The 144,179-nt window shown below is 35.5% G+C and overlaps 2 protein-coding genes, 1 long non-coding RNA gene and 1 pseudogene across 6 annotated transcripts; 2 read left to right on the top strand and 2 right to left on the bottom strand.

Moving 5' to 3' along the window:
• Window positions 1-52,311: 52,311 nt before the first annotated feature.
• LOC129891221 (auxin response factor 19-like) lies at window positions 52,312-60,346 on the top strand. The gene is made up of 13 exons (XM_055966515.1): window positions 52,312-52,862; window positions 53,227-53,339; window positions 54,732-54,830; window positions 54,924-54,980; window positions 55,176-55,331; window positions 55,417-55,501; window positions 55,602-55,692; window positions 55,909-56,073; window positions 56,190-56,388; window positions 56,484-56,625; window positions 57,089-58,926; window positions 59,014-59,204; window positions 59,768-60,346. The coding sequence occupies exons 1-13, from the start codon at window positions 52,799-52,801 to the stop codon at window positions 59,898-59,900; spliced, it is 3,333 nt and encodes a 1,110-aa protein (XP_055822490.1). The 5' UTR covers window positions 52,312-52,798; the 3' UTR covers window positions 59,901-60,346.
• A 139-nt stretch (window positions 60,347-60,485) lies between these two features.
• Window positions 60,486-104,593, bottom strand: LOC129891222 (L-arabinokinase-like). 4 transcript variants are annotated; one of them, XM_055966516.1, is made up of 29 exons: window positions 104,066-104,593; window positions 83,346-83,453; window positions 82,703-82,771; window positions 82,502-82,585; window positions 80,813-80,889; window positions 79,691-79,757; window positions 78,702-78,759; window positions 76,898-76,965; window positions 76,761-76,823; window positions 76,350-76,403; window positions 76,142-76,244; window positions 75,946-76,055; window positions 75,738-75,857; window positions 72,626-72,682; window positions 67,257-67,429; window positions 66,977-67,139; window positions 66,312-66,395; window positions 65,475-65,594; window positions 64,278-64,408; window positions 64,117-64,198; window positions 63,069-63,156; window positions 62,611-62,654; window positions 62,418-62,513; window positions 62,255-62,331; window positions 61,697-61,915; window positions 61,446-61,611; window positions 61,231-61,302; window positions 60,882-61,085; window positions 60,486-60,789 (listed from the first exon to the last, which is right to left on the bottom strand). In XM_055966516.1, exons 1-29 carry the CDS (start codon window positions 104,147-104,149, stop codon window positions 60,670-60,672), a joined length of 2,961 nt encoding a protein of 986 aa, XP_055822491.1. In that variant the 5' UTR covers window positions 104,150-104,593; the 3' UTR covers window positions 60,486-60,669. The 4 variants fall into 4 exon arrangements, with proteins under 4 accessions (XP_055822491.1, XP_055822492.1, XP_055822493.1 ...); XM_055966517.1 differs by lacking the exon at window positions 72,626-72,682; XM_055966518.1 differs by lacking the exons at window positions 83,346-83,453; window positions 104,066-104,593 and having other exon boundaries at window positions 82,672-82,739.
• A 7,969-nt stretch (window positions 104,594-112,562) lies between these two features.
• Window positions 112,563-133,761, top strand: LOC129892880 (uncharacterized; annotated as a pseudogene).
• LOC129891224 (uncharacterized) lies at window positions 128,167-130,455 on the bottom strand. Its single transcript, XR_008767125.1, has 3 exons — window positions 129,898-130,455; window positions 129,550-129,628; window positions 128,167-128,431 (listed from the first exon to the last, which is right to left on the bottom strand). It is a non-coding gene; the product is annotated as an uncharacterized LOC129891224 (long non-coding RNA).
• Window positions 133,762-144,179: the final 10,418 nt, after the last annotated feature.

Consider the following 144,179-nt stretch of genomic DNA (forward strand, 5'->3'; position numbering starts at 1 on the left):
TCTATTTCATAATGTTTTTATAGATTGATGGGAAAATGCATGTAGCTTTCGAGCACGGAGACTGAATTGCTAAATGTGTTGATTATTATTATTTAAGGTAGGAACATACTGTGTAGGTAATGTTTATCCTATAACTAGAGGTGGTTGTTTTTTTCGTAATTATAAGGTTATGTTTTAGAAAATTACTGTGTTAGGATAAATTTTGAGGTTTGTGGCAACCACGAGAAACAGAATGAGCAGGAAGGGTATTATCCATAGTCGTAAATAATGGTTGTATTTTTTATTTATGTTATATGTTCTTGTTAACTACTTCATTAGTATTGCATGCATGATAAATGATTAGGAATAGGAAAGAATATGAGTTGAGATAATAAATGTGGTCAATGCATTAGAAATGTGTTACTTAGTTGTACAAGTGTGACTGTTATCCATTGTGGATATGATTATGATATGTGATTTCTTGTTTGGATTGGGTACCATGCGGGTACATTAGATTGGGTATCACGCTAATACATTTGGATCGGGTACATCATCGGTACTTTTGAATAGAATACTATACATATATATATTTGGATTGGGTGCCATGCTGGCACACTAACAATGGGAATGGGTACCACGCTGATACACTAACATATTGTGTGTGGATTCTATGAGAGAATCCGGAATTTATGTTTAAATATTAGAACGGTTCTCATGTAGATCGAGATTGCATGTTAAACTCCATAGATATGGTCTTAAGGGCCCTTGGTGGTTTGGATTATTTAAAGGTGTGATAAATCAGGTATGGCTTGTTATAATATTGTGGAATATGTGAATTTGGAATGTTAGGTTCAGGCTTTTCTTCTGTCAGTGATTATAATGGTAGGAAACCTGTTTTACTAAATTGTGGTTATTTGTTCATATTTCATATATCTAGGGAATTGTTAAATCAAGATGTTGACTAACGGTATGCTTGTTCACTATCTTGCACTAATTATCGGTCTGGGTGGTCTGGGATGTACCTGATATAAAGAATTTGAGTTCAGATGGTTAATAAGAGTATAGTAGGCCGGTTTCCAGAGTTAGTAGTGACCTCTATTATGGGATACCTTTATGGAATAGAAGAATTATATTATGATATAATGAGAGTGGGTGATGACTTAAATGTTAGAGTTGGCAGTAGAAGAAGGTAAGAGAAGTGGTTCTGGGATAGTAAAGGCATGGTGACCAGGTTTGAAGTGCATAATCCTAATATTGCATGCTTTTTTTAGTCTATTTACTAGATATTATTATGGTGGATTCAATTTGCCGATGATGACTAACAGTACATGTTGTTTGCACTTACTACTCTTGTTATGTCACTTGGCATAGTCTGATTGCAGAATCAGTGATATTTCTTAGGTGAAGACTATAATGATATCCAATATCTCTCACTCCTCTCTACCTATGGTGGAAGTTGTGTCCTTTTTTTATGTTAGTTTACTCTTAGAAGCTCTTGTACTTGTTTAGACTTGGTGAAGGAGTTCTTCTATCGAAGTATTAGAGTAGGTACCTACACGACCGGGTGGGTTGGATCGTGACAGCAATAAGCCCTATGCGACAGAGCTCAAACTCCATAATCCTACTAGTGAGTTGGTGAAAAGTTATTTGAAAGCCAAGATAGAGTCCAACTAAGAGGAGTGGTTATTTTCTTCCACTATAAATATAATATTTCAATGAATTATTTAGTGCGTGGAGCTGGTGGTCGATCACTTTTGGTGAACCAGTCAAAAGATTAGGGTTTTTACTCGACTTATCTATTCTTTAATTTTCTATGAACAACATAAATTCTTGCATTGAGAATCAATCAAGGTTCAAATTATTTTCTCTTCATCTCAGTGTTCATTAGTTAATACAATTTTTTTTAATTATTTTCTTAAAAGTTACGGGTAACTAAATACCATAACAAGGGTGTCATGCCTCGAGTCTACACCCTAAGTGTGGATAGCACTCAGAAACCATTGTTGGATCCCAAGAAAATTCTTGGTTGGGATGACTCACTAAGCAGAAGGCTTAACTCATAAATAAGAGCTAAGATGGGCAAAAATAAGTACAAGAACTTACTAATAAATCTCACTTTAATCTCAAATATATATAAGAGACATAACTCAATATTTTCAAAATATACTCAAATGATAACTCAACACTATTTGACTGGTCTATGAAGTATTTAAATACTGACTCTGAAATAGGTATCGGAATAGGTCCACGGCTACCTCAAAACTAACAATAAGAATTAAAAAGTAAAGACTCAAAAGCTCTTCTGAATGCGAAGAGGTCTCACCAAGGGGGTAGAAGGAGCTGATCTTAACTGATGCTCTTGTTGACGATCTTTAACACCTGTGTCTATATCATAAAATGATGCAGGTCGAATAATGCCAACACATTAAATGTACAAGTATGCAATATATCTAAAGTGACAATAACTGAAAGGAAAGATTGTAGTAGATAGAATATACTCAACATGATGTAAAGAAATAAAGAATTAAAATCATTTATCTTTACAAAATACTTACTCGTCTCTGAACTCAATAATATAAAGTAATATTGTAAAAATATTCTTTAACTCCATTTGGGAGATTCTCTAATCGAAAACAATTACTGTAAGATATGTGATGATACAGCGTCTCACCCACACTGCCAGAATCTTCCTATACATTATTGGGGTATAAGACCTCTCAACTAAGTGGATCCACTAAGCTTTGCCCGAAGCCACTATGAAAATCAACTAAAACCTATGAATTATTTACCTATGTTGGTTACAGGGTTAATGAGGACTATGAGTTGTCTGAAGTCATCCCCATACAATGCTCAATACTGTTCCTAATAATTATATACTCATGCTCAATGTATAAAAACATCTTTTTCTCAATTAAGGTAATTACTCAAAAGATCCTCTTAAAAGAGGTACAACTTTGAAGTATCGCTAAACTCATAAACTAATTAGAAATCAAAATTTCTATTTTCTCAATGTAAAACGTGACACATTTGGGAATACTTAGTTCCATTATACTCTTGCTCAATTCATATTTAAAAACACTTTCTCAAAAATCATCTTTTTCTCTCCTTGTAAATCAATTCAAAGACAAAAATTACTTTTAAAAAGACGTCTCAATAAAAACTCAATGAATACTCAAATAACAGGTTTTATACTGAAAAATAGACATGAAAAATCAACTCAAGAATCTCAAATGCACATTATATAGCAACTCAATAATTAGGGATAGAAAGTCAGAACTCGATGATACTACTCATCCCAAGAATACTCAAAACAAAGGACAAAACCATAGATTACTCATTTACTGAATTTGGATAGATGTAGGGTGTGAGGATGAACTCAATCCATCACTATGATTAGCCTTACATACGTGGAAAAAAAATTATCTACGCAAAATTTGAAGACCTTGCTTGGAACTGTTGAACCCTAGTTTTCTCCTTCTCTCAAATTCTTGGTCTCAAAAGATTCCAAGTGTTAATGAGAGAAAAAAACTATTGGGTATTGATAAGGGACTAATTTCAGTCCTAAAATGTCTTGAGTTAAGTTTGAAAAAGATGGAAAAAGACCATAATGCCCCTCATTAAACCCGGGTGAGGCAGTTCACGAGAAGCCCTTACGGGGCCATGTAACTTTTCACAGACTATGAAAGGGCTCAGGAAGGGGTGTTAGAAATATTCTCTGAAGGGCATGGTTCCATGCAACACTTCCATGGCTAGTGGATACTTTTATGACTTGTGGAGACTTCCACAGCTCGTGAAGGGTTCCATGAAGGTAGGGGAACTAGCTTCTAAAATGGTTGGGTTCATGGACCACTTCCACAGCTCATGGAAGCTTCTATGACACGTAGAGGAGTTCGTGAAGATGACTAGGAGAAGGGAGGTTTTCACGGCACCCTTTCACTTCTCGCAATGGCTACCACAGCCTGTCGAGGTTCTCGTGAAGGTAAGTGCCAGCCTTTTGTTCAACTTTTCTATTGGTGTTATGGATCAATATAAGTTAGAATAGTACGGGATGTTACAATATCTCCCCTTTGGGATCATTCATCCTTGAATGATGATCAAGCTAAGAATTTAATCAAGGCACAAATGTAATGCAAGAACTTAAAGGATCAAACTCAAGATGGTACTAACTTAGAGATAGAAATAGGAATAGTACCTTCAATGTCAACACTAGGAGGGACGAATAGATGCGATTATTTTTCTTTCCTATCCTCTTCGGTTTCCCATGTAGCTTCCTCAACAAACTAATTTCTCCACAAGAATTTGACTGAAGTGAACTCTTTGGTGTTCAATTTACGAACCTAACAATCAAGAATGAGTGAAGGATCGTCTAAGAATTTCTTAAGTATGGAGATATGGAACACTTTGTGAATGGCATATAATTCGGATGGAAGCTCTACCTCATAGGCGACTGATACCTTTCATGGGTGCAAATTTTAGATACACCCAATCACTTACCTAAAACTCTAAGTCTCTTTTTCTAACATCAATGAAGGATTTATAAGGACTTTGCACAGTCTTCAACCTTTATTGGATAATTTTCACTTTCTCCATAGCTTGATGAACCAAGTTTGGACCTGTAAACTCAGCTTTACCAACTTTAAATCAATCAATTGGTGATCTACATGTCTTTCCATAAAGAGCCTCGTATGGATCCACTTGAATACTCGAAAGCTATTATTGTAAGAAAACTCAATAAGTGAAAAGTGGTCATCCCAATTACTTTTGAATTCAATGACGCAGTCTCTCAACATATCCTCAAGATTCTGAATCGTACGCTCTGCCTGACCATCCGTCTGATGGAAAATAGTACTAAGATTCACTTTTGAACCCAAAACCTCTTGAAAAGACTTTCAAAATTGAGTAGTGAATTAAGTACCTTTATATTAGATGATACAAAAGGGAACTCCATGAAGTCAAACTATCTCTCAAATATATAACCTTACATAATCCTCGATCGAATCTATAGTCTTAATAGGCAAGAACTGGGTTGATTTGGCCATTCGATCCATAATCACCCAAATTGAATTATGTTATCTATGAGACCGTGGTAAACTTGTAATAAAATTCATCTTAATCATCTCACAATTCCACTTTGTAAACTCTATATTTTGAGCCACTCCACAAGGCCTTTGATGCTCAACTTTGAGTTTTCGGCAATTTGGACACTTGGATACAAAATCTGTGAAATTTCTCTTCATACTATTCCACCAATAGACTTCTCTCAAGTTATGGTATATCTTTGTAGAGCCGGGATGAATTGAATATATGGAGCTATGGGCCTCAACCATGATCCTATCTTGAATTTCATCAACACTGAGGATACACAACCTACCTTGATATCTCAACACTCTTTCTCCTCCTTTGGCAAAAGCTATTACTTTCTGCTGATGGACGTCTTCTTTCAGCTGAACTGGAATAGGGTCTTGGTCTTGCTTCTTATTTACCTCAACAACTAATAAAGACTCGGTTTTATTTTGAACAATAATACCTCCCCCATCATAGTACACAAGACGAACTTCCAAACATGCAAGCCTATGTAATTTCTTAGTCTTTCTTCTCTTCATCAACATAAGCGGTACTCCCCATGGTTAACCTGCTAAGATCATCAGAAGCAACATTAGCTTCACCTGGATGGTAGAGAATATTCATATCATAGTTCTTAAGCAACTCAAGTCATATCCTCGATCTCAGGTTCAACTCTTTCAAACTAAACACATATTGAAGGCTCTTGTGATTAGTGAACACATCTACATGCACGCCATAGAGATAATGATACCAAATCTTGTGAGAAAATACTACCGTTGTCAACTCTAGTCATGATTCGGATAATTCCTCTCATGGATATTAAGATGTCATGAAGAATACACTATCACCTTACCTTTCTGCATCAATACATAGTCAATCCAACTCTGAACACATCACAATAAATGAAGAAGTCATTTGTTCCCTCAGGTAGGGACAAAATAGGAGTAGTAGTCAATCTTATTTTCAACTCTTGAAAACATTTCTCACAAGCATCGGACCATTGAAATTTAGTCTTCTTCTAAGTCAACTTAGTCAATAGCGACGATATAGATAAAAATCCCTCAACAAACCTTTTATAGTAACTAGCCAAATCCAAGAAACTTCTTGTGTCTATTGGATATGTGAGTCTAGGCCAGTTCTTAACAGCTTCAATATTTTTCAAGTGCACTTGAGAATGCCATAGATGCAAGCCAAAACTTACACTTCAACAACTTAGCATATAACTCATTTTCCTTGAGAGTTTGGAGAACAATTTTGAGATGGTTAGCATGCTCCTCCTCATTTCTTGAATAGATTAGAATGTCATCGATAAACATGATAACAAACATGTCCAAATACTACTTGAACACTCTATTCATGAGATCCATAAATACTGAAGGAGCATTAGTCAAATCAAATCATAATTAAGCACCATTGTGTGACTATCATCTGTTAATTGATCTTGACTATATGTGAGATGATAGAGAAACTGATCGAATTATAATTGAACATGTCCATCTTATGTAATGATTGATATGAAAGGACCGAAGGTCCAAGTGTTATCATGTTTACTGTTGTATTTGAGATTTACACTGTGAAACTGTATGTTTCTCTTAAAATGGTAAATGGATAATGTGCTTTTATATATATGTCATTCAGATTATGTTATGGTTGTTAAATGCATCTGTATCATAGATATGAGACTGTGGTAAACAAGTGGAGAGAAGTTGATGTGTGGTTTAGTAAGATTAATGACTTAAAGTTAGATATTGATGGTGTCATGTTGGTCCGTGTGAAAAGGGGGGATTGGGGGAGAAGTCAGAGTTACTATCTCCGACCAAGCCGCTCTAGCGGGAGGAATCCAGCTGTGGCGAAACCGCCACAGCGGGTTAGTCCCACCACAGCAGGCTAGTACGGACCAGAGAGGATCTTAGATCCCTTAAATGTTTACCTCTTCCAAGTGAGATCTTAATTATTCTAGGGCCAGGTGTTGGTGCGAAAGCTAAAGATAGTAGATTTTTTAGGCAGAATTAGTAGTGGCCCGTAGTTTGGAAACTCCTCTATGTGATAGAAGGGCTAGGTCTTGTTATGTATTAGAGTTGGCAGTGGACTAGCTAAAAGGTATGAGAGTTAGGCTTGAACGAATTTAATGAGGTTATCGGGAATGGTAAAAGTTGTGCATAATGGTTTTGCGGCGTATTTCCTTAAGAGCATGTTTTCCTCTTGTTGATTTCTTTATATTTTGTGGTGGATATCGGGTTGACCGATGATGCCTATCAGTACGTGTTCTTTGTATTGATACTACTTTTGCTATGACACTTGGCGTAGTCTGGTTGCATGGTTAGTGATATTTCTTAGGTGAAAACGAAGATAATTCTCGTAAGGCTTCAACTTTTCCTTCCTTATGGTGGGAGCTATGTCATTATTTTATTTATACTCTGTATCTTTAGAAGCTCTTGTACCTGTTTAGACTATTATCCTTGGGGTGTTAAAGTGTGTCTTGTAATCAACCTTGGAGTTTTAAATTAATATACGGTGTCTTTACTACTCTTTTAGGACTATTAATGGTATTTTGTTAAACTTACGCATGATATTTTGTTAAACTTACGCATGATATTTTGTAATGGTTCTCCTTTCTAGGTGTTAGAGTAGGTGCTCGCATGGCCCGGTAGGTTGGGTCGTGACAATTTTCTTAGTAGTGTGTAATGTTTTTCTTATTATTTGTTATGCCCATTTTTACTTTTTTTCTTTTTAAAAAAAAATTATTTTGATGTGCGTTATCCAAGTTGAGGATTTTTTTGCAAACTAATATTTCTATTTTCCCGAGGTAGAAACAAAGAACATGTTTGAATTGGCTTATTTTAAGTTTTTTTAAGCTAAAATGACTTTTAACCATCTTTGAAGTATTTGGATAAATTTAAAAAGTGCTTATAAGCACTTGATTGTAAGCTAAAATGATAAAATTAAGTCAAAAGTCATAAGTTAGAATTTTTAACTTATGTCTTTTAGCTTATAAGTCAAATCCAAAAAATTAATTCAAAGAGGCTTAAAATCTACTTACAATTTATTCTTTTGAGACTTCACCTATGAATTTGCATCGGATATGTTGTTCAACGTTACAGGATACCAATCAATACAATAAAGAAAAACTCATTTCCTTTCTCAATACATAAACAGACCCTTCGAATTAGAGAAATCAATTTGTTCCTAAAGTTCCATTAATGAAACACATAGCATTAATTAGACATAAGTTTCAGTATTATAAAGGGACAAAACTTCATTAAAAAATTAAAAGGTTCCCAACAAATGAAATCCAGTAAAATTCGATAACAGGAATGTGTACAATCATATTTAAAGAGTTTAATTAGGGTCTAAATTACCATCCAATAATTGAATTCTTATTGATGTTACTTGTATTGCCCAAATTGAAATAAGTTGCCTGACAGAGACAGCAGACATCCTAAAATATTCCACTAAATAATAAGCTCATAATATAATTGATTGGCTATATATTATTTTTGGGCATATTATGTGCACATAAAACAATAAAACAATAAGATATTTAAATTTGGAATAAAAGCAATAATTGTGTCATGACTCTCCATATTAAGTAATTTTTTCACTATCTGTAAATATGAGTATTATCATCCTTTCATAACTTTCTTTTTTGAGCTTTACTATCTATTTATCTAAATAAATTACTAAAAATGGTGAACAACTCAAAGTGTGGTTGATAGGATAGAAGTCATTTTTCATAAAAAAATATTTTTTGATGTTTGGTTGACGAAAATATTTAGAAATTTACTATAAATAATCAAGAACTTAAAGCAACTCAAAGTGTATTTGATAGGTAGAAAATCATTTTTCACGGAAATTATTTTTCGATGATTGTTTAGCGAAAAATATATTTAAAATATATATATTAAAGGTTAAAAATAATTTGAATAATAACAATAATAATAATTTTAAGTGTTAATTAAAACAGGTAATGTGAAATTAAAAGAAATAATTATATTGAAAACTACTTACGCTCATAAATGGAGTCCTTTTCTCCATTTTGATAGTTCTCTGATAACCAAACTTTAAAAAATAAGTGAAAAACGTTTTCCTAGAAACTAACTCTATTTATACCAATACATAAAAACAAGCTCGATTATCGCATTATATAATGATATGGATGTATTTTTTTCCATTGTGTTTGGTTCCAAAAAAAAATAAGAATTATAATTAAGGCAAAGAAAAATGATAAATAAACTTAGAAAGTTATAAACAAATCATAGGATGCAAAAAGATAAAGTATCGTGAATTGAGAAATGATTGTTGAAGGTGGGCAAATAATAGTTGGCAATGAAGCAATAAGAAGAAGATAGATATTTTAAATCTTGTAATAATAAAATTAAAGAGAGACAGCTAAAATTAGTTAGGAAAAATATCCCATATTGGTAGGGTCACCCCACAATATGCATCAAGAAATCCTTGGAGATTGAAAAACAAACAACATATATTATTATTATTATTATTCTTTTTATTATTATTTTTATTATTACTATTATTGTTATTATTGTTATTATTAATATTATTGTTGTTATTATTGTTATTATTCTTATTATTGTTATTGTTATTGTTATTGTTATTGTTATTGTTATTGTTATTGTTATTGTTATTATTGTTATTGTTGTTGTTGTTGTTGTTGTTGTTGTTCTTGTTGTGGTTGTTCTTATTGTTGTTGTTGTTGTTGTTGTTGTTGTTATTGTTGTTGTTATTGTTATTGTATTCTTATTGTTCTTGTTATTGTTATTATTATTATTGTTATTATTGGTATTATTGTTATTGTTATTATTCATTAACTTATTATTATTATGATCATTGTTGTTGTTGTTGTATAGCCTCACCACAATACAGATTGAAAATCTTAGGTGCATGCAACTATATCATTATAAGCAATATTATAAATAATTTTGAGCCATATTCCTCACTAAATTAATTAGCCCCAAACAGATGTATTTGAATTTTTAATTTATATTTTTTGCTAGTTATTATAAATTTCCCTTTTTAGATTGACAGACATGGCAATTGAAATCAAAATGGTATAATCAGATAGATTCGAAGATGGAATGAAATAAGGTCATGTGAGTGAGTTGTTGGTTGCTTCAGCCTCGGACTTTACTGCGAACACTCAAGTCGTAAGGAAAATCGAATGGTCAGCTCGTAGGGTTGGAATCAACAGTCGGAGGTAGACATGCATTCTGATAATGGATACTACATACCTAGAAAATTAGTTGCTAGGTCTAACTATATGTACCCCCTTAAATTTCTTATTTGTGATTCCATTTCAAAATGTTGAAATTACATTGCTAAATTATTTTTATGTTTTGTAACGACTTGTTCCCGTCATTATGGATAAGTCAATGGGGAAGAAAATTGTGCAAGAAAACTTCTGAATAGTAACTTGGAAATTTTGAGCTTAGGCTAGATTTGGACGAAATCTGAGTCAGGTGAGGTTTGGGGTAATCGTGGATGGATGATCCATTTGTCAGTTTGATAGTTGGAATTGATAGCCAAGATACTAAGGAGCTCGTATGGCTTTACAAATTTGAATTCGGGTGAGCAGATTTCCCATAATTGATTTTGGCGGGAAGGGTTGAATTTAGAATGTCATGATTTGAGGGCATGTTGCAAAATGGGAGCTTGGGACACGAATTCCAAGGTTCTTTTCCCGTGCAACCTGCCACGGCGGAATTATTTTCCCTATGGTGAGGCCACCATGGCGAGGTAAGTGGTGCCATGGTGAGACAGTCGCGAGTTTAAATGGGAAAAAGTCTCAAAATTGATTTTATTCCTCCCACTTCGTTCTTGTGAATAAATCTATTATTTGAAGTAAAGACAACAATTAAGGACGAAAGTGTAACACTTCGTACTTCAAACTAAGGCCTGATCCATTTAAAATGAGTAAATTCGATCTATTCGAAGAATATGATTGTACTCTAGGGATTAAGGATAAATTTAGATGAGTCGTGAGATATTGATAAAAATGTATGATTGTACTCGATATTGTGTTCGTGTCAATTTCTAAAGCTTCAAATCATTCATTAATCCAAACTCAATATAGAAAATTACATTCGTTCATGAAAATTCTAAGTATTTGATGTGATGGGCATGTAGTGCATAACCCATCGCGTCCAAGTTGGATGTGATAGATGTCGTGGGGCATCGCCCATTTTAATGTGATATACAATGTAACGCAACGAATGGGAGCTTTGGAGTAATTGATAAAGTTGTCTTCATGTGATCAGAAAAATGCACCGGACTGCCTTTTTATACAATGCAACGCGACGACCATCATTCTCAAATTGGACGTGGCGGAGGTCCCGCTGCATGAAAAGGGAATGAGGAGAAAAAATCGATCAATTGTTGAACTTGACGGACATCATGATGGACATGCGTTACGTTGAAGTTTGACACGATGGCGCGTGCCAATGGATCATGTGACACATCAAATTTCAAGCCAAATCCTCAACTTATAAATAGGACTCATTGTGAGTTTTTTTAAAACTTTTATTCTGCTCTTTGGGTTTTGAGCCTTAAACGACTCTCCTCTCCTCACTTCCCCACTCAAGGCCGCAAGTCTACTCTTAAGTATTTCTAGGTTATTTTAACGTGTGTACATGAATTCTTAACATAATTTTACTCTACTATGAATTGTTAAGACGATATCAGGTTGCATGCATGTGCTCACATGGTGGACATCTCGGTTGTATAAGAAACTCCATAGAAGAAATATTTTATGTAAATGATGAAAACGTTGATTTTAGTACTACAATATTAGAGTTCCTTGATTTTTCTAGTGTTTTATTCACCATATTTTGTGTTGTCCTTTCCCTTCTTGTATTTTTCTTATGGTTTATGCTATGATGTATTACATATGAGTACTATTTTACATGTACCTACGTTTTTTTTATCGGACTGTATTTTACGATGCAGAAGACTATACACTAGGTTTTTCGCACTAAGCTATTAGTGAGCCTACTTGATCTTGGGGCGTAGATTTTAGTTATGCAGCTTTATTAGCTTATATGTATGTCGAGGTCTTGTCCCTGTGAACATTGTTATTCATATTATATTTAGTGGCATATTATATTTAGTGGCTTCATATATAGACTAGTCTAGTTATTTAGTTATCACTCAAATATTTTGATTTATTGGATTGTAATTATTTAATGTTTTGAACTTAAAAATAATATTTTATGAATATAAGCTCTCTTTTTAAATACTTTACCTTATGAATCTATTTCATTTTATTACACATGTCTTAAGTGAATATCATATAGAATTGGTCACCGAATATCGATGTCGCCTAATTAAAGATTTGGGGCGTGACATAAAGGATATAATGATTCTTTGTAGGTGTGAATTAAAATATATAGTTTAATTCTTATTATATGGATTCTGAATTTTAGAATAAACTTTAAGTGATAATAATTGAGTTCTAAATATAATATTATATATATTTAATAATTTATAAACACAAACATACAGTTTGAATAAAATCTACTGAATTCGGCCAAATTCATGCTCAAACTTTTAGATCCGCCCCTTGGTTTCATTATGGCCACCTTCTCACTTGTAAACCAACTTTCCATTCAATTTCCGCCGAATAAATGGTAGGTTTTAGATGAGATAAGCTCCTTAGTCCAACGATGGATCATAAAGTAATATTCTTCAAAATACCTAAGGTTTTTTTTTTTTAATTACATTCTTGTAATCATTTTTTTTTATTGCAATAAGATTAATGTATATATGTTGAACATACAAATTAATGATTACAAATCTCAATAATTACATAGTAGTAATTTTCAAACATGTCCTAATTTATACTTAAATGCTAAAATTTGTCTTACTAATGAGAAACCATTTTGGTTAAGCTACAATCCTACAAGTTCTAAGGAAAAAAAACACTAAAGCATAGAAGAACGGAGATACAAAAAGAATTGACATGAAGGAAAAGAAGAAGAGAATAGGCCAAAAAAAGTGACGCAGAAGAGATCCAAATTTTCATGCAAAATAAAATAAAGGATATATATATACACACAACAATTACACTGCGTGCTCCTAAAGCTATGTGCCATTCAAATAATCAAACAGCTTCCTCACCTATCCTAATTTATTGCATTTGTCTTTTTTCTCGTATGATAGTACTCTTTTCGTTTTAATTTATGTGATATTTTTTGAATTTTGAGAATCAAATAAATTTTATAGGACAATATTTTTTATATATTGTTTTAAATATTTTAAATTTTTAATTATCATGACTTATAGTATTTTTTACGTAACTTTCAAATATATAAATTTTATGTCTTATTTCATGATCAAAGTAAAGAAAAATGGCTCTCAAAATTTGAAGTATTACATATAAATAAAAATAAAAAGAGAATATTTATTAGCCCGATTAATTTTAATTCAGACTATGTAAAAGGATCATCTATTAAGGGAGAAATATTGTTTTACCAAAAATTTGTTCATTTTTACAATCAAACTTGAGAACTTTAATTAAGAAAGAATAAATTATATTTATTCTAACCACATCTAGATGGTATTCACTGCATATATGTTATTTTAAAAGCATAAAGATTCTTAGAAATGTTTGATTGAAATTTTTTATCCCTTTATTAAAAGACTTTACGATAAATAAAATTGTAATTTACTATTTTTCTGAAATAATTATTATTTAATTATTATACTAATATTTAGAACTTTGAAATTATATAATTAAAGTTATAACTAATTTTTTATTTATTTATAATAGGTAATTAAGAACTCTTAATATTTCGTACTGTAAAATTGACTAAAATTTTGTTTATTAAATTTTTCTTTATTTGAAATATATTAAAAGTCCTAAAATTTAAGATTTTAAAGTTAATAGTTTTACCTTATATAAATCTTATTTATCATAATAAAATAAATAAAGAAAAAAATAAAAAATATTTAAGAAAGAAATTCATGTTTTTTTAATAACTTTTAAACAAATTCTTATCATTTAAATAATATAACATTTATCTTAAAGTCAATTGTTATTTTTTAATAATTTTATTCTTCTTGTGCATAATTTTATAGATTAGCGTGGCATACACGTGGAAAGCACGTACACTAAATTAATTTAATGAAAGCTAATTAATTTCTTAAGTATTTGAAGTCCATCGATCCTACTATAATAAGAAAGTGAGAAGAATACCAATATGAGTTGTGGTGCAATGATAGGACTATTTCACTCTTAATCAGAGATCTCGAGTTCGAGTCCTGAGCTTATAAAATGACATTTTTTGCTATTACTCAAAAGTAATTATTTTTTCATAGAAGCTTGATCAAACACCTCAATTTTTTATGAAAATATAAAAGTTATTTAATGATAAATGACTTCATCGTCGAAACTCGAATTTGAAATATCTAACCAAAAAATGGGAGTATTTTTACTGTTTAGTGCAACTTTTCATAGTTAAAAAGGTATTGCTTCTTAGTTAGCGTTTTATCATTGATTTAGTTGAAACTTGAAAAGTTTTTGAAGTTACGTTGAAAAATAATTTTTGAACGTGTAATGTTTTTTTGAAATTTTAATAGTAGAATTTCATCCAAAAACTGATCTGATAAATTTTTGAAAATTGAAATATCTTTTTAAGATAAATATTCAAAACTTACCAAATTGCATAAATAAGTAAAAATTTTACATTTTAAAAAAAAACTATTCTCAAAATCGATAGTCAAACGAGAGCTTAGTACAACATAATTTAGCAAATAAATTAAGGAGTCATTTGGTACGAAGTATAAGGAATAATAATCTCAGAATAAAATGTAGGATTATTTTATCGTGTGTTTGGTTTGAGGTATTAGGTAGTCTTGAGATTATTTATCCCACCATTTATACCTTAATGATGGAATAAGCTATCCCATATATATGATGAAATAACTTATCTTGAAATAATTTATCCTGAAATAGTTAAACACAAGATAACTTACTCCTAACAAAACAACCCTAAATAAATAAGTAGGACAAACTAAAGGAATGGGAGAAGATATATGAATAAAGCTTTTTGGTTTGTTGGTTTATTTAAAGATGCACATTCCACAAACATGAAAACAGTAGAATGCGACTTTTGTGATGACGCTGTAAAAATGTTCAGTCCTTTTCCAATAGCTAATCGTTTAAAATTATTGAGTTGTAAATTATATGTTATATCTTTTTTTATAGAAGGTAATGAGATTGCTTCATTGATCGTATGTTATATTTATTCATTATTTTTAATATATATGTCTGATTTAATTATATTAAAATTTTACAGTTTGATAAAAAATAAATTAGGAATCTCCTAGTGTGACAAATTTGAAAATTTTGAACGATTAAAAAAAAGGAAAATCTATTTTAATTAAAATGCAAACTGCTATTAATAACCATTTAGAGATGTGTTACTTAATTTTTAAAGATAAAAACAAAATATAAGATTTAAATTCTAACCTCAATTAGAACAATGCACGTGATCATCATTGCATTATATGATACTTCGAATGTGGGTTTACACATATATATTTAAGTATATTTTTAGAATATAGAATTGCTATACATGATCTAGAGAAGGGAGCATGAGTTCATGCGAATCCGGTGAAACCCCTCTAAATACGCACATGTTCTTAATATAAATTTCACATATAGAGCAAAGTTGTTGGATTCTGCCGAAATCGTAATCAACGTGCTATCGCCGTTCTTGTATACAATTCTTCTTTACTCTCCCGTAGTATAATTTTTCTATTTTAATTTATGTGAGGTAATTTTCTATACATCATAACGTGTGAGCGTCTAAGATAAAAAACTTTTCGTTATGACATTTATGATTGAAATTCAAAATTAAATAATTTTCGACTATGAAATATTTCATTCTTTCTCGAATGAATTAATAAAGGAATGATGTCATATAAATCAAAATGGAGGAAATTATCACTGTTGATTGCACATATGATAGCTTAATCAATGTAATCACATTGTACACTTAATATAATTACTTAATTCTTGTATGATGATTTAAATATCATTTCAAGAAATTATTAAAGATGGATTGTTTGTGCGTGTAAAGGAAAGCATTTCTTGCTTCCACAAAAGTTTGGCCAAACAATCTGAACGAATTCTAATGCAATGTGTGCACCCAAAATACCTCATTGCATCTTAGTCAATTTTGAGGTGGTTATCGCAAAGTAACAACAATAACACATTCAATATCTAGTGTATTTTACTAGATGGGATTTGGAAAAATTAAGATTTACATAAATTTTTACTTCTATTTTGTAAAGATAAAAAGGTTGTTTTCGAAAAAACCTCTACTCAAATAACTCGTAAAAACAATGTTAAAGATAACATATAACTATAAAGCAGACATAACAAATAATTTGAAAAATGCACAATAACAACATCAAAATGTGGGATAACTGAAGGAAAAAACAACATATATTAATAGAAAATGAAAGGCAAGAGACTACGGGATTAATGTTAATGTTGTTGGAATGCACGGAGACAACACTCAATACTTGTTAACGTTCTATTTTAATCTTTGACCTCCAAAAAAAAATTCTAAGATTAAGTCCTCGGTAAGCTGAAGGTGCATCATATCCTATCTAATCACCTCGCCCCAATACTTTTTTTGGACAACTGGCGACTCTACTCCTTAAAAAGATAGAGTTGTCTTAAGCCCCCAAATTTGAGGGGGCATTTTTAAGCAAAAATAGGTTATAAGTATTTTTTACAAAAAAATATTGAGTTTTTTTAATAGAAAATAGAAGCTTTTCAATTAAGAGAAAAAAAATTAATAGAAGTTTGACAAATCTAGGGTACTATGTCTCAACAAAATTGAGTAGATTGGCTACAATAAACTTCATAAAAAAAAAATTTAGCATCCATTCAGATATGACTTTAGGCCACTGATGTATTTGAGTTTATCACGACCCCGACCCGTCGTGACTATCACCCACACTAACCCTACGATGAGAGTACCATTATTGTAGCCCAACCAACAACATTTACAAGATATAAGAAGTTTAAAGATGCGGAAGCAACTTAAATAGAGAAATAGGACTGAGTTCCCATAAACTCAGTAAGAATCTAATCAACAACCAAAACGCGCGGAAAAATTATCCTAGGAACTGAAAGTCAAAGTACCAAAACTCTAAATAAACATCCATCCAAGAAAGGGGGTGCAACCCCATCAAATAATAAAGTAACAATGGTGAAGAATCATTGTCCTGAAAGAAGGACTAGAATGTGGAAGAGCTCACGGTAGCCTGAAAGAACTGGCTCACCCTCAAGCTCTGACGACTAATGATCTCCTAGGCAAGGTCTCTCCGCAACCGGCTAAATATGTCTTGTACTCAACAAAACAGAACTAGTGTATCAGTACACAAAATCAACAGTATACTGGTAGGATAACACGATTAGCTAGTAAGCGAGTCATGGACAGGTAAACCCAACATAGCAAACACATATATAAAGAATAAAGTTAACCATTTTTATCTCAATCAATACTCAGCAAGATCACAATTCAACAATCTCAATATTATGCAACTTCACATAAGGGTCAACACTTATTTATGTGTAGGAACGTGACAATGAATTCAAGGTTTGTGTCAGAATGTAACACCCGATCCAAATGTGTGTCGATATGTGACAGCCGATCCAAAACTGTGTCATAATATGATACCCGATCTAAACATACAAATCAGCCACAATTACAATCAATAGTCAACAATTATATCACCAAGAACACGTTCATCATAGGTTAGGTCAGTAAGTGATCATTTCACATAATTCATAGCATGTTTCCCTATTCATATACACATATGCATACAATTAAGTAATTTAGCAAGTACATGAATCACATACAAAAAAAATTATTACCTACCTCGAATTTAAGCTTCAACAACTCTAAAGTGGAGGAGTTTTCTCTTTCCAGGTTCGTTCAACTTGTTCTTGATCAAAAAACATTAAATACGTACAAAGGATCAACAAAATGGCTTAATTAACATGAATTATAACATAATTCCCTCTTAAGAAAAACTCATGATCCTAACCCCCATTCTAGGGCTACTTCCCACTATTATTTTCAAGCCAAAACCCTCCCCCAATGATCATCCACGTAGATTATGGGTTCTAAGAATTAAATTAAAAGTTTAGGGAGTAAATTACTAACCTTTGGTACTAATTGGGGTGGAAACTAGTAGAAAATCACCCTAGGTCACTTCTGGTCTTTTAAGAACAAGTGGAATGAAATAAACTGTTATCAGCTTTTTCCTGACTTAAGAGCCATTTTGTCCCACCATAGTGGGACCATTCTGCTCTAGCGAGTTGAACGGAAATAGAGAGATCAGAATTTGAGCTTCCAACTCTCATTTCGCAACACACCCCCAACCCATGGCGTCTTAAATCATACACTTCACGCCAAATTTAATTTCGGGAGTTTTACTCACCCAAATATAATTTCGTACAGTCATAAAGATTTTTTATCGTCTTAGCTATCAGTTATCATAATCATATTATCGATTCGATCACCCACCTATCACAAGGTCATTCTAGACCTCACCTAACTTAGATTCGTCCAAGTCTGACCTAGGCTCCAATTTTCCGATGTTACTACCTAATGTTTTCTAGCCAGGATTTCTTCCTCATTGGCCTATACCTAACAATTGGGACACGCCATTACAATAGATACCTTTTACCCATATCACTCGTCCCCAAGTGACCAACGAAGGAAAACATGGCTAAAGTAGAGATAAAGTAGTACCTGATTCAATGAACAATCGGGGATACTTGTCTCGTATGTCCTTTTCAGTCTCCCAAGTAGCTTCTTCTACCAGACGATGCTTCCATTGGACTTTCAAAAATTCAATTTCCTTGGTCCTCAGCTTCCAGACATCACGATTTATGATTGCAACTGGCTCTTCCTCGTACTAAAGATCCTTATCTAACAAAACTGAGTTTCATTTAATGATGTAATTCCTATCTCATGGTACTTCTTCAGCATTGACACATGGAACACTGGATCTACCCCAGACAAGCTAGGTGGCAAGGCCAATCTGTAAACCACTGGCCCTACATGGTGAAGAATCTTAAAAGGGCAAATATAACGAGGACTGAGCTTGCCCTTTTTACCAAACCTCATTACCCCCTTAATGGGTGACACTTTCAGAAGAACTTTCTCACCAGCCTCGAATATCATATTTCTCACCTTATGATCAGCATACTTTTTTGATAATTTTGAGCTATTAGAAACTTAGCTTGGATGTTCCTCACCTTATCTTGAGCATCCCTCACTAAGTCTACCCCCAATGGCTCCACTTCTCTAGCTTCAAACTACCCTATGGGAGACCTACATCTTCTTTCATAAAGAGTTTTGAATGGTTCCATCTCAATGCTGGAGTGGTAACTATTGTTGTAGGAGAACTCACGCAAGGGCAAGAACTTGTCCCAATGTCCCCCAAAGTTGATCGCATACACTCTAAACATATCTTCCAGCACTAGATAGTCACCTGGATAGTCCTCTCTGATTGTCTATCTATCTGTGGATGAAAGGTCATCTGAAAGTGAGTTGAGTGCCCAAATCTTTGTGCAACTTTCCCTAAAATTTAGAGGTGAAATGCGTACCACGGTCTAAGATAATAGAAAGGGGAACCCCATGCAACATTAATATCTTCTTCACATAAATCTTTACTAATTATTGTGCATTGTAGTCCATTCTAACCGAAATAAAGTGTGCTGACTTTGTCAACCTGTCAATTATTACCCAAATAGAATCATATTGCACCAAAGTCATGGGGAGTTCCACCGAGAAATTCATGGCTATCCTTTTCCACTTCCATTCAGGAATGGGCATCTATTAAAGTAAATCTGCAGGTCTTTGGTGGTCATACTTCAATTGTTGGCAATTTTAGCACTTAGCTACATATTTGGCTATGTCCTTATTTATACCCGGACACCAATAAAGACGCTTCAAGTATTGATACATCTTGGTCACTCTAGGGTGGATAGAGTGTCATGAACCATGGGATTCGGAAAATACTTTCTGAATTATGCCATCTACTCGGGGAACACAAATCCTTCCTCTAAAGTTGAGTACTCCACCCGCATCAAGGGCTGCATTTTGGGCCTTGCCCATCAAAACTTTTTCTCTAATTTCATTCAAGTTGACATCATCAAACTATTGACCTTAATTTCTTCTATAAATGTGGGTCTTAGATCAACACTGGCCATCACCCCACCCTTCTCTGAGATGCCTAGTCTCATAAACCTGGCCTCCAAGGCTTGAAGCTCTCTAGTAGAGGCCACTTGCAAGCTCCCAAACAGGCTAAATTTTCCATGCTAACTGGTTTTTGGTTTAATGCTTCTACTATCACATTAGTCTTACCTGGATGATACTGGATGGTGACATCATAGTCTTTGAGCAACTCCATCCACCTCTGCTGTCTCAAATTCAAGTCTTTCTAGGTGAACACGTATTGCAAACTGTAGTGATCAATAAACATCTCACACTTGACACCATATAAATAATGTCTCCATATTTTCAGAGCAAACACTACTATTTTTTTCACGCCCCGAAAGGGTACCCTAAACATGGCTGGCACTCGAAGACCATTGTTGGTCCTCAAGAGAACCACTTAGTCCAATCACAGATTTATTTACTCACATTCTATCAGCGAAAGACCCAACTCATTAAACTTTATATTCATAAATAAGGTCAAAGGTCAATCATTTATCCAATCAACAACTAGAAGGATGAAACTAGTCTAAATAAAATGAATCAAAATTATCAACACTCTCGTCTATGATGTCTCTATCTGTTACGATCAAATCTCGTAGGCCGTTATTGGGGTCTAATCTGAACCCCCATGTACGTGTCTATAAGTTGTGGTCAAGTCGAACTGTAATTAACATAACACCATATAATAGAGCCTTATTGGGTGATAACATTTTCATAAACCGGTAGCCTCTTTCATTTGTATCACATCATGAAAGGGCTCGTAAGCCGACAAGGCTGCCATAAATGACAATATATATATAGTACATCATATAGACCCAACTAAACCAAACCAACATACACAACCCACATATACATGTCTGCAGACCTCTAAAAATATTAACGACAACATTAGTGCCCCCGTTGTACCTCTGAATAGACAAAATAATTTTATACATTAGTGGTTAGTACCAAAAACTAGGCTCTGATATAATAGAGCCTCTTTCAGCTGAGCTGAGCGGAATCCTAAGCTAAAGGACTCCCAAAATCTATATCTGTACCTGCGGGCATAAAACGCAGCCCCTCTGAATAAAGGGAGGTCAGTACGACATATGTACTGAGTATGTAAAACATGACAAAGCATAACTAGGACAGGGAAGTAGGGGACAAATATATCATAAAAGAAACCTCGATACCTATACTCTGTAAATCATAAAAATATGCATGTTCAAATTATACCATATAGTCGGCCCTATCAGGGATCTGATGAATACATCTCTAAAACCATCATAGACCCAGTGTCATCACCACCTTATTACAATACATCATCATATATATATATACGTAACCCGGCCCTCTAGTGAGGGGTAGTGGACAATGCAATAGAATTGAGAACAAATCTGATAACCGGCCTGGGACTCAGAGAAGAAGTGTTACAATATACACGAGTAGAGTAGTGAGTAACCATATGCAATGTAAATCATTATCAGAGACTCGACATAATAAGAAAGTTAAGCTTTTGTCTGAGGACTCGAGTAGTAGTGTAGTCATCTCGAGTATCCTCCAAATACCATTATAGGCTATATCAATTGTAATATCGGGGACCCTAGATATGTATTAACATAGGTCCAGGTCATTTATGGAATCAAAAACACTTAGTACCATATAGTCTTTAAGGCTTAGAGCCCGTACATTCATTATCTCCTTAATACCTAGAAGTTTCCAAGGAGATAGCTCAACTACTATAAGAGTTCAGTATTCAGAAGTAAATAAGAGATGCTTAAGAATGGAATCACCCCGGAGCTCATATCATATCTAACCTACAACTAAGACATGCCAAAAAGAAAGAGAATAAGCTCTGTGTAGTCTGTATTTCCTTCAGGTGATCATCACACACATATTTCGTATCCGACCCATCATGGGGCTAGGTGAAAAATTATGGCATCATAATCTTATTTTCATACCAAGTACCTATCAAGAGAACAGAGAGGTATCTTTCCACACAATACATTTTAACACGTAGAAGCCCTAACAGGCAACACCTAATTCTTGTAAGAGTTCCAATACTAAGTAGTGGACAGGAATTATAAGGAATACTTGGAGTTCTGGGAATGGAATTATCCCCTCAGTTCATATACAATTCACTTAAGGCTAAGACATGCCAAAAGGAATGAAAAATAGCTTCACATACTTATTCCAAAATATGCCAAGAGGAAGCTTCACATACCTCATATGGACTTCTCTTAATCACGTCCACATCGTCGTCCTCCAAACCTAATTAACATGAAAGAAATGCAAGTATCAAAAACCTTAAACTTTTCAGTGCCTTTAGTTGCACCTTGGTATTCATGGAACCTATGTCCTTGTTCGTCTCCTCGACTAGGTCTTTAATTAGTTAAGGCGTTAACGAAAATTGGGCAGCACCTCCCCTATAATATGCCCTATCCGAATTTCCAATTACATCCATAATCACTAAATCCAACCAAAAAAAACATCTTGCAGTATATATACACCTAAAACATGGCAACATTACACGACACAAGCTCCAAACCACTTGCTGAAAATTACTATATCAAAATAGAGTTTCTAGTCTTTATTTCGCAAAGACTTTAATTATACAAAATGAGGGGTCGTGTGGCTGAAACTAGAAGCACCAACACCCCTAGTAGAACACATTTAGTCCCTGCAACAAACCCCCACACACCTGCAACAGCACACCACAAGTACAATACTTTACTTCTACGATAATTTAACTATAACGACTCCAATTTAGATTGTCTTTGACGTCAAGCATTTCTATAAAATTTTCACATTTACAGCCACATATAGGGCGTGTAACACACTCTATAACAACACCATAAAGTCCAAATTGAAAGGTGAAGCTTTACCTTACCCGAAATTGGTCAAAACTCACAAAATCTGCCTCTCGGAAACTTCTTGACGTGCTGAATTGGGGCGGATTGTTTGTATCCCTTTTCCGCTTCCCCAAATTGGAATTTTATGTTATTAAACACCATTATATAACCATGGTACACCTCAAATAATTAATTCATGAAACGAAACTCGAAGGCTTACCTTGGCAGCCCCAAACCCGTAGCTCCTCTTCTTGCCCTCCAATGTTTTTCTCTTCTTTTTTCTTACTTTCTTCCAAGTTTCCAAGTGTAAATATAAAGATATGGTTCCTTAGGCATAATAATATACATATATACATCTCCATGTACTTGAGGAACATCGTAGATAATTAATTCACGGAGGAAAAATTGGAAACTTACCTCAAATTGGCCTTGGTCGTACCTCCCTTTTTTGCTCTCTAACTTTCTCTAGTTTTTTTCTAAGTATTTACCAAGGTGAAATATGAATAAATGAGGGAATTTTCATCTTAATACATATGTATATACACCTCCTTAAAAGGTGACACGTGTTAGCCCCTAGGGGTGACACGTGTCCAACTCTTATCAGGTCACGTATCCATGCCATGTCTCTTAGGATGACACATGTCCTTGGTGGGGCCCACCCCCAAGTAGGTGTGTCACCTACTTGACCCCAAGAAGGTGGGTCACCTTCTTGCTTGAGGTGCTGCCATGTGTCACCTTTCTAGGCTGCCACATGTCATCTTTTTTTCCTCTTCCCCGTGGGTTCATAATCTCGTCTTATTTAAAGAACCTGTGTAATCCTTGCTACATAAGCTTGGTATGTACTCAAATAGATCAAGTATGTAAAACTTCTAAGTTAGTAGCTTACGTAGGTACATCGAGTCCTACGACTCCTTACTTGGCCTCCAACTCCTTCCGGATTCTTATAACCGTATTTCCAACCTTCTCTACCATTGGGTATCATATTTTTGTTTCCTTAGAGTTGTTTGATATGTGTGGACAGTAGGGGTCTTATGGACATTTTTAAGAAGACTAGGAACACGTTTCAAGGTTCAAAAGTGTGGGGGTGTAACACTATCAACAATCTAGGTGGTGTCAATGACAAGTTTATGGATATCTCAAATCAAATGAAGAAAACTAAACTAATGCTAGAATAATAAATAGGGTATCCTCCAAACGCAAGGAGGACTCACTAATTAGCTGAATATGGATAGACCCTCAACGATGCGCCTATTGATAATCTCTATTACCTATCTCTGCATCATAAACCGATGCAGGCCTAAATAGAAGTCAGTACGTGAAATTTACGAGTATGTAAAATGACAGAATGAAATATGCATCAGGGTAGAATCCAATCAACTCAGAATCTCAAATTAGAAGAATGAACAACTTAATCAAGATGTCCTAAGTCTAAACAAGAATATGATTTAGACAAGACCAATCACATATAATCCAATCCAATCCAATCCATTCCAATCCGACTCAGAGTACTATCAAGACCTATATGGGAGTTTCTCGTATTAGACAACTATCACTTATGAGCTACTGATAGTACAAAAGGCCAATGTTATTGCCACTCTGTCCTTACCTTTCCATGGTAAGAATTAACAATCATGGATCCATAACGAATCAAGTCCTATTATGTCAGGACAATAATTTGGGAAACATCCGACTTTAAGGTTCAATCCTCTCCTACGTTTGACGACGTAGTTTTTGGGATCGAGTTATTACTTACTCTTACCCAATTTGGTGCTTGATACTCCTCCCAAGACTCAAACTCATAAGAAAATTAATCAATCCAAATCAAACCAAATCAGTAAGTCTCTTTTGGACTCTTTTCAACTCATTCATTCTACCAAATCAATCCTTTCAACCAATCAATTTCCCAATTATTTAGTTAAGAGAGGTTTTAGACAATTATTTATGACAACATCCAGAACTATCAATTTGTCATCACCATCAATACTAACATCATGCTCACATTACAATCACAATCATACATTCACAATTCAAGACTCTAGACTTAATCTTAAGGTGTATACAATTCAATATCAACCAATATTCTACTAGGGTTTAAGTAAACAAGTAGTTCAAATCATGACTTCAAGGAGTTTATTTGTAGGAAATCCATATCTGATCAATAAACAGTAAAAACATGTATATTTTTAAGATAAGAATTTCTCAAGAAATACAATCATGGAGACTCAATCCGTACACAATCAATCTATCATAATCATGGGCACATGGAGGAACAAAATTTATATTTTAGTTCAGCCTTACATACCTGGACACGAAGAACAATCAAGAACTCAAAGACCTTTCTTGAAGAACTTGAACACTAGCCTTTCTCCTTTTCTCAAATCCTTGCTCTCAGATAATCCAAGTGTTAATGAGAGTATTATGCGTAAAAAGTACTGATAAGGGACTTCATTTAGTCCTAAAATGTCAGGGTTTTAGTCTATAAGGGGTAGGAAAAGACTAATTTACCCTTATTAGAATTTGAAATTTGTTGTCTACGAATCGTCGTCTTCAATTGTGGAAACTGGCTTAAGAAAAGGTATTCTATGACTTAGGTCTACGAGTCATCAAAGACTCAACGAGTCATGGACTTGGCTCATCCTGTAGGTTTCTTAGAAGCCTAAAATTCTAAGTCTCTGAAGTTTCTCTAAGAGTCACTCCTACGACTCGTAGAAACTTCAAGTACTTGTCAATTCAACTCGTAAGAATGACTTTCAACCTTAGAATTTTGATTAAGTGTCAGGAACTTCTACGAGTCATTTCTACGTCTCGTAGAAACCATCACGACTCGTAAGGTCACTCGTAGTAAGGTTTTCCAAGATTTAAAATTCCACTAAGTGTAGGAAGGGTCTACGAGTCATCCCTACGGCTCGTACAACTCTCTATAAATCGTAGAGGACACTTGTTGTCCTCAAAATCAATTTTTTTCTCAATCTTTCTCAAAGTCATCGAGCCTAGTTTAGGTTAGGATACCACAGGGTGTTACAATTGCCAACTCCAAGTCATGAGTTAGGTTGTTCCTATCATGCACCTTCAACTACCTCAAAGCATAGGCTACAACATTCTTATCCTGCATCAACACAACACCCACACCTAATGTGAAGCATTACAATAAATAATAAATTCTTTACCGTCAACTGGTAGGGTCAAAATAAATGTTGTGGTTAGAAGAGTCTTAAGCTTTTGGAAGCTCTCTTTGCATTTGTCAGTCCACTAGAATAGTACCTCCTTTTGAGTCAATCTGGTTGAATAAGTAGGAATAGAAGTGAAGTTCCTCATGAATCGGCAATAATAAATGGCAAATCCCACAAAACTCCTAACTTTAGTCACAAAACTAGGTCGAGCCCAATTCTTAACAGCTTCAATCTTTTGTGGCTCTATCATTACCCCTTTCTTTGAAACAATATGTCCCAAGAAGGCAACCAAAATTTGCACTAAGAGAATTTTGTGTATAGTTTCTTCTTCCCCTGAACACCTAGAACAATGCGAAGGTGGACTACATTTTCCCGTTTACTATTCATACACCAAAATATAATCTATAAACACGATCACAAATGAATTCAGGAAAGACTTGAACACCCGATTCATCAAACTAATGAAGGCTGCAGGTGCATTGGTCAGCCCAAAAGACATTACCAAATTTTTATAGTGCCCATAACTGGTTCTAAAAGTTATTTTGGGCACATCCTCAGGCCTAATCTTCAATTGACGATATCCAGACCTGAGATCAATCTTTGAGAAGACTGATGCACCTTACAACTGATTAAAATGGTCATCAATACACGAAAATGGGTGTTTATTCCAGATGGTGACCTTATTCAGTTGTCGGTAATCAATGCACATTCTCATGCTACCATTTTTTTTCTTAACAAATAGTACTGGAGCACCCCTGTTGAGACGCACTAGGATGGATAAACCCCTTATCTAGGAGTTATTGGGTTCGAGCTTTAAGCTCTCTCAACTCTACTGAAGCCATGTGGTATGGAGGAATAGAAATTGGGCAAGTGCCCGGCTTCAAATTAATACAAAAATCTATGTCTCTATCGGGAGGCATACCAGGCAAGTATATAAGGAACACATCTGGAAATTCACATACAACCAGAATAGACTCTATAGAGAGAGACTCTACATCAACATTTCAAATATGGGCTAGATAGGCCAAACAACCCTGCCCCACTATTTTTCTAGCCTGGAGAAAGGATATGACATTAGCTGGCTTAGTCTTGTACACCCTTTCCCACTCTAACCTTTCCCTCCTCGGGATCTCTAGAGCCACAATATTAGCATAATAGTTAAGTACAGCAAAATAGGAGGACAACCAAGTCATGCCTAAGATTACGTTAAAATTGGTCATGTCTAAAATCACAAGTCAACCCAAGTCTGGAATCTCATAAACATCACAGAACAAGTACGATAAATATGAGTAACTATGACCGACTCTCCAATAAGGATAGAAACATGGATGAGGGCATCAAGTATATCACAAAGTGCATCAAAACTCAAGGCATATTTCACTGACATATATGAATAAGTAGACTCCACAACAAATAAAATTGTAGCCATCCTGTTACAGACAAAAATAATACATGTGATCACTACATCAAACGCCTCAGCCCCAATCTTGCCCGGAAGGGCATAGAACTGAGGTCTCTCATCCTGAACGGCCACCTTCTTGCCTGAATGCGCTGCTTCTCGACCTACATTACCATTTCCTCGCCCCCCATGGCCTCTCTAGTTTCCCTCTCGCCCACCTTGTGATGTCCTCTACTACTTTTTCCTCCGCCTGTGGTTACCACTTCTCATCCCTGTTAAGGCATTGAAACTACCTAACGAGGGTGGGGACACTCGCTTCTTATATGACCTGGCTATCTATAATTAAAACAATCACGCTCAAATAATGGCCTGCTACCTAGAAAGAGATGCTCCTTGACCTCCTGGGCTAGATGCTACTGTGGAGTGCCTGAAAAACTGCCAGTAGAATCGGGCAGTGTTGGTTGAATTAGCCGAGCTACAATTACCAGCCTGCCCGACCCTTTAGAATAGGATTCCTGCAAGTTACCTATGCTTTTGGGCTTTTGGCCAAAGCTTTGGCCTTCCCATCTCATCTCACACCCTCTACCTTCTTTATAAAATCAATGACTTCATTGAAACTCTTGCCCGACGAAGTCATGTGAACTAAAAGCACCTACAATTTGAGGTTCAACACCTTCACAAACAACCGGATTCTCTCTTCCTCCGTAGTCTCCAATTGAGTGGCATACCTGGACAGCGCATGAAATTTGGTCTCATAAGTAACCACCGACATATCACCCTACTCCAATGCCATGAACTCGTCCTTTTTGCAGTCCTTCGAGGTACGTGGCATATATTTCTCCAAGGACAAGGCATAGAACTGGACCCAAGAAAGTGGGGGCAACATCGGTGAGTGACATTCCTCATAAGCCCTCCACCATTACTTGGCCTCACCTTGCAGCTAGAAAGTCACAAACTCCACCCCGTGCTGGTGTACTATCCCTAGCTTATGCAACCTTTCATAACAGTCAATGATGAATTCATAAGCATCCTCACTCTTAGAACCATTGAACACTGAAGGCTTCAACTTAAAAATTTGGTCAGCACCTCATGTTCAGTGTCAGTCATCGTTGAACCCATTAATGGATGGGAGATTGAAGAAGATTAGATACCAATTTGGATCACCAGAGACCAATTGATATCAAGTTAAAGAATGAAAGGAGAGAAGATAGAGAAATTTTTCTAAAGTCCTATAGTTTCTCGAAGAAAAGTAAAGACGTCTTCGTACCATTCTACAAAACTCTACTAGAATCATTTTTGTACAATAAGATCAATGAACCTAGAGCTATGATACCAACTTTGTCACAATCCTGACCCACCTGATTAGCACCCACACTAACCCTCCGATGGGAGAATCATTATTACATCCCAACCAACAATATTTACAAGATATAAGAAGTTTAAAGATGCGAAAGTAGCATAAATCGAGAAATAAGCCTGAGTTCCCATAAATTCAGTTAGAATCTAATCAAAACCCAAATGTGCGGAAAAATTATCTTATAAACTGAAGTTCAAAGTACCAAAACTCTAAATAAACATTCATCTAAGAAAGGGGGTGCAACCCCATCAAATAATAAAGTAATAATGTTTAAGAGTCATCATCTTGAAAGAAGGACTATAATATGGAAGAGCTCACAGTATCCTGAAAGAACTAGCTCACCCTCAAGCTCTGATGACTAATGATCTCATAGGTGAGGTCTCTCCGTAACCGGCTGAATATTCCTTATACTCAATAAAATAGAGAAAGTGTAATATCAGTACACAAAATCAATAGTGTACTGGTAGGATCACGCGATTAGCTAGTAAGTGAATCATGGACAGGTAAATATTGCATAGTAAATACATGTATACAGAATAACGTTAACCATTTCCATCTCAATCAGTACTCAGCAAGATCACAATTCAACAATCTCAATATCATGCAACTTCACCGAAGGGTCCTCTCTTGGGACCTACAAATACTTATTTATTTGTCGAAATATAACACTCGATCCAAGGTTTGTGTGGAATATGACACTCTATCTAAATATGTATCGGTACATGACACCCGATCCAAAAATGTGTTGGAATGTGACACTCGATCCAAACATACAAATCATCCACAATTACAATCAATAATCAACCATCATATTACTAAGAACATGTTCATTATAAGTCAGGATAGTAAGTGAACATTTCACATAATTCATAGCATGTTTCTCTATTCATATATACATATGCATACAATGGAGTAATTTAACAAGTACATGAATCACATACGGGAAACAAATCGTCACATACCTCGAATTTGAGCTTCAACAACTCTAAAGTGTAGGAGATTTTCCTTTCCGAGTTTGTTCAGCTTGTTCTTTGTCTAAAAATAGTAAATACATAAAAAGGATCAACAAAATGGCCTAATTAACAAGAATTATAACATAATTCCCTTCCTAGGACAAACCCATTATCCTAACCCCCATTCTAGGGCTCCCACCATTAGTTTCAGGCAAAAACCCTCTCCCAATGATCATCCACCATAGATTATGGGTTCTACGAATCAAATAACAATTTTAGGGAGTAAATTACTTACCTTTGACACAAATTGGGGTGAAAACCAGTAGAAAATCACCCTAGGTCGCTTTTGATCTTTTAAGAATGAAATGGAAATGAAATAAACTGTTCTGGGGTTTTTCCCGACTTAAGCCCCATTTTGTCCCGACATAGTAGGACCATCCCACTCTAGTGGATTGCACGGAAAGAAATAGCTTGGAACCTGAGCTCCCAACTCTTATTTCACAACACACCCCAACCCATGACGTCTTAAATCATAAACTTTATGCCAAATCCAATTCCGGAGTTTTACTCTCCCAAATGCTATTCCATAAAGTCGTAAAGGCTCCTATCTTCTTAACTATTAGCTAAATTAATCAGAATACCAATTCGATCCCCCACCTACACAAGGTCACCCTAAACCTCACCTGACTCAGAATTCATCCAAGTCTGGTCTAGGCTTCAATTTTTTGAAGTTATTACTTGAGTTTTCTAGCCCAGATTCCTTCCCCATTGGCCTATACCTAACAACGGGGACAGGTCGTTATAGAGTCACTTATGCGGCCTACCTCAACCTCTCTTTAACTCCCCCAATGTCAACCTCTCATACCTCCTTATAGGGTATTTGTGTATCTCATCTTCACATGGTCGAACCATCTTAGTCTCGCTTTCCTCATCTTGTCTTTCCGAAAGTTACTTCCACCTTATTCTATATAATTAAAATTTAACATCCATTCAGATATGCCTTTAGGCCACTGATGTATTTGAGTCACTTATGTGGCCTACCTCTACCTCTGTTTAATTCCACCAATGTCAAACTTTCACATGTCCTTATAGGGCATTCGTATCTCCTCTTCACATGATCAAACCATCTTAGTCTCACTTTCCTCATCTTGTCTATCTGAAAGTTACTTCCACCTTATCTTATATATCTTTATCTTTACTTTCACTCTCCTAGCATTTTCATTTCTGCAACTCTCATCTTCTGAACATGATAGTTTTTAATTGACCAACATTTTTCTCCATATAATATAGTCAGTTTAGTCATCATTATGCATAACTTACCTTTAAGATACGATAAATACTTATCTTTATCAAATATTTATATCAAACTAAATAGTGTGTAAATAAAAACAAATATTTTGTATTTATTAGTTAATAAACTTGATATTTCTTAATTTTCTCGTGTTTTTTTGTTAAAAGGGTGATGTAAAAGCTCATTAAAATAAATAAATAAATTTTAGTAATTACATCAACCCTAATAGTTTCCAATTATATAAACAATACACATATTGTGTATTACTAAGGGCTTATTTGGCCATATGAGATTAAAACATGATATAAAATCATATGAGATGAAGTTGATGCTTTGTTTGGACATGCAATTTGAATTTTTAAGTTATATTATTTGCTCATAAACATAAACAATCCATAAGTTGTGACAACGGCAACATGCCAAGTGAAATTCTATTAAGTGAGGTCTGGAGATGGTAGAATGTACGCAGATCTTACCGGTCACTTCCTCGAGGAGGTAACAATCCATAAGTTGTGAATACTATCAAAATTGCCCCAATTCTTTATACAATCTTTATTAAATAAGTAAAAGCTCAAAAAAAAAGTATAATGCATTATCACAAAATTATTCTTAAAAAAATACAACGTTTATTGATCGAATTTAGTCCAATAAAAAAGTAAAATTGAACCTGAGTAATATTTATCTACCAACAAAAAGGGCATTTTTGTAAATAATTACTAATGGGATATGTGACGAAAATGAGATAGCTTTGTCTAAGCAAATAAAATTTATGTTGTGGAGAGCAATAGTTATATGAGATATAAATGATTTAAAGGTTGATAAAACTAATAATATCAACTATAAATTTTGTTTGCATATGAAATAAATGATTGATATATATAAAATAGTGAGATTCTTTCTATATAAAATATAAACTTGTAGATCAATTTTTATATTTGAAAAATGTAAAATCATGATATGAAATTCTCAAATCAAGCATTTTCGAAGAATTTGAGATTTCATTATCTCATATTCAAACACTGATTTCATCTCATAATTTCAAATCACACGTTGAAATCACATGTCCAAACAGCTATTAAGAAACACACACGAGATAGAACTTTCTACACTTGTTCTCTCATAGTAATTAACTAAAACGTTTAAATTGTCCTAAAGGGATCATTCCAACACATTGTGCGGTAAAAAAAACTTGTAAGTTTTCGTTTAATAATTATGCGCTACCTAATTATTAGTTTAAATAAACATGTTATTTCAATTTTAATGGAATGATTAAAATAATAGAGAGTTGCCTTAATGCGTCATTGCAACTCCGTTAAACCTGCCGGACTTTCGGCTGCTAAAAAAAGCCACGCCTCACCTACTCCTTCTATCTCTTTTCTCATTTTTATAATAATAATAACAATAAAACTAATAATAATTTTGAAGAAAAAAAAAACTAATTTGCATATATGGCCTGCCTATAATACTAATTGAGAAGAAAAAAGAGAATGAAATAATGGAAATGAAGCAAGATGCTAAGTTTCTTGGGGAAAAAACCATAACATAAATGTGTCATTTAATTTAGTTTCATTTGGTATTTTTGTCTTCTAACTTTGGATATATCAAGGTAGACGTTTAAACTATCATAAAATTAAACAAGTAGATACATACGTCTTACATGACAAATCATGTGAGATGCATGCGTCCTACTTGTCAAATCTTGTGAGATTTGTCATGTAAAACGTGTATATGTACTTATATTCAACTTTATGATAGTTTAAATATCTACTTGTGCACATAGAAAATCAAAAAGTATAAATATCACTAAAGATCAAGTTAAAAGGCACAATCATATATTAAACATGAAGATAAATTATTATTTTTATCTTTTATTTATTATATCTTTTTTACAATGAGATATTAAAATTTTGCTCTGTCTTTTAATCGACTTGATAACAATAATAACAAATTCAATATCTAAAAATATAGAATATAAGCTGATCATATTGTTATTGTATTCGACAACAAACAACAACATACTATAACACTTTGCATTAATAAGTTGTAGTATCAGAGTTCTTTTAAGCATCCTGTATTGGAAGCTACTAATTTGATTAATTTAAATTTGTGTTAAGAAATTTTTAATTATTTTTTGGTGGAATGCTTAGAAAATATATCCATAACCGGTTTGAGTCATAGATTTTAGCTTAGATATTTGAAATAATATTGGAATATGTGTTTTTTTATCAATTGACTCATCATTGAAATATGAAATTTATAATTTAAAAATTGGATTTTAGGTGTATTTTTAAGTTGTCACTCATAAAGCCTCAACTTAATTTCATATTCAACTACAATTTTAATTTCTAAATATATTTGTTTCAATTTAACTTCAAATACTTCCTTTTAAAAAAAATAAAAAAATAATATCAACTAATTCAATCCTATCATCTATTAAATGTGTTGTTATATATTACAAAAATAGGGATGGATTTAGTCATTAGCTTATGGTTAACGAGAATTTACTAATTTTGCTCAAATTATGTGTTTGTTTTAAGATATTATTAAATATATAAAAACAAATTTAATTATTACCATATATTAATTTAAAATATTTGTGAAAACGTATAAATTTCTGAGCCGCCTAAACTAAAATCAAAAGTTCATCTAAGAATGGATGAGAATATTAAAAGATGCTTTAAATTACTTTATTTAGAGCCAAAAAGTAGGACAACTATTTTATTCTGTTAAAAGTTGCGGTTGAAAAATGATATCTAAAAAAAAAAGTTGTGCTTAGTTATGAATATAAATTAAAATTATTTTAACTTTTGTAAATAATTAATTTAAAGTGAAAAAAGTAAAATTATTTTTTATTATATATCAAATTTCTGAAATTCAACTTTAAATTAAATTCGTATATTTTATGATAAAACTTATTTTAGGGAGTTTAATTCTATAAAAAATATTATTTTTAATTTTGTTTTCAATAGTATGAAAGCTTGGCGAAAATAAAAGCACGCGGACTGCTAAAATGGACGGTGGAGATTGAGTTCACACTTGACACTGTCAAAAAAGCTACTTTGCAGATCAACTCCACCTTTTGCTCTTTTTTCCATTTGGTCAAATGGCCAAATCCCTTTTAAATAAGGCTACCAATGACAGTGATACAAGTGCACTCCAAATGTCATTTATAGTGTTTTAAAGTAGGAAATTGAACCTAGACGAAAATTCAAATAATCAATTAATTGAGTTATTAACGTTAAAATTCAGACTTGTTAAAAGAGATTATTTTATTTGCAATTATAAGGAAGGAAAATCTCTGTTAGGGGTTCTCTTGATTTTCTACATTAATTAGATTATTTATTTATTTTTGATAAAATATTAACCCGTTTGGATGGGCTTATAAGTTGGTTACACCAACTTATAAGTCATTTTTAGCTTATTGTGGTATTTGGCTACCAACTTAAAATGTTAAATTTAAGTCATAAAGTTCTTAAAGTCACCTAAAAATAAAAAGTTGGAAATCCTAACTTTTTTTGGAGGGCTTAAAGCCATTTTTGTTAACAATGAAAATTACTTTTATATCTCTTATATTTTATTTTAATTTCCAAAGTACCCTCTCAGCCAAAGCCCTAAAATTCACATTTGTTCCTCATTTCTTCAGCAACAACGGAGCAGCAGAATGTGAATAATGGTGAAGATAGAGGAACCCCTTTTCAAGAAATTAACACCAATAAATTTGAAGAACAATACATGAAGGAGATTGAAATCAAGAAGACGAAGAAGAAGAAAAAACCAGAGGTAAGAACTTTTCATTCTATTCCGGCACGGGCACCAACGTCGGCATCTGGCCCATCACCTCCTTCGATGGTTATAGAGAAAAGAATTGATTTTACAAAGACCGGTGGATCTATGGCTAGCAATGTAATGCAGATGCAAATGGGTGGTGGTCCAAAGCCTGAATTTGGGTTAGTGGAAACAAGGTCACCTTTGGCTGCAAGAATGGGGTATTGGGGTAGAGATAAGACTACTAGTACTTGTGATTTGGTGGAGCAAATGCATTTTTTGTATATTAATGTTATCAAAGCCAGGGATCTTCTAGTTGTGGATATATCAGGGAGTCTTTAAGGGTATTTCAGTCATTTTGATAGAAAATAAGTGCTTAACAACACTTATTTGCCAAACACATCAACAACTTATTTTCAGCATAAGCACTTTTATCCAAACACTCAACTACTTATTTATAAAAATAATTTTCAGCATTTGAAGTTCTAAAAGCACTTCATACATAAAAGACATTTTTTAAGCTCATTCAAACGGACTCTATGTCTCTTTTGTGTTTGACAAAAAAAAGGGTGAAGAAAATTGGACTTTTATAAATTAAAGGTTCTTTGATTTTACACAATAAACATTCATAATATAATTATTTAAAAAGTTTTGTTTACGAAAATAATACTATGTCAATAGTTTTTATATTTTATTTTATATCAATCAATCCTCGCGGTAATAGATATGCCAATTCTGTCTAAAAATCTCTTCAGGTGATCAAGGGGCTCCCTTTTTCAGTAGATGAGATTAGCATGAAAGGTATTATCTCAACGCTTTTATATTTTATTTTATATCAATTTTCTCATACGTCAATTGATCGAAAAGAATTATGTTATGCTATTCTCTTTTGATATGTTTTTCTTTTACTTTTTATTTATCCTCCTTTTATAATTTATTTTGTTGGTTTTGGTATGACGCTTTATTGTTTCGATCTCAATAATATAATCGTCATATTTTAAGGATTTTGTTTATCAACATATAAAGAAAGTTCATAAAATTATTAACTAATTTCAATTAACATACTTTGTTGGTATTCTCAGAGGGTAATAATAAACTATGTTGGAGAAAATATTATAAAAAGACATCATTCCAACAAAAGAAAGACTAGAAATCATGTGTTTGAAATTGTGAATTGACATATTTATTTTGACAAAAAAATATAGAAGCACCACATGAAGGTTGAAAGCTCAACAGGAATTTTGTAATAGTATATAATTTGAGTTTTCACTCAATTAGTAAGTAAACTAATTTATTATCCTACTTAAATGCATTATTAAGTTTTCCTATGCAATATACTATAATTTATACCTTATCTTGCTCAAGTGCCTTACCCTGTATTAGCATCAGTATATTTTAGTTTTAGTTCTAAATAGATCATTCAGAACATGAATGACCATGACAAATTTATTCCCAATTATAAATAGTGAGCTTTGAAAGTGCAAGTGGCAGTGACGGCGCCACTTTACGGGTTCATCCGAACTCTATTCGATAGAAAATTATACTATTTATATATGGTTAATATATATATATATAGTAGATGTCGAACCCCTTCGACTAGTTCGTGTGCCTATTTTTCCAGATTTTAAACCTCCTTAGTTAGAATTCTGACTCTGCCACTGCAAGTGGGTTGAATTGATTTCTTTTGGCATTTTCTCAGTCAATTGTTTGAAGTGGATGTTAACTAAAAGGGAAGACAGGAATGAACACTTAAAATACAGAAAGTAAAGTCATACTAGATATTTTTATACTGATTGAAATCAAAATGTGGATGTTAGTCTAATTTTCTTGGATTGCAATGCCAACTTGATATTGATTGATTGTTTTTAAACAAGCATTTGCAACTTACTCATTTACTTTTCTTCTCTTTGAAATTCTCGTTGGGCGGATATAGTTTCCTTAGGGATATTTTCTATGTTTTTCCTACATGTTTGCAACAAATTTAAATATATGAAAAAAAAAATCAATCATAAATAAAATCTGAAGAAACAAAAATATTTTATTGATAAACAATATGGGAGCAAATCTGTTTATCCCTTGATTCTTCTCTCCTGAGAATTTTTCCATGATTTCAGGGCTTAGTGGCGTATTTTTCAAACTAGGATGATTTGGATTTGATCTCCATTGTGATTCAGGAGCCGTTAGTGGCGTGTTTCTCGAACTAGCCAAGGTGATTTGAACTTGATCTCCATGAAAGAATTTATGGATTTTCTTGAAGTATATGATTATCAAGAAGAGGTTGACATATTTTGATCTCTTTATGAATATTTTATGAATTTGTGAAATTTTTGAGATGTCTTTTCAAAGAAATATAATACTCTTTATATAGACATGAGTTTAGGATAGAATAGCATCCAAAAAAACTCTAACTGAAATAGGACTCGTCTCGTAGAGTTTTGCAAAATTTCGTTATCTATACTACATACATAAAGCACTCACACTAATTTTGTCATCATTAAAACTAAATCCCAATGATAAAGCTCAATGGTACCCTCACTAAAAGGATAAAGCGATCGTCATAATAATTACTGGAAGTATTCGAGGTCAATTTTCACAAAGAGAAGTTATATGAAGTAGTTAAAATCTTAGTTCATTTATCTGTGTAACACAAAAGTTATTTTTATTAATACTAAAGTAATTATAGGATGTAATAATTTTTTTTTGAGAAATACACCTCTTCATGCAGCCTATCCTATTTAGTGTAATGACTTTTTCCTATCGTTATGAATAGGCCAATGGGAAAGGAAATTGGGCCAGAAAACTCCTGAGTAGTGATTTGGAAATTTTGAGCCCAAATCAGACTTAGACAAAATCTGAGTCAGATGAGGTCTAGGGTAATCCGGTAATGGGTGAGACATTGAATTCTGAGTTTAATCTTTTGAGTTGATAGCCAAGACGATACAGAGTTTGTACGTTTTTTTTTTATGGGAACAGACCCTACACGAGGCTCCCACCTCTCGTGCACAGTCAGGGGTTGAGCAACACCCCCAAGCCTTAACATAAATAACAAAAGTAAAAATACAAGGAGGGGGACATAAACCTTACCTCCGATCCTATGGTGGTTCATAAGTCAGCTAACCTATTAAGGTCGGCTAACTCATCCCCGAAACAAAAAAGGGCTAACTATAACTAGAAAGCAGTAAACCTATGAGAGGACTCCTCCCGGTACAATTCGACTAATAAAGCATAAATGAGGGAGACTCTCCCCTTCCATGAGAAAACAAGAAAGTAACCTACACTAGTCCTATTCAACTATGCTACGTACCATACATAGCTAAATTGAAAGAAGAACAAGTATATGAACATTCTATCTCGCATGGGGTGGGAAAATTCTTTTCATCTTTGCCCTTTTTAGTCTTGTCATACCAGGTAAGTCCCAATGGAAGGTTGCATCCACTTCAGGATTGAGCATATATCAGCTAAGGAGGATGAAGGTAGCGTAAGTATATTGAGTTGTAGCAACCAGCATCCTTGGAGTTGTTGAGGAAGGCCTTGAAAAAGCTTATTGCCTGCTGCAAATTGAAGATGTAGTAGCTTTGCTTGTGGCTATTGTTATGGAGTAGAACTGCTGCTGCCTTGTACCTAGGCCATTGATGCTGTGGTTTTTCAGCCCAGCTAGTAGATGATCTTCTTTTGTGCCTATATTCACAATCAAGCACCTGCAAGAGGATCCAAATAATTTGGTATGGTTGCTGCAGGTAGTGAAGGATGTTGGAGGGTGCTTGAGAGCTCCTGGTATGTGGATCTGCAGATACAAATAGCCAAGGAAGCAAGTAATGAAGCTTGCTGCAGTCCTGTAACCAGTTTGTTGTTGCCTCTGTAGCTGAATTGGTAATATGCTTGTTGTAGATCCCTCTTTTGGATTTGGGATACCTGCATAGACAACCAAAAACAGAAAAATACACAAACAAGCAAATGTACATCTCCTTGTTGCTTCCTTTGTGATTAGGTTGTTTGTTGGTGTCAGTTACACAAGAAGGGAGGTTGTTTGTTGGTGTCAGTTACACAAGAAGGGAGGTTCTTTGTTGTGATCAGGTTCAACTTCTTGGAGTACCTGCACAGATAAACAAAACCAACAAACCACACAACCAAAGAATTCTGCAAGCTGCTGTAACTATTATTATTAACTTGTATTTGTTCCTTGTGTGCTGCAAGTTGTTGGAGGTGTTGCTGGAGTGTGTTGATGTTAGAGAATGTAGATGGCAAGCTGAGGGTGCTGCTCCATAGAATTACCAGGTTATGGCAGCCCTTATAGCAGTTCCAAAGATGGTCTGCATAAAGGGATGAAGAAGAACAAAGCCAAAAGCTGGAGTGGATGTTATGGGATTGTTTCTGTGGAGTCCTGGTGAGCAGCTCCAACTTTTTCTGATGGAATAGCTCCCCAGTTGTTGATGTACCTAAGCAAGAACAATCAAACAAAGACAAGCAACCAAACAAACACAAAAACCAGGAGGGAATTGCAATTCTGCACAGTCCTTGTGTAGGCCTCTTAGTGAAGGTATTTGTTTTGGTGGTTGTATCTGTGATGTGCTCTATGTAGGTGTTGATAAAACATGTTGATGAATCCATCCTGACATCTGCAGCTACACAACAAACAAGAACCAGCAAGACAGGGTTTGCACAAGGAGCTGCTGCAGGTGTTGAGCTATTAGAGAAGGCATAGATGGAGTGGATAAGCTTCTGTAGGTTTGTGTGCAGCTCCAAGTTTCTTTCATAGTATGAGAGGTTAAGGAACTTGTTGGAGCATGCTTTACAGAAAAGAAGGCCCTCTCTTGTGATCTGGTTCAGGTTGCTTGTGTGTGGCTCCCCAGTAGTTATTGCACCTAAACAAAAACAATCAAAGGAATACAGACAACCAAACAAGCACCAAAAACAAGAGGGTTCTCCATTTCTGCACAATCCTTTTGTTTCAGTCATGGAGCTTTACGAAATCGAATTTGGGTGAGTAGAATTCCCGTAATTGATCTTGGCGTGAAGTATTGAATTTAGAATGTCATGGGTTGAGGGTGTGTTGCAAAATAGGAGCTTGAGACTCAAATTCCAACATTCTGTCTCTGTGCATTCCTCCAAGGTAGGGCCACTGTGGTGGGCCAGTCGGACAAAACTAGAAAAAAAAACCAAAACGTTATTTACCTCAAAAACTCGTTCTTAAGAGCTAAGGGGCGACCTAGGGTAGTTCTCCGTCATTTTTTCACGAATTCTCGCGCAAAGATAAGTTAATTACTCCCCTAATTCATTGTTTGATTATCATTGGGGGAGGGTTTTGGCTTGAAATTAATAGTAGAAATAGCTCTAGTTGGGCATTAGGATCATAGGTTTGGCCAAAGGTTGGTATTTTGCTATAATCCGGATAAATTAGGTCATTTTATTGATCTTTTGTATATGTGTGATTGTTTTTAGACCAAGACCAAGCTGAAAGACTTCGGAAAGGGAAAGCTCCAGCTGTTTAGAGTTTTCAAGGCTTGTTTTTGAGGTAGGTGATGGTTTGTCTTCTTGTCTGTGTCATATCTTGTTAACTGTTTCATTGTATGCATATATGTGTGTGAATAGGGAAAGATGAAACAAACCAAATGAAATAAATATTTAGGATCGATTGCATGCAATGAACCAGTTACTTGATGGTTATAACTATGTGAGAGTATTCATTATGATTGTGATTGTGTTGTGTTTGATTGAATTGGGTATCACATTCTGACATAATATTGGACCGAGTGGAACTTTTCGACATACTAATAGGTGGATTATGGGTTCTATGAGAGGACCATTCTTTAATGTTGTATTGAAATTGAGATTGTTGACTTGTATATATATATATATATGTACTGTTATGAGATGATAAAGTGGCAAAGTATTCTATATATGTGTGTTTATTGTGTTGTGGTTACCTGCTATATATCTCACTTACTGAAATAGTCGCGTAATCCTACCAGTATACCATTATTTTTTGTACTGATACTGCACTTGCTCTTTCTTTGTTGAGTGCATGGCATCTTCAGGTGGATGTTGAGAGACCTCGAATAGAAGATCGTTCATTTTTAGAGTTCAAGTGTGAGCCATTTGTTTCATGTTTCTATGAATTCTTCTCAGTCTTGATCCCTCATTTACGGACTTAGACTTTTCAAACATTGTTTATTTTTATTATTTTCGGAATCATTTCTCACCCAGCCCTACCTACCCTATGTATTCGATGGAGAGGCTGGAACCGAAAAAGACCAGGTTCCACACATATGAGGGGTTGCATCCCATTTTCTTTAGACTTGTTGTTTAGTAAGAGTTTTGGTAAATGACTTTCAGGTTGTAAGGGTATTTTTTGCATGTTTTAGTTTCGTTGTTTGAGTTTGTGGGAACTCAACACTTTTTCTTTATTTAACCTATTTCTACATCTTAAATTGCCTATTTCTTGTTATTGCTGCTTAGTCTGGATTGTAATAGTGGTCCTCCCACCGGAGAATTAGAGTGGATGTCAATCACGGTGGGTCAAGGTCATGATATACTGTCTAATCGCTATCTCTTTTGATTTTTGCCATCACTAATGGCCGATCCAGCCACTGGTCAGCCACCTCATTTAATTGGCCTAATAATCTTTTTGAACTTTTACCTGTTATACATCATAATAACCCATCAAGTTCTAATCTTGATGTTGTAATACCTAACTTGCCTACCATTTCTATTGATTTGTCTAACAAAAATACTAGCAAAGATGTTGCATCAAGTATAGATCAACATGCGAATATTGTTAAGGCAAACAACACTATAGTACCTTGTACCCCTTCAATTGAGCATATTCCCATTAAAAACAATTCTATAATAATGGAATTCCCAAAGTTACTTGAACAGAGGAAGAAGTAGATCGAATGAATACCATTGAAAATTTGCAATATGTTGTAGTTAGAGGATTCTCATATGGTTGACCTGAATTAGATGAGCTTCATATTTAAATACCCAAACAATGCAAAATTAAGGAAGATTGTAAGATTGATTTACTAAGGAATAGACATATATTAATGATATTCAATCATCAAGAAGATTTTATTAATATAATGTCAAAATCAAACTACTACATTCTTTCTAAAGATGGATATTCATACTTAATGAGACCGTTGATCTATGATAATAAGCTTAATGTGAAAGAGCAGACTACTCAGGCTAAGGCTATGACATGAATCTCTTTTACAAATTTGAAGCCTATGTATTTTGTTAAAGAGTACATATTTTCATTAGCCTATGCGATAAGAAAATCTCTACATCTAGACTTAGCTATTATCAACAAGACGAGACCCAGTCGTGCTAGAGTCAAAGTGCAAATTGATTTACTAGCTGATTTTCCTAAGTTGTAGAGATAGAAGTTAATGTAATTGTAGAAACATACAGAGTTAAGAAAGTGAAGGTGAAATATGATACGCTACCTAAGTACTATAAAGAATGCAAGCTACAAGGCAATGGTGGGGTATTACACCCAAAATTGAGGAATCCTATGGAGTGCAATGATAAAGGAAAGTAGACAAAACAAGATGATAATTCTAACAGTAATGAAATTCCAATGAGTAGAGTTGAAAGACAATTCAAAAGATGGGACCCTACTACTAAGAGATTTCCTAGAAAAAAAACTAGAGATAGAAGTAGGGAAAACAAAGTTGCGTGAGTGAAGGAAGGTGTTACTACTGCTAACACTTTTGATATTAACTGATCACATTATAGAAAAAGAATTACCTCAACAAAACGACATAATAATTACAAGGGAGATAAATTAGACAAATAATTTAATCACAACGAACACAAATACAGAGGAGACTGAGATGGATAGTACAAAGAAGACATAAAAAAGGAGACTATAAGCACAAAGATGACAAAAGAACAACAAATGCCCACAAAATAGTGGCTATCAATTTTTTTGGGGAAATAGAATAGTAAAGGATAATACAATACAACAACTTTGACATATCAGGAGCATAAAGATCTCACTAACTCTGATCCCTCAATAGGTGAAAGTGAGAAGGAGAAGAGGGAAGCATATAAAAGTGGATATAAGAACATCGAGATAATTACAACTGATATAATGGATGGTCCTACAGGGAAAAATACTAAAGATCTTAAAAAGGAAGCAATTAGAGATATACGCAGGCCAAGAAAGTCAGAAAGATCTCACCATTTTGAAGAAAATGACAAATGTTATTGATCAGCAACAATTTCAAATTGTCACATCAATTGAGGATAGATTTCCACATGATTATATACAAAATCAAGTATGAAAAATTGGAAGGGATACTGGTTAAAAAAAATAAGAAGGTATTAGTGACAGATGTAGGACAGAAATCACCTCCAATGAACATTCTGCATGCAATTGTGTCACACTAGGGATAGTGTAAGGATCCTGTTGATGAAATATTTGCAAAATCAAATATTGAAGAAAGTGTTAAAGATAAAGGAGAGAAGAATAAAGAAGAGAAAGACAACAACTCAATTAGTAAAGTAAGTACAGAGGCAGGGTTATCTCTTAGAATTTTGTCTAAAGCCAAAAAAGACAAAAGTATGGGAGAAGTACAAGCAATAGCATTTCAATAAGGATTCAGGCCAAAGGGTGGTGAAAACAATATCTAAATGACAGTGAAAGCTCTTTTTTTAGAATATTTGATCTGTGAACACACAACATACGTTTCATAGCGTGCAAATATTAAAAAATATCATTTCTATTATTGCTCTGATAGAACCATTTCAGGATTCTACACACATCCAAAGATATAAAAGAAGGTTGGGATGGATTATGTGAATTATAACAATAATGTCCAGATTTGTATTATGGTCAAAGATCATATTTAGGTGGGACTTATTTCAGACACTGAACAATAACTCTGCAACTTAATTTAGAGGATGATAATCAAGTGCTTACAACTATTGTATTTGCTAAATGCACTGCTAATGAGAGGTTGAAACTTTGGGATGAGATTTATTTCCTAAGTTACAATCTTTTATTACCTTAGACGGTGGGTAGAAACTTTAATTTGATAATGTCATGACCCAATTCGACGTTAGTGACACTCACACTAACCATCTGGTAGGAGGATCAATTACTAACCGAAAACTCAACCCATGCAATCATTTTAAAGACAAACTCATTCAATAAAACAACTAAAAATAGTTTAAAACAAATAAAGTATTAAGTTCCCATAAATTCACTCATTTATCATAACATCTGTGGAATATTTTCCCTAAAAACTGAAAGTCGTAGTACTAAAACATCTAATATGTCAAGAATAGGGGATGCAACCCCACACAAGAAATATAAAAATATAAAAATATCTGAGTCTGAAAAGATAAACAAAGAGATAGAGATGAATCCATGGCAGCCTAGAAGAAGTAGGTCACCCTTGAATTTAGATGCCACATATCTTACATCTAAGCTCTCGAAATAGTCACTTAAATATGCCCCATACTCTACAAAGAAAAAGTAAGTGTAGTATAAGTACACAACCATCGTGTACTGATAGGATCATCAGCCAATTTCAAAGGTACGCATGTAAATAAGTAACTGAAATACAGTAACACAAGCCAAACACATATAACAACAAGTCCACAACAGAAATAGACTCCGAGTCATAAGTATTAACTTAACAAATGCATGCACCATGTCCTATGTGATCACAAACAACCCAGTTCACTAAAGGAACCAATACACATGCATAAGCAAACATGTACCCCCATAGTACCTAAGCCAACCAATGAATAACCAGTACTATGCATCGTACCTGAGCCAATCGTTAGTATGTATCAAGAATGATATCCGAGCCAATAAAGAGATATCATGTATCAGGCATGCCAACTGTGACAACTGAGGTCATTCTGTATTAAGAGTGTTACATGAGCCAACCAGAAACAACAAACAACATACACAATCACGATCACTATCACAATGAAATAACCACATTTGTAAGCCACACGTAAAATAAACAGGTTCAGTGCATGGGATTCGCAATATGCTTTCATTTCACATTCATCCCTTATGGTTTTCCCACATATATTAAACAAGTAATACTATAAACCAGTTAACATGCACACATCACATAACTTGAAAAACAAACAATCATTACCTACTTCGAATCAAGCCTTGGAAACTCTATTGAATCTGAGCTTTTCCTTTGTTATGAATTCCAGATTGCTCTTGGTCTAAAACAAATAAAAAAGTACATAATTAATGACCAATGGGCTAATTAAATCTGGATTTAAACTTATTCCTAACCTTAGGTTAATTTCATGATCATCCCTTTCATGGATTTTTTCCACTATTAATTCAAGTCAACACCCTTCCCTAAAGTTTATCACCATAGATTCTAAGGCTTAAGAATCAAATTATAAGTTAGGAGTGTAATTACTTACCTTTACCAAAGAAAATGATGGAAACGGGTGATAAAAGCCCTAGGTCGCCTCTGCACTTCCCCAAAATGAGTTTGCAGAATAATGAGCGGTTTTGGGACTTTTTATATAAAATCTCGACTAACCCCGCTATAGTATTCCCCAACCCGCTATAGCGGCACTACCATAGCGGAATCCCACCCTCTATAGTGGCTTACACGGGATAGAAACTCAAAAATATTTCTCCAAAATTCTCATTTAGTAACACATCTTTGAGCCTTGATGTTCTAAACTAACCCTTTCACGCCAAATTCGATATCGGGAGTTCAACTTATCCAAATTCAATTCCAAAAATTCCTATAAATTTCTTAATATTGTAGCTACTAGAAAAACCTCTCAAGCTTAGATATTAGCCCCAGTACTTTCCTAAATCGCTTTAGACTTTACCTTGCTCAGATTTTGTTTGAGGCTGGCATAGCCTAAAATTTTCAAATCACTACACAAAAAGTTTTCTGTCCCATTTCTTTCAATATTAATTTATCCACAACAAATGGAGGGGTTGTTATAATAGATACCTATTTACTCATCTCTCATCTCTGAGCGATCAAACAAGAAAACGCTGGGCTAAGTCAAGAATAAGATAGTACTTGAATCCTCAAACAAGTGAGGACACTTGTCCCACAGGTCCTTCTCGATTTTACAAGTGGCTTCCTCAATCGGATAATATTTTCATTAAACCTTCACTAATTCGATCTTCTTAGTCTTCAATTTACGAATATCCTGATTAAGAATTGCAACCAACTCTTCACAACATGTGAGTTCTTGACTGGACAACACTCTACCCCATATAACAAGGAAGATATAACCACCACTCTATAGAACTTACCTTTAAATTTAGGTGGAACCTTCTTATCACATAATACTCCAGAGGCAAGCTTTTATTTTATCCATGTTGTCCTAATGTAATGTGTGACATCATCATCAATGTCCCCACTACTCCAAATGACAGATCCAAAATATTTAAAGCTTTTTATCTTGGAATAAGTTGAGTGGAAAGCATCACTTACATGATCTTTTTATCAACGCAACACTGAATTTGCACTCCAAATATTCTGTTTTAGTCCTGCTCAATTTGAACCCTTTGGACTCTAGCATTTGTCTCCAAACCTCCAATCTATCATTAACTCTGTCTTGTGTCTCATCAATCAATACTATATTAGCTGCAGATAACATACTCCATGGAACCTCCTCCTGAATAATCACGTCAGCTCATCCCTCACTAAGGCAAATAAAACAGGGATCAGCACTGATTCTTGATGTATCCCTATCTCAATAGGTAAATGCTCCAAGTATCCTCCCACCATTCTCACCTTATTCTTGGCTCCATCATATATGTCCCTTATCGCCCTAATATACACCATCGGGACACCTTTAGCCTCCATACAACTCTAGGCAAGGGTGCCTCACCACGAGACCCACCACAATCCGTTATGGACAATACGGCCCATGGTGGTCATTCGTGGTGTTGGACTTGGACTAGGACTCTGAGAGTCTAGAGAAGGTGTCCACCACGAAGGGCACCACGACTCATGGTGCTCACCACAGATCGTGGTCCCTATCGTGAACCATTCCCTTAGAGCTTCAAGACCTCTACCACAGCAGCTCACCACGGCCAGTGGTGAGGGATACATCCCGTGATGGCCTTCGTGGTCTTCCACTGGTGCCAAAAGGCTGAGTTTTCTAGGGAAACTTCTTTGAATATTGTTTTTCTGACTTTCGGGCTCTTACAGGTTCATAGTGCATCTTCACACTATTCCTTATGTGTTTCACAGTAAATTTTTGCAGTAGATCTTTTGTGGTGACGTGACAACCGAAGTTTCCACAAAAGGGTCCAATTTTTTTGTTTGAGCTCTTTTTCATTTCTTTTTCCTTGCATTGTAAATTTCATAGATTAAGAATACATATTTACTAAAAGAACCAAAATAGTGTAAGTAAATGAGGCCAAATAAGTGGAAAAGGGAATGAAAAGATAAATATACGAATAATAATAGGTATTCAGGTAAGAAAAGATACTACAATTAGCTAACAAATTACTTCATTACACATATATTACAACGATCCCACATTAAAAGATAAAAAATTATTATACTTCCTCTTAAAATTTCTCCTCAAATTTAATAATATATAGGATTATTTTTTAATAGTGTGTGTGAGTGCGTGTGTGTATATATATATATAGAGAAATGGGGGCCGAAAAAAAGTTGAAACCGCACGACTTTGCTTTAGTTGCCTTATAGTTAAGCGACCCCTGACAAGTAGCATGGAATGTAATACTTCATTGTCACTCAATTTCCCTTTTTGGTATGCTAATTGGATGTAATTTTATGTTCTTAAAAAAACTTTCGTTTTCTTTTGTTGCTTTTTAGTAAATGCAACGTAGCCAAATAGAATTACCTTATCAAAAACATACTTGAAAGTGACAAATCTAGGGGGGAAAAGTCTTGAGAAAGTAGTAGTATATGCAAAGTTTAAGCATAGATAGTACTCTTCATTAACTTCCATTTTTCCATTACAAGAGCCAAACTAGCATCAAGATAAGAAGAGGACCACATTAACTAATGTTAGAACCCTTTTTACAAAAAAAGGCAAACATGCTATCATAGATTCAGATATGTATAGATACTCAAATTCAATTTATCTACATTACCTTTAGCTAGGTTGGACCATAACTTTTGGGAGGTTTAATCATCTGTTTGGTTTATAAAATTTAATCAAATTTTGAAAAATCTTTATCTTCAAATTTTCAAGTTTCCAAAATCTGACTCAAACCAGTTTAACCACTTTTTCTGACTAATACAATATTCAATTTCGAAAATCAAAATTTTAAGAACTTAAAATTTTAATTTCTAACTTCAAAATCTATGATCAACATGAACTTAGTTTTGAGTGTTATGACGTAAATGTACATTACAATGATTGCATTAATTTTTACTCAATCTTGTTAGACTATACAAGAAAAATTAGGCTAATTATTATGATTATATTCAGTAGGAGAATTAAATAACATATAGCTATAGTCATAAATTTCTTCAATCATTATTTCATGGGGAAAGACTTAAGTATACTATCGAACTTTGAGAAAAGACTAATTTATATCATCTTTTAAAAGTCTAGCTCGTCTATGTCATTTATGTTTGAGAAAAGATTCATCCATGTCATTATGAGTTAATTGAAAACCACATCCGATTTTGCAAAAATATTGTATCCACATGTCGAATGATGATTAGGCCAAGTCATTAATTTTTTTATGTTTTTTTAAAATCAGCCAAATTTCTAAAATCCATTTGAATTTGTTTTTACAAAAGCACCCAAATTATAAATTCACTTGATTGTTTAATGTATTTTTTAAAAGATAATAATATTTTTTTTGAAAAGTGTCCTTTGTTTTTAACGTTTAAAATTTTTTATGTCTAATTTAATTTCATTCACTCTTTTTTGGTATTCGTCCGAAATTAACTTATTTTAAAAACAAGATAGTTGGAATTATAGCCTGTTTGGATGGACTTATTTTAAGTAATTTATAAGTTGAAAACTGCTTATAAGTAAAAAAAAAAAAAAGTAGGTGCAAACCAACTTTTTTTTTGACTTATAAGTTGTTTTCAACTTATAAGCTGCTTAAAATAAGTTCATCCAAATAAATTCAATTATTTATTAGGGCTTATTTTAAGCACAAAATGACTTTAAGTTGGTCAGTCAAACACTAAAAAAAACTGAAAACAACTTATAAGTAACTTATAAGTCAATCCAAACGGGCTTTTAATTTGAAATCAAGTCAAGGAAAGATAGAGAAAATTAAAGAAATATATAAAATCAATAGAAAAAAATTTGCATTTGTTTGAGAAAATTTTGAAATACAAGGCAAGTGTATTTGAGGAAAAATTTCGGGTGGGTTAATATTGTTTTTAAAAAAACTAAATAAATTCAAATGGATTTTAGAAATTTGGCTTTTTAAAAAAAAAAAAATTAATAATTTACATATGAATTGTCACAAAAAGTTGTCGTATATAAAATAAATAATTAGTTAACGTTTGATCGTAGATTTTTTTATTAGATTTCAAAATTTTATTTTTTAATATCTATTTGATCTTAAAAATTTAATTTTTAAATATTTTAAATTTTCAAAAGCTGCTCAAACTAGCTTCTAGAAGTTTTTGTACTTTCATTCACAAAACTTCAAAAAAAAATCAAGTAAAATATATGTCTAAATTTAATTTTAAAATTTATGACCAAACGAGAGTTTAATATAGCTAACATATAAATTGATTTATTTATTTATTAAGAAATATTTTCAAAAAAAAATTTAAAAGAAATGAAGTCCACATTTTATTTTTCACCAAGTGAATTATGACATATCATTCTCTAATTAATAGTTTTATTGACCTTTTTATTTTGTTCTACTCAATAGTCATTATCACCATTAATGAGGGTTAAAAAAGATAGTGGTGAAAGTGATGGTCTACAGTCCATGAAGGGTCAATCTCAGAGGATCATGCATTTCCCAAATTTTATCCTCCTCTTTTTCACAATCTTTATTGTGGTAAAAATTTACTGCATCGTTATGATTGCTGATTAAAATTATGAATATTAATAATAAAAATATTAATTAGATAAAATTTAATTATTTATATATTAACATTTTATTTTTATTTGATAAAAAATAATATAAAATTTTTATCATAACTTAAATATGTATTAATTGAGTGGGATTTTAAATTGCTAATCAAACACTAACAATGTATTTGATATGTTGCTAATTCTGAGAATTGAGGACCAATGTTACAAAGTAATTATTGCAGCCAGCAATAATCAATTTCTTACATTATAAAATTATTCAGACTACTTTTTAGTGCGCAATATTTCTTATCTTGTCGAATTTTCCAATTTTCAAATGAGTACTTGCCTTTTTTCAAAATTATATAAATGAAATGTTAGTTTTTATAGTGTAATTTTTAATTATTATATTCATGAAATGTTTAATATTATAAGATGCTGAGATTATTTTAGTACGTTATCTGTGTTTTTAATCTAGAATTATAAGATAAAAAAAACACTTTAAACTAAACTCCAGACGTTGTTTGACTTGATACAATTTTTTTTAAAAAAGGCCTAAAGTAAACCTTAGACATTCTTGTGCTATAAAATATTGCATTAAAGGTAAAACATGAATTTTAAAGTTAAGTTATTTATAATTATAAAAAATTAATATTCTTTTTAAACAGACTAAAAAGAAAAATATGTCGTATACATTTAAAATTTATTTATAAATGATATGTTTTATAATTATTTATACAACTAAATTGGATATATCAGGTTTTACAATATTTTAAACTATATCAAATTTACATGAAACATTATATGTATAGTAGGTCAATTTTACCCACTAATGTGTAGGACACTAGGACTTATACAATGATATGTTTTTCTTAAAGCTAGGGCTCGTTTGGTTTGGATACAAGTTATGTTGATATTAGTTGTGCTGAGAGTAGTTTTTATTGCTTATTTGGTTTGTTATATTTAAAATTATATTCATTGAATAATTTCTAAGAATAAGTTGTTTGTTTACAAAAATATCCTCCACTTTATTTTTTGCAAGCTTTAATTATACATTCTTAAAATAAAATTTTTATCTTATTTAACTTAAATATTTTTGTGTATGCATTTCCATGATTGTGCCGTGTGTTTTTAAAATTGAACTTTCATCTTATTTAACTTGAAAATAAAATTTTCATCTTATTTAGATTAAAAATAAAACTTCCATTATAAGTTTATTAAAGTAAAAAAAATTATTTAAAAAAATTATCTACATTTTAATTGATATATAAAATATAATTTTTAAGTGAGTAATAAATTATCAAATTAAAAATATGTAATTTAGTAGTGGAGTGAACACTTTAAGAGAAATCAAAATATAAATAAACATAAGAATTGGACAAATAAATTCAACTTATATTATATTCATAAATAAAAATTGTATTTATAAAATTTAATTTTTTAATAGAAAAATATATTATCATAAAAACAATGATCAATTAAGGTTTTGAATGTTATTTAAAATGTTGTTAAAAATTATGTTAATATACATGAATGTAAAAAATAGTATATAAAAGAGAGTTTAACGGAGGTATTTTTGTTATTTTACTTACTTTATCCTAAGATAAATTATCATAGGATTACTATTCCACCCTAGGAAGGGATAACTTATCCCAATACTAATTATTAATTCTGAGATAAGTTATTCAACCTTTACAACCAAACAAAGAATTAAAGAATACTTAAAAATTATCCCAAAATTAACTCTTCTTATCTATCAAACCAAACGAATCCTTGAAACAAGTTGGGAAAGGTTATACAAGCCTTAATGGATGATAAGGAATCTCTTCTTCTCAAGATAGAAAGAACACGGAGCTTTTGTTCGGTTAATTTAAGAGGTTATTTAATTATGATTTTTTTTTTTTACTTTTTCTTGAAGTTGAATATCGAAAAATATGTGTTATAAAATTTTCAAGCCTTTATAATAAAAAATTATTGATAAAAAGTGTTTTTCTCGAAATAGAGTGACACATAATATAAATCTAAATTAATCAAACTCTAAATGAAATGAGAATTGCTTCATTATATTTGATCATAAGTATAAGGAAATTCCTTTTTCCCCCTCCATAGTAGTAGCATTATTAATCATACTATTAATTATAAACATCCTTTATAAGTTTCACCTCAATGGTCAACTTTGCTAGGCCATAGCCACAGACAGAGAATATATAACCAAGATATATAGAAAAAAAAAACATACACATATAATGTTTTATTATTATTTTATCTATTCATACAAAATGGAAAGAGAGAAGAAAGAATAAGCAAGCAGAGATACACAGAGAGAGAGAGGAAAAAAAAGAAAATCAAAACAAAAGGCAAGGCCATTTCTGATAAAGGCTTCTTTGTAAAGAGAAAAACAGCAAATTATATATAGAGAGAGAAGGTAGTGTGTCTGGTAGAAAAGGGGGCAATTTAAAGCAAAACTGCAGCATTTGGTCTCTCCTATCCTCAACACACACCTCTTTTTTTTCCTAACCTTTTCTTTGTCCCCCTAATCTTTCTTCCTCCTTTTCCGGCCACCGGAAAATCTACCGCCGGCAACCACCTCCTCTGTTTTTTTTCCTTTTTTCGCATTTCTTACAGAGTAGAAAAGATCTATTCAGTTTTTTTATTTGTGTCGCCGGAGTTTGGTGAGATGAATCTCCGGTGAGAATATCTGGCTACTTTATTATTTTTAACTAAAAAAAATGAAAACACCAGCGAATACTGCCGGAGTTCAGCAACATACTGTCAACGGGAATATTGCCGAAGGTCTGTCACTATCTTTACCTATATATATAAATATAAATATTATTTTTGTTACGTATATACTTTCTCGATGCATTGTAACAATCGTTGAATCAAAGCACTAAAACTATTTCTCTTTCTCCACTTTTTTGTCTATTTCTTCAAAGGAGTATTTTTTTTTCCTTCCCAATGAAATTTTCCTGGAAAATATACGTTTTTTTCCTTTTACTTTTATTGGAAAGGAAAAATGAAAACACTTGCACGTTTCTTAAAGTTGCAATCTCTACTTTTTTTTTTCAATTTATATTTGCAATAATAAAAAGTCATCTTTTTTTTTGTGTGTGTTTGTATTAATAAGTGTTATAATTTTTTTAATTTATTTTTGCAGTGGAGAAGAAAAATATAAACCAAGAGCTATGGCAAGCCTGCGCCGGTCCTTTGGTGAATTTACCCGCCAGTGGGACCCACGTTGTTTATTTTCCTCAAGGCCATAGTGAACAGGTTTAATTTTTTATATAACATTTCTTGTTTTGGTTGTAAAAATCAATAAATATTTAAATTCCATATAATAATTATCGGCAAAAATAAAACAAAATTATTATTATTATTTTTTTATGCGGCTATTTGCTAACGTGAGCTGATGTGGTGCACATTATTAACATTCACTACCTTGTTGTTACTTGTTGATTTTGATAGTAGAAATGTATTTTTATTTATTTATTTTCATGTCCATGTTCTAGTAAGAGTAATTTATTTAATTTTGGATCACATCTTTTTTTTTTCCTTGTATCTGTTATGGTATCTCTGGTGTAACATGCATCTTGTGTCAGTATGTATAGTTGTATGTTTATGGAGAATTTGTTATTTGTTTTGTTGGCTTTATGCATATGCTTACCTGTGCACGTGCATACACTATGTATTTTACCACACGGTTTTAGAAAAAGAACAAGATGAAAAGATAGGAAACATCATCTTTTAGTATCTTTGACTATGATGTTGCCAACAACTAAGGTAGTGGGGTTGTTTTAATAAGGGAAAAAAAGGGTAATAAAAAATGTAACCTTTATGGCTAGGCGTTCAATTTGGCATGATTTCCTTACTTCGTTATTTCTTTTATTTGCTTTGGTATGTTTTTTTTAGCTAAAGATTTATTGGAAATAATTTTTCTATCTCTTAACGTAGGGTAGGGACGAGGTGTGTATACAATCTATCCTCACCAGACCCTGTTGTTGTTGTTTGTTCAATTTGTTATCCTAAAAGTCACGAGATTTAGGTGTCTTTTGCCAAAAAAATAAAAATTGAAAAGAATTTTCCGAATTTCTTTAGCAAACCTTAATGATGAGAAAGAAAATGCACTAAATTAAAGTGGGATAAATCATGTAGATTAAAGTTTAAATTCCAATAAAGACAAAAGAGGTAACTGATTTCTTCCGGTTCGTCTATGACTTGGTGGACAGAGCTATGCAGTATCTGATGGAAGGTAGCAGGTACTTTGTTGAATACGTGAGATGCATGCAGGTCTGCCTAAACACCATTGATATTAAAAAAATGTTGAGGAGGAGAAAAGGAAAGAAACTAGGAAGATAATAAGAAGGAAATGAGAAGTTAGTGGGAGTACTATTATGTCCATGTAATTCAATGGTGGTTTTGTTAAATAAAACTTGAATATGTTTTTGGTAAATAGGAAAATTCTGAATCTTTGCCTTTTCTTTTTAGTCAAATTTTGATTACTTTCAAGAATTTATCTGTGTTGGAACTGAAATGTATGCCATATAGAATGTTTGAAGCCTCTGCAGTGTTGTATCTAGAATGGTTGTCTGGTTAAGATTAGTCCTGTATGCAGAGTTATTCAAGGGTCTAATTTGTTTTATTCTTGCACTTGAACTTTTTCAGGTTGCAGCATCTATGAAGAAAGATGTAGATGCCCAAATACCAAACTATCCAAACCTTCCATCAAAGTTAGTTTGTCTCCTTCACAATGTTACCCTGCATGTACGTACATTCAAACTTCATTTGCCTAAAATATAAACTGATCATTTGAAGCCTCTGCTATTCAACAATGATGATTGGATTTTTTATCATTAGGCGGATCCAGAAACAGATGAAGTTTATGCACAAATGACACTGCAGCCAGTTCCTTCAGTATGTCTCTTCCTTGCTGTATCTACATTAAAAGGCGATTTTCCCTATGCTTGACTTCTTTTTCTTTATTCAGAAAAGAGAAAGGGGTTTGGGGGCGGGGGAGTGTGAGGTGGTCCTCCGTCCGTGGAGGATCTCAATTATAGCATATTCAGGTGGAATTTAAAACTCATTTAGTGAACCTTTGGTCATTTGCAGTTTGACAAGGAGGCATTGTTGAGATCAGATTTGTCTATGAAAGCAAATAAACCACAAACAGAATTTTTTTGCAAGACCTTGACTGCCAGTGATACAAGCACACATGGAGGTTTTTCTGTCCCTCGACGTGCTGCAGAAAAAATATTCCCGCCTCTGGTAAGAGCATATTGAAGTTTCTCATTTGATACATTTTGGTTGTTTCTCTATCTTTTGTGTGATAGGCGTGCTTGTTCATTCTCAGGATTACTCAATGCAACCACCTGCTCAAGAACTTGTGGCTAGAGACTTGCATGATAATTTGTGGACCTTCCGCCATATTTATCGCGGTACAATTTGTTTAGCTGCTATGTATGGATTTACTTGCCCAAGTGAGGCTAGATAAAATTTGGCTCGTTTCCTATGACTTACCTATCTCTGGTGATCCAGGGCAACCCAAACGCCATTTGCTAACAACGGGATGGAGCCTCTTTGTCAGTGGGAAGAGGCTCTTTGCTGGTGACTCAGTTTTGTTTATTAGGTAATGATACTGGCAACGACATGCCACCTTGAATGTTATATATCTTTCTTGTGATAATTGTAAGTATAAACTGATGACTAAAATAGAGTAATAAGTAAGATCAATGAAGGTCTCTGACTTCTGAGGCTTCAAAAGAACCAATTCACCTGTTAGATTCTCTTCTTTGATCGTTCATATGTTTTGGTCATCCTTGACGCTCTGCAATCTTGTCGACAGGGACGAAAAGCAGCAGCTTCTACTCGGAATTAGGAGGGCAAACAGACAGCCAACCAACTTATCATCATCGGTGTTGTCAAGTGATAGCATGCATATTGGTATCCTAGCAGCGGCTGCCCATGCAGCTGCAAACAACAGCCTGTTCACTGTGTTTTATAACCCAAGGTCAATGAATTTACTTTCTTATTAGGCAGCCTATGCATTTCCTTTTGCAACTTCTCAATCCTTCTGATGATTTTATCTCATGCTAATTAAAATTCTTAAACCTCTAATATGAACAGGGCAAGTCCTTCAGAATTTGTCATCCCTTTAGCCAAGTATTACAAGGCAACTTACAGCAGTCAAGTATCACTTGGCATGCGATTCCGCATGATGTTTGAGACGGAAGAATCAGGAACTAGAAGGTATATGGGCACAATTACTGGTATCAGTGATCTTGATCCAGTGAGGTGGAAGAACTCCCAGTGGCGTAACTTGCAGGTATATAAACTTAAGTTTTCTATAACTTGTATAGTTGTATTCTAGCTTTAACTACAGGATGTACTGACACCTTCAAACTTGTGAACTGTGATTAGGTTGGTTGGGATGAGTCAACTGCTGGGGAGAGGCGTAACCGAGTCTCCATTTGGGAGATTGAACCAGTAACAGCACCGTTTTTCATCTGTCCTACTCCGCCATTCTTTAGGTCAAAGCGGCCAAGGCTACCTGGAATGCCAGGTAGTGAGCAAATTACAATCAAAATATGACTTTTATGTCTGATTTTCTATTTATATTTTCGAAGAGATAGTTGGATCAATTTGATTTTACCATTTACTCCCAGTGGACCATGAAGTTAAACTGGTAATTAGTGGATGTCTTTCTTATGGAAAACAGTATTCTTACTGTAAAAAGGACTTTGAATAAGCAACCAATAGGATTTTGGAAACAGATATGCCTTTTTGTCCTTTCCTCTTCTATCTTTGTTTCCTTTCTTGTTTTTCTTGAGTAGCTTATGATATCGAATGATATCACTGGACCTTACTTGAAAAGGCGAGCAATATCTCAGGAAAAATGAAATATAATATTGTTGTGAATATTGAAATATAATCTATTTATGAATATTACTTTCACCTCCAAAAATCATTCAACTATAAACTATATTCCTAGATTTCTGATCTGTAGAATGTGCCACTTCTTGCAGATGATGATTGTTCTGATCTGGATGGCCTGTTTAAGAGGACAATGCCATGGCTCGGTGATGACTTTGGCATGAAGGATCTGCAAGGTCTTCCAGGCCTGAGCTTAGTCCAATGGATGAACATGCAACAGAATCCTTCTCTGGCTAACTCAATGCAGCCAAACTACCTGCATTCTATGTCTGGTTCTGTTCTACAGAATGTTGGAGGCGGAGCAGACCACTCACGTCAGTTAGGTCTACCAGCACCTCAGCTTCCTCAGCAGAACACATTGCAGTTTGGTTCCCAAAGGCCAACCCAACAAGGTCAGCAACTCGACCAGCTACAGAAGTTACCAACTGCCACATTGAGTCCAGCAGGCTCCATTATGCAGTCGCAGCAACAGTTGTCAGATATCAGTCAGCAACCAAGACAGAACCTAATTAACCAATCACTGCCTACAAACCATGTTCAGGCCCAGCTTTTGCAAGCACAAAGTCTTGTGCAATCTCAGAATGTCCTACAGCAACAACAATCATTTCAAAATCAGCTGCAGAGGAACCTTCCTCAGAACCTGCCACAGCAGCAACAGATTATGAATCAGACTCAGCAGCAAAGTTTCATGCCACCCCAGCCGAGTGATCCACTTAACCAACAACTGCATTTCTCTGATAACCAATTACAGATGCAGCTTTTGCAGAAGCTGCATCAGCAGCAATCACTTCTAGCTCAACAATCTTTACTGCAACAACCATCCCAGCTTGGGCCAATCCAAGATCAGCAGAAGCAGCACTTAGATGTATCACATAACTTTTCCAGGTCACTTGCAACAAGCCAAATGCTAGATATGTCTCAAACCACGTCCACCTCCACGTCTCTTTCCCAGCCACAAGTTGCCCAGCAGCAAATGACGATAAATAATAGCCAGTCTAATGTTCGTTTTGCCCAGTCAAATCAGCATATGAAGCAGCAGCAGCAACCAGGAATTCTACCAGAACTACCTGGACAAGTTGGCCATGTTCTACCACCGACAACTAATCAGCTTTCCGCAAACTGCAGTAGCTTCTTAACAGGAGCTGCAGGTGGAGGCCAGTCGGTGGTTACGGATGATATCCCATCATGTTCCACCTCACCATCCACAAACAACTGTCAAAATGCGGTTCAGCCAATTATGAATGGTAGGATCCAACGAGGCACAGCTGCAGCGGATGAAACAACCCAGTCTTCTCTACCTCTTTTGAGTTCCAGTGGATTAGAAGCTATGTCCCCTAATAGAAATCTTGTCAAAGATTTGCAGCAAAAATCTGATGTGAAGCCCTCATTGAATATCTCCAAGAGCCAGAACCATGGGTTTTTGCCTCCTCAAACATACCTTAGTACTGCAGTTCCCCAGATGGATTATTTAGATAGTTCATCTTCAGCAACCTCTGTCTGCTTTTCTCAAAATGATGTCCACTTGCAGCAGACGACTAACCCGATGTCTTTCAATTCTCAAGCAGTTGTATTTAGAGATAGTCAAGATGGAGAAGTTCAGGGTGACCCCAGAATCAGTGTTGCTTTTGGAGCAAACATGGACAATCAGTTAGGAATACCCATAATGCCTGATTCTTTGATCACAAATAGCTTGGTGGGTTCAAGGAAAGATGTATCAAATAATATATCCTCAGGTGGAGGCATGCTTTCCAGCTATGAGAATCCCAAGGATGCACAGCCTGAACTCTCATCATCAATGGTCTCCCAATCATTTGGAGTTCCTGATATGGCCTTCAATTCAATTGATTCTACCATAAATGAAGGCAGCTTCATGAATAGAGGTGCCTGGGCCCCGCCACCTCAAATGCCTCGCATGCGGACATATACCAAGGTAGGTTAACTTGGCAAATCGATTTCCTACCTCACATTGTTTTGAGTTAAGAGTACTGACTTTTTTTTTGCCTCTATGCTCTCAAAGGTATACAAGCGTGGTGCTGTTGGAAGATCAATCGACATTGCACGTTACTCGGGCTACGAAGAGCTTAAACAAGATTTAGCTCGTAGATTTGGTATAGAGGGACAACTGGAGGATAGACAAAGGATAGGATGGAAGCTTGTATATGTGGATCATGAGAATGACGTTCTGCTTGTTGGCGATGATCCTTGGGAGTAAGTTCTTGAACTTTGCTTCTATCTAATTTTCAGTATTTGCATTTTCTATACAAGCAAGCTGTGTATGCCCTTCCTGATGGTTAAGATTTCTTGAAAGCTAAACGTATGCTTGCATATTCGTCCATAGGCCAAATCGGATATGTAATTATTGGAATAATTGTTGGAGACTCAAAAATAGAATCTATCAGACTCATGGGTAAATAATCAAATTGCCATCCTTCCTTTCGGAGGAATTAAAAAATACTATGATGGCTCCGTTGCTTTGATCGCTACAAGTACATATGTAGCCACGTAAATGAAAAGAAGGAAAGCTATCTGATTAATTTGCTGAAAATGCCAATGCCGCATCACCACCTTTCTGAACACCTGACCTCTTGACTCAAAGTCTTGAGCGCCACAACTTCGAACTGAACCACCTTATAACCATACAACTTCTATCCCATTATGCATGACACTTGATAAAAGTGGCTAAGCTGTTTTTATAATCCTCCCCATTCCCTTGTACTTGTACATATTTGTGGCATACTGACATGTGTTGTAATGATCATATGATACTTCAGGGAATTTGTGAACTGTGTCCGCTGCATCAAGATTCTTTCTCCACAAGAGGTCCAACAAATGAGTTTGGATGGAGATTTTGGGAATAATGTCCAAAATCAAGCTTGTAGTAGTTCAGACGGAGGAAATGTGTAAAGTTAACTGGCTAAAGTTCCATTCTTAGAACCCTGCCACGATTGGTTATTCTTCCCTTTATACAGATAGAACACGTAAATCAGCTCTTCCTAGGATCTTGGTATAAAGACCTTTCCTGTCGCTAATATCTTACAGGAACAAAGCGGGAAGTGGGTGTGCCTCATCATCTCACCAGTCCAAGTATGGTAGCTCGTGTTACAAGGGGGGAACTGGTCGAGCTTAGGTAACCATAGAAGCACAAGATGCATGCTACAAGAGTATTTAAAATTTCTTGTTTCCTTTGCATGAAAAGTTTCTTAGAGTATTTTAAATGTAAAATTGTCCTTCAAATATGTATGTAGTGTTGGAGTGTATAGTTGTTTTGAATGTTCTCTGGTTTTCCTTCAATCTTTCATTGGAAAATCTCAAAAGTAAATTTCAGTAGCTGAGCTGATACTTCAGTTTCACTTCATTTTATATCCCTTGGCTCTTATGTCACTTCTTAAAGAGGCAAATAGAGTAATCACCTGAAGTTTGCTTAAGATGATGCTTTGTTTTCAAATAGATGTGCAATGAAAGATTAATAAAAGGTTAAAGAGAAACTAGTAAAGAGGCAAAAATCCATAGCTTAGTGAAATTATAAGATTGAGTTACATAAATACTTTATGATCAATGCCTAAGCAAATGTTATTTCAGAAAAATGAAAAATCATTGATACGTTGAGCTCAATGCTTTGTGATGTGCAGACGTTTCCAGTGCTAGAACGCCTGCACTTTGCCTTCAAATCTGTCTACGATTTAGAAGAGGATGGAAGGTGTATTTTGAGATAACCAAATTTAGCAGCTCCAGGGGAAGAACCTTCAAACACATATGGCGAGAATCCAGTGGAAGCTTTGTATCTTTGCTGAATCTGCAGATAGAAACGCAACAGTTAGAAGATCTTGCTACTAAAACATGAATGCCACAACTATACAAACAAAAGGCTGCTTCTTATACAACTACCTCAATAAGTTGTTCATTGCTTCTTAAGCAGTTCCTCCCGATAACACAAACAGTTCCACCAGAACCTCCACCTGTTATCTTTGCCCCAAACAAAGTCCCACCTTCAGATTCAGATGATTTAGAGTGCTGCATTTCTTGTACCAAGTTAACCAGCCTATCTGTCCCATTTGACCCAAGACCACAAGCACTGTAACTGAAATGGCACTGCAGTGTGAGAAACACTTGGTCAGAAAACCTCTATAGAGTTGAGAGAAAATTCTGCAAAGGATCATAAATACCAACTGCAAAGGTCAATTCAAAAAAGAATCTGCTCAAGAACAATAACAAAGACATGAATCAAATCATATACCTGATACATTAACTCTCCAAGAGCAGATAGTTGATAATTGGAAGGTGAAGCTGATAATAATGCTTTGAAAGCCTGAGCAATTGATACACATGTCAGTCAATTGTTCATTATGAATATGAGAGATCTCATAGGCACAGGAGATAAAAAGTGTAATCAGACGTAAAGAAATAGAAACATAATTCAGACAGAAATGATTTGAAAAGAAAATTGTGGACCTTGACTCGGAAGTTCTCATAGATGGGATGCCTAGTGGGTGCTCTCACAGCATAATTGCGCTCTTTATCAATTGTAGTTACAGAATCATCATGATCAAGATACTTCTCCACAAATTCCTGGCCAGATAAAGACTCTGGAAGTCTAGTTGCATAAGACGCCTCATATCTGAAATTAGAAGATATATTAAACATAGGAAGTAGAAAAAGGAGAGAAAAAGACAGAACTACAAACTATATATGCATAAACAAACCTATGAGCTGAGAGGTTGCAAAGGTAATCCAGAGAAGCCTCTGTTTCAAGCAGATTCTTTCCATCTTCATCAACATCGTCAGGGTTGAACCCGTTGATTTGCTGAGGAGTGGAAATGTTTGACAAGGAGGAGCACAACTCCACAGACGCCAAGGACTTTATTATCTTCCTACCCATAAATGCACCAACCCTAACAGATTTGTAGTCTGAACCACCAACACTGCAACAAACTCTCATAAGTTCTAGGAATTAGGAAAGAATGAGAACATAAGGCCAAAACATAGATCTTAATTTGGTAAAAATCAGTTAGTCATTAGGCGGAGAAATTGAATTACACTCCAGCTTAATTGATTTATTGCCCCACACTTCAAAAAAAAAAAAAATCTGATCAGCTCCATGAGAAATGCTCTTGACTCAATCTATTTAAGAACTTCCTTAAATAAATTTGACCGGAACTTTTAATATGACATGAACAGACAGTAATGTCTTACTTTAGATTTAAAACAAACTTGACGGAAATAGAGAAGGTTAAGGGAAAATACCCATTGGGAAGTTTTACCTGTGTCGTATTCCAGAATCAATTCCCCAAAATCGGATTGTGGGTGGTATGTCAACAAGTCCTAGAACCTCAGCAGGCTAAAAGAAAAGGTTAGTGCTAATTCTGATCACACGGTTGATCCCATTAACAATGTGAACACTTTGCACAAAAAATTGCTGCATACCTGACACACCATAGCAAGAAGCTTGTTGGCCTCTCCACATGCAGACGCCATCTGATCCATCACTCCGCAAGGAGCTCCAACAATATGATTCTCCACCTATTGAAGAGAATAAAGCTTGAGCTGGAAAGGGAGGTTTTACCAATCCAAGAAACAGAGAAAAAATATGGAAGGACAAAATGAGAGAAGTACGTGCCTTTTGGCAAAGCAGAGCCAGATGTCTGGGGTCAATGTTCAATCCTGCAAAATGAACGGTTTTGCAATTCAGTCTTCATTTAACATAAAAAAGAAATCCAGAAACTGTTAATTGCTCCTTTCAAATCAGCCAGATCTTCCAAAATTGGGATCTTTTCCATAAATTTGGAACCAGAACAAATAATGGAACGAATTTTGCTAATCGCCTGCCCATTATTCAAATTTAGCATTTGATCTAAACGAATTTCCATCAATACGAATGCAAAAAAAATATGAATAAAAAATGTAGGAGACAGAGATCATCAAAATCCCTAAAGTGACTAATGAAAAATCATCAAGCTATGTGACAGACATTTGTGTATCTGTGATAATGGTAGTCAGCTGATATACTTTCGGAATTATCAGGAACATTATTTGTTTTTTTTATGGAGGAGGGTATTCTGCAGATAAATGCAGTACCATGAGCAGCAGCAACAGCAGTCATGCTGGCCACTTCTATAGCAGCAGAAGAAGATACACCTTTGCCCTCAGGAACACCAGAACTTACCTGTGTAATCAGGTCACAAAAACTAGCTTGGTCAGATGAAACAAGCAAAAGAAGGAAAGAGGATACTATATTTGTACGAAAAGACCCTCTTATTAATTTATGATTGACATAAATTGAAGTGTTAAAATAAACTATGCATACGATCTTGTAAACACTATGAATACCATTAAAGATTTAGAATGGTTCATTCCCTGTAATCATGTAATAAGATTGATTACCTTTCCTTTCTTAGGGCATGTACGGTACTGTTTAACCCCAATTAGTTGAGGGAATAATGTACACAGTTTTCTCTCAATTTCTCTTCTCTCACATGGTATCATAGTTAGACCAATCTCAATTCTTGGTTTATCTAATATCGGGCTTCCATATTATATTATGTATGCTCCACATGTCCAGTCCTGGGTGTGTGGGGTGTTAAAACTCCCACATTGATTGTGGGATGGGTAATTGGTCTCCATATATGGTTTGGGCAACCTCAGCTCGAGAGCTAACTTTTGGGGTTGAGTTAGGCCTAAGGTCCTTTCATAACAAACTACATCAGCCTAATTGTAGGGAAATGGACTATGCGTTTAATTCAATCCAAAAGCTAGCTCTTGAGGGGAGAATTGCCCAAGTCCATATAAGGAGACCACCCATCCCATTTTCATCTGATGTGGGACTATTCAATACCCCATCTCACACCCACAGCTGGACATCTAGTGCGTGGGCAATTTAATATGGTGGCCTAACATCAATACCTAATAATTGGGACGAGGTTTTTTTTATATATATAAAGTAAGATGTTTCATTCACAAAAGAACATCAAGTAGATGCATAGTTACAAGGAAAGGAAAAAACAATAATTGGGATGATTTATGCTCTGATATCATATAAATTTAGGTGTTGGGCGTAACTCACAAGCCAAAAGCTGGCACAAAGGGAGGAGTATTGCCCAAACCTTATACGGAGCCCAAAACTTACCAGAATGCTAATGCTATCCTCAAAATGGATGCCTAATTCAGTCATCAGTACCAAAATTGTCCCAGCAACATATGCTGCCCACCTACAGAGGGTGTTTCATGGTTACAAACTGGTGGTATCCTATTAAAAGCAAGAGAACTAATATACAAGAGTTCACTCACTTCTGGGCTGGGTCTCGGGTAAAATAATTGTATGCTTTCTCATATGTAATTGGCTGTCCATCCTCCACAAAATCAGAAAGGTCCATATCAAAAGTTGGTCCACGATTACCTAATTCTGAGCCAAATGATACCTGGATTTGAATTCATCAAAAGTAAGCCACAAGCTCCTATGAGCAAAATAGAAAATTAGGGCTGGCAATTATAATGGTGTCAAAAGTACAACGAATGACAATAGAGGTTAAAACACTAGCAAGCCAAAATGATTTATTTGTTAGAGTTTTTGTCTCAGATATATACATTATTGAGAAGAATGTTTTGTCTTCTCAAATGCGTACGTAATGTAAAATGTCTCTGTTCTATTTTACCATACCTAATTCCCTTGATACACCTTGTTGTACCTGTGTGGTATGTCAGATGCATGCCAAAAATTGCAAGTATATCCTGAGTTAATGTAATAGTCTATACCAGTGGCGGACCCAGGATTTTTAATAAGGGGTTCAAAATCTGAAAAAGTAGACACACGAACTAGCCGAAGGGGGTTCGACATCTACTATTTATACATAAAAAAATATTTTAACCATGTATAAATAGTATAATTTTTCGCCGAAGGGGGTTCGGATGAACCCCCTAATTACATGCTAGATCCGCCCCTGGTCTATACCCCGAGCTACTTAGATCCCTATCTTAAAACATGACATATCTGAGGAACACATAGCATTACTACACAATATTCATACCAATTGCCAACTGGTGAACAAATGTGACAACTGGTCGTACACTTCTAGGCCGTCAAGGAGATTGGGAGCCATAAAGCATATGAAGTACTAATTTAATATCACGCTTAAATGAAAATTATTTCATCATGGCCAAAATGTAAAACTACTTTCAGACTTTACACCTGAGAATAACAACTTGCTGCTTCCTGATGGCAAACCTATGATTTTGCAATTATTTAACACAAAATTGACCAGCAAGTGCACCCACAGCATTTAAAACCATCAAGTAAGGAATTAGGATGGTTGTGTTTTCCTGATAATGCGGATAGATCACATACAACAACATACCCAGTGATTGGAAATAAAGAAAACAACGGAGTGAAGAAGCTAAGACAAAACACTAAGGAAAACATGACAGAGCATACCAAAAATGTGATGGATCACATGAAATGAGAATATCCAAAGACTTGATATTACATACAATTTGAAGAACAGCAGTGGGTCCTTCCTTGGGCTGCCTAGCCTGAGCATGTTTCCACAATTTGTGCTTGCTTGGATGGTTTCTCTGAATCGCGACATGGCATGACTCCCTGGTAGGCATCTATAGAAGAAAATGATGACAACATATCGTAAATAGACGGCAATGGTTACATGATGACAATGCCTAAAAAGTACTCCCTCAGTTCCAACTTATGTGTCACCATTTAACTTGGTAACAACAACAACAACAACATACCCAGTGAAATTCCACAAAGTAGGGACTGTTTAGCTAGGCATGGAGTTTAAATTAAAAATAAAATGTCTTTTAAAACTTGTGATCTACAACAAGCCTTGGAAATTTTTGTACCTATAAATCATCTCATTAAGAAAACAAGAATCTTAAAGTTATTATCAAATATAGAAAGATGAATTAAAAAAGAATTGTGCCACATAAATTGGGACAGGGCGAGTACCTCCTCTATTGAGCACATTTTTATATGAGGTAAAAACACTTGGTACTCAGTGGAATAGTCGAGGTGTGTGCAAGCTGTCCCCGACATCACCGTCATTGAAAAAGAAGAGGTAAACACACACTTTAACAGTGAGCCAGAAGGCTCTAGCTCTGGTGAACATCACTTGAAAATATTACCACCTTAAGCAAGAAAATATAACAGAGCTCACTAGTGAGGAAGTAGGTGAAGATATTCCAGTATACAAGGGTAGAGTTTGAACTTTTATACGAGGTGACGAATGCATTCAACAAGTCACAACATAAAACTAGCATAAAATATTCCAAAGCATAAATAAGGAAAATATAAAAAGGAAAAAGGAACTTTACTTGTAGTACTAAACTACCAGAATAGTCAGCAATTCCTCCCATTACGTCCAATCTTCCGGGTGCTCTTGAAACAAAAATCTCTTCCTGCACGACAAGAACAGAGAGAAATCTAGAATCTAGGCTCTCAATTTGAAATATCATTGATGATACAGACCTCCATTAATAAACAATAAACATTGATATCTCATATTCAAGGTTCTAATACACGTCAAGGTTATAAGCTGCACACACTTCCTAAAAGACAAGCCTGAACATGGAAACTTTGCAATCCTTTTAGAGTTTGTTTGCATGTTTACACAAAGTACCATTAAGAGCTAAATCTCCTGCAATGCTATTATGGTAACCTTAAAAATTCCAAGATACATATCAAAATTTCCATGTCAATTTATTACTGGAAGACACTAAAATTAGCAAGAAAGATCACTCTGGTAAATAAGTTTGAATCAATAACATAAGTAATGAACCCCTACATTCATATTGATGCACACTTGAAAACTTTCCCTATGGCATGTTTTCCCCATTTCTTGTTGATTTATTTCAAAATGTTAAGGATGCAAAGATTTCCTTCTAATGATTCTTATATTATTACCAAATTTATAAACTAGACAGCTCATATAAAACTGAAAAATCTATGCAAGAATATATTTACAGTGAATGAGACATACCTCCCAATTGAAGATTGCAGAAGCAGCCAGATGCTCACGTGTTTGGAGCTTGTTATTATTTTGAGGACGACCTGAGGACTCCATTTCAGCCAAGCTCTTCAAGAAACCAAGTGTATCCTGGAGCCCTTGATGATCTCCATGAAGAATTGTAAAGTAATCACTTCTGCAAAGTAATTTAGGTGAATATTTGATAAGAAACATGCCTAAGAGTGGCTGTAGGAGATATATTAGACCAATTAACTTGACATAAAGACAAATAGATAGGAGTTAAAGAATTTACTGTCTCGTAAGACTGCTACTATCGAGAACTTCCTTATTTGGCAATTGAGTGCGTGAACTAAGTTCATTTTGTGCAAGTGAATACCATTCTGGGATAGCAATATCTTTCCCAGTAATCCTTTGAAGCTGATAGCCAAGGACGATAGCATCTCGCAGCCTCCGCGCTCCACTAAGCTGCAATGAAAGAAAAAATTGCAAGTTATCAGTAGGGAGAAAGATATTGTAATTGTGAGAAATATAGGGGAAAAATATTATTGAAATTGTGTATCTACATTATTACATAGAGAACCTATTTATAGACACCACAATACAATCATTTACCAAGAAAGATACTATTTCTATTCCTATTACTATTCATATTCCTATTCTAAGTAGGATTGTATATACCTATTCCTATTCTAACACTCCCCTCAAGTTAGTACATACAAGTCATATGTACCTAGCTTGTTACAAATGTAATTTATACGAGGACCGATGAGGAGCTTGGTAAGATATTTGCAAGTTGATCACTCGACTTCACAAAATTGGCAGTCAATCTCAATGTGCTCAGTCTTCTCATGAAATATTGGATTTGATGCATAATGTCGATAAAACAGAGAGTGATAAATTCCTGAATTGCAGTGTTGAACTTTCCAAACCAAGCTTGAGCTTGAAAAGACTGTTTTAAACCATAGAGTGACTTACACAATCGACATACAAGGCTACCAGACTCCCCCTGAGCAACAAAACTGTAACACCCCTCAAAATTTTCCCTAAGATTCGAGCCTTCTTTGTATATGTGTGGGGCCCATCATATTCATTTCGAAGTATGTCCCCGAGTTAAGATGAGTCCCTGAGAAATTTAAGAGCGTTGGATGTGATGTGGGGTTATTGAGGACCCCTAGGACTGAGCTAAGTCCAAAAGATCCGTCGTGGCTAAATTTAGGACTAGTTCATGTAAGGGTTGACTTTTAACGACCCTATCGTTTGAAAGACATCAATCTGGGTGGCCCACGACCTATCAAGTTAAAGGTCGTCGAGTCTTCTTTCCAACGCCACCAAGAACGTAAATTTTGGAGTTAGAAGTCAAAAGATATGACGATCCGAAGACGAACTAGCACGACAGGGATTTCATTTTTGGCCTGGGTTACAACTGCTGGGGAAATGGCCTTGGCGCTGTAAGGGCGCGACGCGCCACTATCGCGCCAGGAACATGCCTCAGTAGTTTGGTCCCTCGCGCGACGCGCCACTAAAAGTGTGCAGGGTTTTTCAGGCCAAATTCCCAGAATTTAGAACAATAGGCTTGGCGCTGTAAGGGCGCGACGCGCCACTATCGCGCCAGAAACATGCCTCAGTAGTTTGGTCCCTGGCGCGACGCGCCACTAAAAGTGTGCAGGGTTTTTCAGGCCAAATTCCCAGAATTTAGAACAATAGGCTTGGCGCTGTAAGGGCGCGATGCGCCACTATCGCACCAGAAACATGCCTCAGTAGTTTGGTCCCTGGCGCGACGCGCCACTAAAAGTTGTGCAGGTTTTAGGCGTAATTGGCTTTGGCGCTGTAAGGGCGCGACGCGCCACTATCGCGCCAAGGACGTTTTTGCCTAATTTTCAGAATTTGGAGGAAGGGCAATTTGGGAAATTTCCCAAATTATATATACACAAGCCTTGTGTATTTTGGGGTCATTTATTCAGCCCCCACTCTCTCTCTAAAGAAAAGCCCTAGCTCCTCTCCCTTCTCTCTTCTCTTCTTCTCCATTTCTAACCAAAAAAGGGTCCAAGAAGCTTCAAGATTAGAGTCCTCCATTGAAGACCCAACCTCAAGGTTTTCTTCAAGTCTTCACAAGGTATGTAAGGCTATCCAAAACATGGGTTAAGTCCACCCATGTGCCCTATTCTTGTTTTGAGGTTAGATACCCATGAAAATGGAGTTTCTTGGTATGGTACATGTTTGAATGAGTATTGTTCCCATCTTATTTAATTATTTATGTGTTAATGTTGTTGAGCTAAGAGGTTCCTAAAATGAGCCCTTATATGAGTATGAGATGATGAAGAAATGAGTTGCTAAATATGTTTTGTTGGTCTTATTAATTATGTAGATTTGATAAAGTATACTATCTTCTTAAACATGTTGCCTATTATAAGAATGTCGATTTGAAGTCTTGAAGATGTGATGAGTCATAAAGGTTTTTCTCAAATGGATGGAGGTGATGATTGATTTTATATCTAGATAATGTATATATATATGCATTTTGACAACTTCCTTGAAGATATGATTGAGATTGAGCATTGAGATTGAGATTTGATTGTGATAGAGTTGATGAGTTGACAAGGTTGTAATGAGACTTGTCGATGTGATTTGATTGAATTGATTGGATGGAGTTTTATGAGCATTGAGTCTTGGGAGAAGTATCGAGCACCGAATTGGGCAGGAGTATAGTCCATACTCGAACCCAATAACTGCGTCGCCAAACGTAGGGGGGATGGAACCGTTAAAGTCGGATGCTTCACCGAGAGAATTGTCCTGACATTATAGGACCTGGTTGGATTGGATCCATGATTTGTTGACTCGTTCATGCCCTGGCAAGGTATGAGCGGACGCGGCAACAACGTCGGTTTGTTGTACTTTCACTGGCTCATAAGTGATAGTTGTCGGTTAAGAGAAACTCCCAAATAGGTGTTGATAGTACTCTGAGTCGGATTGAGTTGATTTGTATACGATTGGTCCCGTCTAAATCATATCCTTGTTTAGACTTAGGACATTTGATTGAGTTGCCATCCCTTTTGAGTTGAGTTCCCGAGTTGATTGATTCTTTCTTGATGTTCGTTGTATTCGGCCATTTTACATACTCGTACATTCCATGTACTGACGCCATTTGGCCTGCATCATTTCATGATGCAGAGACAGGTACTAGAGATCATCAACCGGCACTCCGTTGAAGATCCACTACACTCCCAGCCAGTCAGTGAGTCCTCCTAGTTCCCGGAGGATATTGGGCCTTCTTGTACAGTTTTTGATTGTCTTTTCCTTATTTAGATTGTCGGTAGCCATGGGCTTGTCATCGGCACCTTTTAGACTTGAATAGAGGCTTTATAGACTGGAGTGTGGGAGATTGAACTGTTATTTTGATGAGTCTTAATTTACTACTCTTGTTGGATTGAAATGTTTGGCCTTCGGCCCTTATGTTATGAGAAGTATTTCCTTAATTGAGTTTCCGCTAAGTGAATGTGCTTGAGTGAATGAGTGACTGTACCAAGTGGTTCGCTCGGAGGTCAGAAATGGCCTTCGGGTGCCGGTTACGTCTAGGGTACCCTCCCGGGGCGTGACAAAAACTAGGTGGTTGCTCCATGTAGAGTTCTTCACAATGCAGGTCGCCGGAAAGTGCTCAAAATCTGGTATAAAATGAATGGATCATCTTGAAATCAATAGACGAGTCAACATTAAACAAGAAAGTCACAGAAAAACTGGACAGAACATACTCGTGTCGGAAGTATTAGATTTGATGGCTGAAAATGGTCATAATCTGAAAAATAAACTTACATGGATAGAGTCGAAATGATGGCACGACCCTACTGAAAAGAGAAATTATATGAGTAGGGTCGGAATGATGACACGAGCCTACACAAATAAAAAAGTAGTTACTAGAAAGATGGCACGGAGCTATGCAAATTGAATATGAAAAAGTAGTCACCGAAAATATGGCACGGTGCTACACAAATTAGATATGAGAAAGTAATCAACAAAAAGATGACACAATGCTACACAAATTAAATATGAAAAAGTAGTCAGTGGAAAAATGGCATGGTGGTACATAAACACTGACGGATATGGGGTTGACACAAAACAACCCTAGAAAGTCACCAAAAATTGACGCACAGTGATATGTCTGACCGAGTTTGCTTCCATTGAATATGAGATTCATACATATATCATTGACCCCACTTTTGTTAACATAACAATTGACTAGACGAGCGTTAAATATGAGTAATAGCCGCCCGCCGGCAGCGGAAGCTCTTTGATTCTCTACCAAGATCATAGAGGCTCCGATACCATGTGAGAAATATAGGGAAAAAATATTATTGAAATTGTGTATCTATATTATTACACAGAGACCCTATTTATAGATACTACAATACAATCCTTTACCAAGTAGGATACTATTTCTATTCCTATTACTATTTATATTCCTATTCTAAGTAGGATTGTATATAACTATTTCTATTCTAACAGTAATATGCAGCATTGGTGGAATATTCTGTTTCTATTCACTGAACGGATCTAATATCAGCCACCGTGCTTTATCATCCAGTTCATTATATCTTTCCACATGTACTATGTTTGCTAATTTATCACATGATAGAGAGCTGATCTTACTTAGTAAAATTAACATAATTCTTTAAACTTCAATAACATATTATGCAGAAGTGCAGAGGTTCATATATGCTGGAACCAGATGCCCAACATCATATAATAAAACCCCAAACCCTCCTGCCAGGAGCCAAGCAGTGGCCCTTTTCACCATTGCTCTGATTGTGACTTGAACCCTGTTGATTGTGTTAAATAAATAGCATGATTATATGAGACTTTTTTTTTCCTTTTCCTAGCGTAATTTTACGAATAGAATATTTCCTTTTATAGTAATTGATTGTCTTTTCTTAACTAGTTAGGAATCACTTGTATAAATACAACTCAGAATCCTATTCAACATGACGGACCAAAACATATTGAAATTAATTGGGACTTCATCAAAGAGAAAGTTACTAGTGGCACCTTGAGTTTGCTTCATCTACCGTCAGAAAAACAGCTAGCATGAATAGGCCTCAAAAGGACTTTTCATACTTTGGTTTGCAAGTTGGGCATGTGTGACATCTTTGCTCCAACTTGAGGGGAGTGTTGATTGTGTAAACTATTTCGCATTATTTTAGGATACTTTATTTTTCCTTATCCTAGCATAATTATCAAAATAAAATATAAATTTTTATTGTAATTGATTATCTTTCCTTAATTAGTGAGGAATCACTTGTATAAATACCCCTTCTCATGGGATGTAAGGACACATTGAAATACAAAAAAGCCTTTTCTTCTTTCTCAAATTCAACAAACCCCAATCTAATAATTGGAGGTGGATGTCATTATCACTAGGTTATTCCTTTTTTGTCAACAGATGTCCAACATCTATCCTGTTGACACTAAAGAATGCTAAATCTTAAATTTCAGAAGCAATTCCTCAAGTTAAAGCATGATCAGCAGGCACGAAAATTCATTTATATGTGGGAGAGCAAAACTTCTGCTCGCTACTGTGGTTCAAATAAAAAATGATATCATTATTGGCAAACAAACACTGAGCATATCTTATGACTAATACAAAGGAAGACAAATTTTGGAGAATCTTACCCCATGTGAAGTGTGATGTTTTCCGATAGCTGTATCTTGAAGTATTCTAGCAGCCACCTAAAGATCCATGAAGAAATAGATGAAGATGGATGAAGTAAAACATAACATTATTACTTAATACCTACTTACATTTGAACAACTCCATTAGGAAAAAGGAAACTTTAGTGGGTAAGAATAGATAATCTACACTCAAAAGAATATGCTATTTTAATCTCAGTCGAATTTAATAATCTGTGTTTAAGCAATTCAGTCCACTGCAACTTCTAGGAGACAATGCAAAAGACTAACTATCAAACTATTTGCTCTTTACGAGCTTCCGAAACTTCAAAGTGGAGGTTCACAAGCATTTTCTTGCTAGTTTCTTGCCATGCTACATTTGAGCCTAATGATCATCAACCATTAGCATGTTATGGCTTCTGAGCTCCTTGTATGCAAACTGTTGTCAATCCTTCTTGTAGAGTGCAGCAGACGATATCAAAATACCAGAAATCTACCTCCATAAAAGTTGAAACTTGACAATGACGAGAATTAAACTCTTTCCCCTACAGAAATTGAGGAATACAGAATGTGCTCCAATCTTGAATTATAAACAAAGCTTTTGCATGAGAAGACTGCTCCAATACATTATAACCATAAGACTTATAAATGAGATGAAAATTGTGCAACAAACTAAGAGTCCATTGGGGGTGACCCTTTTAACGGCCATCAGGGTTAAGACGTGATACAAAAGAAGCTAAGGGAGTTTCTCAGAGAACATATCTACAAAGGGCTGCTATGTAAAATTTTCCCTAACATCTTTTAAAAAATAACTTGATGGTGCCCAATATATCTCCCAAACTACAATGACTATGATCCAATAATCAACAAACTAGGTCCTACCGAACATGGCATGATAGGAAGGACAGAATCCTGAGTACCTATTTCAATATGTCATTGACAGTGCGGAAATAAACTATTAGACGTGCAAATTTTGAGCATAGCGTGTGTTTTTCAGGAACTACATAAAAATACAAGCATGGATATCAGCTACTGTGGTGATATTCTCTGTGTAGTTCCTTTATATTCAGAAGAAAGTATATCAGAGAACAGATTAAATAAAACTAACAGAATGATGCAAGGTTATTTTCACATTTGCCACATTATCTATGATTTTTGGGTATATCGTTTCAATTTTCCCTTTATAAGCTTTTGAATAGCCCTATCAAGCATATGAATAAATGTTCTTTTTTTATGCGGTAAACTTAATTCCTCAAAACCATGATCCAGGAGCCTAACAGTCATCGTTTTCCTTTTCTCTCCTCGATTGGTGACTTCAACCCAATTTATGGTTGGGATCCTTATGATTAGGCTATCCCTCTCTTGTTGTTACGTGTATAAGTAAATGTGGCAGTAATTAATCATCATCAACATTTGATGATATAGAACAACAATAACAACAACATACCCAGTGAAATCTCACAAGTGGGGTCTTGGGAGGATAGAGTGTACGCATACCTTACCCCACCTCAGGGAGGTAGAGAGGTTGTTTCCAAAGGACCCTCGTCTCAAATACAACAAATTAAAGTAGGAATGAAAAGGAAAAATGATAATGCAAAACATAGAAACTAATAAGGAAACAGCAACAACACAATAATATGATAACTGAAAGACAAATAAACAACAGATGATGATAGATATCAAAAGCAAGAAACTACAAGAATAAGGCTAGTACTACGACAGACATCACCAAGCCTAAAACCATCGAGAAACAAGACAACACTCCACTACCAACTAACCTTCTACCCTAATCCACAACCACCACACCCTCCTATCTAAGGTCGTCTCCTCGGTAAGTTGAAGTTGCTCCATATCCTGCCTAATTACCTCTCTCCAATACTTTTTCGGCCTACTTCTACCTCTCCTCGAACTCACTATATCCAACCTCTGGCACCTCCTCACTGGAGCATCTGTGCATCTCCTCTTCACATGCCCAAACCATCTCAGTCTCGCTTTCCTCATTCAGTCCATCACGGAGGTTACTCCCACCTTGTACCGGATATCTTGATTCCTAATCTTATCGCTCCTAGTATGCCCATACATCCATCTCATCATTCTCATTTCCACAACTTGCATTTTCTGAACAAGAGAGTACTTGGTAGGCCAACACTCCGTCTCATACATAAAGTCGGTCTAACCACTACTCTGTAAAATTTACCTTTAAGTTTAGCTAAGACATTTTTATCCCAAAGACTCTGGAGGCAAGCCTCCACTTCATCAACGTTGCACCAATGCGATGTGTGACATTATCGTTGATTAAAGACCAAGATACTTGAACTATCTCTCTTAGGGAGTGGTCAAGACCCACTTCCATGTCTGCCTGATGCATTGCATCACTGAATTTGCACTCCTAATATTCAGTTTTGGCCCTGCTCAACTTGAACCCTTTAGATTTCAGAGTTTGTTTCCACATCTCCAACCTACCATTAACTCTGATGCATGTCTCATCAATCAGTACTATGTCATCTGTAAATAACATACACCATAACACCTCGCCTAGAATAGACCACGTCAATTCATCCATCACCAAGGCAAATAGGAATGAGAGTGTCGATCTCTGGTGCAACCCCATCTCGACTGGGAAGTGCACCGAGTCCCCTTCCATCATTTTAACCCGAGTCTTGGCTCGACCATGCATGTCCCTCATCGCCCTAGTGTAGGCCACCGATACACCTCTAGCCTCCCGGCATCTCTTGAGGACTTCACTCGTGACTTTGTCATAAGCCTTTTCAAAGTCAATGAACACCATATGTAAAGTTCTTAAATAATTGGACAATGATTTTAAATACAACACTTGTTTGATTTAGTGGTCCAAAAGTTATACCACACGATGGACTGAAAGAAATACTTGCTTTAGTGACTATATCCATTGTGAAGGGTAAGTGGATACTAGTTTCTTGTAATAAAGTTTATCTTTATGAATCCAACATTTATTAAAAGCTCGCTTGTGGTTGTCCAAAAACTGAGTTATTCAAGTTTTTTTCTGTCAATACTCACTAACTATAGTCCAAAAGAGTTGTTTACTTTGTGTATCCTATGTATTGAGAATAAACAAAAAAAGAGACCGCAAAGATACCTCGCCACCGTTGACTCCCCCATCATAGCATGGTTTCAGGGTAATAGCACGTTCAATATAGGGAGCCCAGCGTCCAGTGAGCAAATCCCTCCGGATCATCTCTACACCAGCTTGGTAATGCTGTGTTGCATACCAACACATGTGCTATATAATTGTATTTCGAGTAACGGTGTATATCAATTACAAAACAATAGCCAATGCCATGTACCTCAATCATATTCCTCAGAAACGGTTCCTCATTAAAGTAATCTCTGCGTACAAAAACAAGTGGCACCTTGTATGCCAAGGCTTCACTTGTTGTGCCATATCCAATTTTACCTGAAAGAAATTACATGCTTGCTATGAAATGTAGTCATACACTGAGGATTATATTTTCAAGCTTACAGAGCTTTAATATTCCCTACCAAGCAAGACGTCTGAAGCTGCAATAGCATCAGGAGTGTAATAGTCTTTCGGAAGTTTTATGAAGTTGGAAGGCATCTCCTGATCTTCAGAAGCACCACAGACCTTTACCAGCAACACAGACCATATTTTTGCATGAAGGTCTAGCAGATTTCAAAAGCAACTACAACGAGCAAAGTGGAAACTTAACAGAGGATTACAATAACTAACCAAGCATATCCATCCTTCAGGCAGATATTCCTTTTTCAGCTTCCATCCAGCAGGCTGCATGTGAAATAGTAAATAAGATTGTTATCAAGTGCACAAGAAATGTGATGCTTCGTCTACTAAAAGTACCTTTGATATTTACTGAACCTCCACGTGCATTTTCTTTGATATTATAATCCAATCACTTATTCCCACAAAATCTAGGAAGATTAACTAAACTACACCGCCTGTTCATGAAATGACAGCAAAACCTAATGCAGGAACTATAATTCAAAGTCTAAAAACCTATCTTCCAAGTATTCATCTGTAGAAAAATAAAGCTTGAGTTGCTAGGTTGAGAAATTTGAGAAGACTAGTCTCTGGCAAGAAAATATATCAAACACATTTAGCATTCCCTTAAAATGAGACAATTACCTGTCCACCAAAATTATAAATAAGCACTTTTTGGCTGTCTAGAATTCCAAGTTCTTCCCGAACCTGTATCATAAGAAAATATTGATCACATGAAAATTAGGCAAATGTCAAGAAGGTGACTTAGGATTGTCGCTCACCTTTTCCCGAGTTTTGTGAAACCTTCTCACAACAAGGGGAACATCAATTACATCCCGGAAAGCAGGCACTGCAAGGAGTATTGGTTTTAACAAACAATCTGTTAGAATAGGAATAGGTATATACAATCCTACTTAAAATAGGAATAGGAACAGGAATAGTAGTAGGAATAGAAATAGTAAATAGTATCCTAGTTGGTAAACGATTGTGTTGTAGTGTCTATAAATAGGGTCTTTGTATAATAATGTAGATACACAATTCAATAATATATTTCTCACATGGTATCAGAGCTTCTACGATCTTGATAAAAAATCAAAAAAGCTTCCGCTGCCGGTGGGTGGCTATGACCCCTATATGCCGCCCGTCTGGCCATTGATTATGTTAACAAAAGTAGAGCTAATGATATATACGTGAACCCCATATTCAGGGAAAGAAAACTCAGTTAGACAGGTCATCGTGCGTCATTTTTCGGTGACTTTCTAGGGTTGTTTTTAGTCAACCCCATACCCGTCAATGTTTGTGTAGCACCGTACCATCTTTTGGTGACTACTTTCTTATATCTAATTTGTGTAGCACCGTGCCATTTTTCCGGTGACTACTTTCTCATATCTGATTTCCGTAGCATCGTGCATCTCTCCGGACTACTTAAAAGGGCAGCCCGGTGCATCTCTCCGGACTACTTCTCATATTTAATTTGCGTAGTACCGTGAAGTTTTCCTACTTTCTCATATCTGAGTTGCATAGCACCGGGTGTCTTTTTGGTGGCTCCTCAGATTTGATTTGCGTAGTTCCATGAACTTTCCGGTGAGCATTGCATTATCTCCGACAAATCTGAGTTTTTTTGCAGTGTTTTCTTACTGTTTTAGATTACTTTTGCCCCAAAAAGAAGAAGGATATACACAAATATTTGGGCTGGATTAGAGTGATATTTTCTCTCCCATGGCTAAAATAGCATATATCCCTTTTTCTATCTATGGTTATCGTTCTCCATTGGCCTTTCAATCAGTTGGACATTAAGAATGTTTTTCTCCATGATGATCTTGAGGAAAAAATCTATATAGAGCAACCACCTGATTTTGTTGCTTAGGGGGAGTCTGGTAGCCTTGTATATTGATTGTGTAAGTCACTCTATGGTCATCTGAAATAGTCTTCTCAAGCTTGGTTTAGGAAGTTCAACAATGCAATTCAGGAATTTATCACTCTGTGTTTTATCGACATTATGCATCAAATCCAGTATTTCATGAGAAGACAAGCACATTGAGATTGACTGGCAATTATACATTAAATCCAGTATTTCATGAGAAGACTAAGCACATGAGACTAACTGTTAATTTTGTGAAGTTAAGTGATCAACTTGCAGATATTTCACCAAGCCCCTTATCGGTCTTCGTATTAATTACATTGTAACAAGCTAGGTACATATGACTTGTATGCACTAGCTTGAGGGGGAGTGTTAGAATAGGAATAGGTATATACTATCCTACTTAAAATAGGAATAGCAGTAGGAATAAAAATAGTTAATAGTATCCTACTTGGTAAACGATTGTGTTGTAGTGTCTATAAATAAGGTCTCTGTATAATAATGTAGATACACAATTCAATAATAAATTTCTCACACAATCAAAATAGAACTATGAGAAATAGAAGAAACAACAAAAATTAATATACTGAGAACAGGACATCTATTCAAAATGCAGTACATGAATGTTCAATATTGACTCCAGAACCAAAGCAAAACTGAAATGGGAAATGGAAACCAGGTAAAATCAAGCTGCATACAATAGTGGAGAAATGGAAATTACATACTTGGGCAGTATCCTGGCAGACGAATTACAAACTCACAGTGAGAATAATCCTCCGCTATCTAGATTAACATAATTCGTCGGTGGCATTGATGTTGGATTTTCCGATGAAAGTCAGATGAAAGCAAGGATTAGAAGTATCACATGAGAATATGTACCAATATGAAAATCACCCTTAGTAATGTACACAGTCAAAGAGAAAATGGTTGCTTTCTTTTAAGCAGGATATTAGGGCAGGTGGGATTCAGCAATGTAGAAACAAAATACTTAAATAGATTGTTCTACAAGTGTTTAAACATGATAAACTCAAAGTGAGAAAGTTTTATAGAATAAAAGGCTTGGGGCATAGCGACAAATCAAATTCAACTCCTTAATATAATTCCATCATTTACCAGGTGCAGTCCATAGAAGTTCAAAAATTCTTTGATAAAGTTCAATACGTACTCTCTCCATCCAAATAAATATTACTGTCTTTCCCTTTTGGGTTCACCATTCCACAAATAGCACTCTATACAACCTTCAAAAATCTTAGTTAAGATCTATTTCTCCGTTATTAGATGCCTAAAACATGGCGTACCACGGATCTAAAGACAATGTAAACATCAACAACAATTGGATATGAGCAAAGAGGTGGAATACATTCTATTGATTGTTCAAAATAGTGGAATATGACTCTTGGATGTCACTTGTCAAGAGACAATGTGAGAATGAGAAATAAGTCAACAACACATTAGAATTTCTGAAGTCCAAATAAAGAGAACTACAATTTTGAATCATAACATTAAGATATTACTATGCTAGTACTAAATGCATGGTATTTTAGCTGAATAAATACATAGTAGCTTCAATATCCTACCCGACAGTTTGATGGTTTTGTGGAAGTTCTCTTTCAGAGTATTTGGGTGGAAATGAGAAGGAAGAACCTGACTAGTGGAATATATAACTTTTACATTTCTTTTGCGTGGAATATATCTATTGAAGATTAGTAATCACCTGCCAAATTATTGAACGATTGTGATATCCAGAAGCCATGACATAATCAGCATAGATGAAATCCCAACTGCCAAAGTTTTAAACAATGGTGAGAGATAATTTAACAGCTTCCTATTTGTTTATATGGTGGTAATTTTGCATTTTCAAGCAAAAAACAATACAATGATGTAATGCATCCTAGACGTAAAAAGAAATTCTAAAGGACGAGGAGCCAGTATTCTTTTCTTTCACCTTTCCCTATAACAGACAACAGCCACATAAAATACTTACAATGTAAGTGGTACTCTAATTTCCAAAAGTAATTGTGAATGAGCTCATATATTACAGAAAGTTCCTAGTGTTGATTACTTAACTACTGAAAATTTTCACAACCCATTATGAAGTCACCTAACATGTTAATCCAAGGATGTAGCTGACGAGTTAAAAAGACAAGAAAATACAGGTGAACAATGAACTGGTCATGAAAATGAAGGTAACCACCTTAAAAGCTTGTTAATTCGGTGACACTAAATAAATTATCTAGTGAAAAAGACGATAATGTGATAAGTAATCTTAATATAACAAGTTCTTCAAGACACTCTTGTAGAGGAACATCCAGTCATTAATGTTTCAATCCAACATTGATTGCAAAAGGGCAACATGCCCATGCCCCTGTTCTCTCTCTGAGTTACACATGCTAAGTAGCAGAGATATAGACATTAAGGTCATGTTGTACATGAACACATAGGAGGACGAGAATTCCCAAATTCTGGCAGACATGAGCACGGACTGGACAGTATCTTATTGCACATTTACGTATACCAGCTTTTATGAAACCTCAATCAGAAAACAAGGCAAAAATTGCAAGAAATACTCATAATTGTCTACAAAAAAAATACATCACTGCTACTTAAAAGCCTCAATTCCACCTTCCTCAACTTGACATAGCTGAACTTCAATGCAGTCTATTGATTAAAAAGTTTGTAAACTGAAAATGTGTTGGACGTTACCACGAAAACTGCCCTACTCATCCAGCACAACAATAAGCAAGGATATCCACACAATCCCAGCATCCATGAGTTAGTTATGTATATTATATATATAAGAGAAATAACCTAAAATTCAACATCACGAGTGTGTTACCTGAAGTTTGTGCAGCAAACTGCACGAATTCCAGCATCCGCAGCTGCTCGGCATGCAACAGGAACTACATCTGAAATCTACTAATGAAAAATAAGAATATTATGCACTTCTCATCAGAAATAAACTCAAGGACAAAGAATAATGTTAGTATAATTATATTTTGCAGGAACTTACAGCCTTATTAACTGGCCAACACACAAAGGGAGTGCAGTTCTTTATTTAATTAAGAAGCATAAGCCTTGTAAAAGGCTTCTGGACTCATGTTGACATAGTATCCAAAACAGCGTATGTTCAACAGCTAGGCAGACCTTATATACAACAATAACAGCAACAAGTAAGCCTCAGCCCCAAGCAAGTTGGGATTGGCTATATGAATCCTCACTAATCATGTTTCTCCATTTATACTCATCTCAGGTCAACATTATATCAAATACAACAAAGTAAAAAATACTAGAAGTTCTACATACTTTTTACTGGTAAATATCTGATAGAGCTAAAAGACTCCTAGAAAGCATAGGAACGTAACCGTACTTACATGACTAAAACTTAGTCTCAACTAATTGCTATTGCTTATAAAGATCTTTATCATCCGTTTTGCTCTATCCTCCGCTAGGTCTGCATGAATCCAAGAGATTATAGGTCTTTCAAGACAATTTCCTTCCATGTACTTTTATGTCTACCGTGTTCACTTTTAACACCTTCACTCACCATGGTTTCTCATCTATAAACAGGTCTATACAACAAAAATGTAATACTTTTGAGTCCTCATGTTAATTTTTGGAGCAGCCAACAAAATGAATCGTTCATGCAAGACGCCATCTCGTTTGAGAATGCATGCTACATAATGCAACAAAAAGTATCGGATCCTTCAGGTATAAGATATTTCTTGAATTCAAAGGCAATTGGCTGCATATGTTAGTTTCACTTCACAAAGATATTTCTTGAATTCAAAGGCACTTGGCTGCATATGTTGGTTTCACTTCAAGTTCACGTTTTCGAGGTATATCCACTTAGATAAAATCACATTAAGGTTTCTAAAACATTTTACATCTTTTGATAGACAAAAGAGAGCTTGACAATTCACCAACTACATTTAGTAACACTAAAGATCCCACTTTATTAGACTTCCCCTCTAATCAGAATCTAGACTCTTCTGATTATGCAAGTCCAGCCTGTACTTTGGTCCTGCTTTTTCTCATTCACGCTTTATCTGTGATTTTCCAATCCTATTTACATTTTACAGTTCTTTCCTTTCAAACATCACTATCTTTCAGATTAATGAAAAACAGAGATACTATTTGATTAAGAGAGACTTCCATTTTGAATTAACCAAAATTCTTTTTTCATTTGGGAAATTTCACTTTTATCTAAAATCTATTACTTTCACAAGGTAGAAGAAGTACAATCGAATTTTAGTAATGATATTTTTCATGTTCCAGTGTAGGCATTTATCAGATTTTCAATCAATTCATTTTAGTCAGACACCTAAAGAAGTTTTGCTCCCTTCAGCAAACTTCACCAGAATGAAGTGCCAAACATTTTCACTCTTCACAGCACTGCAATACCAAGTAGTACTTCTGGATATAGGTGAAACAGAGTCTAACTAGCTTGTACTAATAATACATCAATGAATGGCTTTCAAACTAGAAGTACAAAATAAGAGCATATGCCCTGTAAGGATCACATTACCACTAAGTCAGCCTTGACAGATTTCAACCATTCAACTTCTGTGGCCAAGATCGAATCCCTGGGTAGTACAGCTGTCTGGTTATACTGGATAAAGAAATAGAACAAGTAGCACTGTTAATCGAAATGCCTGATATGAATAGAAATCAGATACGTAACTGCTTCCATAGAACCTTTTGCCTCATCATAGACCTAGTGGCCCACCTTTTCCAGTGAAGCAAGACGGTCAACTGTCAAAGCATCTGCTTGTACAGCCCCACAGTCCAATAGAACCTGGAACAGTAAAATCTCATCCTTAGAAAAATTAAGGTACATGTACTATGCTTTGGTCGATGGTCAGAATGCTTGTGCCACAGACTTCTATATTAGAGGAAGATGTTAAAGCATAGTTTTCCTTTGCCAGTGGAGACTGAAACAAACCACTAACAGAAGATAACATGTTACCAATTCTCGAAAAAAAAAAAAACACTTGACCTATTTTGCTGAATAACAGTACATCAATTTTCCCTTATTTCTCTAGAAAAATGTAAAAGCAGAGATCATCAAGCTTAAAATTATTCATCCTTTCACAAAATGTAATTGGAAAGGAAAATTTTATTCTGCAGCTCGACAGGATTAAAACACCAATAGAAGTCCCTTTTTAGTGCAGCTTTCTGTTGATTAGTTCAAAATCAGATAGCAAAGGATGAAATCATGCATTATTGTGGGGATAAATAAAATTGATTTCAATGAGAACAAGCATTTGTAATCCCTGATTCGCAAAAACAAAAGCATCCAACCGCTGACTACAATGATCAGTTATCTTAACCTGACTAACCTTATGGATGACTTATCAAGAAAGACTAACCTTACGGATAAAAAGTCGAGGCGACTGTGTCTCAATAGTATAAACATAGTCAGGAGCACCCGTAACCACATGAACTTCGTGTCCTGCTTGAATTAGATTACGGACAACCTTGCATACAAAATCTAAAATTAGGGAATATTGGTAAAATAAACGAGTAAATTAATGATCATTGCGGGCAAGCTTCAGATTCCACAAAATAAATCTAAATGTGATGGTATAACAAAACAAAGAAAATAGAGGAAGGGGTCATCCCTGATGTCATCTAACCTTATCACATTGTGCAGGATACTAAACAAGTAACCTCTGTCCAGTTAGTACATCAAAATGACGCCACTATTAACAAAATGACATCACTATTAATTAACTGAATCCATAAGTAAAAGGGAAAGAGACTTCTCCTGAAGCTAAGATGTTGACTAGCACGCAGAATATGAAGAAAAAGACCTATTCAATCATGACATAAACCTTCTTCAGTGGCTTGGTTTGCAGAATCAGTTCTACCAGAATGAAATAACATGGTCAAACTGTTCAGTAGTTCTTAGTAATGCTCCTCAAAAAGATCTAACTTCACGCGGCAGATAAACTACGCAGTTCTCAGTAAAACCAAGTAGTAGTTCTCAGTAATGCTCCTCAAAAACATCTAACTGCATGGGGCAGGTAAACTATCAGCACTCCGTAATGATCTGTTTAAGTGTTGCATTGTTCAACTTTGTCACTAAAGCAGTGGTATACTACTCCCTCCGTCCCAATTTGTGGCACCTTTTGGATTTCGAGATTCAAACAAATCTTTCTTTGACCATAATTTTTACATATATCAGTTAAATATCTTGAATTATTAATTATTGTGTCTTATAGTAATTTTTACGTAGCTTTCAAATATGTGAACTTACTTCAAAAAACTTAAAGATTCCATGCCCTGATTCACAGACATAATTAAATTGTTTGACTCTAGAAATCCAAATGCCACATAAATCTGGACAGAAGGAGTAGATAATATGGAAGGAAAAGGGAGAGTTAGCCCAAATAAGAGGCCCCTGACAAAACTTGTGCTCAAGGAAAAAGAGCCTATAAAGGAGATATAGAAGGGTCGAGGCTGAATCTTTCAAGGCACAATCCTTCAATACGGAAATGTCAGAAGGAACAGTTAAAAAGGAGGCACACAAAAAGGTCTATAAGAGTGGGAGTAGAGGAGGCATAGTCATAATGTGGGACAAGAGAGTATGGGAGGGAGAAATAAGCAGTGTAGGCATGTGCTCTGTCACTTGCAGCTTCAAAGGGAAGTGCCAAGATTTCAATTGGCATCTAACAGGAGTCTATGCTCCAAATGATGGAGAGGAGAGGGAAGAAACTTGGAGGGAGATTGGAGCAGCCAGAGGATTAGTCTCAGGACCTTGGGTCCTTTGTGGAGACTTCAACACAGTTAGATACCCTTCAGAGATGAAAAATTGCGGCAGAATTAAGAAAGGCATGACAGACCTTTTGACTTCATTGAAGACATGGAATTGGTGGACATTGAGTTATCTGGGGGAAAGTACACATGGAAGAAAGGGGACAACCATAATAAGAAACAAATTTCAGAAATTAGGCAAAACATCCTAAATAGAGTGACCTCAGACCTCTCTCCTATTATGCTAAAATGTGGAATGGGAAACCACAAGGTCATACTTCAAGTTTGAAAACTGGTGGCTGACCACAGAGGGGTTCAATGAGAAAGTCAAAGGGTGGTGGGAGTCTTTCAGATTCTCAGGAAAACCAGATTTTGTGTTGGTGGTAAAACTTTAAAGCACTAAAAGGGAAACTGAAGGAGTGGAGTAAGACTGCTCAAGGGAACTTGGGGGCTCAGAAGCAGAATGTCTTGAGACAATTAGCTGAACTCGAACAGATTCAGGAGCATAGAACTTTAGAGACTGAAAAAATAACAACCAGACTAGCTCTCAACATGGAGTTTGCAGGTGCTGAAGATCCAGTTTAGAAGAGCAAGATTGGGAGACAACTGGGCTAGCATATGTCAAGCTTGTGACTCTAACATCCAACACAGAACCATCTTTCAAGTCAAATGGGTCAAACCCCCTATCATAGGCCTCAAACTCAAACAAGCCTCACATTGAGCCTCATATCCAATGGCAAATCTTGTCTGGTACTTGTCTCTTTTGGTGGGACAACTGGCTGGGGGTTGGACCTCTAGCACACTTCACCACTAACAGTTGCAGGTTCAACAACATTCAGGTTTGTGCCTTCCTGATCAATGGTCAATGGAATGTGGATCTTGTCATACAAAAGGCCCCTCCCCAACTTGTGTCTACCATCTTGACTACCTACATCAACTATCAGCCTCTTCAGCAAGATCAACCAAGCTGGAAGCTCACTAGCTCTGGAGAATTCAGCTGCTCTACTGCATGGGAGCTCATCAGAGCTAAAAGGCCCAAGACTAAGCTCAACTCTTGCACATGGCACAATCTTATTCCCTTCAAATGCTCCTTCCTGGTCTGGAGAGCTCTTAGAGGGAAGTTACCCACCAATGAGAACTTGATCAGATTTGGTCACCCCCCTCTAAGTGTTACTGCTGCCATAGACCTGGCCAAGACACCATTGATCACATCTTTGTTGCAGGATCCTTTGCTACCAACATTTGGAAAGTTTTCTCTGATTCTTTGGGTATCACTAAGGAGTACACACCACTCAGAACTCTTCTGATGAGGTGGTGGAACTCTAAATACAAGAATCAGGCTCACAAGCTTATTTTGCAGGCTACCCCTATTTCCATTTGTTGGAACCTTTGGAAAAATAGATGTGCCTCTAAATATGGTGGGAAACATTCTAACCTTGCTAGAGTCAAGTTCTCTATCTACAAAGATATCCACAACTTGCTCAACACTGCCTTCCCTTATATCAATTGGCCTACCAGCTGGAAGGAACTGGTCCTTTGGGTTGATCAGTGTTCTCATGTGATCCAAACCACTCCTGTGAAATGGATAAAGCCAGCAGGTCACAGGGTGAAGCTAAATACTGATGGCAGTGCTCTTGATAACCCTGGCAACATTGGTGGAGGAGGCATCCTTAGAAACTCTTATGGTGAACTCATTTTTGCCTTTGCTGTCCCCTTAGGTACAGGTACTAATAATCAAGCTGAGATTAAAGCAGCTATCTTTGGCCTCTCTTGGTGCCTTCACCTTGGTTACTATCAGGTGGAACTAGAGGTGGATTCTGAGCTTCTCACCAAGTGGCTGCATCAACAAGCAAAGCCTCCTTGGACCATCAAAGGGCTGCTGGACAACCTGCACAACATCATCAGTCAATTCCAGGCCTTCCAATGCAAGCACACTTTTAGGGAGGCCAATTCCCTTGCTGATGCACTGTCCAAGCACAGCCACAAATGCACTTCTCCTGAGCTATACTTCATCAAACAGGACCTCCCCAAAGAAGCTAAAGCCCACCTAGAGTTGGACATGCTAGGAATGGCTAGATTCAGAAGAAGAAAGCTCAAGAGAATAAAGAAACCTCCCTGATCTGCTTCCATGTTGTTCTAACTCTATCTTCAACTTGGGTATTACTATGCATAGTTATAACTACTTTGAAGATTCCACAGTTAGAACCACTGTAAAGGGGAGAATCTCCCCAACATATTACTTGCTTAGAATAACCAACTTACCACTTGAGGTAAGAAATAGTATAGATTCTGCCTTCTCTTTCATTTTTCTACCTTTGCAGGTTCCCAGATCTTCAGCTATCATGATTACCCTTCAGCTTGGAACACCATTGGAGCACCTGCTTTGTTATTTACCATTGCAGGGACACTGCAGGGCTGCAACAATTCCAGCACAGGTCCAAGTTGCAACACACACACCTATGGAGGATGCTTCCCATCAGCACTCCAGGACTCCAACATTTCCCAAACCACTGCCACTCCAACAAGCCTCTACGGCAGCAAGCTTTGATGTTCAAATTGTCTCTTCAACTTGGCTGTCTCTTTTTTTGATAGTTATAGCCCCTTTGAAGATACTTATTGGGATCAATGTAAAAGGGAGAGTCTCCCTTGTTTTGCCTTTGAGTGTAGTTTGTTGTGCAGCTGCAGGTTTCAGCCACCTTTGGGTAAACCTTGGGATGGCATACTACTTTGTTTTCCCCTCTTGTACAGGTACAACAAAGAGTAGTAGCTCCTCATCTAAGAGATACTACACTCTTCAAGCTCTGACTAAGACCAAGCTACAGCAGGGTAGGCTGTGCAGGGTGATATGCACCATGTGGCCCTGCACCAAGGCCTCCAAAGGTTGTAGGATTACAGTAATGGTAGTAGTGGCAAAGCTCAAGAAGTTTCAGCTCAAACGGATAATTGGAGACGTTAGTCGAGCGACCTTGAAAAAGTCAGCAGACTTAAGCTTAAAGAGGGAGCATTTTGCAATTGGGAAATTCCAACTTGTGGAAAAGGCCTTCAAATGTTACAGGACTACAGAAGAGTCTATTTGGGCAAAGCCCAAGAAGTTTCAACTCAAACAGATAATTGGAGACGTTAGTCGAGCGACCTTGAAAAAGCTAACAGGCTCCAATGCACTCTCAGAGGTCCTGTCTTTTTTGCTACCTTGTACAAGTCTTTTATTGTTGTTGTTTGTTTGTTGTGTAGTTGCAGGTGGTTGGAGGGATACATCAACATGCTCTAACAACAACTACATAGAAGACACCACAGATACAACCACCAAATCAATTATCTTCACCAAGAGGGCTACAAAAGGATTGTGCAGAATTGCAAGTCCCTCCTGGTTTCTGTGTTTGTTTGGTTGCTTGTCTTTGTTTGATTGTTTTTGTGTAGGTGCAACAATCACTGGGGAGCTATTCACTAGCAACAACATTAAACTCCAGCAGAACAAGTTGGAGATGCTCACTAGGAATCTTCAGCAGCAATCCCACAACAACTACTCCAGCTCTTGTTTTTGTTCTTCTTCATCTTTTGGGACCTTGCCTTTTTCCCTTTATGCAGGCCCTGGCAGGTCTGCTGCAACTACAACTCAGGCCACAACTGCAACAACTGAGCATCTAGTGGAGATTTTTCATCATCCCAGGACTGCAACACCTCTTAAAGCACTGCTAACCAATCACACCCACATGGCAGCAAACTTTGATGATCCAACTGTCTCTTCAACTAGGCTGTCTCTATTTTTCATAGTTATAGCTTCTTTGAAGACTACTGTTAGCATCAATGTAAAAGGGGGAGTCTCCCTTGTATTGCTTCCAATGAGTGTACCTTGCTGTGCAGCTGCAAGTTTCACCTTCCACCCTTGGGCCAACCTTAGGAAGACCTCCTGCTATGAATTCCCAGCTATAGCTGAATCCAAGCTACTGCAGGGCATGCTGGGCTGGCTGATAACATCAGGGCTGAGCTACATATTGAGGCCATCACAAGGAAGCCCTCTTAACCTGCAACTGCTGAACAACTCCCTCTCTGACCAACAGAGCTACAGAATTGTGATTTGTCTCCTGGTTTACCTTATTGTGCAGGAATCCTATTTGGTTTTCTTGCAGGTACACAACTCTACTGAGCTGAAACAAGTGCAACCTTGCACCAGCACAGCTCAGAAGTGCAGGCCACCAATGTTGGCAAAGTGGAGACACAATTACAAAGTTGCAGCCCCTCTCTCTATTGTTGGTTGCTTTTTGTGCAGGGACACCATTGCCTCATCATCCACCTTCCCCCTTACACTTGCAGAGATGCAACACATTGCAGACCTGTACTCCTTTCTTGTTTATCTCTCTTTTGCAGGATTTGGTAACTTGTACAAGCATGATATTCTAAGCAGCTGTGACACTCCTAAGAAAGCTTGGAGCCTTTCATTTCTTGGTCATTTGGTTTGTACAGGATCTCAGACAAGAACCTCCTCCAGGCCTTTTGTTGCAGCACCTGCACCAACAGCAGCCTCCAACAACGAATTCAACAACTTCACCCTGCAGTTCACAACAGCCTTCATAGCTCCCTCACTAGCTGGCTTCTTCTTCCTTGTGCAGGTCCACAAAGATTCAAACAAAGGGAGACAACAACCATTCAAGCAGGGGCCTTCCTGCAGCAGCCTTCTTGTATCCAAGTTTTTTTTGGAGCTCCTTGTTTGTTTACTTGTGGGTGTGCAGGTACCTAAGAGCCCCTGAACAACCTCAGCAGCTCTGGAACCTTGCAAAGTGCAAGGAACACTCAGTTATTCTTCCAAGCAGATGCTCAAGCCAGGGATGCATCACCTACAAGCTACATTTTTCTGCTATTCATTCACTCATTTTCCTCAACAACAACTCCAAGGCTGCTGGCTACTATAGCTCCATATACTTCCTCTCCTTTCATCCTCCTTAGCTGATAATCATGATACTGATGCAGTTGCATACTTCATCTGGAATTACTTGGTACGACAAGACTAAAAAGGGCAAAGATGAAAAGAACTTTCTCATCCCATGCGAGATAGAAGTTTCGTATACTTGTTCTTCTTCAATTTAGCTATATATGATACGTAGCATAGTTGAATAGGACTAGTGTAGGTTACTTTCTTGTTTTCTCATGGAAGGGGAGAGTCTCCCTCATTTATGCTTTCTTAGTCGACTTGTACCGGGAGGAGTCCTCTCATAGGTTTACTGCTTTCTAGTTATAGTTAGCCCTTTTTGTACCGGGGATGAGTTAGCCGACCTTAGTAGGTTAGCCGACCTTAGTAGGTTAGCCGACTTATGAACCAATATAGGACCGGAGGTAAGGTTTTATGTCCCCCTCCTTGTATTTTTCTTTTGTTATTTATGTTAAGGCTTGGGGGTGACGCTCAACCCCTGACTGTGCACGAGAGGTGGGAGCCTCGTGTAGGGTCTGTTCCCATAAAAAAAAAAAAAATCAACAGTGATGGAAGTTGCATTCATGGCCAATGTGGAGGAGGAGGAATAATCAGAGACAACAATGGAAAGACTATTTTTGCTTATGCTATCAAACTTGGTCAGGGCACTAGCAACATGGCAGAAGCTGCTGCTATGTTGTTTGGTTTAAACTGGTGTGTGACCAAAGGCTACAGTGTGATATGAGGGGAAACAGACTCCATGTTACTCACCAAATGCATCACTAATGAGTGGAAAACACCATGGAAAATCAGCAAACATATTAATGAGATTCAGAATATGGTTGATACCCATGACGTCTCAGTCAGTCGTTGCTTCAGAGAAGCCCATAAACCTGCAGATAAATTGGCCACTATCAGTCATGGCTTGGAGGAGATCACATTTTCAACTCTTCTCTGAACTCCTTGTACAGGTGAAGGGCCTTGTAATTATGGACCAATGGAGCTTACCTTCATTTAGGAACAGTCAAACTAAACCTGCTAACATCATCTATGAACCCCCTTGAACAGACTTGTATAAAAGTCCTTTTGGTTAGGATAGCTCTTATGATTTAGTCTCATCTCAATGATCACGTACACAGTCTGGGATGCCAGACTCAAATTGTAACCTTTTGCACATCAATGATCAATGGAGACCCAATTCAAAAAAAAAAAAAAAGTTGAAAGTGAGAGGAGAAATTTTGAGTAATCATGGAGAGGTACAAGAGGAGATACTCACCTTTTATGAAAAGCTTTATTTAGAAGCAGAAGACTGGAGACCACACCTGAAAATGAGGAATTGCCCTATGATTGGAGCAGAGGAGAACAACATGCTAATGGCACCAATGGAGGAACAGGAGATTCTGCAGAGCGTCAAATCATGTGCAGCTGACAAAGCACCAGGGCTAGATGGATTTTCTATGTCTTTTTTCAGTCAGTATTGGGACACTATCAATCCTGAACTGGTGGCTGCAGTTCAGAATTTCCAAAAGGCAGAAGTCTTTGAAAGAAGCATCAATGCTACATTTTAGCATTAATTCCTAAAAAAATGGGAGCTATGGAGCTAACTGACTTCAGACCTATAAGCTTGATAGGAGGAGTATACAAGATTATAGCCAAGCTTTTGGCAAAAAGACCAAAAAAGATGATCCACAACCTAGTGGATAGACAACAAAAGGCGTTCATAAAAGGAAGGCAAATTATGGATGCGGTATGGATAGCAAATGAGTGTGTGGAGTCCAGACAAAGAAGCAAACAACCTGAAATTCTATGCAAACTTGATATCTAGAAGGCTTATGATCACTTGAACTGGGATTTTTTGATACTGATGATGCAAAGGATGGGCTTTGGAGCCAAGTGGATAAGATGGATGAAATACTGCATTAGCACAGTAAAGTTCTCATTCCTAATAAATAGGACCCCTTGTGGATTTTTGATTTTTATCCTCTCAAAGGGGACTAAGACAAGATGATCCCCAAATATGTGTCCACCACACCTTCGACAAGATGATCCCCAAATATGTGTCCACCACACCTTCCCATGACCTTAGAAAGGAAGGTGTGGAGGACACGTATAAGTGTAGAAGGTTAGTAGGTAGTGTAGTGTTGGCTTGTTTAGGGTGGTTGGTGTTTGCCATTGTACAAGTTATAGTATTGTTTTTGGTATTTATCATTGTTTGGTATTGTTTTCAATAACCTATCCTAGTATGCTGTTAATTGTGTTTCGATCATGCCACTATTTGTTGTTGTTTTTGCTCTCTTCTGGTAGACTTTGCATGGTTTCCTTATTACCTGCTATAGTTTCTTCACTGTCTTCTTCTTCATTGTACCAGGATTCGCTGCACTTGAGCCGAGAGTCTTTCGAAAACAGCCTCTCTACCTCCACGAGGTAGTGGTAAGGTCTTCATACATTCTACCCTCCCAGACCCCACTTGTGGAATTTCACTGGGCATGTTTTGTTGTTGTTTCATCCTAGCCATGAAAGGTCTAAGTAACTTATACAGACAGCCAGGGAAAAAGATCGGGTCAGGGGATTTCAAGTGGACAACAGAGCCATAAACAACTGGGAGATAACTCATCTGCATACTGCAGATGATACTCTAGTTTTTATGGAGCAGCTACTGACCAGATGCTGATACCAAGGGTGATTTTCATTATTTTTGAAGTTGTCTCTGGTTTAAATATCAATTGAGGTATGAGCTACATATACCCTATTAATGAAGTGACAGAGGTGGACAATCTGACAGCTATTATGGATGGAAGAGTAGGGGAAGTACTAACTAATTACTTAGGAATGCCTTTGGGAGCCAAAAGCAAATCAAAGAGGATATGGAATGGAGGGATAGAAAAGTGTGAAAAAAAGTTAACCAATTGGAGGAGTTAGTACCTTTCCTTGGAGGGTAGATTGATCATGGTCAATACTCAATAGTGTTCTGGATGCAATGCCTGCATACATGATGTCAGTGTTCCTAGCCCCTGACAATGTGATCAAGAGAATAGACATGCTAAGAAGAATCTTTTTGGCAAGGAAATGAAGACGAGAAAATTTCATCTGATCAAATGGGAAGAGGCTATGAAAAGCTAAGAAGGAAGGAGGAGTGGCGATCAAGAATATGAAGATGCAAAACAGAAGCCTAATGATGAAGTGGTTATGAAAATGTGTCACAAGAGAGAATATGTTGTGGAAGGAGGTCATTAGTGCAAAGTATGAGATGGAGGCTAAATAGATTACCAAAATGGTGACCACCCCCTATGGAGGTCAGTCAGGAATTTGTGGCCATTACTACTGCCCTAAATAAATTTTAAGGTGGGGAATGGACTGAAAGTGTCGTTCTAGGAGGACAATTGGATAGACTAGAGACCTTTGAAGAAACTATTGCCTGATCTACACCTACTAAGCTTTCAGCAACAGACCAATGTTTCTGAAATGTGGACAGGTCAGGGATGGAACCTTCACCTCCGGAAAAATTAAATGACTAGGAAATGGTAAGGATAGGTGCCCTCTATAACACTCTGGCCCCTTTCAACTAGGGGTGGGCATGGTATAGTGTATACCGAATATCATATCGAAACCGAAATTTTCTATACCACAATATGGATATTATGGTATTTGACATGCCTTTAAATTTTTTGGTATTTCATAAATACCATGTACCAAACCAAAGTTTTATAGTAATATATAGAACCCATATATTATATTTAAGATTATTAAATATAAATATATATCAGCAAATTATACAGTCAAAAATTAGGACTATCCTTAAATTTAGGTAATATAGTTTAAGCTTTGCATCTTTGACTTCACAGTGAAAGCATAATAGGACTATGCTTAATTAATTTTAGGTAATTGATGTGTCGCGTATTTACGACACTTTCGACGCTCAAAACGGTGAATTAGTGAGTTTCAAGCATGTTTTTGTAAATATGATGTGCGTTTTGTTCATTTTGTAGAAAACTAAGTCGCACATGAGTTTTGGGATTATTTTTAGTTCTGAGGAGTTTTCGCTCAGAAAAATGTTGCAGGTAAGGACCACGAGTGCCACCACGGTCCGTGATGCCTTATACGGCCGTGGTGGCTGGCCATTGTGTTGATATGAGGGAGACCTGAAGCTGAGGAGAAATTTTGCTAAGTGGAACTCCACGAGACCCTTCACGGGCCGTGGCCAAGGATCGTGAAAGCCATGCTGAAGATTAGTGGAAATTGCCCAAGAAAAAGACCACGGACCCCATTACAGGGCGTGATGAGGACCACGAGGTGTGAAGAGTGCCCGTGAAGGAGCAGAGGCCCACACAGTTGTGGAGCTAAGTCAGACACCACGGAGCATAACCACGGGGCGTGAACATCAATACGGTCTGTGAAGCCTTGGCGTGAACTCTGCCGACTTAAGTTTTCCTAGTTGGTTTAGGATTGGATTTTGTACTTCTATAAATACCCAAACTCATTTTATTGTATGGGTTACGTAATTTTACTGATTTTTGAGTATTGTGAACATTGTGACAAGCATAACTTCGACTACTTTTCAAGATTCAAACGTGCAATCCAATGTTTTGTTCATTATTGATTCGTTGTTCGTTCTTGTGATTCAAGGTTTACTTTTCATAAACGTAAGTGTTGTCTTATGAATTCTACATTGATTCTTGATTCATTCTTGTAAATATAAGTAGCTAAATCCCATAACTAGGGTTGTGGGAACCATGACAGAACGAAGTAGGCAAACGTATAGGTGATTGTTGTTTAGTGTTTAGCATTGCATTGTAGTTTTCTTCGTTTTGTTTTCCTTTTAACGAGTGCACGCATTAAAACTCGCCTATATTCATTACTTGCTTAGGAGAGGGGTAGTGATTAGGAAACGAAAACTACAACAGAGATTCGAGGTCCAAAACCTTCGTCTAAGAACTTGAGCCCAGGAAGGGATAGTTTTCTGAGGTCAAAAGCAAGGGTTAGTTCGATACACATTCGGAGACCGAAAGGTAAAGAATGAAATTCATCTAATAGGATCGAGAGATGTTTAGATGTACATAACTTGCTAAATTTTGCATGCGACGCATTGATACGATATCACTAATACGAAACGTCTACTAAGTTACATGTCATGGGGAACATAGTCCTAGCTACCTTTTCATATTATTTACAACCTTAAGCCTGTTTCTCTCTGTTACTACGAACATTTACTTATTAAACAACAAAAACCCCATTTAATTTATGTAATATTACTTTCTGGAAATAGTGACTACAACTGAGTTGAAGTGCTAGTAGACTTATTTCCCTCACATTCCCTGTGGGTTTGATCCCAACCTAGTTGGGTTCTATATTTGGCAGCGACCGCTTTATACTTCTTAATTGAAGTATAAGTTTGGGCGTATCAAATTTTGGCGCCATTGCCGTGTCTAATAAGGGAGTTGTGTGAGTCTACGGGTGTCCCAGTGAGCAAGTACTATGGTCTCCACACCACGGTCAAGAAGTCTACAAATGCGGTGTTGATTAAAGATATGCACAACCCGCTCTATAAGACCAAGCTGGGTCGACTATCATGCTTGTACCTATGACCACAGGTCCACCTCCTCCTACACTGTCTTTGGAGGGAGCTACTACAGTTCCTCTGACAGATGAGGCCACAGAGCAGCCCGAGGGCAACACCAGGCCACAACCACAGTTATGATCACTGTACCATATGCCTTCCTTGAGAGATTGGTGCAGCATCAGCGATAGACACGGGCCTTAGTAGATGAGGTTATTGAGTGGCTACCAAGGGTAGTCCAAGCTCAAATAAAGCAAGAAGCAGCCCAACTTCGCTCTGAGTTCAGGCAGGAGATCTCTCTCGTCCAGGGTCGTGTGGATGGCCTTGAAGCCCACCTAACAGAGAAGAGTGGCAGGTTGAGTGCTGAGGAGACCGAGTCCATGTCGGCACAGTTGGCCGCCTTGCATCAGGACTTGGATAGATTGCAAGAAAAGTCGACCACTGTTGCTCCTGCTATTGCTATAGATGCCTTGATGCAGCTGTTATCTGCACCTCCTGAGCCCGTTCGATTAGATGTGTAGGGCTCCGTTTCAGCACCCAAGCTCGATAAAAAGGGCAAGAAACGTCGAGATAGACACAGCTCCTGCGATGATGCAGCAAAAGAGAAGAGGGCTGAGGAAAAGCGCGCCCGAAAAACTTTGCGCATTTCTAAAAGGGAAGCCAAAGAAAGAGCACAGCTAGAGCGACAGCAGCTTGAAGCTGCAAAGGTTGGAGCATCGGCTAGTGGAGTCTCTCCTCTTAAGACTATTGAGACCCATGTTCCAGATATCACTCCTAGTGAGGTGCCTTCCAACACGCTCACTCCTGCTACGGGGCGATGACCCTTCGGGTGAGCCCACATCATTGAGTCCACCGGCCACTGCTGGTGCCACGATAGAGCCACCAACTGACAGCTAGGGCGTCGCAGGTATGATCGCCTCCCTTGTATTTACTTTTGAGTGCTTTGACGTGCATTGAGGACAATGCACAACTTTTTGATGAGGGGTGGGGCATCCTGACCGCTAGGGAGTATTTGTTGCCATGTTTCTTTTCTCTCAAGCATAATATCTAGTAGAACTGGAATGTTTAGATTGTTTTTGTGTAAATACAAGAGTCTATAAAAGTATATAGTAGCCTGTGAAAATGAATGCTTTGAACTGAACAAAAATGACTCCCAATAGGAAGTATTTGTTGCCATGTTTCTTTTCTCGCAAGCGTAATATCTAGTAGAACTAGAATGTTTAGATTGTTTTTGTGTAAATACAAGAGTCTATAAAAGTATATAGTAGCCTGTGAAAATGAATGCTTTGAACTGAACAAAAATGACTCCCAATAGGAAGTATTTGTTGCCATGTTTCTTTTCTCGCAAGCGTAATATCTAGTAGAACTAGAATGTTTAGATTGTTTTTGTGTAAATACAAGAGTCTATAAAAGTATATAGTAGCCTGTGAAAATGAATGCTTTGAACTGAACAAAAAAGACTCCCAATTGAATTTTTTTTAAATGCTACGCGATTGCGTCCGAACTATGAAAACTGACTTGTTAGGATCTTTATAGGACATTGTACATATTGACTTGTCAATCAAATGCAAGCTAGAACATGACAGTGTTGATTGGTGTTGAATAGTGTAACATATGTGTCGTGTGTGTGAGCTGAACTACCTAGTTCGCAGAATGCATCTGTAAGCTAGAACTTGCCTGGTTAATCTCACTGAAATGATTGAATAGCTTGATTAGGACAGGATCATAGGCCGTTGTTGAAAATGAGTCACTTCGCTTAAAAATAACCAACCAAATGAAAGTGTACCCTTTGAACCAAAAGTTTGAGCCTGAAAAAGACCTTTCTTCGAAACAACACAATTCACCTTCTCCGTTTGACTGTAGACCTTTATCTTGGCCATGGTCCCTCTTAGGACAATGTGCATCTCAACTCAAGCTAAAAGCCTCAGTTGAGGGTGGCTACTATACAGAAAAGAAGAAAAGTTGGGGTTTGAAAAGAACTGTGTGATGAGAGGAAAAAGAAAAGTATTGGGTTGTGGCCTCTAAGGAAATGAAAGAACAAGGGTAAAACATCAGAAAATTAAAATTGTAACGATAAAAACACGTAGAAAAACAAAGAACAAAAGCGGAAACCACACCCGAGAGTACATAAAGAAAGAAAAAGGGGATGACACCAATTTGGGGTTGAAAAAAAAGTAGCTAAGTCAAAGTAGCGTCGTGGAGGGGCAAAATAGTCACTTTAATCCTAAATGTATCCTACCCGAGCCTACGTTACAAGCAAAGAAAGTCCTAATGTGATCCTAAAAGATCTATTCCAAAGTTAAAATATCACACCATACTGTACCATGTCCATCCCTACTTTCAACAACCTAACTGGGGAAGAAGATACTGCAATATGGAAATTAGTCAACAAAGGAGTCTTCTCTATAAATTCAGCATGCAGAAATCTCACCATTTCAAACAAAAGGATGGTGCAGTGGCCTTGGAAAATGATACGGGCAGCCTAAAATTCCATACAATGTCAATTGCTTCACATGGTTGTTGACCACAGATGTAGTACTGACACAGGAAAACATGAAGAAAAGGAAGTACCAATTGTACTCCAGATGTTACCTATGTGAAGAACAAACAAAGACAGTCAACCATCTTTTTTTACACTGTAAATGGCTATGGAGATTATTCATTTGTTTGAGGAAAATCACTTGGGTGAAACCAAGGAACATAGAAGGAATGTTGAAGTGTTGGATTAGAGTTGGTGATGCTTAATAAAAGGAGGAGAGACGGAAAATTGTCCCAGCTTATATATTGTGGTGTGGAAAGAAAGAAATCAAAGATATTTTTAGGGTAAGCTGAGCAATTTACAGAATTTTAAGATGTATTGCATGGCTTTGTATTACTTTTGGTGTGAACAAAACTGTTAGGACATACAGAAGATATTTTTGATGTTTTAGATATGTGTAACAAAAAGTGCAAATAGGTTTCCTAGATTGTAATACTTTTGGAAGGGGGACTACACTTTGATGTAATATACTTGTGGATATATAGATAGAAAAAAATAAGTTGCCGAGAGAAAAAGGTTACATTGTGTGGTGTGTAGTGTGAGATGCCATCTTAAAATTAAAGAAAAAGGAGGAATTATGAGATGGTGCCCTTTGTTTAAGGAGTCCAAAGAGGACTATATTCTATTGTTGCAGTGACTGATAGCATCGGAGTTGTGGACACTTGTATGCTCAATTATCTAGGTGTTACAAAGATTGGCAGCAAGAGGGAGATAGCTTGGAAAACATTTCCATTTCTGATGCCTTTTCTGGATAATGAGGACTTAAAGAAATATACAATTGTTTCAAAACAGTGATAGCAAGCAGTACATAATATCTTTTGTTTCACTAGTAGCTATTATCTAAAGAGATGGTACCGTGTACTAATTGTTGGGAAAATTCATAGATGACTGCAGTGAGCCATATACTCATTTTTTACATATATTAGACAGTGTTTTGGTGTTTATGAAATGTTTTGACTTTTCCAAAAGTATATAAAAAAAAACCCATAAAATGAAAATACAATCCAGAAAGTTAACAAACTGCAGTATGATCTACCATCAATGGAACAATTTTTAGCCATAAGAAAAGTGATCTCAAATGGTATTTACCTACCGATAGATGAAGTTATTAAGAAATTAGCAAATCATTCTAGAACAAAATAAATCTCACAATATAAACCAGTATCTAAAAGTTATAAGAGAAATAAAAGAAGTTACTATTTTAGAAAATCAATATATAAATTATTTTTCCGGCGAGGTTTCCTCCGGCGAAGTCTACTTTTTCTTCTTTGTTTCTTCTTCTTCTTTATTTTCCCGGCGAAGCTCTTTTTCTCCGGCAAGAGTTTCTTTTATTCTTCATTTAGTGTTTAGTGTTCTTGATTTGTCTATTAGCTAGTGTGTGTTGTCTCTTTACTATACATTCTATATTGTCAATTAGTTTCTCGTTGCTCGTATTTTCTGGATCTATTTGTTCACAGTTTATCACTTTGTAGTTCTTATCGTTTTAGTGTCTTTGGTAACTGATGGTGGACTAGGGTCATGTTCTCAATTGGGGTTGAAGGCGAGGGGAAATAGTGGTAAGAGGGAGAAGGGTTTTTGTAAGTTGAGAGTAGGATCGTGGAACATAGGGACGTTTACAGGGAAGTCCATAGAGCTAATGAAGAGTCTTAAGAGAAGAAAAATTAATATAGCCTGTGTTCAAGAGACTAGATGGGTAGGTTCCAAAGCTTGGGATGTGGACGGTTTTAAATTATGGTACTCAGGAGGCTCAAGAGATAGGAATGGAGTAGGTATTCTAGTCGACGCAGATCTTAGGGAGTGTGTGGTTGAGGTAAAGAGGATTAGTGATAGGATGATGTTTATTAAGCTAGTTATAGGCAGGCTTATTGTGAACGTTGTTAGTGCGTATGCACCCCATGTGGGCCTGGATGAAAAAGTCAAAAGGCTCTTTTGGGAGGGTTTGGATGAGGTAGTGAGAGGTATACCGAGTACCGAAAAGATTTTCATTGGTGGAGATTTCAATAGGCATATTGGTACTACTCCTGATGGTTTTGATAATGCCCATGGAGGCTTTGGTTTTGGGGAAAGGAATGGCGGCGGGATTTCCCTTCTGGAGTTTGCTAAAGATTTTGAATTGGTTATTGCTAACTCGTGCTTTATGAAGAGGGATAATAGATTGGTCACCTTTAGTAGCACGGTAGCTAGGACTCAAATTGACTACTTGCTTCTCCAGAAGGGTGATAAAGGCCTTTGAAGGATTGCAAGGTTATTCCGAGTGAAAATATTACTACTCAACATAAGCTTTTGGTGATGGACTTGGAGATTAAGAAGGCTAGGAGAAAGAAGACCCTTTTATGACCGACCGAGGATTAGGTGGGGGGCCTAACTCCCACCCTTTCTCGGGAGATGAAGGAGAAGTTGACTATTTTAGGGGCTTGGAGTACTAGCGGGGATGTGAACATGTGGAACATAACAGCTGGTTGCATTAGAAAAGCAACTACCGAGGTTCTAGGGGTATCGAGAGGAATCTTTGGTGGTCGTCAAGGAAATTAGTGGTGGAATGGAGAAGTACAAGGCAAAGTGAAAGCCAAGAAGATTGCCTATATGGAGTGGTTGGAGTGCGTGGATGAAGAGGAGAAGAGTCAGCTTAAAGATATATATAAGAAGGCGAAGTCAACAGTCACCAGTGCTAAGACGGCAGCTTTTGAACGCTTATATGTCGAGTTAGGGGAAAAAGGTGGGGATAAGAGATTGTATAGACTCGCCAAAACGAGAGAGAAAAGCCCGTGACCTGGATCTAGTAAAGTGCATCAAGGACGAGGAAGGTGAAGTGTTAGTGGATGAGACCTGTATCAAGCAAAGGTGACAAGCTTACTTCCACAGACTCTTAAATGAAAAAGGAGACAGAGACATTGTACTGGGTGATTTGGCATACTCTCATAGTCTTCGAGACTTTGGGTACTGCAGGTGATTTAGGGTTGAGGAGGTTAGACGTGCTATTAGCAGGATGAGGAAAGGAAGAGCGACTGGGCCCGATGAGATTTTGGTGGACTTTTGAAAAAGCATTGACAAGGCAGGTTTGGAGTGGTTGACTAAGTTGTTTAATGTTATTTTGAAGACTGCTAAGATGGCCGATGAATGGAGGTGGAGTACTATGGTTCCATTGTACAAGAACAAGGGTGATATCCAAAACTGTAATAATTACAAGGGTATCAAATTGCTAAGCCACACTATGAAGATTTGGGAAAGAGTGGTAGAGATGAGGGTGAGGAGAGTAGTGTCAATCTCATAGAACCAGTTTGGATTCATGCTGGGGCGATCGACTACTAAAGCAATTCATCTTATGGGGAGACTGGTGGAAAAATTTAGACAAAGAAAAAGGGATCTCCATATGGTGTTCATTGATTTGAAAAGGCTTATGACAAAGTTCCAAGAGATGCTCTCTGGAGGTGTCTGGAGGCTAAAGGTGTCTCGATGGTCTATATTAGGGCGATAAAGGACATGTATGCTGGAGCCAAGACTCAGGTTAGGACGGTGGGAGGTGACTCAGAGCATTTTTCTGTTGAGATAGGACTACATCAGGGATCTGTGTTGAGTCCTTTCCTTTTTGCCTTGGTGATGAATGAGCTGACAAGGTCTATTTAGGAGGAGGTTCCATGATGTATGTTATTTGCGGAGGACACAGTTTTGATTGATGAGACTCGAGATAGAGTTAACGATAGGCTGGAGGTTTGGACACAACACTAGAGTTCAAATGGTTCATATTGAGCAGGACCAAAACAGAATGCTTGGAATGCAAATTTAGTTTTGCGATTGAGGAAGAGGGCATGGAAGTGAGGCTTGCCACTCAACCTATCCCCAAGACAGAAAGCTTTAAATATCTCGGATCCATCATCCAGAGTAGTGGGGACATCGATGATGATGTCACGCACCGCATTGGGGCAGCGTCGATGAAATGGAGGCTTGCCTCTGGAGTCCGGTGTGATAAGAAAGTACCACCTAAACTTAAAGGTAAGTTCTACAGAACAGTGGTTAGACCAACGTTGTTGGCAGTAAAGAACTCCCATGTTCAGAAGATGCATGTGGCGAAGATGAGAATGCTGAAATAGATGTGTGGACACACTAGGAGTGATAAGATCAGAAATGAGGTTATTCGGGAGAAGGTGGGAGTGGCATCTGTGGCAGACAAGATGAGAGAAGCGAGACTAAGATGGTTTGGGCGTGTGCAGAGGAGGGATGTCGACGCCCCAGTTAGGAGGTGCAAACGGTTGGGTTTGGGGATCATGCGGAGGGGTAGGGTTATACCAAAAAAGTATTTGAGAGAGGTGATTAGACAAGATATGGCGCTACTCCATATCACCGAGGACATGACCTTAGATAGAAAGGAGTGGAGGTCGCGAATTAGGGTAGAAGGATAGTAGGGGTAGAATGGTGTCTGGCCGTGTACCGGTTTAGGGTGGTCGTAGGTCTAGGTGTGACTTTATAGTTGTGTTGTTACTGCCTTTGATTATCACTTTATCACATTACTTTGCTATCGTTATTGTTCTTGCTATTCTTCTTGTTCTGTAAAATTTGCATCGCTATCATTATTGTTCTTGTTATTGCCTTTGATTATCACATTACTTTGCCATCATTATTATTCTTGTTATTCGTTTTTTGTGTCTTTATGCTATGTGTATTGTTTTTTTCTCTGTTACTTGGGACTGTGACTTTTGAGCCGAGGGTCTTTCGAAAACAGCTTCTCTATCTCCATGAGGTAGTGGTAAGGTCTGCGTACATCCTACCCAACCCAGACCCTACTAGTGGGATTTCGCTGGGTATGTTGTTGTTGTTGTTGTATTAAATAATTTGGAAAGAAAGAAGTTGCAGATGTTTTGAGATTTGAGAATAGGAGCAACTCTGTTAAGAAGATCAAATTGAATCGTACTTTGCTCTTTTGTTTTTGGTGGAAACAGTCTTAATCAGGATAAACTGTAGAAATTCTTGATGTGCTAAATTCCATCTAGATTGTTAGAAAAGCTTCAGTTTCTTAGAGTCAATTGTAAATATAGTTTCAGTACAACCTATGTACTGCTTTGTTCATTTTTAGGAATATACAAAGTTATCAGCTTCAAAAAAAAAACATGTTAAATAACACATAATGCAAGATAAAGAACATGAGAGAAAGAGAGAGAAAGAGAGAGAGAGAGAGATCTTAAGTAGACTAACGAATTACGCAGTTTTACCTTTTACATTACCTAACAAGTCTGCGCTCTAATCTAAAGAGCTTTTAGCTTCAAGCATTATGTGATTTTACCGAGTGTCTCATAGATTCAACATAATATTATGCTCTTGCAAGGCTTACGCTTTGGGTAACTCACAAGACTTAGCAAATGGGAAAAAATTAATCTAGTTTCGCCTCTACTATGATTCGCCTTGGTTCCCAAAATTGTTACTTTCACTCTTCGGCAATCAGACCACGCCTATGGATAAGAACAATACAAAATAAATTGCAAATTAACTGAATTTGACATCTACGTGTAGCTTCTGGTGTATTCTGATGCAGTCACTTGTTCAAGTTTAGGTTTTGCATTACCAGATATGCGTTCTTAATAATGATTCTTGAGCTCCATATATGCCTAGGTATCCCTCCTTTGAGTTTTGGATTCTTAACAAGTACTACACCAACGACATTACCTGATTTCTGAAATAATTTTATGGACATCTCTGCTTCAGAACAGTATTTAAGTGTTATAAATTCTGTTAAAAAAATACAGTTCAATTAAGTTCTTAATCAAGGCCATATACTTGTACCAAGATTCCCTAATAATAAAGGGACTTTGTCTTCAACTAATTTTAGAACATCGTCAAACTTTCCATACATGATCAAATTTTACAGTATCTTCTGGTAAATTTAGTCTTAAAATGGATTTGATCACGTTATGCTAATAAGCGCCCCCAAAGCATACATGTTTATAATATTTTCCCAACAAAATCTCTCAAGAGTTCACAAATCATAACTCAGTACATAGACAGCACCGCGAAACAAAATTGAAACAATCAATTTGAACTCACTATGATCATTGCTAATTCCCACATTGCTCAATTTTTTTACTTTTAATTTCTTTTCAAAAATGGGGTAGGGGAGGTGGGGAATAACACCTTCTGAACATTCAGAGTCTAAAAGTAAGTTCAGGTAGCGCCAACCAATTGAGCTACTTAGATTTTCTCAAAATATTGCTCAATGGATAACAAACAAACACCCAATTCCCAGAGATAAAAACTCACATTACCAGAAAAAGATAAGAAAAATTTCAATTGCAGTTCAAAACTATTACCAAAGGAAAACATGACAAATTGACCAAAAAAACAACAGTACCTCAACAACACGGGTGGCATGGCCAAATCCATGACCAGTAACATAATAAGCAAAGACAAATGACTTCTTCTCCGATCCCACCATTCTTGAAAAACCCCTTCTTCTTCTTTTTTTTCTCCTTCAACAATTTCAACTCACAAAACACCAAAAAAAAGTAATCTTTTTTATTATATGTGAGACCCCAAATGAAATTGTAACGGGTCAAGTCAATGCAAACACAAAAACCCAGAAAAATTCTTGAAAAATAAAACCAGATCCAACAAGATTTATGAGGGAAATGTATATGTGATCTCAATATTTATATACACAGTATAAAACAGAATGCTGATGTATGAATCTGTTTAGATTATTAGATAATGGGCGATAAAATCCAAATGGAATTTAACGAGAGTTAAACGGAAAGGAGATATATGATGAACAGAAATGCATCGAGAATAGTGAGGGCGGGAGAGTGTGGGATTCTCTCTATTTGGTTGTTGCAACCATTATTGCCTTTTCCATGTCTAAATTTTTGTTTGCTTTTTCTTCAACTTTTTGCCTCTTTTCATTCTTTTTAAGTCAAGCTATATTTCAATTTTTTGGTCAACATTTTTATTTTTGAACTTTTATTTTAATTTTTCTCCTTAAATATTCAGTAATGGCAAGGCAAAATTCTATGAATTAATTACGTGACAAATATAAAAGATTAAAAGAATGTGTCTATTTTCGTTTATTAGTTAAATTTGTTCTTAGTTATATTATAGAATTAAATATGTCCATGTCATTATTAAAATATACTAAAATAATCCTATTTTGGATAAATGTCCCAAATTAAACAAAATATTCAATTTCCCATAAATAACTCATTCCTCTTTTCTATTTCGATTCAACTCACTAAATTGGGTTTTTGTTCTTGTAGAGATTTTTGTGGTCTCATGAATGACAATATTCGTCTACGATTATATTCACTGATTAAATTTAAAGATTTTATTAGCATGTTTTTTGTTAAATTTTTCAGGGTGTGAAGTTAAAATGAAACTTTTAATGGATTTAGATCATAACAAGAAGGGAATCCAAATGAATTAACTTCATTATTACTGTAAACAGATTCAGTTTCTGAAGAAGAAAACACAACCCATAACTAGAATCTGAAGAACTCGAACTCGATTAAACAACATATTTAATGGATTAGGATGTTTATAATTGGATTTAATTTGATATATGTTATTTAGTTTAGTGAGTTGAGTAGGTTAAAAGAGGGGAATAGTTATTAGGAGAAATTGAGTATGTTTGTTTGATTTGGGAGATTCTTTTGAATATTTTGATAATGACAGAGGCATATTTGACCTTATAGTATAACTGAAGACAAATTTAACTTATAGACAAAAATAGGTAAGATTAAGACAATGATGTTATCATCGTCTCCTTTTCTCCATTTTCTTTTTTCTACAGAGACTCCACCCCCAAAAGCTATCAGATCCGACGCTGGTAGATCCCACAACAGGTTACGAGTTTTGAGGAATTCAAAACTTAAATATAGAGTATTGGACTAGATTTGAGTTAAATTTTAGATTTAGATTTTTTCAAGTTTGTTAGTTATTTGGATTGGTTGTAAGTGATTTGTAGTAATTTGAGTTAAATTTTAGAAGAGACGCAAAGAAGAAAACGGAGTCAGATTCTATATAATATTGTATAAATAGTTTATATAAGTTTATAAATACCTCTTATAATTTTGTGTTTGTATATTGCGTGTATAATATTGTATATCTAATTTTTTTAAAACATTGTTTTAATGCATTAGAGGTATAACATAGTATCGGGTGTATAATGTTATATATCAAATTTCTTAACACTAAGAATATAGTGAGCTATGCGACTCAAAACTTAATAACTAAGCTACGTAGATGTAATGTAGTGTTGTGAATTGTACTTTTTGCACAATTATCACAAATGTTAGAGAGTCATATGACATATACAAACAACTAATTTAAAGTTTGCTTACAAACAACTAAGACCTCATTTCTATAAGACTAATTTTAGTATACCTGCGTCACACATGCAGCATAGCACGGTTATACTTTGGTGCTGCTTTCTTGATTTATCTGTGATTGCCAATTCTATTTACAGTATTTCCTTTCAAAAATCATCTTTCAAATTAATGAAAAACAAAGATACTTCTTGATTAAAAGAGACTTCCATTTTGAATTAACCAAATTTCTTTTTCATTTGGGAAATTTCACTTTATCTAAAATCTATTTAATTTTTTAAGGTAGAAGTAAAATTGAAATTTAGTTATCATATTTTTCACGTTCCACTATAGGCATTTTAGCAAATTTTTAATCAATTCATTTTAGTCAATAATCTAAAGAAGTTTTGCTCCCTTTAGCAAACTTCACCAGAATGAAGTGCCAAATGTTTACACTCTTCACAACACTGCAATATATACTAAGTCCATTTTTAATGCAGCTAACTCTCTGTTGATTAATTCAAAATTAAACAACAAAGGATGAAATCATGCATTATTAGCATGGGGATACAATATAAGTAAATATAAAACTGTTAACGTCAATGAAACCTCGGGATTCGTTTGAAATTCACAGACACCAGGTATTAACAATTTCACATAAGTCACAAAGTCACGGAATGGACCCTTGAATTCGTTTGAAACCCCGTGTACACAAACCATATATGCTATCCTACTAAATTCGACGTTCCGGACTCACTAGAATCATCAGAATTTAAATTCAAGGTCTCCTTGAATCGAAACCTCTTTAGTCACAACTAAACTAGTTTAGGACTCAAAAAGATCAAAATGTTGTCGAAGCTCTCGAAAAGTACATAGAAACTCCTCCTAAGCCTAAAATCACCTCCTGAATCCAACGGAATAATCGAAAATCCAATCCAAGGATCCGAACTTCGAATATTGCCCAAAGTCAAATGTTAGTTCAAAATAACTCAGACTTCCAACTTAAGACCTCAAATCCATGAAACAACTCCCATTTCAGGAACAACGACTCTCATAGACCAAATTCCACATTTCGGAGCCGATGAACGGACGAAATTTTATTTCGAGACTCGTAACTCCTGTCGACACCAAACACCACTTTTGAACAACTTAAGCCTTCAAAACTCAAAAACTTTAATATTTCTCAGATTTCCGAAGAACTTCCAAAACCAACTCCAAATACCGATTAAATATGACTCGGGACAACTATCAGGAGGGGTAAAATGATCATTTTGTGAAAAAAATTCAAACACAGGGCTCGAACCCAAAAATTCTAATTAAGAGAGAAACAATCTCATCCACTATACCATATTCTATGGTGTTAGATTGTCATACTTTCAATCTTCAAATAATATATCAATCTGATGATATGTGCATATAATAATATAAAGTTTAGTAAGTGTCGTTCAAAGTTAAAAGAGCGAATATAAAATGGTAGATCTACAATAAATTGGATTAGATATGATTACATAAAAATTGAATTATAATTTACCCTTATTAAATGAGGGATTTTAATAGCTTATTTGATTGACTACCAAGACTTTGATCTGGTGGTAAAAGATTAGTTCTTCATCTTGTAATATTCTTTTCCATTTTTCTTTTTTATATTTTTTATATTATTAAAAATAACAATAAGATATATATATAATATAAAAAATTGAATAAATAAAATTCATGACTAAAAACTAATCTAAAAGATTAGACAATATAAGATTTTTTCAAAAAGAAGTGAAAGGAAAGAAACAGAGAAGAGGAGGGGTCAGGGGTGAGGAGTAAGAAATAATATAGATGTCGGACCCACACACTTTTTAATCAAAAAGTAATGCCTGACCTACCAAACCATATTGAAAAATTTACATAAATGTACTACATTAAAAAAATATTTATCATATTTATAGTAATAATATATTTTTTATTGAATACTTATAATATAATTTTAATACATATTAGCGAGAATAATTTATAAAACTCATATAATACAAGTTTTATTCATGGATAATTTATTTATCACAAACTTTAATACACTTATAATACATTGTGTCAATTTCTTACCAAACAAGTATAATATATTTTAAAACACTTATAATACATTTATAGTGCATGTATAATTCACTTTTAATACATAGTAAATATATCATAATATTTGTATATATTGCTATAAATAGTAATAAATAAAATGTATCGCTAAAATCAGTAATTATTTATTAAAAAGTGTTGTTTTAGTAATTTTTCCAACCATATTTGTGCCTCTCCCACCATAAAATTTTTCAATAGAGGAGTAGTCTTTTTATTTTTAATTTACTATGAAATTCAAAATCAGGGGCCTAAAATATTTTGAAATTATGAGATTTGATATAATATTTCCCATCTACCCACCTTATGAGTGGAAGCCATTATAAATAAGGATATTTTTTAGCTAAAATATTAACGTAAAAAGTATTTAAATCGAAAGGTGGAGGGGTAAGATTCGTACCAATTCAATCAGTTAAAAGGCATTATAAGTCCGTCTCCGTTAATTAAAAGATGATAAATGAGGACAAAAATGGATAAGTAGGTGTGTCATCACTATATTAAAGAAAAGTAAGTAGGTGCATCACCTGCTTATAGGTTATGAGGCTCCAAATTATTGGACTTGCATGCATTAGTATGGTTAAAGACATAATTTTTTCTCAAATTCTTTTTTACATTATTTCTACCGTATTTGTGAAAGGTATTTTTATAAAGAAATATTATTATTTTTGGGAACTATGCAATATATGTTACTTTTAATATACCTAACCAAATATTGCATAAGAAATAATTATAGCATAACTAATGCAAATATAACTAATATCAATATTACTAATAATTATATTTAGCACTGTTCTTATGCATTCTACTCAACGACTCTTTGCGAAAAGGTCTACCTCCCATAGGTTATATGTTAGGATTGTGATTTAGATATTGCGGAATTTAGCCAAATAATGTTACAATGACAATAATAAGTTGATAGTAAGAAAAGTAAAGCAAATAACGATGACACAAATTTAACGTGGTTTGATCAATGTGTTTTAGTCCACAAATGAAGAGGAGCAATTTCAATTCATTATACCAATAAAAGTACAAAAGAGAATACAAAATTAGAGATATTAATTCCTAATATCTCAAGAGAATAACCTTATAAGATCATTTCAAAGAAAGAGTTCACACAAGTATTTTCCAAAACTCAGCCTCTTAAAAATTTAGCGTAAAGAAGTAGCACTATTTAAATGTGCCTATATCAATATGGAGGGACCCTACTAGACCAAAAGAATGACCACATTACATTATTATAAATACAAGTGTTTCTGTGATCCCAAAAATCACTCAGCTTTTCATTTCGATATTTGATCTATTAACATGTATCTATCAGTAACTTCTCCCTTGCCAAAAATGGTAAATACATTTTTTTTTCAAGTAGATATAGTATATGCGTTTATGCTTTGAAGCATCAATTTCATTTTATGGTCTCTATGACATCTTCTTTAGATTTTGAGTATTAAGTTTATGTGCACTAACCTCCTTCACAGAGGATATAAAGCTTAAAAGCTTAGCTATAAAACAAAAGAAGTTGTCAGAGACGATGCAATGATAATTATCTCAACCTCTCTAGTGACATTTATTATTAGATTCATTCAGTGATAACCTAAGGATAAGAAAGTCGTTTGGATTAACTTTTGTCAATCATGAAACTTTCAACACATCCATAGCAAGAAAGGCCACTCATGAGCAATTGGTAGATTAATTAGGCGGCCGTCACTGAGTGATTCAATAATCCACATCGGAGTGTCTGCGTATCACTCGTTTGGGTTACAATATTTGAGTATTTTTTTGTTTAATTGTTGGATAGTTAAAGTGCATATTTGTTCACTGTCAAAGTTATAATTTGAACTCAAGTTAAGGGTCTTATTTATGTATTATGCCATTTATATTTAGTACTCCCAATCGTTTCAGTTAGTTTGTTTTACTTTCTTTTTATTTAGTTTCAAAAAAAGTCTCTTTCCCCTTTTTTTTTCAACTCGTTAATTCTAATTTTTTCACATGACTATAAATACCATAAAATTACAGATTATTTTGATACATATTACGTATCTTTAGTTGAAGATCATATGATTCAAAGATTTTGTTTACTTTCTCAACTTTTTCTCAAGTCAAATCAAATAAAAAAATTAAAACGGAGGAAATTACTCTATACATTCAACATCACATTTTAGACCTATATATATTATATATATATAAAATTAGATGTTGAATCAAACTAAAACAAACAAATTAAACAAATGAATTATTTTTAGAAATATCTTTCTTTCGTACTAATATTATTAGGTGGTTCTGATAATGATATTAATGTCATGATGTAGATTGTAGGGACAAACTCCGTACATACTTTCTTTTCTTGTTTCTAGGGACCCGGGGGTGAAAAGGAAATGATTGAACAACCTAAAATAATGAAAATCATTTTATTTTTATTAGTATTTTATTATAAAATATATTTTTGTATTTTTCTTATTGTAACTCTTTTTCTTCTTGTTATTATTTTATTTCTTTCTTCTTTAAAAATTCGTTGTCATCTCTGTTGAAATTCCTAACTTTCAATAGGGGCGGAGTTACATACAATCAAGGGGTTCGTTCGAACACCTTCATCAAAAAATTATACTGTACATATAGGATTAAATTTTGATTTATACATATATGTAATAAGTGATGATCCTCCTCAACATAAGCTAAGGGCTTGGTTCAGTGGTAAAGGGGGTTCATGATGTGCACTATTTTGTGGGTTCAAATTTGGGTAACAACAATTTTATTTTATAGCTGATTTTACTAAATACTACAATATTGAACAATAAATTTCTTTTCTATTTTTGTAAATTAAGTAAAACTTATAACTTTTTTTAAGTTTTCATAATTAAAACTAAAAGAAATGCATTTTCTCATACCCATTTTAAGTCAAACGTTTAATTTATATTTGATTAAGGAATAAGATTGGATTTGAAAGGCTCAGATCCTTCTACTAAAGAAAAAAAATGTGTCTTTAAGGTGCAAATCAAGAATTAAAAAAATTCTTATCATTAAACATTTTAAAAATTATTTATCTTATTTCAATAGTTTTTTTTAATAATATAATCTTCTATATTTCTTATTTAGTTTCAAAAATTGAATAGCATGTATATATAACAATGAAAGAGACAAGATCCAAAATTAAAATTTAAAAAATACATTCTCTCATACTCATTTTAATATTATGTCAAACACATATTTTTTCAATTTTATTGCTCGTGTTAAAGTAGAGTTGAATTTTATTTAATTGCTTATATCTGAAACAACCCGTTTATATTTGATCCGATCCAACCCGCTTATTTGTGGATACTATTAGCATACTTATTTATTTTCTTGAACCCGCTCGATAAAAATTCTGCCTCTACCACTGACTTTCAATATCACCATTATTACCACAACTCCATCCTCCTTTTACTTCTATATTGGTTTAACTCTTTTCAATTTTAAAATTTTATCTAAATATTTTTTTATATTTCGAACAATTTGATAAAACCCATTAGATTTCAAGATGATTAGGAGGTATCATTCAGCTTTGTTAACCAAATTTCAATCAAGCTTCTTTGAATTTTTGGGAGGTTCATTGATTCTTTCAAAGTTACCATTTCTAATTTTGAAGTTATATGAAAATGAGATAAATGAATTAATGATACCTTCAAAATTTTGAATTTGTTTAGAAAAATAATTAGTTTTGTTATCAATAACTCAACAAAGACTAGAAATAGTCTAATTATTTTTTTAAAAAAATTTACGGAGAAGAAAAAAAGTTGATTGAACAACCTAAAATAATGAATATAGTTTTATTTTTACAAGTATTTTGTTATAAAATATATTTTCTTATTTTTCTTATTATTTTAACGTTTTTTCCTTATTTCTTCTTCAAAAATTCATTGTCATCTCCATTGAAACTCCTCACTTTCAATATCACCATTTTTATCACAACTCCATCCTCCTTCTTTTACTACTATATTGGTTTAACTCTTTTCAATTTTAAAACTTTATCTAAATATTTTTTTATATTTGAACAATTTGATAAAACCCATTAGATTTCAAGATGATTAGGAGGTATCATTTAGCTTTTTTTTTATCCAAATTTCAATCAAGCTTCTTTGAATTTTTGGGAGATTCATTGATTCTTTCAAAATTTCTATTTCTAATTTTGAAGTTATATGAAAAGGAGATAAATTAATTAATGATACCTTCAAAATTTTGAATTTATTTAAAAAAATAATTAGTTTTTTTTATCAATAACTCAACAAAGTCTAGAAATAACATATATTTTTTTAAAAAAAAATTACAGAGAAGAAAAAAGTTAGCTGAAGTCTTAAGAAGAAAAAAAAGAAAGAAAATGAAGGAGGGGCTAATCTTGAACATGAGGGTGGGGGTGAGGGTGAGGGTGAGGGTGAGAGGCGAATAAGAAGAAAGAAAGGAAGAAAGAAAATGGAGGGTCGGGGGTGGGATGGGGGAGGGGGTCAGCTTGAATGTGGGAGTGGTGGGGTGGGTGTGTTAGGTGAAGTGGAATTTAAGATGAATTCAAAACTAAAGTAAAAAAATAAAGTCAAAAAGTATGAGAGAAAAAAATTATATATTAAATTAAATTAATACGTGCCACGTAATGATTGATTCGTGATAACACTTGCTTTATAAAATTTGAGACTGATCAAAAAATGATATAATAATATCAATTCAAAATTATTTAGGAGGTAATAGAACGCCCGCATAGTTAAGGTTTCTTTTTAAAAAATTGAAATAACTTCTGATATTATTTATGTATTTTCTCTATGTTTAAGTTGATGCGTAACTTTGTTTTATGGTCATTCAAATGTTATGATACATTTATAGTTTGTTTTGTCAAGTTCATGACAGATTAGAATTACTTAATTCTTTTTAAAAATGTATATTTTAAGAAGTGACACATTCGTGTTCTTCTCAAACTAAATGTTGATCCAATGTCTGATCAGGTGTACATAGGTTGAGTTGGTTTAGATTTTTTAAATATTTGATCAAATCAATTGTATCGAATTTTTAAATTTGTAAATCATACTAACAAAAGCTGAGGTTTCCAACTTCGTATTTTCTTGAGTTTTTTTAAAAATTTTCTCGGGGTTTGCAAATTATGTTTGGTAAGGTCTTCAAATAAATATATAATTAAGTTGTGATTCAAATATTTTCTTAATCCTAACGAGATCAACTATTTAAGATGTTTTGCAAGAAAATAATACAAAATACAAGATGAGTGATGATACTAAAATATTCAATGAAAAAAGATAATGAAATCACATAAAATAAATATTGTGAATTAACAAATTATAATAAATGATCATAATCGAAAAGTATTTACTCATGCTAAAATAAGTACGACTAATAAGTATTAATTAGGTGACTAAATATCAAAGGAAAAATTAAATTAAGCTACACATTTTAATTGTCTAAATCAATGCAAAACTAAAGAATAAATGTTCAACATTATTTTCATTCCTAGTGTTGAATTGAATTTCTCTCGTTAACATTAATATTGTAATTCTTATTTTGATTTGGGTGTTATTTAGAGCTGTCAAAATAGGCTTGACCCGTGAGGCCGACCCAACCCAGCACTTGAATTAAGTGGGGTTGGATTAAATTTTTTCAGCACATTTAGGAGCGAGACTTTTTAGCCCAGCTTCATTTGACCCGCCAGCCTCATGGGTTCAACCTGCGAGCCTTCGAGGCCGGCCCGTGGGTCATGAATTTAAAAATATTTATTATATATATTTTAAGAAGTGTTTTATTTTGTCAAATCTTCAGCAACTAGGCAATTGAAGTTATTATAACTATGAATTTTTGACCTCTTTTACTTTTGCGTTTATGCCTAATTTCTCGTTTCTCCTTTCTTTTCTAGTTTACGAAAAAATGATTATGTAATATATGTTGTTATAATGAATCTTATGCTTGTTGACTGTTGTATCTTGCATGTTCTATTGTTTTGTAAGTATTCCCACTAAAGTATGTGGAACTCATGGACGTGTGAATTTTTGACGTATTGGGTTGTGTTGATCAATGTTCGATAGTCTTACTTAGAGGCCAATATTGACCAACCCGTCCCAACCCGCAACCCGCTTAGGGCTGGGTTGAGCTGCTATTTTATATAGACCCTTTAGTTAAAAGGGTCAACCCCTCCTAATCCATTTAACTCGTTAGCCCATTTGTAGGTATAGAACTTACTGGACCATTCAAACTTATATGTCCAAGCTTGAAATAATATGCTTAAAGATAAAAATAGAAAAAATTAAGAAATATTTATATATTATACTAAAATAAATATTTTTATGTAAAAAATATTAAAATAAGTATGTCCTGCTATTTTTTTTTTGGTTTGTGAGAGGAAGGGGAAATGAGCTCAAGTTCGCCTCAACTTGTTCTAGCCAAATACATTCTCATCTCTTTATGGTATTTTAGTTGCTCAATCATCTAAATAAAAACATTTCACAGGAACATGAACACAATCAAAAAAAACTAAAGCTCCCACCTTTAGTGAATGACATGAAAACTTCACTGGAGAAAAATTCAACTCCTTTTCATTTTTCTGGTCACAAAAGAGGTATTGCTGCACTATCTTCACTAGTTGATGTTATCGGTATTGGTCCATTTCTTCATGATGCAACTGAGCTCCCAGAGCTTGATAAATTTGATTATCCAACTGGACCTTTATTAGATGCACAAAAAATGGATGCTGACCTCTTTGGTGCATCTCATACATGGTTCTTAGTTTGTGGGACAACTTGTGGGATTTTAACAGCAATTATGTCAACTTGTTCACCTGGTGATACTTTAATCCTTGCAAGAAACTCTCACGTTTCAGCCACTTCAGCAATGGTGCTTTGTGGTGCTCTACCAAAGTACATTATTCCTAAACATAATCTTCAATGGGATATTGCTGGAGGTATTACTCCTTCCCAGGTAACAAAAAGTTTTTAAAATAACCTGGTATTCTGCACGTTCAAATATCTCACGTGATTTATGCCTAATTTTCGCCCAAGTGATGGAATGGGCTACTTTACTTGTTTCTTCTACCTTGTTAAAAATTAATAATTGCCGAAAAATAAAGACTTAGTGTTTTTATGTGGAGAACCCCTGTCTCACAAAGGTGAAAAAATCAAGACTTGCGCACATTTGAATGATTTGTAATTCACTAAAGCCATGAGGCTTAAACAGAATAAAAATTACAAGAGTTGCAACTTAGGAACTAACATTAATCTCTAAAACAATAGCCTTCATAGATGTTGGGTTTTAAAAGGTGTGGAATGGAAAATGAAGAGTTGGGACTTTTCAAAATGTTGTGACTTTTTTTAAGGAGTTGTGATTTTTTTCAAAGGGTTGCGACTTTTTCGATAAAGCACAATAAATACTTGTTCATTTTGTCATTTGTTGTCTACAAATAGAGGGTTTCCTCTCATTTTTCAACAGCGAATTTCTTGAATTCTTCTTTTTCTACACAAACAAATTCTAAGTGTACTTTACTGCTGTTGAGTGGTTCGTTGACACTGTGATTTTAGATACCGATACACCGGTGAGTAAGACGGCTCTATCCTAAGAGGATATATTCCATTAACCTTGAGTACTTGAGGGGAATAATTTGCTTAAGGAAATAGTACGCATTCAGTAGGCTCAATTTTCTTCATTGAGAAAAATATTTTTCAGGTTCTTTTCTATTTACTGATTTTAAGTTTCTGATTTTTGAAAATAGTTCTTTAAACTTTATTGTTTCATACAAAGTTTCTGTTATTAGTATTTTAGTAATACATATCGACAACAACAGATTGTTCCTTTCCCTTTCAAGTAACTTCCAACTTAAAATCAAGTCTATTTCTTTTTTAAACCTAAACAAATGCTTCCAGGAAAGCTGGAAATAATACAAGCCAACAATCATCCTAAGAATTCTACACCTGGCATTTTCATAAACTCCTAAGCATGAAACATGTTTTTCAATCTGATTCTTTGTATCAGGTTGCACTTGAACAGTGAGTCATATTTTATTCGTTACATAGTTCAAAATGAATTTTTGCAATTTTAATTTAATTTATCAATAATTATCCTTATTTTTGAAAAGAACTTTGTTAAGTCATCATATTTTTTTTGTTAAATTGTATTTTTTACATGTCGTTGTTCTGTCTTTTGCTTGTTATGTAAGTGTGTGACCTTCTTCTGTAAAAGAGTTACTTATTCATACAGTCGGGTTATTGAGGTATAGTTATTCACATACACCTTTGAAGTCGAACTCTTCATTGCACAATGTTTGAGAGGAAAAATGCTTCTTCACTTCAACACGTCTTGATCCATTTCTCCTGTTAGAATCCACCTATGATCTCTTACCAACTTTTTTAGTCTTTGTGGTTCTTCTAGTCTTATAGCTTTTATTGAACTTCTACTCATTCCCATAGTCCTGCTTCAACTAGACTTCTGATGGAACAGATCAGCAATTCACTTGTTCCTAGTCCATCTAGCTAGTCAACAACATTTTATCTATCATCAAAATTTCAAAAGGCCCAACATAACTAGTTATAACAAGCATATTCCTTTACTCACTATGTTACCAAATTAGGTATGTTATTACGTGTCATTATTGTAAGTAACTTGATATAGGTGTTATTAGGTGTAAATTACTACAAATACATTCAATGTATTAAAGTTTAACTCAATACAACAACAACAACAATCCAGTGAAATCCCACAACATGGGATCTGGGGAGGGTAGAATGTACGCAGACCTTACTCCTACCAAGGTAGGACGGCTGTTTCCTGGAGACCCTCGGCTCAGTAAAAGCATAAATGCATAAAAAATGTTAGATAAGAATAGAAAATTAAAAGCTTTATGAGAAAAACAACAAACAAATAACAAATAGATGACAAATAAATACAAATAAATAAAGACTAATAACAAATAACGATTAAATAAATAATGAAAGCGTCACAGGTAAAATTGAGTAATCAAAGCATAGAAAGTAATAAATAATAACAGAAATAACAGAAATCAGAAGTCAAAGCGCAAAGATCGTAATGCACTACTACACCTATGAATAGAGAAGAATAACGAGACTATGAACTAGCCTTCTACCCTAATGTGGGTCCTCCACACCCTCCTATCTAAGGTCATGTCCTCCGTAAGCTGTAACTGCGTCATGTCCTGTCTAATCACCTCTCCCCAATACTTCTTCGGCCTACCCCTACCTCTTTTGTAACCATCCATGGCCAGCCTCTCACACCTCCGCACTGGGGCATCTGTGTCTCTCCTCTTCACATGTCCATACCATCTCAGTCGTATTTCCCGCATCTTGTCTTCCACCGAGGCCACTCCTACCTTGTCCCGAATAGCCTCATTTCTAATCCTGTCGCTCCTGGTGTGCCCACACATCCATCTCAGCATTCTCATCTCAGCAACTTTCATCTTTTGAATGTGAGAAGTCTTAACTGGCCAACACTCCGCCCCATACAGCATAGCCGGTCTAACCACCACTTTGTGGAACTTGCCCTTAAGTTTTGGTGGCACATTCTTGTCACATAGCACTCCGGAAGCGAGCCTCCATTTCATCCACCCTACCCCAATACGATGTGTGACATCATCGTCAATCTCCCCACTGCCTTGCATGATAGACCCAAGATACTTGCAACTACTTCTCTTTTGGATGGCTTGAGCACCAAGCCTAACTTCAACGCCAACCTCCTGAGGTGTCTCACTGAACTTGCACTCTAAGTACTCTGTCTTTGTCCTACTCAACTTAAACCCTTTAGACTCCAAGGTATGTCTCCAATCCTCCAGCTTAGCGTTAACTCCGCGGCGAGTCTCATCGATCAGGACTATGTCATCCGCGAAAAACATACACCATGGCACCGCACCTTGAATTTGTCGCGTCAATCCATCTATCACCAAGGCAAATAAAAAAGGACTAAAAGCTGATCCTTGATGCAACCCCATCACCACTGGGAAGTGCTCTGAGTCCCCTCCTACTGTCCTTACCCTGATTTTGGCTCCCTCGTACATGTCCTTGATCACCCTAATGTATGCCATAGGTACACCTTTAGCCTCCAAACATGTCCATAGTATTTCTCTTGGGACTTTATCATAAGCCTTTTCTAGGTCGATGAATACCATATGCAAGTCCCTCTTCCTCTCAATAATCTTTTAAAAATATAAATTTTACTGTCGGTGTAAATAATACTTGCACAATTAGATCACTTGTAAACATATTTTTTTCCATAATCCATCACTAAAGGTTGTGAGCTTTGATGTGGTGGGTTAGACTTGATCCCTACCATGTTCATTCATCCACAAAAAAAATTTAAAGTTAGAGAGGGACAAAAAAATTACTTCTCATATCTTTGCCTTAGAGAAGGAAAGTGCATTTTCTTTAGTTGAATCAAACCTTTAACCTCTCTTGGAAGATGATGTAGAGAAGAGTAATTCATTTCAATTCCACTAGCAGATGCTAATATAACAAGAAAGTCCTCCATGGCTTCTCTGGGGAAGAGGGTGATGTTCACATTTGCATTACTGATATTGTTGTTAGTGTCAAATATAATCTTTTTCAATCTGAGATTTGAGGTTTAATTCTTGATTCTCAACAGGAGCCACTTGCATGAGTAGTTTATGAACACTATTTCTAGTCTTCACATCCCATCAATTTTGAATAGTTATTCTTATAGGTCCAGATTGACGGATTACTCCTAGAATATTTTTGATTCAAGATAGGTCGGAATGACATAATATTTTTCTTTAAAGGAAGATTTTTGGTCTTGTTCTTCTTCCTGTTTTTTTTTTGATGTCTCCCCAACTTCAGGTTCAGTCTTTGGTATATCACCACCTTTAGTATTCTCCTTTTTAGTAACATTATTCTCTTGTTCACTTTCTCTTTTCTCTGTAGTGCCTTTTCCTTTTATTGTTCTTTCTCAGTAACTTTAGCCTTGTTAGTGAGATCATTGTTCTTTCCCTGCCCTTCCATCTCTTTTTCCACTTGGTTCAATAATTTAAGAATTTTAAGTTTCCATGACTGTCTCATTAACACTATAGCTTCCTACATTCGTTACAATATTTAGGTATTCCTTAGTATTCAATTTTTTGTATGTAGCCTTTAAGAGGTGAATCATCATATTCAAGTCCCACCCAAACACATTCCGGCAATGGTTTTAGAAGGCTGACTTCGACTCTTATTTTAGCCATGCTCAGTCTAGTTCTCTCACACCAACCTCCTAGTGGGTGAATCAACACAATATCCTTAATAATGCATACATCTAACAGTTCTAGTCAAAAAGAGGAAGAACAACATAATAAAGTCTAAGTCTTAAGTAAATAAATACATAAATATGCACAAGTCTAACTAATAAGTATAAGAATAGTAAAAACTAATAAATAAAGGGTCTCAATCTTTGAGAAGAAGGACATCAGCAAATAAGATGATCTACGATAGCTCGAACAGAAGTAGCCTAACCTTAGATCTGGAAGCAACAAAACTAAATGCTAGGTCTGTTAGACACCTCTGGATCAAAGTCTTCACTCAAAAAAAGCATTAGAGTAGCATCAGTACAACCATTATGTACTGGTCGATATCATAGGCCGTCTAAGAGTAATAGCACATATATAACCACAGTCATAGTACACAGAGACATACATTTGCACATAGTTAATACACATAGCACATTAGTCACAACATCACAAATCCTTTCACATATTACCAACTCAACCCACAGAGTCATCACGTAAAAGGTAATTCAACCACACTTAGCATTTATAAGAGGATTCAATTCGCAAGAGTTAGGCGGATGCTACTCTTTTAACACCACTAGGAATTTTATCAATATAATTAATCAATATAAATCATCACATCCTTGTCAAAATATAATTCTTCAAATCAGTACACTTGATAACCCAACACACTTGTCATAAAGCTACAAGCTAAGATAGTTCAACAGACTTTTCGTAATGCAACAAATCAAATGGATTTCATATATGTCCTATCCTTGTGATTTGCATAATCACTGCATCTGCCACTCATCAATCTCAATCATAAGTCTCACTCTCATCTGTACACATGCTAAAGGGTCTTATGTTTACCCATCAATCCATGACCTATAGGGGATCTTAGGTGTCCATGTATTATACCGACATGGTACCTTCTCCAACAAAAAATACTCATTCGTAAGTTCACATCAGACTCGAGCCACTCATCAGCCACTCATCAGCCAGATAGTAGTTATATACTCACTATATCTGCATATTTCAATATGTTATCCTCTACAATTACCTCTCATGGTAACACATAAAGCATAACATAGCCACAATATCATCATTCATAACATCATTACATTATAAAGTAATTACAAGTTCATAATCCATATTATCATTGAATAATCAATTCGATAGTTTGCATGTTAAATCATACAAGCAACACTTATTTCCATCAAACAACAACAACTATGTTCTATGACCAAACAATATGCAATACAACTCGCATTACATATTGACAACTAAGCAATGTCTAACTCCAAGTAAATCCTAACCTACTTGAACCAATGAATTGGAAGTGAACAAGCTAAATTGCAGGAGCTTCCCTTTTCTAATGCCTTAGATGCTCAAAGTCTAATATAAACAAAGTGTAAAGGTCACTTTAATACCATATTTACTCAAATAAAGGTTTTGTATATTCAAACCTACCTAATCCTATCTTTTAGAAGGCATAACTAATAAGTAACAATGATTTTATCAAAATGAAGGTTTTCATGAACAACCCAATCTCATTCAAGGAGTTTTAGTCCCATTAAACTCTCTTGAATAATTTGTATGCTCAAGAACTCATTTTATGGGAATCTAATTCCCCAGTACCAAAATTTAACCCTAGACTCATAATTCATGATTGAAGGCCAAATTTAATGGAAAATTTTTAAAACATGCATAAATACCCTAACTTCAAAATCTACACCAGTAATTATAATCCTAGGGTTTAACCCACCAAGTTCTATGAAGAAATTACCCTTTGAATCTACAAAGAATATGAATTACGAAAGGGAAAGATGGATTGGAATGAATTTTATCTTAACAGAGAAAAACCCTATGTCTTGTAAAAGCTGCCCTTGGGATCCTCTGGTTGAATATTCTATGTTATGCCCAAGACTGGGCGGAAAACTAACTTAAAACATGAAATAGATTCACTATAGCAAATGTCGTTACGTCAAACAAACCCTTCACCAAAATGAAGCCTTACAGCTTTGCTACTTTCGTTGTAGCAAAGGCTGGGCAATTTTCCCTACTTCATTCATTTGTTGATTTTTGCAAATTCTCGGTCCGTAGGGACCTATACAAGGATACTATGGTCTTATACAACTATAACGATGAGCTAGGTCATTACATCAGATACCAATTAAATACACATTCATCCTCAATGTCACAAGAAAGAGTAAGGAGGAAGAATAAAAGGAAGGATGAGAAAGAAAGATTACCGAACTCTGTAAACAACTCAGGATATCTTCTACACATATCTAATTCAATCTCCCAATTGGCCTCCTCAACAGGACAATTTTTCCACTTGACCTTTACAGAAGGAATGACTCTAGATCTCAATTTATGCACTTTCTTTTCCAAAATAGCCGAAGGCTCCTCATCAGTGATCTAGTTACCATCACCATGAAGCTTTTTCAACATAGACACATAAGAATATGGATGAACACCTGATAATCCTGGAGGTATGGCCAACTCATAGGCTATCTCCCCTACTAGTTTAAGAATCTCAAAGGGACCAATAATCGTGGACTCAACTTATCCCTCTTCCCAAACCTCATCACACCTTTTATGGGTGAAACCTTAAGAGGAACCTGCTCCCCGACTATGAATTCTATATCTCGAAACCTTTTGCGTATTCATTCTGTCTACTCTGAGTTGCCAAGAGTTTATTGTGAATCATCTTAGTCTTCTCTGAGGACTCTCTCAAAGATTAGTTCACTATGGTATCACCTAATACTCATCAAACCAACCAACATGAGATCTACACTTTCTCCCATACAATGTCTCAAATGGAGTCATATTAATGCTAGAGTGGTAACTATTATTATAAGAAAACTTAGCCAAAGGTAAGAACTGGTCTCAATGACCACTAAAGTCGATCACATAGACACCAAACATGTCCTCCAACACCTAAATAGTCCACTTAGACTACCCATCGGTCTGAGGATGAAAAGTTGTACTCAAATAAAGCCTGGTGCCCAACTCATACACTGTGTACCTCTATCAGAAATAATTGAGATTGTAACTCCATGTAATCTCACAATCTCACAAAGATAAATCTTGTCCAACTTCTATACATTATAAGTCACCTGAACCAGTATGAAGTGTGCAGACTTAGTCAAGGTCTTTGAAAGACCAACTATGAAATGCATAGCATTCCTCTCCTACTTTCATTTAGGAATGGGCTAAGCATACCTTCGGACCTCTAGTGCTCATAATTAGCCTACTGGAAATTCGTACACTTAGCAATAAACTTCATAGTGTCACACTTTATTCAACTCACCAATAATGCTTCCTCAAGTCACGATACATCTTGGTGGCTCCAGAATATATAAAATATCTTGAACTATGAGCCTTAGTTAGAATAGTCTTAATCACATCACCAATACGGGGAACACACATGCATCCTTTGATCCTCAAAACACCTTCATAATCTATTATTGCCTTTTTAGCTTCCTCTTACACACATTATCTTGAATCTTGCTCAACTTAGCATCCTCAAACTACATGGACTTGATCTGGTGTAGCAAAGAAGATCTCACCTCCACGCGAGCTAATACTCCACTGGACCCAAGTAACTCAAGTCTCATAAGACAGTTAGCCAGAGAATGGACCTCTCTAGCCAAGGGACGCCTCAAAACCTTCAAATAAGCCAAACTAACCATACTCTCATACTTCTTGATCAATGTATCAGCTACCATATTAGCCTTACCCGGATGATACAAAATGATCACATGATAATCCTATTGCAACTCTATCCATCTATACCATCTCAATTTTAAATCCCTCTGCCTGAACATATGTTGAAGGCTATGATGATCAGTGAATACCTCACAATGGACACCATAAAGGTAATGCTTCCAATTTTTTAGAGCAAAAACTACAACTACCAACTCCAAATCATAAGTGTGATAATTCTTCTCATAAACCTTCAACTTTCTAGGGAAATATGCAATAACTTGATTATCCAGCATCATTACAACACCCAAACCATATTGTGAAGCACCATATTAAACTACAAAATTCTTACCTTCATAGGCAGAGCTAAATAGGTGTCGTGGTCAACAAAGTCTTGAGCTTATGAAAGATCTCCTCACATTTGACAGACCATTAAAGTGCAACCTCCTTTTAAGTCAAACGAGTAAACTTAGAAATAAGAAAATCAAACTCGTTCATGAACCAATGATAATAACTGGCTAACCTCACAAAACTGTGAATCTCTAAAACCAAAGTGTGCCTAGCCTAGTTAAGTACTTCAATCTTCTGTGGATCAACCATCATTTCTTCTTTCGAAATCACATGCCCTAAAAAGGACACTAAAACTCACACTTAAAAGATTTAGCATACAATTACTTCTCATTCAGTAACATTAACACAATTCTGAGGTGATTATCATGCTCCTCCTTGCTCTTACAATACACCAAGATTCATTAATGAACACTATAACGAATAAATCCAAATATGGTTTGAAAAGACTGTTCATCAAGCTCATAAAAGCTGGAATATTAGTAAATATGAAAGACATAACTGTAAATTCATAATTTCCATACCTCGTCCAAAAAGTTATCTTGGGAATATACTCAACCTGAATCTTAAGTTGATGATACCCAAATCTCAAGTCAATCTTAGAGAAGATTGAAGCTACATGAAACTGATCAAACAAGTTATCTATGCGGGGAAAGGGATACTTATTCTAAATAGCGACCTTATTCAACTGGTGGTAGTCGATACACATACGTATACTCCCATATTTCTTCTTCACAAATAAGATAAGAGCATCTCGGGGAGATACACTCGGACGAATAAATACTTTACTAAGCAAAAATCCCAACTAAACTTTCAACTTCCTTAACTTAACTAGTGCCATTTGATATGGAGGGATAGAGATGGGGCGAGTCCCCTACTCTAAGTCAATGTAAAAATTGATATACTTGTTTGATGGAATACTTGTTAGGTCAGCAAGAAAGACCTCCTAGAAATCGCACATCATTAGAACTGGCCGAACGGAGAGGATCTCTACACTAGTATCTTGGAGATGATCCAGAAAAGTCAAACATCACTCTCTACTAAATTATTTGCATAAATATAGGATATGATATTTTTAGGAGAAGGATTTCAATTATCTTTCATGCAAATCTAGACATTCCAGGAATGAACAAGACACAATTTCAACATGATATTCTAACATAGAATGATACAGAGACAACTAACTCATTTCTAAGATCACGTAAAAATCTACCATATCATCATTAAATCCACCAAGGTCTTATAACCCATAAATGTGACTTCAGTATCAATAATTATATATTCTTCCATTGGAGTAGAAACATTAACATAAACATTATGAGACTCACGAATCATATCCTGACCAATAGTAAAGTAAGTATACACATACAAAAGAGTAGAATACAAATCAAATAAGGATATAACCATCAGGTCACAGACAACAAGGGTACCTGCGATCACCGCGTCGAATGCCTCTGCCTTAGTCCTACCTGTAAAATCATAGAAATGAGCCTTGCCCCCAGTTTGAGCACTACCTCTACCAATTTGAGTTCCGCCTCTACCTTCTTAATTTCTGCCCCTTTTTGGATGAGTTCCACCACTATCAATAATGGGGCCACCTCGCCTAAGCTGAGAAAGATACCTACTACTACTTTCTGGTACAATAGCCTGAGAAGGTTGTTGCTGGTGTAGGACTATCTTCCCAGTCAATCTATATCTGGGACATCAATTATGAATGGTTCCTATCTAACCACACTTGAAGCAAACTCGATCCAAAGTTGGCCTCTACATTGAAGTAAAAGAAGTAAAATACCCTCTCTGCCCTGATGGTTGCTGAATGATCCCAGATATACCCCAAGATGATACCTACATGACTAACTAAATATGGAATCCAGAATACACATGAGAAACTAGTGCCAAAGGAATTTGTCCCTTAGTAAGGGATCCACTGAAACTACCACCTTTCTTAGCCTTTTTCTCCATAGACTTGACATAAGAATCTTGCTTCACACCTTCCAAATTCTTAGCATGCCCAACCCCCTCCTAAAATGTCCTACCAGAAGTCACCATTTGTAGTGTCGCAAATTGAAGCTCTACATTTAAAACCTTAAGAAACCATCTAATCCTCTCCTCTTTTATGGGGAACGACTGTAGAGAATACCCAGATAAGGAGTGAAAATGAGCCTTATAAGCTGTAATAGACAGGTTCCCTTGCTCTATGATGGTGAACTCATCATGCCTCCTGTCTCACAGTGTATGAGGAACATACTTGTCCAAAATGATGGAGTAAAACTGGGTCCAAGTCAAAGGAAGTGAACCAGCATGCCTCTACTCAACATATGCTCTCCACCATAACTTTGCATCTTCTGACAGCTGAAAAGTGAAAAACTCCACCTCATATCTTTGCGCTGCCCACATCTTATGGAGCCTCTCGTGACTGTCAATGATGAACTCATAAGCGTCCTCAAACTCAATACCATAGAAAATAAGAGTCTTCATCCAAGTGAACCTCCAAAATAGATCATGCTCCTCTCCAGTCATCGACTATAGAAATATATATGCCTCAAATATCTCATCCAATTGAAGAGTCATAACTACATCATGTTGAACTCTCGATACTGGCCTACGAGAATAGTAGGAATGGGAACTCTAGGAATAGTCTTATCATTTGCCAGACTGCCTAGAAATGTTATCATATGACTTATCACCTCTAATGAATCTGGAGTGGGTGCAAACACCTCTCGAACCGATACTTCTACCTCCTCATCACAAACCTAGGGGCCTCTCTAGGTGCAAGGTACCTGTCCTTCTCTTGTACCTGGAGCTCTTGCCCTGATTGGGATTGCTACTCTCCCTACCTGTAGCTCCACCTCTAGTTGTCCTCTATAGCCAGACATGGTAGCAACAACTAGCATGGGAGCATGAATCTAGCCTCACCTAATCGTGTTCTTACTATCTGCGAGAGAAAAGAGTGAAAGAGCCTCATATACCAATTTGTATCACCAGATACCAATTGGAATAGAGTAACAACACAAAGAAAAGAAAGAAGTGAGTTTTCCTAATATCGGGAAGCTTTTCAAAGAGTACTACAAACATCTCAGTATTGTTCTTCAAGACTTTACTAGACATATTTTAGTATGATAAGATTAGAAAACCTAGAGCTATGATACCAACTTTATCACGATTCAAATTGCCATAACTTACACCTACACCAACCCCCTAATGGGAAAACCAACACTCAACATCCTAAATAATGCATACATCTAACATATCTACTTAAAAAGGTGAAGCACAACATAATAAAGTCTATTTCTTAATAAATATGTAGAAGTGTAACTATTATAACCCCAGAACCCAAAAGTCATCATACTAAAATATCTAAGTGCCTGTTTGGCTTAACTTATTTTAAGCAGCTTATAAGCTGAAAACATCTTATAAGCTCCTTTAGATAAGCTAAGCCAAACAGACTCAATTATTTTTTGGGGCCTATTTTAAGCACAAAATGGCTTTAAGTTGGTTAGCCAAACACTCAAAAAATTGAAAAAAAGCAACGTATAAGCCAATCCAAACGGGCTCTAACAAGTATAAAAATAGTAATAACTAATAAATTAGGAGTCTCAATGTCTGGGAAGAAAGCCATTAGAAAATAAGAGGATCTGCGACAGCTTAAACATAAGTGGCTCACCCTTAGATCTCAAAGCAACTCAACTAAATGCAAGGTTTGGTAGAAACCTCTGGATCATAGTCTTCACTCAAAAGAAAGTGTAGTAGTAGTATCAGTACAATCACTATGTACTGGTAGGCATCATAGGACGACTATGATTAGTAGAAAATATATAATCACAGTCATAGTACACATAGACATGCATTTTCACATAGTTAACACACATAGCACATTAGTCACAACATCATAGCTGCTTTAACATATTATCAACTCAACCCATAGAACTCATCACGTAAATGGTAATTCAACCATACTTAGCATTTATAAGAGTATTCAATTCGCAAGAGTTAGGCGGGTACTATTCCTTTAACACCTCTAGGACTTTTATCAATATATTAATCAATATAAATCATCGCATGCTTGTTAAAATATAAGAAGTCAAATCGATACACTTGTTATAATACAACAAGATAACTCTACACACTTGTCATAATGCAAAAAGATAGTTCTACACACTTTTGATAATGCAATAAATCAAATGGATTTGATATATATCCTATCCTTGTGATTTGCATAATCACTGCATATGCCAGAAATCAATAATATACCTCTCAATCGTAAGTCTCACTTTCATCTATAAACATGCACTAAAGGGTTTTATGTTTATCCATTTTGCACGATATACAAGAGATCATAGATGTCCATGTACAGTACCAACGTAGTACCTTCTCCCACACAAATCGCTTGTATATAAGTTCACATTGGACTTGATCCACTCATCATCTGTATAGTGGTTTTATACTCACTATATCTGCATATTTCAATATGTTATCTTGTCTAATTACCTCTCATGACAACATATCAAGCATAACATAGCCACAATGTCATCATTCATAACATCATCAATTATAGTGTAACAACAAGTTCATAATCCATATTATTATGAATAATCAATACAATATTTTACATGCTGTCATAATATGTCACAATCTGAAACTTGAGTAATTATGACACCTATCATAATCCACTAATAAGTAAGCCAACCCATATCCTGGAACGACAAGTAACATATATATTGGATAGAATCAACAACCAATAAGAAATTAAGAGCAATTTAAAAGACAACACAATGGAAATGAGAAACAACATCAATATATACATAAACTGAGCACATGATCCAATCTCACAATCTGGTCAATGAAAAAACAAAGTTATTACAAGAGTACAAGTCCCAAAAATAGACCAAAAAGTATAGACTTGTCTCAAATATAAAAAACTAGTCAAAACTATATACAAATGGATATAAGTCAAACTTGGATGCTATCATCTCACCCTCTATCTATGATGATATGCTCCAAGAAGGCTCAAATCACTATGGTCTATTGGCGCTCAGATCTGCATCAAGAAAATAAATGCAAAGTATAGTATGAGTACCAAAACAATAGGTATTCAGTAGGCATCATAGGCCGACCGAGCTTGGAAAGTAAATACAATATGAAAATAAAGGAAAATACGGTGACTAGAGGTCAGATAACAAAATAATAATGGAAAGTCTAACTAAGTAGTCCACGAGTCTAAAAGGAACAAAATAGAAGATAAAGAAACTATCTATAACCTAATTGGACCCCCATAATCCCAGAAAGAACACTCGTGAGTAATTGGAAAGTAAATAATCCAAACCGACCTCCATAAGCCTGATGAGTATACAAAAGAGCTAAAGATCATATAGCTAAAGACCAAGAGTATTTCAAAATTGAAACAGCCGACCACAGACTTGAACCGCAGTAAAGGTACCCCAAAGAACCCAATGAAATCACAATGTCAGGACTCAAACCTGACAAATAGAAGAATTCTTAGAGTCGAACTATGGCTGGTGGTAATGTGCCAGGGCCTAGAACAGTGTCTAATAGATATGCGCCTTGAACCGTCACTAATATATATGCATCAGAGCCTCAAACCGCGAATAATGAATAGAACCAGGGACTCGAATCATTACTAATAGACATATGCCAGGGCCTCACTCAAGCTCGACACCTAAAATCCGATCCAATATAACAAAAAATGATGGAAATCATAAAAGGAACATATCAAGGATAAAACATAAGGGAATTCATGGATGAAAGGTTATAAGAGATGAGTTACTGCCTAGCTAAAGATCCATACTATCATACCCATGTCTAATATATCAATCTACAGAGAGCTAACCTATCGGAAGTGACATCGGAGAATTTTTTAAGGAAAATGGTTCCAATTTGCAAATCTAATATAATCACTAGCCTGCGCCTAGTCTAAGGCTAAGAACAAGCCACCGATATCAATATAACCTGACAAAATAACTACAATAAGGCAACAACCTAGACATGCTCAATTTCCCAAATACTACCTGAAAAGAGTCTAAGGCATGGGTTCTACCAACTAAGCATGATACAAGCTAGAAACCCATCCTAACATTAGCTAAACAACATGTAAATACCAACACAAGATCAATCTAAGATCGGTAAGACATAGCCTACCTCAAAGCCAATCATGAGAGCTCTAAAACCAACTAAATAGGAGCTTTATCCTTCCAAATCGCCTTTGATTGCTGCCATGCTATCAAATAAATAATCACAACATTAATATAGACGTTTTAACACCCAATTTTCATTAATTAAAATGGATCCAAAAATTGAGTAAAATATGGCATTATGGGACCCATACTAAGAATCCCAAAATTGACTCTGTCAAAGGGTCCCAAACAGGTCAAGGAAATTGTGCCTCAAAAATCAGCATAATTCAAGCTTGAAAACAAGCCAAAGTAGGTCATACATTTAGAATTCACCATTAGAGGACAGGGAGTGGTCTAGGGGACAAGAAATTACCTCCTATACGAGTTCCCAATATAGCTCCAACAATTCTTAACTCAACGCAACAAAAATCAGCTCCAACGGAGCTCTAGAAAACAACTTATTGAGTTCTCAAAGTTGGAAAGTGGTCTGAAATTCAGGACTAGTCTTATTTAAAAGACAGTAAGATACTTCCGTGAATGTGAGCCCATGGTCACAATCATGGTGGTCAACAAGTTAGGGTTAACTCTGGCCCTTTTTTGTAAATGTGGGAGCCCATCCATGAAAGAGAAGGGTCAGGGCCCCATACCTCCGTGAATGTGGAGTTGATCTTGTGAATGCGGTGACCAAATCTCTTGGTCTCTAGGAACGCAGCGTCAAGAACGCGAATGCAAAGAACAAAAGAATGGTGCACCAACAAAGGCAGCACCAGCTTAAGTTGGATTTAGAAAAATACCCCGACGAGTGCTCAGGATTCATTGGGAACCCGTGCACATTAATAGAATATGCTATCCCACTAAATTTGATATTCCAACTCAACAGAGATAATGAAACTTCCAACAGAGGTCATCTCGACAAAAGTGGGCCTTAGGCTTAAGGTTCTATTTTATTCATAAACCACAACATTGCTTGAAATAATTTTGGAAGCCTCGAGATCCAAACTAAGGATCCTCTGAGATCAAACTTGATGTTCTAGAGCTAACGAAACCATCAAAATTCCATTATGAGGCTCTCTTCCTGAAGTTTTGACTGTAGTCAACCATTTGGACTTCAGAAGCTCTAACATACAAAAAATTGCATAAAAACCAAATGAACAACCAGGTGACCATACTATTAGTTTTAGTAAGTCATAAATGAATTGGGATCGCCATAGAAAATATCTAAATGCTAAAATACACAAATATGAAAAAAATAACCTAGCAGTTCATTACATAAAAGCAATATTTATTTTCATCAAAACAACAACTATGATCGAAAACTAATCAACATACAATACAACGCACATTACATATTGGCAACTATGAGCCTTCCCTTTTCAGAACGCTCAAAGTCTAATATAAATAAAGTATAAGGTCATTTAATGCCCTATTTACTCAAAAAAAGTTCTTGAGTATCCAAACCTATCTATTTCTACCTTTTTCAGAGGTCTAGTGAATAATTGATGGGTGATTTTATCAAACTGGAGGTTTCGATGATCAACCCAATCCCATTCATAGAGTTTAAATCCCATTAACCTCTCTTGAACAATTTTATTACCAAGAACCCATTTTATGGGGTTTCTAGATTTCCCAATATTGATATTTAAGTTAGACTCACAATTTCATGATAGAAGACCAAATTCGATGAAAAAGGAGTAAAAACATGCACAAATACCCTAACCTTATATTTTTCCCTAGCAATAATAACCCTAGGGTGTAACTCAAAAAGTTCTGCGAAGCAATTACCCTTCGATTCTATGAAAAAAATGAATTACGAAAGTGAAAGATGAATTGAAATTACTTAACTCAAGAGATAAAATCCCTAGGTCTTGAAAACGTTCTCCTTGGGGTCCTTTTGTCGAATATTCTAAGTTATAGCCTAGACTGGGCGGAAATTGACTTAAAACATGAAATAAAATCCTAAATATTCTAAGTTATAACCTCTCTTTGCTATTGTGATATTCACTATAACGAAGGAGGACTTCAATATAGTGAAGCCTGGGCATTTTTCCCCATTTGATTCATTTTTTGATTTTGTCAATTCTCAGTCTGTGGAGACGAGGGTACTATGATCTTATACAACTATAACGATGGGTCAAGTCGTTACAATTAGTAGCAAAATCTAGCGTAAGGGGAGTACCAACTCATCTAAGCATTTATTTAATATAGTTCCAGGTATTGAAATGAAATGGTAAACATAGTAGTAGATCCCAAGTCGAATCAATGGGAAGATCTTCTTTAGGCTTGAAATCTGGAAACCATTTTTGGAACCACATTTGCATATCTTCTATGTCGATAACTCTTCTTAACCAAACATTCTAATAGTATGTTCATTGTAAGACCTACAAAGTTATTGTAATTGTCATATACTCCTATTTTGGCTGACCCCTTAATCAAAATTACATCTTTGAATCGTGACCTAATACGATCAATTTGCGGATGAGGTTTGAGGAATCTCCGAACCAAAGTGTATTCGCATTCATCATCCATTATCCCATTGTAATCCTCAGCTTTGAATTAAAATAATATCAGCATTCCATTGTGAATGCATTGCCTTGCTATCACTCCTTTCCTTTCATGGAGGAATGGTATTCCAGTTGAAGATGAAGGAGCTATAACGGATTTCACATAGGAGTTCTTTTCTGTAATTTGATCTATAGTTGGTATCGCCTTAGCTGGTGGACCATTTTCCCTCTTCAAAGCTAGAGGGATCCCTCCAGGTAGATCCATCAGGGGGAGCATGCAGGAGACGCACCTTTGGTGTTGACTTTAAGATATACGTTGTGAAAACAGAGTAGAGAGAAACATAGGGATTTAACGTACAAATCTAGATCACTTGTAAGGTAATTACAAATAAATTTATATTTTATAAACATTAATTACTTATGTGATAATATATATAGCAAGGATTAATTAGATTTTTATTGTTGTTGCATGACTAGGTGAAAATGGCAATTGAAGAACTGGAACATGAAGGTAAAAAGGCAGCAGGAGTTTTTATTACATCATCAACATAAGATGGAGTATGCATCAATATTTTTGAGATATCTCAAATATGTCATTCTCATGGGATCCCTCTAATTGTGGATGAAGCTCACTTCAAATTTCATCCTGACATGCCCAAAACTGCTCTTTCTCAAGGAGCAGATCTTGTCATACAATCAACACACAAAGTTTTGTGCTCATTTTCTCAATCATCAATGCTACACTTATCCGGAGATCATATCGATAGAGATAGAGTGCACAAATGTCTTCAATCTTTACAAACCACTTGTCCAAATGGACTTTTATTAGCTTCCTTGGATGCAATTAGAGATAAATTAAGTAAAAATCCAAACACCCTTTTCAATGAAGTAATGGAACTAGTCCAACAAGTGAAAGAACTAATAAATCACATTCCTGGAGTCTCACTTTTGGATCTCTCATGTTTCTCCAACAATTTCACTTTTATGGACCCTTTGAGGATGACAATTGGTGGACAAGAACTTGGCTTATCGGGTTTCGAAGCATATGACATGTTATCAACAAGTCATGGAATTGAGCCAGAACTTATTGGGACTCAATCTTTAACATTAGTCGTTAGCTTAGGAATAACTAAGGAACATACTCAAAGACTTGTGAATGGATTGAAGTATTTATCAATCAACTTCTTGCAAGAAAAAAGGGATATTATCAAAATGAAGAAGGAAAGAGATCACGGTATAGAAAGGGTGCCCTTTGGAGAAGTTTACATGAGTTGTACACCAAGAGAAGCCTTTTTTTCTAGGAAAAAGATAGTGAATTTTGAAGAAAGCATTGGAAAAGTTTGTGGAGAATCGATTTGTCCTTTTCCGCCAAGTGTTCCAGTACTAATCCCAGGTGAAATCATCACAAAGAGGGCTATGGATTATCTTATTCAAGTTAGGAACCAAGGAGCATTTCTTAAAGGGGCTGCTGATCCTCAACTTATCACTGTGGTTGTTTGTGTTTTTTGAGAAATATTATTTTCATGTCAATAAAGGAAAACCATGAATAAACACTCAGTAAGATGGCCATTCACATTCTCTCTCTCGCTCTATATATATGCTCATGAATGTGATGAATTAGTTAAAAGACTTCGGTTTGCTTGTCATAAGCTGATTGATATCTTTATTACTCATGCCATGTGATATTATATACTAGTATGGCAACCCAATGGCAGAGATTGTCATCAAATTCATAGATCATTTTAATTACTGATTTACAATTAAATATTTAGTTATATTGAATAGATTTGTAATATAATTATAGAATTTAGATAAAAAAAATATTGAATTGATATGAATCGTGTGTGTGTCTTGTGTTTATATATATATATATATACACTACATGCAGGGATGACTCAAGAACATCAGTGGCTTAAAGACAAAAATGAATCGGAGGCCTAAATCTTTTGAATTTTTTTGTTTAAAGTTTATTCTTCTAGTTTTTTAAGATGCAGAGTTGGTAATATATTTAAAGTTATGTTTGAGATGAAAAGTTGTTCCTTTCTTCTTAATGATAAAATTACTTTTTCTATAAATAGTACTTCCTCCATTCTAATTGTTTGTCGGATTTTGATTTGACACGAAATTTTAAAAAGTAAAAATGTCTTTCGAATCTTATGGTCTTAAATTAAAAATATTTATAATACACCAAAATATTCTTTAATCTTGTTGTCTCAAATATGTCATGCGAAAAATTAAAATTAAAAAATTGACCAAAAAAACACATTATTTTTGAAACGAGCTAAAAAAATAAGAAAAATAAATTAAAACTATATAAGCTATTATGGAGTGTATGTGTTTGTCTAACTATCACGATCCGAGACTACCTCATAGTCGTGACATGGTGTTTAAAGACACAATTGCCCTCAAACTAAACTCATGACATAGTATGACACTATGATAACATAAATAATTGTAATAACATGAAAAGATAAATAAAGTCTCAATGACTAGCATATCATAAGAGAGAAATCTGAATACAACGACATAAGTAGAAATTTAAATTGATTGTCTGAAAGCCTCCGACCATAATGAATTGCTAGAACATGTCTCTAGCTAACTCCAAACTGTCTGAAAATTGAAGTAAACTCTAAAATGAAGCATAAAAGATCAAAAGTGGTATGTTCCCAAACCATGAGGACTCACCAAAGTAGTGAAATATTGATAAGGATCTGTACTAACCAAGCTTCTAATGAGATGCGTCAGAACCTATATTATAAAATGATATAGGTAAAAAAATATGCGGTCAGTACTTTGGAATGTACGGAGTTAGGAGAAGTGCTTAAACATGACATTATAGCATGTTAAGTCTATAAACATGCTAATGCAATGATCAAATAAACATTGCATGAAAATGATGACCTGATTCTGAAAAATTAATACAAGGTCATGCAATATTTTTAAAATCATACATATGCGGGAGAAATCGATACCCGACATATACCCATGTGATCTACAATATGGAGTATGATGTATTTTCCAACTAAAAGGGCCCAATAGGCTTTCCAAGGTATAAAGGCATAAGTGATGAGCTAATGTGGATCCACTAAGCTAATGTCCAATTAGAAAAATCCTATGGTGGCACGTAGTTATGGGACGTGGGTAATCGATCCTAATCAATGTCAATACTAATTACTACTCCCAACAGAAAATATGCATAATCATAGGATACAATAAGAATCTGGTAATCGCGAATCATTCATGAGTAATATAATAATCATAAGAGTGGCTCCTTAAAATCACGATTCATAACATAATCTGAGAGATACTTTATCTGAAAGCATCTAAATCATGATAATCATATAGATTGATTAATACTTTATCTAAAAGCGTCCTTGATTTATGAAAACCTGAGTTCATAAAACTTACATGTGAAAATAGCAAAGTTGTGATCATAAAAATATTTGCATGTTACATGTAACCAATAAAAAATCATGAAACCCTAGAATTTAGGAAGATCATAAACTGAGAAATTGAGGTTTTTTTGGGGCTCAATGGATGAAAAAAAACCCACTGATAAAGTTCACACATACCTTGAATGAAACCCTAATTGAAAATTAGAAAAGGAGACTTGAAGGTTGAAACTTTTTTCTTCCTTTGGAAGTCAGACTTGAGAGAGAAGAAATCCATTTTGGGGGTAGGAGTTGAGAGAATGAGGAGTTAGGCTGATAGAAACTTCTAAATCCCATTTAAAACAACCCAAAATGATGTATTATAGGAGTTAAAAGAGTGGAAATAGACTCAATCACCCCTGATACACAACTGCCGAACAACTTCTACGCACACCTTTTACGGTTCGTAGAACTATCCATGGAACGTGAATGGTCTCATAGAAGGCAGGATGAAAAATTCCCAAAATCTGAAGTTCACTCTACGACCCCTGTCTATGGTCTATAGATATCAGTATGGCTTATAATAGCTCCCATAAAACCCAAGTTGTTGAGTTTATGAAGATTCATTGTACGAACCATTCTACAATCCATAACATTTCTACGACCTGTGAAACCCTTCGTCCTGTTGAAATTTTTTCCCCATGTTTTAGAATTTTGGTGTACGATTGGGTCTGTAGTCGTGGAACTCTTTATGGACTGTATATCCTCTCATAAGCATGATCCTGGAAATTCCAATTCTGAAGGCCACTTCAAAGGTGGAATCTATGATCCGTACAACCTTGTACCGTCTGTGAATCCCTTCCGTAAAATGCCAAAAATTCCAGACTTCAGCAACTTTCTGCACTTTCCAACTTTATTTAAGTTAGGCACTTTTGGAGTATTATAATATCTCTCTCTTGGGAACATTCATTCTCGAATGAGGTTTAACTAGGCATGAAAATAGTATGGAAAGATCTACAACCCAACTTGAATGCAAAAACACATAAAACTGGAGGAGTGACTCACTCTGAGCTAAAATATGAAGTTAAAAACTGATTTTATGAACATGCATACATAGTGAAACATTAGAATAGGAGAAACACATAAATCCAAAAAGTACATAGGGGGAACTAATACCTCTTGCTGAAACTGAACTAGAGAAAGATGGGGGGGGGGGGTACTTAGCCATCATATTGATTTGACTTCCTAAGCAGCTCCATCAACTAACTGATTCCTCCAAAGGACTTTTACTGAAGCAACTTTTTTATTTCTCAACTTACAAACCCGATGGTCTAGAATCTGAAGTGGGACCTCTTCATAAAAGAGACTTTTCTTCACATCAACATTCTCTAAAGGTACAACTGATGTCAAATCACCAATGCATTTCTTCAACAAGGATACAAGAAACACTGGATGTACTGATTCCAGCTTTAAGGGCTAATCCAACTCATAGGCCACCTTACTAAAATACCTCAAACCTTATAAGGACCAACATACCTAGAACTGACCTTTCCTTTCTTACCAAATGTCATTACACCCTTCATAGGTGAGATTTTAATATAGACCCAATAATCAACTTTAAATTGAAGCTCTCTTATTCTAAAATCGGCATAAGATTTCTGCCTACTATGGGCAGTTTTCAACCTTTCTCTAATGAGTCAAACTTTCTCCATAGCTTCATAAACTGACTCAGGACCTATCAAAGATAATTCATCAACCTCAAACCAACCTATAGGAGACCTACACCTCTAACTATAAAGCACTTTAAATGGAGCCATATAAATACTGGAGTGGTAACTATTATTATAAGCGAGCTCAATCAAAGACAAATGATCATCCCAATTACCTTTAACATTGATCATGCAAGCTCTGAACATATCCTCCAAGATATGAATTGTCACGCCCCGAGAGGGTACCCTAGGCGTGGATGACACTTAGAAACCATCTCTGGCCTCCGAGAGAACCACTTGGTCTCATCACTCATTTGTTCCTGTTGGAAGACTTAAGTGAAAATAAGAATACTTATGTGGGCTCGCCATCATCAACATCAAATGAAAGAAATAATCCTTAGAAGAAGTAGTTTCAAAGGAAAAATAATCCAATTACATCATCAAACTCTGTCTATGAAGCCTCTAACACTTTCAGATAATGCTAATGACATATCCATGGCTACCTCTAAAGAAACATAATACTCAATAATAATAAAAGGATAAAGAGTTCCTCCGAATACAAGAAGGACTCACCAAATATCTGGAAAGTAATGATCTTTAATGATGCGCTTGTTGAGGATCTCTAATACCTGTATCTATATCATAAAATGATGCAGGTCGAATGATGTCAGTACATAGAATGTACGAGTATGTAAAATGGCAAAAAAGTAAGGACAGATATTAAGAAACTCCTCTCAGGAAGACTCGGCTCAGAACTCAACATCATCTCAACATCAATATGTAATGCAAGTTTGAAAATAATAATAATAAGCAATGCTTACTCAGTTGGAGTTTCTCTAACCGACAACCATAACTTATGAGCTAGTGATGATACAACGAAGCGATGTCGTTGCTACATTCATCCAATACCTTTTCAGGGTAAAAGACATCACCATTTTGGATCCAATCATCAAAGTCCTCTTTTTGGGACTTAAGAGGTATAGCCTCCATCCTATGCTGGCTACGTAGTTCTGGGGTTTGAGTCAATTAAATTCTTACCCAACTCGATGCTCAATACTACTCCCAAAATATATGCTCATATTAACATCATCATCTAGTCTTATTGGAAAAACATCAAACTCATCTTATTACCTCTTCATCAATCATTACGTTTCAAAACATTATTTACATCTCACCAAAATATCTTACTCAAAACATCATTTACTCAAATTCATTTAAACTCAATTCTTTTTCTCTTCAAAACTCAATAAAATATATATGTAGTATTAATTCAAATCACTCTTTTTGTCAATGAATATTAAAAGCCAACATATTTACTGAAAACACGTGTAAAAATATTCATGAACATCAAATCAGTTAGGGTTCATGGGAAAATAGTCACGGACAATAATTCCAATAATATGAGAGATAAAAATAATAATAATCTTAATGAATAAATATATCTAACTCAATAAAAAAAGAATTAATTAATTTAGAAATTAAGATTAGGATAAAACTCAATTATAACTCAATTATAATGAATTTAAATATTGGACGCATGGAAGAACTCAATCCAATGCTATGAATAGCCTTACATACCTAGAATTCAAAACTTTACTCCGAATTGAAGAACTTCATTACCACTCTTGAACCCCTAGCCTTTTCTCCCCTCTAGAGCATTTTGTGTACTTCCCGTAGTTTAAGAATTTCCAAAATAATATTTCTACACTACTAAAGAACTAAAACTATATTTGAGAATGAGTAAAGAAGTCTATAGAGAGAAGAGTTTTTTGAGAAAGCTTGATGAATAAAATGAGGAAATAAGGTGGATATTTGTAGGTGTGGAGGAGAGACCTAACAATAAATAAAAATAATTACTAAGGATGATCTTGAAAATTCAATGAAGGATTGTGATCTCATGGATGATGTCAAATGGAGGACTATTGATGTCATGGGTGATGTCAAATAGATCTGGATCTTTCCATGGTTGGTGAGGTAAACCTTCTTTTAATGGAATATCCTTTTTTGGAGTTGCGTTTGAAAAAGATAACTTCCTAATTAAGATTTGGTATCTCATATGAATTGTACATCTAGAAGTATTATTTCATTTCATTCAAGAATCAACTGATTTGGAGTAGCCTACCGTGATATATGATTTTTCTTCTACAAACACTCCATTATGTCACAACACTATGTCTTTCAAAAATTAATTTATTTGACCTACGTATCCTCCGAATCTTAAGATATGGTCTCATGAAAGTTGTAGGTAATGACGTTGGGATTATTCAAAAATTTGAATCACCTAATTTGGACTATTCTATAAAATATTATACCCAAAATACAGAATCAATATCATTTTTGTCGAGAATTGAAATACCACATACAACGTTTTAGGGGGTGTTACATGAATAGTCCTTTTGGCTTGGCCATCTATTTGTGGATGAAAAACTATGCTAAGTTTAACCTTAGTACCAAGACCTTTCTGAAACAATCTCCAAAACTGAGAGGTAAACTGAGTGCCCCTATTTGAGATAATGGAAAAAAGAGCTCCATGCAACATAACCAACTCCTGAATGTGAAGTCTAGCATAATCCTCGCCTGAGTAGGAATTCTTAGCTAGTCATTTGATCTAGAACCAACCAAATAGAGTCATACTATCGACGCATGCGAGGCAAACTTGTAATGAATTCCTTATTTAAAATCTTCCCACTTCTAAGTAGGAATACTAATATCTTGAGTCAAACCACCTGGTTTATGATGCTCAACCTTAACTTGTTGGCAATTTAGACACTTATTCATAAATTCTGCAATATCATTCTTTATCCCATTCTACCAATAGACCTCACGCAAATCACGGTACACCTTGGTGGCTCCCAGATGAATAAAATATGAAGAACTATGAGCTTCTGATAATATCTACTGCCTCAAACCATCAACATCTGGAATACATAGACGATCTCGGTAACGAAGTACACCATCTCCCCCTTGGGAGAAAACCACAATGCTTTTTTCGAGAATGACTTTCTTTAACTCAACTAAGTTCGGATCATCATTATTCTATGCTTTAACTTCCATCACATGAGAGGATTCTAAATCATTCTAAACAATAGCTCCATAAAATTCTGAATCCACTAAACGAGCAAGCCTATGAACATATCAAACTAATTCATTCTTCTCATCCTCAATGTGAAAAATACTATTATTGGACAACCTGCTAAGAGCATCTGCCACTATATTAACTTTTAACAGGATGGTACAAAACACTCATGCCATAGTCTTTAAACAACTCAAGCCACCTTCTTTGGTAAAGATTAAAATCCTTCTGATTAAACACATATTGAAGACCCTTGTGATCAGTGAATACATCCACTTGAACACCATAAAGATAATGCCTCAAAATCTTCAAGGCAAACACTAGTGATGCCAACTCTAGATCGTGAGTCGGGTAATTCTTCTCATGAACCTTAAATTGCCTCGAAGCATAAGCTATGAACTTTTTATGTTGCATCAATACACAACCATGACCAATTTTGAAAGCATCACAATAAATCACAAAACCATCTGAACCTTTGGGTAGAGTCAAAACTTGAGACGTAGTAAGTTGAGTCTTCAACTCCTAAAATCTCTTCTAAAAAGCTTTGAACCACTGAAACTTGACTTTTTCTGAGTCAATCTAGACAAGAAAGAAGAAATGGAGGAAAATCCTTCCACAAATCTTCTATAGTACTATCCAAACTTGAGAAACATTTGATATCTAAGGCAGAAAGAGGTCTAGGCCAGTTTTTGATCGCTTTGCTTTTAAGGATCAACCAGTATGCCTCTCCAGAAATAATATGGCCAAGGAATTGTACTAACCTCAGCCAGAATTCACACTTAATAAACTTAGCAAATAATTGTCCATCATTCAAAATCTGCATAACAATCCTTAGTGGCTTGCATGCTCATCTTCATTCCGAGAATAAATTAAAATATCATCTATTAAGACAATAACAAACATATCTAAGTACTATTTGAATACCCAGTTCATCAAATCTATAAATGTTGCAACAACATTTGTAGTCCAAAAGACATAACAATAAATTCATAATGACCATACCGAGCCAGAAGGCTGTTTTCGGAATGTTGCATTCTCTAACTCTGAGCTGATGATAGCCTGAGTTGAGGTCTATCTTTAAGAAGAAATCGATACCCTAAAGTTGATTGAACAAGTCATCAATCATGGGGATGGGATACTTATTCTTGATTGTGACCTTGTTCGACTAACAATAGTCAATGCATATTCTGAGAGAACCATCTTTCTTACGCATAAAGAGAACTGGTAAAACCCATTATTAAAATTGGGTCTAATGAAACCTTTATCTAGGAGGTCCTTCAATGATCCTTCAACTCTTATGCTCAGTTGGAGCCACTCTGTTAGGAGGATAGAGATAGGCTGCGTATTTAGAAAAAAGTCTATGCCAAAGTTGTTTTCCCTTTCGAGAGGGACTCTGTAAAGATTTTTAGGAAATACTTTTGGGAATTCATTAACAACTAAAACTGACTGAAGGGTTAAGGTTTTAGAATTAGTACCCTTAACCCGAACCAGATGATAGTACAACCTTTGGAAATCATCTTTCTCGCCTAAAGGTAAGAAATAAATTGACCTATACGCGCTAAGGTACTACCGTTTTGTTTGATGAATGGATCATTAGAAACCTTAAACTTTATGACTCTGGTTCTATAGTCGATAGAAGTATAACAAGCATGTAATCAATCCATGCCAAGAATGACATCAAAATAAAGCATGTTTAACTCTACTAGGTCAACTGAGGCGATTTTCTAAAAAATTGAAACCAAGCAATTTTTGTATATCTATTTAGCTAAAACTAAGTCACCAACAGAAGTAGAGACTGAGAAAGGTTCTAACAAAATTTTAAAACCGACATCAAAATTCATCGCAATATAAGGAGTCACGAAGGAAAGATTCACTTCTAGATCTAACAAAGCATAAACATCAAGATGGAAGACTCGTAACATACCAATGAACACATCAGAAAATTCTCCTAATCTTGTCGAGTCTGAAGAGCATAAAACCTACCTTGGCATTGTCTACCACCTGAACCAAATGAGGTATCCTGCTGAGTCGGGTGACCTACTGGAGCACTAGGCTGAGTCTTCTGATGAAAATCTCTAACTTTGCTCGAGACAAATGGGAAGTACCTCAATCTATGACTAGTGTTTCCACATCTAAAGAAACTACCAGTACCGGCCAAACACTCTCCTGTATGGATCTTCCCATACTTCTGACATGAAGGAAATGAATGTTCATTAGAAGCATTATCCTGTAGCTTAGGGTTTGGAACCCTATACTTATTATACTTAGGCACCAGAGCACTAGTTGATGATGGAGTGGGCCTGAATACTTCTGACGAAGCTGAGAATGATGACCACCTCTGAATCTCTGATTAGAGTAGTCACCACTATCGTTTCGAGCCCTCGTAGTCTTTCTAGCACTCTCCTTAAGCTTCTCTTCCTCAATCTATTAAGCATGCCTAGAGATGTCTATCTCCTTGATCAATATAAATGTTCTACATTCTTTCACCACCGTCTTAGAAACACCGATGACAAATTACTCATACGGGCCCTAGAATTGGCAACCATGTCTAGAGCATATTGGAGAGATAAGTGAATTTCAAAGAATATTCTTTCATACACATGTTGCCTTGCCTTAAGTTAATGAACTATTGCGCCTTTGTCTCTCTTATCTCGAGATGGAAGAATTGATCTAGAAAATTACCTTTCAACTTATCCCAATCCAATGGACCCGCATGAATATCCCTTTTCTCCCTCCATTACTTGAACTAAATCTAAGCGATGCCTTTCAATTGATAGGCAGTCAAGTATGCACTCTCACTCAGAGTGATACTCATGATATCAATAATCTTTTGAATGCCCTCAGTAAACTCTTGTGGATCTTCTTCCACCTTAAAACTATAAAATTTTGGAGGGTTCATCCGAGTGAAGTCCCATACTCTAGTTGATGCCATACCCATATTTAGATTCACTGTGGATACAATATCACAGTTATCCTGAGCAGTCATGGCCTGGGCTAGAACTTGGAAGTAGTCCTAAACATGGCATGAGTGACTTGTTTGGTCAAAGGATTAACCAGAGCTGGAGGTGCTTCTTGTTCCACATCTTGATTTCTTTTGATGTAAGCTCTTCTTGGATGCATGATTTTGAAAATGTATAGAGCAAGAGTTAGAAAGAAACTTTATAGAGCCAAACTTTATCACACGACAAAGAGTATGAAGGAAGTGAAGCATTTATTAAATGTTTTGTAGCCTCATATTCATAGATGTGGCCTGCTTCGTACCTATGATCAAGACTTTACTTAACATGGCATTCAGAAACCCTAAGACACTAGAAACTTATGCTCTGATATCAAGTTTGTCAAGACTCGATACTACCTCCTAGTTGCGACATGGTGTTTAGAGACACAAGTACCCCTAAGCAAACCTCATGGCTTAACATGACACTATGATAACATACAAGACTATAAGAACATGAAAAGCGAAATAAAGTCACAACTAACTAGCATAGTATAAGAGAGAAATCGAAATACAACAACATTAACGAAAATCTAAACTGACTGTCTAAAAGTCTCTAATCATAATGAGTCGCTAGGACGTGTCCCTAGATAACTCTAAATTGTCTGAAAACTGAAATAAAGTCTAAAATAAATCATAAAATATCATAAGTGGTATGTTCCCGAGCCATGAGGACTTACCAAAGTAGTGAAATACTGATCGGGATATATACTAACCACGCGCCTGCTAAGACACGTCAGAACCTACATTATAAAACAATAGACAAAAAAGTATGCTATTAGTACTTGAAATGTGATGAGTATGGGGGAGGGCATAAACATAAAATAATAACATGATAAGTCTGAAAATATTCTAATGCAATGACCAAGTAAACATAACATGAAACTGATGATCTAATTCTGAAAACATAGTACAAGGTCATGCAAGATTCTAAAAATGATACATATGTGGGAGATACCAATAATCAACATATAATCATGTGAGCTACAATATTGAGTATGGTGTA

The sequence above is a fragment of the Solanum dulcamara genome, chromosome 6 (assembly GCF_947179165.1).
Source record: "Solanum dulcamara chromosome 6, daSolDulc1.2, whole genome shotgun sequence".
In the NCBI taxonomy this organism is placed as follows: domain Eukaryota; kingdom Viridiplantae; phylum Streptophyta; class Magnoliopsida; order Solanales; family Solanaceae; genus Solanum; species Solanum dulcamara.

Bases quoted from the DNA above. Each gene is read 5' to 3' on its own strand.
- LOC129891222 (XM_055966516.1), bottom strand. From the start codon at position 104,149: ATGGTGGGATCGGAGAAGAAGTCATTTGTCTTTGCTTATTATGTTACT. The intron at 72,683-75,737 runs GTATCTTTGCGG...ATGGATCTTTAG, and splicing joins GGGGAGTCAACGGTGGCGAG to GTGGCTGCTAGAATACTTCA. The intron at 62,655-63,068 runs GTACTGCATTTA...TTCATTTTGCAG, and splicing joins TGCTGTTGCTGCTGCTCATG to GATTGAACATTGACCCCAGA.
- LOC129891221 (XM_055966515.1), top strand. From the start codon at position 52,799: ATGAAAACACCAGCGAATACTGCCGGAGTTCAGCAACATACTGTCAAC. The intron at 53,340-54,731 runs GTTTAATTTTTT...GAACTTTTTCAG, and splicing joins CTCAAGGCCATAGTGAACAG to GTTGCAGCATCTATGAAGAA. The intron at 58,927-59,013 runs GTAGGTTAACTT...ATGCTCTCAAAG, and splicing joins GCATGCGGACATATACCAAG to GTATACAAGCGTGGTGCTGT.